At 41.0% G+C, this 126,868-nt stretch overlaps 4 protein-coding genes across 7 annotated transcripts; 2 read left to right on the top strand and 2 right to left on the bottom strand.

The window, feature by feature from the left end:
* The first annotated feature begins 25,151 nt into the window (after positions 1 to 25,151).
* LOC116267142 (dirigent protein 1-like) lies at positions 25,152 to 26,102 on the top strand. Its single transcript, XM_031648727.2, has one exon. The coding sequence runs from the start codon at positions 25,232 to 25,234 to the stop codon at positions 25,805 to 25,807; it is 576 nt and encodes a 191-aa protein (XP_031504587.1). The 5' UTR covers positions 25,152 to 25,231; the 3' UTR covers positions 25,808 to 26,102.
* Positions 26,103 to 26,945: 843 nt separating this feature from the next.
* Positions 26,946 to 29,718, top strand: LOC116266725 (pterocarpan synthase 1-like). The gene is made up of 2 exons (XM_031648035.2): positions 26,946 to 27,065; positions 29,044 to 29,718. The coding sequence occupies exon 2, from the start codon at positions 29,152 to 29,154 to the stop codon at positions 29,716 to 29,718; it is 567 nt and encodes a 188-aa protein (XP_031503895.1). The 5' UTR covers positions 26,946 to 27,065; positions 29,044 to 29,151.
* Positions 29,719 to 31,556: 1,838 nt separating this feature from the next.
* On the bottom strand, positions 31,557 to 48,226 carry LOC116266767 (protein PSK SIMULATOR 1-like). Of its 4 annotated transcripts, none has more exons than XM_031648102.2 (13): positions 47,671 to 48,226; positions 46,840 to 47,580; positions 45,193 to 45,518; positions 44,969 to 45,061; positions 44,769 to 44,859; positions 43,207 to 43,300; positions 41,936 to 42,033; positions 38,917 to 38,986; positions 36,579 to 36,691; positions 35,800 to 35,916; positions 33,339 to 33,415; positions 32,459 to 32,503; positions 31,557 to 32,372 (listed from the first exon to the last, which is right to left on the bottom strand). In XM_031648102.2, exons 2-13 carry the CDS (start codon positions 47,155 to 47,157, stop codon positions 31,853 to 31,855), a joined length of 1,962 nt encoding a protein of 653 aa, XP_031503962.1. In that variant the 5' UTR covers positions 47,158 to 47,580; positions 47,671 to 48,226; the 3' UTR covers positions 31,557 to 31,852. The 4 variants fall into 4 exon arrangements, with proteins under 4 accessions (XP_031503962.1, XP_031503963.1, XP_031503961.1 ...); XM_031648103.2 differs by having other exon boundaries at positions 47,793 to 48,226; XM_031648101.2 differs by having other exon boundaries at positions 47,989 to 48,226.
* Positions 48,227 to 72,253: 24,027 nt separating this feature from the next.
* LOC116266724 (uncharacterized) lies at positions 72,254 to 113,547 on the bottom strand. The gene is made up of 4 exons (XM_031648034.2): positions 113,445 to 113,547; positions 74,794 to 74,923; positions 74,457 to 74,690; positions 72,254 to 74,375 (listed from the first exon to the last, which is right to left on the bottom strand). Exons 1-4 carry the CDS (start codon positions 113,545 to 113,547, stop codon positions 73,910 to 73,912), a joined length of 933 nt encoding a protein of 310 aa, XP_031503894.1. The 3' UTR covers positions 72,254 to 73,909.
* Positions 113,548 to 126,868: the final 13,321 nt, after the last annotated feature.

The following is a 126,868-nucleotide window of genomic DNA, read 5'->3' as shown; positions in this document are numbered from 1 at the left end:
GCGAACCCATCGCCGGTTTGGTGATCACGACCAAACCGAGAGGGTGGGCTTGGCGAGCCAAGGAGAACGCGTCTAGACGACCGTTCTAGCTTCTGGTCTTCCTCAACGACAGATTTCTGCGATAAGGAGAAGTTTCGGGCAGAATAGAAAGCGTGCAGGCCTCAGCAAGTCGACGCTTCTTTCTCCTCGATCGGACTCCAAATCGGCGAGATCTTTTGGTTCTTTTGCTTCCACGGCATTCTCCTCGAAGTCAGCTACAATTTTGCTTTTGGAACTTTCGGATTTGGGTGGAGAATCGATGCCGGAAAAGCAAGAACACACCGGCTGGTTCTTGACAAGCTCCGCCGCCGACCTCTTCCTGTTTCCGGTGAATTTCCTAGAGATCCGACCGTCAGATCATCACAACTCCGGTGCCATTCTCTTCCTAACATTCGTGCGCTTCAACCCATCAAGTTTCGCGAAGATCCGATGGTGGATGGCGGCGTGAGAGATCCGGACGGAATCTGGCAGAAATAGGCGGTGATTTCCGAGTTTCGCCGCCTGTCACCGCTGGCGACCCAAGATCCGGCTCTATCTTGGGATTCCCTGCGAATCTGGTGATGTTTTGACTCTAGAACTCTTTGTTTTTTAATTATCTTTTCATCCATACCGTTTCATGGCGGAGATTCCTCGTGGTTTGTACGATTTGATGTTCGGAAGGTCGGATTCTGCTGAGAAAACAGAAACGCTGTTCCTGGGCGAAGTAGATTTTCCGACGAACTTCAGGGCTCAACGACTTGGACCAACAGTGCTCGGTTGGCCTCCATTTTTGGGGCGTCTAATCCCCTAATGGTTGGCTTCCTCTCAGCCAAATTTCAGCATTTTTGGAGCTCCGTACGAATTTTGGGGATTTTTTTTAAGCAGCAAAGGTCTGGCGGGTCACCTGTTTCCAGAAACTTTGTAATCCAAGTTCGGGTGGTCTACTCCTTGACGAACTGAGCTTCCACGGCGTCGTGCTTCATCTCCCTGGTGTTGATCCTTCCTCTGAGCGTGCTGGTGCCCTCTGAACAGCAACGGATCGACGAAAATCAGCTGGACATCACTGCCACTTCCTGGTAGACGTCGTTCGCTCGCAACCAAAACCCTCGAACGACTGCTGGACAAACGGCCGACAGCGTCGGCCGCAGAGGAGACAGGCACCGAGCAGGGCAGACGACGCTGCCTGGCCAGCCAAGAAGGGTGCCGCCGCGTGCCAGGCCGCGCCGAGCGCTGCCGCACGCCGAATGCCGAAAGGCCAGCCGGGCAAGGGCGAGTCCGCCGAGCGACGCAGGATTGCCGCAGTCACCATCTAGCCCCTGTCGAAAATCACAGGGAGGTTATTTTCTGCCGACAGGCTTGCCCAGCCCCTGCCGAGATTCATTGTGAGGCTATGGTTCGTGTTCTAAATGCCTTTAGAAAGGCTAGGGTGGTTATCCCTCGAGCCATCTGAGCACCAACCGAGCCCAGTTCGTTCCATTTGACCGAGCCCGCGGTCCGTTGACCAGAGCCCAGACAGGTTTAACCAGAGGTGCGCAGCGGACCAGGTTTGACCATGGATTCGATACAGGAGATCCAGACCCGAACAGTTGATCCAAATTCAGTCAGATTCGGAGCAGGTCCTGGAGCAGGAGCGACAGAGCAGATCCGTGGATCAGGATCCACCCTTCAGACCGAACCGGTTCAGTGACTGAGACAGACCGAGACGGCTCGATTTTTGTAACGAATCGGTTTTCTGATACCGGTTCCTAGTTCTAAGAGTTTAGCTCGATACGTTGTTGTATCGACCCGGTTCATGCGCCGACCCGGACTAGACTTAGACCGTCCCGGTAAGCGCTACAATGTAAATATATAATGCTACAGTGCTAGAGTAAGTTCTGTAATGGATTTTGAGTAATGTTTTTGAATGAGAGAAGCCTCTTCAGGCGCCGCCTCCTTCTTCCTCCTCTGTCTGCAACTCCTCTTCACCCGAGGCTTGTTGAAGCTCTTTCTCTGAAACCGAAGATCACGGTGGTGATCTTCCCCTCTTCTCAACCTCCTCTATGTTTCTCTACCGGGAGCTCACAGGTTTGAAGAACCGGCGGGCTCTTCAACCTCCGTCATCGTCCCCAACTCACACGAACTGCGAACCCATCGCCGGTTTGGTGACCACGACCAAACCGAGAGGGTGGGCTTGGCCAGCCAAGGAGAACGCGTCTAGACGACCGTTCTAGCTTCTGGTCTTCCTCAACGACAGATTTCTGCGATAAGGAGAAGTTTCGGGCAGAATAGAAAGCGTGCAGGCCTCAGCAAGTCGACGCTTCTTTCTCCTCGATCGGACTCCAAATCGGCGAGATCTTTTGGGTCTTTTGCTTCCACGGCATTCTCCTCGAAGTCAGCTACAAGTTTGCTTTTGTAACTTTCAGATTTGGTGGAGAATCGATCCCGGAAAAGCAAGAACACACCGGCTGGTTCCTGACAAGCTCCGCCGCCGACCTCTTCCTGTTTCTGGCGAATTTCCTAGAGATCCGACCGTCAGATCATCACAACTCCGGTGCCATTCTCTTCCTAACATTCGTGCGCTTCAACCCATCATGTTTCGCGAAGATCCGACGGTGGTTGGCGGTGTGAGAGATCCCGGACGGAATCTAGCGGAAATAGGCGGCGATTTCCGAGTTTCGCCGCCTGTCACCGCTGCGACCCAAGATCCGGCTCTATCTTGGGATTCCCTGCGAATCTGGTAATGTTTTGACTCTAGAACTCTTCGTTTTTTAATTATCTTTTCATCCATACCGTTTCATGGCGAGATTCTTCGTGGTTTGTCCGATTTGATGTTCGGAAGGTCGAATTCTACTGAGAAAACAGAAACGCTGTTCCTGGGCGAAGTAGATTTTCCGACGAACTTCAGGGCTCAACCACTTGGACCAGCAGTGCTCGGTTGGCCTCCATTTTTGGGGCGTCTAATCCTCTGGATGTTGGCTTCCTCTCAGTCAAATTTCAGCATTTTTGGAGCTCCCTACGAATTTTTGGGATTTTTGAAGCAGCAAAGGTCTGGCGGGTCACCTGTTTCCAGAAACTGTGTAATCCAAGTTCTGGTGGTCTACTCCTTGACGAACTGAGCTTCCACGGCGTCGTGCTTCATCTCCCTGGTGTTCATCCTTCCTTTGAGCGTGCTGGTGCCCTCTGAACAGCAACGGATCGATGAGAATCAGCTGGACATCACTGCCACTTCCTGGTAGACGTCGTTCGCTCGCAGCCAAAACCCTCGAACGACTGCTGAACAGACGGCCGACAGCGTCGGCCGCAGAGGAGACAGGCACCGAGCAGGGCAGACGACGCTGCCTGGCCAGCCAAGACAGGGTGCCGCCGCGTGCCAGGCCGCGCCGAGCGCTGCCGCACGCCGAATGCCGAAAGGCCAGCCGGGCAAGGGCGAGACCGCCGAGCGACGCAGGATTGCCGCAGTCACCATCTAGCCCCTGTCGAAAATCACAGGGAGGTTATTTTCTGCCGATAGGCTTGCCTAGCCCCTGCCGAGATTCATTGTGAGGCTATGGTTCGTGTTCTAAATGCCTTTAGAAAGGCTAGGGTGGTTATCCTTCGAGCCCATCTGAGCACCAACGAGCCCAGTTCGTTCCATTTGACCGAGCCCCGCGGTCCGTTGACCAGAGCCCAGACAGGTTTAACCAGAGGTGCGCAGCGGACCAGGTTTGACCATGGATTCGATACAGGAGATCCAGATCCGAACAGTTGATCCAAATTCAGTCAGATTCGGAGCAGGTCCTGGAGCAGGAGCGACAGAGCAGATCCGTGGATCAGGATCCACCCTTCAGACCGAACCGGTTCAGTGACTGAGACAGACCGAGACGGCTCGATTTTTGTAACGGATCGGTTTTCTGATACCGGTTCCTAGTTCTAAGAGTTTAGCTCGATACGTTGGTGTATCGACCCGGTTCATGCGCCGACCCGGGACTAGACTTAGACCGTCCCGGTAAGCGCTACAGTGTAAATAGATAATGCTACAGTGCTATGGTAAGTTATGTAATGGATTTTGAGTAATGTTTTGAATGAGAGAAGCATCTTCAGGCGCCGCCTCCTTCTTCCTCCTCTCGTCTGCAACTCCTCTTCACCCGAGGGCTTGTTGAAGCTCTTTCTCTGAAACCGAAGATCACGGTGGTGATCTTCCCCTCTTCTCAACCTCCTCTAGTGTTTCTCTACCGGGAGCTCACAGGTTTGAAGAACCGGCGGGCTCTTCAACCTCCGTCGTCGTCCCCAACTCACACAAACTGCGAACCCATCGCCGGTTTGGTGACCACGACCAAACCGAGAGGTGGGCTTGGCGAGCCAAGGAGAACGCGTCTAGACGACCGTTCTAGCTTCTGGTCTTCCTCAACGACAGATTTCTGCGATAAGGAGAAGTTTCGGGCAGAATAGAAAGCGTGCAGGCCTCAGCAAGTCGACGCTTCTTTCTCCTCGATCGGACTCCAAATCGACGAGATCTTTTGGTTCTTTTGCTTCCACGGCATTCTCCTCGAAGTCAGCTACAAGTTTGCTTTTGGAACTTTCGGATTTGGTGGAGAATCGATGCCGGAAAAGCAAGAACACACCGGCTGGTTCTTGACAAGCTCCGCCGCCGACCTCTTCCTGTTTCCGGTGAATTTCCTAGAGATCCGACCGTCAGATCATCACAACTCCGGTGCCATTCTCTTCCTAACATTCGTGCGCTTCAACCCATCAAGTTTCGCGAAGATCCGACGGTGGATGGCGGCGTGAGAGATCCCGGACGGAATCTGGCAGAAATAGGCGGTGATTTCCGAGTTTCGCCGCCTGTCACCGCTGCGACCCAAGATCCGGCTCTATCTTGGGATTCCCTGCGAATCTGGTGATGTTTTGACTCTAGAACTCTTTGTTTTTTAATTATCTTTTCATCCATACCGTTTCATGGCGAGATTCCTCGTGGTTTGTACGATTTGATGTTCGGAAGGTCGGATTCTGCTGAGAAAACAGAAACGCTGTTCCTGGGCGAAGTAGATTTTCCGACGAACTTCAGGGCTCAACGACTTCGACCAACAGTGCTCGGTTGGCCTCCATTTTTGGGGCGTCTAATCCCCTAATGTTGGCTTCCTCTCAGCCAAATTTCAGCATTTTTGGAGCTCCGTACGAATTTTGGGGATTTTTTAAGCAGCAAAGGTCTGGCGGGTCACCTGTTTCCAGAAACTGTGTAATCCAAGTTCGGGTGGTCTACTCCTTGACGAACTGAGCTTCCACGGCGTCGTGCTTCATCTCCCTGGTGTTGATCCTTCCTCTGAGCGTGCTGGTGCCCTCTGAACAGCAACGGATCGACGAGAATCAGCTGGACATCACTGCCACTTCCTGGTAGACGTCGTTCGGTCGCAACCAAAACCCTCGAACGACTGCTGGACAAACGGCCGACAGCGTCGGCCGCAGAGGAGACAGGCACCGAGCAGGGCAGACGACGCTGCCTGGCCAGCCAAGAGAGGGTGCCGCCGCGTGCCAGGCCGCGCCGAGCGCTGCCGCACGCCGAATGCCGAAAGGCCAGCCGGGCAAGGGCGAGTCCGCCGAGCGACGCAGGATTGCCGCAGTCACCATCTAGCCCCTGTCGAAAATCACAGGTAGGTTATTTTCTGCCGACAGGCTTGCCCAGCCCCTGCCGAGATTCATTGTGAGGCTATGGTTCGTGTTCTAGATGCCTTTAGAAAGGCTAGGGTGGTTATCCCTCGAGCCCATCTGATCACTACCGAGCCCAGTTCGTTCCATTTGACCGAGCCCCGCGGTCCGTTGACCAGAGCCCAGACAGGTTTAACCAGAGGTGCGCAGCGGACCAGGTTTGACCATGGATTCGATACAGGAGATCCAGACCCAAACAGTTGATCCAAATTCAGTCAGATTCGGAGCAGGTCCTGGAGCAGGAGCGACAGAGCAGATCCGTGGATCAGGATCCACCCTTCAGACCGAACCGGTTCAGTGACTGAGACAGACCGAGATGGCTCGATTTTTGTAACGAATCAGTTTTCTGATACCGGTTCCTAGTTCTAAGAGTTTAGCTCGATACGTTGGTGTATCGACCCGGTTCATGCACCGACCCGGGACTAGACTTAGACCGTCCCGGTAAGCGCTACAGTGCAAATAGATAATGCTACAGTGCTAGGGTAAGTTATGTAATGGATTTTGAGTAATGTTTTTGAATGAGAGAAGCGTCTTCTGGCGCCGCCTCCTTCTTCCTCCTCTCGTCTGCAACTCCTCTTCACCCGAGGGCTTGTTGAAGCTCTTTCTCTGAAACCGAAGATCACGGTGGTGATCTTCCCCTCTTCTCAACCTCCTCTAGTGTTTCTCTACCGGGAGCTCATAGGTTTGAAGAACCGGCGGGCTCTTCAACCTCCGTCGTCGTCCCCAACTCACACGAACTGCGAACCCATCGCCGGTTTGGTGACCACGACCAAACCGAGAGGGTGGGCTTGGCGAGCCAAGGAGAACGCGTCTAGACGACCGTTCTAGCTTCTGGTCTTCCTCAACGACAGATTTCTGCGATAAGGAGAAGTTTCGGGCAGAATAGAAAGCGTGCAGGCCTCAGCAAGTCGACGCTTCTTTCTCCTCGATCGGACTCCAAATCGGCGAGATCTTTTGGTTCTTTTGCTTCCACGGCATTCTCCTCGAAGTCAGCTACAAGTTTGCTTTTGGAACTTTCGGATTTGGTGGAGAATCGATGCCGGAAAAGCAAGAACACACCGGCTGGTTCCTGACAAGCTCCGCCGCCGACCTCTTCCTGTTTCCGATGAATTTCCCAGAGATCCGACCGTCAGATCATTACAACTCCAGTGCCATTCTCTTCCTAACATTCGTGCACTTCAACCCATCAAGTTTCGCGAAGATCTGACGGTGGATGGCGGCGTGAGAGATCCCGGACGGCATTTGGCGGAAATAGGCGGCGATTTCTGAGTTTCGCCGCCTGTCACCGCTGCGACCCAAGATCCGGCTCTATCTTGGGATTCCCTGCGAATCTAGTGATGTTTTGACTCTAGAACTCTTCGTTTTTTAATTATCTTTTCATCCATACCGTTTCATGGAGAGATTCCTCGTGGTTTGTCCGATTTGAAGTTCGGAAGGTCGGATTCTGCTGAGAAAACAGAAACGCTGTTCCTGGGCGACGCAGATTTTACGACGAACTTCAGGGCTCAACGACTTGGACCAGCATTGCTCGGTTGGCCTCCATTTTTGGGGCGTCTAATCCCCTAGATGTTGGCTTCCTCTCAGCCAAATTTCAGCATTTTTGGAGCTCCCTACGAATTTTGGGGATTTTTTGAAGCAGCAAAGGTCTGGCGGGTGACCTGTTTCCAGAAACTGTGTAATCCAAGTTCGGGTGGTCTACTCCTTGACGAACTGAGCTTCCACGGCGTCGTGCTTCATCTCCCTGGTGTTGATCCTTCCTCTGAGCGTGCTGGTGCCCTCTGAACAGCAACGGATCGACGAGAATCAGCTGGACATCACTGCCACTTCCTGGTAGACGTCGTTCGGTCGCAACTAAAACCCTCGAACGACTGCTGGACAAACGGCCGACAGCGTCGGCCGCAGAGGAGACAGGCACCGAGCAGGGCAGACGACGCTGCCTGGCCAGCCAAGAGAGGGTGCCGCCGCGTGCCAGGCCGAGCCGAGCGCTGCCGCACGCCGAATGCCGAAAGGCCAGCCGGGCAAGGGCGAGTCCGCCGAGCGACGCAGGATTGCCGCAGTCACCGTCTAGCCCCTGTCGAAAATCACAAGGAGGTTATTTTCTGCCGACAGGCTTTCCTAGCCCCTGCCGAGATTCATTGTGAGGCTATGGTTCGTGTTCTAGATGCCTTTAGAAAGGCTAGGGAGGTTATCCCTCGAGCCCATCTCAGCACCACCGAGCCCAGTTGGTTCCATTTGACCGAGCCCCACGGTCCGTTGACCAGAGCCCAGACAGGTTTAACCAGAGGTGCGCAGCGGACCAGGTTTGACCATGGATTCGATACAGGAGATCCAGACCCGAACAATTGATCCAGATTCAGTCAGATTCGGAGCAGGTCTTGGAGCAGGAGCGACAGAGCAGATCCGTGGATCAGGATCCACCCTTCAGACCGAACCGGTTCAGTGACTGAGACAGACCGAGACGGCTCGATTTTTGTAACGAATCGGTTTTCTGATACCGGTTCCTAGTTCTAAGAGTTTAGCTCGATACGTTGTTGTATCGACCCGGTTCATGCGCCGACCCGGGACTAGACTTAGACCGTCCCGGTAAGCGCTACAATGTAAATAGATAATGCTACAGTGCTAGGGTAAGTTATGTAATGGATTTTGAGTAATGTTTTTGAATGAGAGAAGCCTCTTCAGGCGCCGCCTCCTTCTTCCTCCTCTCGTCTGCAACTCCTCTTCACCCGAGGGCTTGTTGAAGCTCTTTCTCTGAAACCGAAGATCACGGTGGTGATCTTCCCCTCTTCTCAACCTCCTCTAGTGTTTCTCTACCGGGAGCTCACAGGTTTGAAGAACCGGCGGGCTCTTCAACCTCCGTCGTCGTCCCCAACTCACACGAACTGCGAACCCATCGCCGGTTTGGTGACCACGACCAAACCGAGAGGGTGGGCTTGGCGAGCCAAGGAGAATGCGTCTAGACGACCGTTCTAGCTTTTGGTCTTCCTCAACGACAGATTTCTGCGATAAGGAGAAGTTTCGGGCAGAATAGAAAGCGTGCAGGCCTCAGCAAGTCGACGCTTCTTTCTCCTCGATCGGACTCCAAATCGGCGAGATCTTTTGGGTCTTTTGCTTCCACGGCATTCTTCTCGAAGTCAGCTACAAGTTTGCTTTTGGAACTTTCGGATTTGGTGGAGAATCGATGCCGGAAAAGCAAGAACACACCGGCTGGTTCCTGACAAGCTCTGCCGCTGACCTCTTCCTGTTTCCGGCGAATTTCCTAGAGATCCGACCGTCAGATCATCACAACTCCGGTGCCATTCTCTTTCTAACATTCGTGCGCTTCAACCCATCAAGTTTCGCGAAGATCCGACGGTGGATGGCGGCGTGAAAGATCCCGGACGGCATTTGGTGGAAATAGGCGGCGATTTCTGAGTTTCGCCACCTGTCACCGCTGCGACCCAAGATCCGGCTCTATCTTGGGATTCCCTGCGAATCTGGTAATGTTTTGACTCTAGAACTCTTTGTTTTTTAATTATCTTTTCATCCATACCGTTTCATGGAGAGATTCCTCGTGGTTTGTCCGATTTGATGTTCGGAAGGTCGGATTCTGCTGAGAAAACAGAAACGCTGTTCCTGGGCGAAGTAGATTTTCTGACGAACTTCAGGGCTCAACGACTTGGACCAACAGTGCTCGGTTGGCCTCCATTTTTGGGGCGTCTAATCCCCTAATGTTGGCTTCCTCTCAGCCAAATTTCAGCATTTTTGGAACTCCCTACGAATTTTGGGGATTTTTTTAAGCAGCAAAGGTCTGGCGCGTCACCTGTTTCCAGAAACTGTGTAATCCAAGTTCGGGTGGTCTACTCCTTGACGAACTGAGCTTCCACGGCATCGTGCTTCATCTCCCTGGTGTTGATCCTTCCTCTGAGCGTGCTGGTGCCCTCTGAACAGCAACGGATCGATGAGAATCAGCTGGACATCACTGCCACTTCCTGGTAGACGTCGTTCGCTCGCAGCCAAAACCCTCGAACGACTGCTGAACAGACGGCCGACAGCGTCGGCCGCAGAGGAGACAGGCGCCGAGCAGGGCAGACGACGCTGCCTGGCCAGCCAAGACAGGGAGCCGCCGCGTGCCAGGCCGCGCCGAGCGCTGCCGCACGCCGAATGCCGAAAGGCCAGCCGGGCAAGGGCGAGACCGCCGAGCGACGCAGGATTGCCGCAGTCACCGTCTAGCCCCTGTCGAAAATCACAAGGAGGTTATTTTCTGCCGACAGGCTTGCCCAGCCCCTGCCGAGATTCATTGTGAGGCTATGGTTCGTGTTCTAGATGCCTTTAGAAAGGCTAGGGAGGTTATCCCTCGAGCTCATCTCAGCACCACCGAGCCCAGTTCGTTCCATTTGACCGAGCCCCGCGGTCCGTTGACCAGAGCCTAGACAGGTTTAACCAGAGGTGCGCAGCAGACCAGGTTTGACCATGGATTCGATACAGGAGATCCAGACCCGAACAATTGATCCAGATTCAGTCAGATTCGGAGCAGGTCTTGGAGCAGGAGCGACAGAGCAGATCCGTGGATCAGGATCCACCCTTCAGACCGAACCGGTTCAGTGACTGAGACAGACCGAGACGGCTCGATTTTTGTAACGAATCGGTTTTCTGATACCGGTTCCTAGTTCTAAGAGTTTAGCTCGATACGTTGGTGTATCGACCCGGTTCATGCGCCGACCCGGGACTAGACTTAGACCGTCCCGGTAAGCGCTACAATGTAAATAGATAATGCTACAGTGCTAGGGTAAGTTATGTAATGGATTTTGAGTAATGTTTTTGAATGAGAGAAGCGTCTTCAGGCGCCGCCTCCTTCTTCCTCCTCTCGTCTGCAACTCCTCTTCACCCGAGGGCTTGTTGAAGCTCTTTCTCTGAAACCGAAGATCACGGTGGTGATCTTCCCCTCTTCTCAACCTCCTCTAGTGTTTCTCTACCGGGAGCTCACAGGTTTGAAGAACCGGCGGGCTCTTCAACCTCCGTCGTCGTCCCCAACTCACACGAACTGCGAACCCATCGCCGGTTTGGTGACCACGACCAAACCGAGAGGGTGGGCTTGGCAAGCCAAGGAGAACGCGTCTAGACGACCGTTCTAGCTTCTGGTCTTCCTCAACGACAGATTTCTGCGATAAGGAGAAGTTTCGGGCAGAATAGAAAGCGTGCAGGCCTCAGCAAGTCGACGCTTCTTTCTCCTCGATCGGACTCCAAATCGGCGAGATCTTTTGGTTCTTTTGCTTCCACGGCATTCCCCTCGAAGTCAGCTACAAGTTTGTTTTTGGAACTTTCGGATTTGGTGGAGAATCGATGCCGGAAAAGCAAGAACACGCCGGCTGGTTCCTGACAAGCTCCGCCGCCGACCTCTTCCGGTTTCTGGCAACTTTCCCGGAGATCCGACTGTCAGATCATCACAACTCCGGTGCCATTCTCTTCCTAACATCCGTGCGCTTCAACCCACCAAGTTTCGTGAAGATCTGACGGTGGATGGTGGCGTGAGAGATCCCGAACGGAATCTGGCGGAAATCGGCGGTGATTTCTGAGTTTCGTCGCCTGTCACCGCTGCAACCCAAGATCCGGCTCTATCTTGGGATTCCCTGCGAATCTGGTGATGTTTTAACTCTAGAACTCTTCGTTTTTTAATTATCTTTCCATCCATACTCTTTCATGGCGAGATTTCTCGTGGTTTGTCCGATTTGAAGTTCGGAAGGTCGGATTCTGCTGAGAAAACAGAAATGCTGTTCCTGGGCAATGCAGATTTTTTGACGAACTTCAGGGCTCAACGACTTGGACCTGCAATGCTTGGTTGGCCTCCATTTTTGGGGCGTATAATCCCCTGGATGTTGGCTTCCTCTCAGCCAAATTTCAGCATTTTTGGAGCTCCCTACGAATTTTGGAGATTTTTTGAAGCAGCCAAGGTCTGGCGGGTGACCTGTTTCCAGAAACTATGTAATCCAAGTTCGGGTAGTCTTCTCCTCAACGAACTGAGCTTCCACGGCGTCGTGCTTCATCTCCCTGGTGTTCATCCTTCCTCTGAGCGTGCTGGTGCCCTCTGAACAGCAACAGATCAACGAGAATCAGCTGGACATCACTGCCACTTCCTGGTAGACGTCGTTCGCTCGTAGCCAAAACCCTCGAACGACTGCTTGAACAGAGGCTCTGCCTCAAGCTTTCCCGAACGAGTTTTCTTTGGGACAACCACCCCGCCTGGTGCATTCCTCTCCCCTCTCACTTGTGCTTTCCTTATTGTTGATAATCCCTGCTGTGACTAGCTCCTTGCTGTGATCCTGAGGAGAAGGCGTTAAGGCTCTGCTGAAGACGGTGGAAAGGAGACCCGATAGCTGGGGTTTCGTTGATCGGGCGAGCAGCTGCACAGTCCTCCTCCCTCACGCTCTGAGCCGGGACAGACCCCCTTCTCTCGTCCGTCTCGAGTTTGCTGGTGTTGCCGTGGAGGAGACGCGACGACCAGAGCTTCTTTCAAACCAAAAGACGCAGGTTTCAGAGAGAACAGGGGTCTGAAGGTTTCTGTTGATCGGTGGGAGCATTGCTGTCGAGTTTCCTTCCTTCCCGAGCAGAGTGGAGGTTCACAGACAGATTCCCTGTCCTCGGTTGATGCTGTTGTGCATACCTGAGAAGGAGACACCCTCTGGCGAAGCTGCTGGAGTTGCTGAGAAAACCATTCTGTTGACAGAGCCAATGGCCGAACCAGAACCCGAGCACTTGTTGTCCTGAGCAGAGACTCGGCACCTTTGTTCCCTGCTCGAGGAGACGCTGCTGCACTCCTCCCCTTGACGCTCCGTTCAGACTTCTTCTTCACGGCTGTTCTCAGTGGCTGTCTTGGAGTTGCCAGCCGAACCTTCCCATGTTCACCCGAGTTGCTGTAACAAGGGCCGTTCGGAAGAAGACGTCCACTCTAGCGGCTGTGCAAAGCTGAGACAGGACTGCGCAAAGGAGAACCGAACCAGGTCTCGCGCGTTCTTCCTTCCAGCCGAGCTTGAGGCTCAACCCACATGACAAAGTGGGCTGATTGCTGAGTGCCTTGACCCGGTCTTTTTGGTCAAGGCGTGACCCCGGACTAGCTCCGGGAAGGTTGGTGACACTTTCCCCCTATATAGCGGGGAATCGGGTGTATTTTGTTTGAGCCCGCCTTTGAAGGCGTTGCGGCCGACCGAGGTCCTCTTAGGCACGAGTGCCGAAGACACACCTACGGGCTGCTTGACCACCTAGCGGTTACGGGCGTGGTTTGCTCGACTAGGCATGCTTGAATGGTTTGGCTTGTGAATGTGATGCGCGTGCTTATTTGTATCGCATCGGTTGTACTAGCCTCTTCCCTCCTTGCGTCTAGTTAGGAGTTGGCCTTTGGGGTTTACGGGAAACCATTCAGTTTACACGTCCTAGGGGAAAAATTTTAGCCGGGGTTGCATGTCCGGCGGGCATCGAGTTGTATAAGTCTCCATTAATTGTGTTCCGCGTCTATCTCAAGAGATCCTTGGGAAGGGAGTTCGGCATTCGGCAGCTAGTTTAGGCGGTCCGACCCGGGGTCCCATCAGGGCCCAATGGCCCTTCAACTGTCGATGCTAGTGTATGACATTGGTGATTGAAGTCATCGAAAAGGTCTGGCACAGTTTTATACATTTATGATGCCCGTACTTTGGAAGCGATACAAGTATAACACACACAACTCACTCACAATCACACGACAAAACATGCAAACCACAGCTAACGAGCAAACCACACCCAAATACCTTAGGTGGCTGGCTGCCATGCGGTTGTGTCCTTGGCCGAGAGCGTCAGAGGAACCACGCAGGGTAGTAGTGGCTTACGCCAGGAACAAAGATGCAAAAACTACTGCTCCGAAACTACAAGGGGGTGAAGCGATTACCGGGCCGAGGGAGTCTCGGCTAACTGCAAGTGACACAGGGGAAATGCCAGCGGAAAACCGCCCCACGATGTATCTCAGCTACGGTGGAGTGAAGGTTTGGCCCTCCTGGCCGAGAGGTGAAGGACTGAGAACTAGGAAGCCTCGGCCCACCTGGTCGAGGGATGGGGAAGGTGGACGACAAGGGCTCGGCCCTCCTAACCAAACTATGGTAGAGGACGACGGTGGACAGCGAAGTCTCGGGCCGCCTGGCTGAGAGGCAAGAACTGCTGCCGACAAAGACGGCTCTTCTAAGCGCAAGAGACTACCGCAGTTGCAGGCGAGAGACCTGCGTGGGACAGCGATAGGTGCGGCCGAAGGCAAGGACAGACTCGACCCTCCTGGTGAGCAGGGACGACGAAGGTTGGCAAAGGCGCGGCCCTCCTCGCCGCGGGCGATGAGGATAACAACGACGATGTCGGCGAGAATGGCGACGGGCTAGCGATGGAAGACAAGTGTCGGCGAGAATGGCGACGGGCTAGCGATGGAAGACAAGTGTCGGCGATCAGGACTTGATGCGGCTATGGGTTCGGGTTAAGTTAAGTGAAGCAAAGGGTGCTAGGTTGGTTCCTAGCCTTCTTACTCTCGATGCCTTCATAGGTAAGAAGGTCCTAGACGTAGGCTCAGGTGGGTTAGATGAGATCAAATGAACCGAGCTAGGTAAGTTAGGTTCAAGTGGAGTAGGCTCGGTTTGGGTTAACTCGAGCTAGGTTCAGTGGGTTAGGCTTAGGTCAAGTTTGACTGAGCTCGAACTAGCTTGGGTTGAGCTCAGTCTAAGCTAGGCTAGTTGATCATTAGGTTTTGACTCCGAAGAGGCAAGGGAGTGACTTTTGGGAAGGTAGCGGCTACCGTTATGGAAGGAGGTAGACGTTGGGCGTTAGGGACACTTGGCGTTAAGAGATGTTCTTTCCTAAAACGGTGGAGATAATGGCGAGGTGTGGAGAAGGAAACCGATGGTAATGTGGCGACGGTTTCCTTAAAAGGTCGGCGATGGGAGTGGCGGCTCTAGGGTTTCCTGAAGAGGTGGGCGCGTGAAGGGCAGGTGGCGCGCTAAAGAGGGAAAGTGGATGAGGTGGCGCCCGAGAGTGGTGCCGAAGTCCTAAAACGTAGGAAACAGGCGGGGAGCTGGCGTTACGCTTTTGAAAGGTGGGTGACCTGGCTGGCACGTGTTGGCAGATATGCAACACGTGGCAATGTAGACGGTCGAGATGAAACCGGCACTCCTTGCCGGAAGTAGTGGAAACGGCTAAGGAAGGGGCGCTAAGGGCCGGCTGCTAGAGACACTCAACCCTAATCGCTAACTCCTTTAAACGACTTTACCCTTGCATTAATTAATTCCTTTTATTGATTAAAAGCTTAACGCAAGGGCAAGATTGGAACACTTTTCCGGTGACTGGAATATGGCCGGAATAGTAGCTGCGGCGGCTGGAATACGGTGAATTCCGGCCGAGACTAGTACTACCTCAACGTGGCGCCGATGTTCACCAAAATACACTTGGAAGAAAGCTAATGTTGGGGCAATCCTTTTGGTGTTGCTTTTGCACCAAGAACACACCCAGATCTAGCATTTTGTCCATCGAAATGTGGCCGTTTTCCGGCGACTCGAATAGGCCCAAACCCGAGATGACAAGCTCTCGATTCCGACCTATTCCTCCATGAATTTGAACGCCCAACTGGTGGACATGTCCAGACCTCGTTTGGCCAAGGAAAAGGGATATTTTCATGGAGAATGTGGTGACTTCCAGCCGACGGACAAGGGCGATCTCTCGGGGATGCCGAGGAATCAACCGGATCCTTAGGCCTTAACTCGAAGCTGATTCTCCTTCTTCCTATTGAACCCAAATGCTTAACCAAACGAAATCACGTACTTGCCTATTCTTGGGTGTTCGAAAGTCGATTTGCAACCTTGGAGAAGCCGGCGATCCGAGATGGATTTCCGATGCCTAGGCAGCCTTTCAGGTTGTGTGTTAGTCTCTAAACTCCCGGCTGGTTTGGGGAGAATGCACCTTACGCGTCGTGTTGCTTTACTTTTGGAGATTTGTGTGGGAAAAGACACCACGACTGCTATGGAGGAGCAACCCAAGACCTTCTACCGTTGAAACCGTTGGCTGAGCGAGATGAAAAGAGAAAAAGACTTCGGGGTTGAGAGGAAGAAGATTAAGCCGAGATGATGATTTCCGACTGGTGCCAAAGATGAACGAAGTGCGGGTTAGACGAAAGAAGACGGAGGTGCGAGAGCAAGACGAGAAGAGATTGTGATGCTGAAAATGAATTCCTTTCAACTTCGAGCATAAGAAAAAAAACAAAGTACATGATAATATTTATAGTTCCTACACCGTCCTGATTCCTTAAGTGAACTAAACCGAGACGCACACCAAACTCAAAGCAAAGTGCGAAAGCAAAATGTCCCAACACGATAGGTCTCGTAAGTTCAAACACACATAAAGTAAATAAGTCTTTTGGCCTTTCTGCAATGGCTTAGCCCGTAACCCACCTAGGCTCAGTCCTAGGTAAGGGTAAACACACATCAAGGAAATAAGTCTTTTGGCCTTTCCGCGATGGCTTAGCCCGTAACCTACCTAGGCTCGGTCCTAGGTAGGGGTGGGCATCAGGTCAGGTCGGGTCGAGCCGAACCTCTAAGACTTAGCCCGTCGGGCTTGAAGCTTGGGCCCGACCCGTCGGGCCTGAAGCTTAGGCCCGGCCCAATTATTGTCAGGTCGGGCCGAGTACCGGGCCTGGTCCACCAAAAATCAGGCCCAGCCCGGCCCATTTCCCAACCCAAAACCAGCACGATGAGGGAGAAGAGATCGTCTTCCTCATGCAGGTTCCGACGCCACAGTTCCCCACGAGCTCTCCTTCCTGTTCACCTCATTCGTCCGGCGGTGGAGTTCCCTCCGATCTTCAAAGAAAACCGGAACCAGCAAGAGGGGTTTGGTTTTCCCCTTCTTGCGTTAGGATTTCCCACAATCACGACGACCAACCAGTCGACCGACCGCCTCCGCCGCAGCTTCCTGTTCCTTTGTTCTCGTTTTTCTGCCCCACCACCATGTGGAAGATCGCCTCCCAACCTAGGACCTTCTGTGGCGTTCGTCCTAGCCTCCTTCTCGCTGTGACAAGAAGGAATCGACAAGAAAAAGGTACGGCAGGAGGAACTCTTTTCAGCGTCGTGTCCTATTTTCACCAAATCGCCTTGCTACCACCACGAAGGAGACGGTGGCGGTGCGGCGAAAGGGCGACGGTGGCCCAGTGGTGGAGAGGAGACGGTGGCGGTAGCGGACTGGTTGGGTATGGACTGTGGAGATGGTGGCATACTAGCGGGCACACGGTCTCTGCGGCGCAGCGGCTCTGCCTCCCTCCTCAATGGAAAATGCGAAACAAGGGGAGCGTGCGGGAGGATTGACCTAACGGGCCGTTGGGCCGGGCCGGGCTCACTCAAGTTCAGCCCGATAACAAAAAATTTTGATCCGGCCTGACGCCCAGGCCTAGTCTTAGGCTACCCCGAGTGACCTAGGTTTGGACTAGACTCATGACCGATTCGATCTAAACCGAATATAAATCCTTCTTCGCCCTTTTGATCTGCTCTTTGTTGCTCGTGTCTAACCCGTAATGCTCCACCGGCTCCTCCCTCACTTGCACCACAAGTAACCAAGTCAACCTCCTTAGGCATTAACTCACTTGCGGCTCCACATGTTAAGGACCTGGCCGGCCGACGCTGCCCAACTGGTTTCGGCGCCGTCAACTGTGGCTCTCGGCCTTCTCGTGGGTAGGTCTGTACAGGCATAGTGGGCCCTTTCTTTCAAAAAATGTTTTTTAATTTACGTGCAAATTAAAAAAAATTATTTATTTTATATAAAAGTTTTAAAAAAATATATTTTAACTTTTATTAAAATTTTAAAAATATAATTTGATCTCTTAATGAAAAATTTACATCTCTATTCAACATTATTAAATTTATATAGTGATGGGCGACAGTGAAAGTACAATTGAAAATCTCTATTCTTCCTGTTATGGGTTTTTCATTTGCTACTCATAGTACCAAAGAGAGATGAAGGTTGAGTTCAAGAGTGAAAATGCAACAAGACCATATGTGCTCTATTATTGTGATCATAAGATTTGTAACTCATAAAATGCAACTTATTCATAGAAAAACCTAACACCAGAAATACTTTTGTCTTATACTGTCTAGGAACTATAAAAGTGAGTATGAAAAAAATTCAGTCATGTTGGTATCTGTATTGCATTTCTTTTCTAGTTGCCTTTGACAACAATTGTATTTTTTTCTTCTATCTTCAATTAACCAAACATATCTAGTTAAATTGGTGTATCCATCCTTTAGTTTGCCTAATTAGACGGAATGCTTTTTTTTAGATAAATAATTGCTTTCCATAAGATCGTTATGCAGAATAATCTGAGGCTTTCACATGACCTATTTGTCTATATATCTATTTAGATTGGATAGCCTCACAATATACATTTGTTCATCAGTTTGATTTAAATGGTGCATGAAATATAATGATTAGTTGTGTGGAGTAATGATGATGTGGAGAATGATGCTTGGGCAAGATCTTTTGCAATACTAGGTTCAATAAGTGGTTCAGACACTTGTAAGTTGCATAACTTTTTTTTCAGTTTCACATGGGATTGTCATGTGAATGGAGAGAGCAGGTTAGCTATTTCTTTGCTGAAACTAATGTTTGTCTCACACGTATACTTATTAGGATGTTCTTGCAGTCAATTTGAGAAAATAGTTTGGCGATTGTGATTTTTCTTGCGATGAACTTGTGTTCTATTACTGCAATTGCAGTTCTAACTTTTATATTTCAAACAATACCAAATTTGCATTGTTTACTAAGAATGTATTGGTTCTTTGTGTTAAAGGCATGACTTGTTTAGTGTTCAAACAATACGTAATATTCAAATAGTGTTATTTTCAGGCACTCTCATCAGAATTGGCTCCAAATATGTGAATTAATTGTTTGGCTCCTAAATTTGTGCCTATACATCTTTATAAAGCTCTTGTAAGTACCATCTGATGCCCAACTTGGTTGATCATTTTCTTGTGTCTATATGAATGTTTGCCCCTAAATTGTCCATCTCATAAGCAATATTCGATTTAATTGAAGTTTGGCAGCCTTTGCATCATGTAACTAAGATAAACATTAGTTCAGTTAATGCCATAAGCTTCTTTGTAGATGCCATGTTGGGATTGCAGAATGCATCTCTGCTTTCAAATCATTGTTGCCAATTTGTGTTGTTTTCAATCTAAAATGCCCAGTGATTGGATATTCATATGAATAGTTGAACTCAAGCTTTTTAGGTAGCTATGAGTATTAATCACCGCAGGCTTTTCTGAAAATTTTCAAGCATTATCATGTAAAAAAAATATGAAAATTTACATTATATGCAATATGTTTTTTTTTTAATTAGGAAATTCAATGGCGGTGAAAAACAACATATTTGTAGCGATGGTAAAAATCACTGGTGTAGGGTAACCAGTGGTAACTTACATCAGGATCTATATCAGTGATAATTCTCGCCGGTATAAATGATATATATACATATATAGCGGTCACTTTATACCAGTGGTAATTTCACCGCTATAAATGACATATACCGGTGATGATAAAATCACTGCTATATCCTTTTCCAACAGACAACGGCGATATTACGGCGCCCCATTTCACCGGTATAGATTTTTTTTTTTTTTTTTTGATATCCTTCTTTAAACTAACTTTATAAGTTATCCTCTTTTATTTCAACTTAACAACTTGGATACCCCAAGGAGAGTCACTTTGAGCATGCCAATTTGGAATGTTGGAAGGAACTTAGCTTAGCTGATCGGGTTAATGGCTCAAAAAAATTAGTAGCTTGTTTGATTCCTGTAAGCATCAAATCCCTGCCTAAGGTTAACAAGCATAGGCACTCGAGGTGAAATATCAATATGTGGGTTTTACAATGCCGGGCAAGTGCTCTTAGCCTGAGTGGGGGAGACCACTGTGTACTCTCCACATTAGTTTTTGGACTAGGGTCTATTTTCATGACAAAATATATAACATAAATGACCTCATAAGGGGGATAACCACAATGTGCCACGCATGGAAAAAAAAAGCTATGGAGAAGTTAGTAACAATTGAATGCGTAAAAAGCCTGAACCCCAAGAATGAATTTTCTATCAAGAATGAGTTTGCCATTCGTGATAAAATATACTCACATGGTTTAACTTTAGATTAATTGCCTACCGTTGATAGAATAAATTTGGTGAAAATAACTTTCCTTCTTTCAATGATCATCTTCGGCAAAGTTCTGATTTTCCTTTTGGCTCTCATGATCCATTTTGTCAAGCTGTTTATGGTTTCCTTTATGCCAATCATTAGTTTCAGGAGGTTCTGGTCTTAGGTGATGTTTATGGACTTGCATTTTGTCAAGTTGGTGTTGATTCAATAAATTAAGTTGCCGAACCCGGGATTTGAATGTTGCCACGGTTGGCCTGAATCACACAGTTTGAAGTTACCTAAAGTCTCTTAGTACATCTTGAAACTTTTGTCGATCTATATTCCAGTTTAGTAGGAGGATCATTATCCTACCGTCCAGCTAAGAGTAGAAGTGATCATCTTTCCCCCAACCCCCAGGGTACTATGCCTACCATTGGTGTCTTGGAATGATGCCTGCATTGCTGATATTGACCCCAAGGAAAAAAAAAAAGAAAGGTACAGCTAGTCCGTGAACAGCCAACCATCTCGCTGCGAAAATTGGATAGGTTCTATCTTTGGTCATTAAGGCTTCCTAAAAGGATCGACTAAATTCATCAAGTTGTTCCAATGAATCGAAATGGTGTTATGCTAGCTTTAACTTGTATATTGGTGCCCCATTGCTAGTGTTTTCTATGCAACCATACACCTAGGCATTATGAAAGAGAAATTTGCAATTGAATCGAAGTTTGCTTCTCTTTTATATATAAATGTTGCGTGTTGTAAGCCTTATTTTACATTACTATCATTGGTGGCAAAGCAATGCTGAAACCGTCACAAACTTTACTAAAAGCACCATAAAGTATCGTTAACGCCCAAATGGCTAAAGACTTTCAGCAATAACTTTTCATTTTATTAGACATCGCAGCCAATTGATTTTACTTCCTTGGATTGAATATTTTCTCTAATCTGTTTTGCTTTGGGTTAATCATTGGTCAAATCCTAACTTAACCAACTACCCTAATCATCGTAGAAACTGGACGTGATGATGTTGGACACTTTGTTTCCCTATGATCATACGAAAGGCTGAGCATCGGGCCGGGCCTGGTAGGCCCAAGGCTCAACAAAGCCAGACTCGGGCTGGTTCAAAGTCTTCGTCAGTGGCCCAAACCTATTCTGCTTAGTTTTCATGCTGAGCTTGATCGTTAACTTTATGCCTTTTGAGTATCTGGTTTGATGTCCACCTACACTTGAAACACTTAACATTTTATATTTTAATATCTCAAAAACCCTTGAGGACGTGGCAAAAGTTTCTAAGGATGTCATCCGTGACAAATGAAGAGTTTCTAAGAGAGTCACAAGAGATGCAGCAAGAGTTTCTAAGTGAGCCAATATATATATAGAGTGAAAGAGAGCAAAATATATATATATATATATATATATATATATATATATATATATATATATATAGGGAAATGAGTTTTAAAAATATACATCGAGCAAAGAGGGTCCCCAATACCTGACTTGGGCCAGCCCAACTGGACGAGTTTCTTTATTGGGCTGGCTCAAGTGTTAAATAACTAGTCCAAGCCCATTCCATTACGAGCAGAGTACCAACTGCCCATCAGGTACGTGGCCCATTGTTCACCCTTAATCATATGGAGCATCTGGACGCATATGAACAAAGTGTTTCATAATAACATGCTAGCAGTAAATGCAATAGTTGGTGTACATGCTCGGAAGGTAAAGGCAATAACGGCACTAAATAGACTACTCTGGATTCTTGCCACTTGATTATAAGCAGTGAAATCCAGCCCCTTGATTATAGGCGGTGAATAATTGTAACATCATTTATAAATAAAGGTCATGATACCATCATCAACGATAAGCCCGATGGCGGTCTTCAATTTATGTAAAGCCGTGTAATTAATAAACCAATCACTTTAGGAAGATTGTTTGATGACCAAAAAGATCCGCCGCCTTCTTCACCAAAGCATGCACTTGATCCAGTTAAATAAAAACGTCATGAAATGAATGTGAGCCTACCGAATCACACTGGTAAACGATGAGTTGATCGCTTTTTACAACAAGCTTGAACTTTCCAACGGACCTCCAGTTTGAGAAAGGATAAAAAGGGTAATCATTGTGTTGCTGTCATAGAAAAAGATGAAACTGCTGCCATTGGCAAAGATAAGATTGATGCTGCTGTCCAAGATAGAACTGATGCAGCTGCCGAAGCTGAGAAGTGATTTGAGTGTCTCCTTTTCATTTAGGGTTTTGAATATAAAAGTAGGATTCCGACTATATTTGGATTTTAAATTTAAATTTTGGATTTGGATATAATATAAACATTTTTAAATCCACATTCAGACCCAAAGTCAAATCTAAATATATAAATATCGAATTAAATTGGATATGGTAAAGGGGTATATCTGGTAGGAGCGGAGCCAGAAAATCCGACTTAATGGCACTAGTTATAAAACTTCAAACTTTTAAACAGCGCCAATATGTGAATGAGAAAAGTTTACCTGAAGTACCAAATATGAAATACGAATTTTTTATGGGTGTATGGGCGCCCTGATATCTGATTTTCAGCTCGGTTGACATTCCTACTCATACATGTAGAAAAATGGGTCAAAATGCAAAGCTTTAACATGAGAAACAAATTGTGGTTAAAAATTATGATTTAAAGGTTGACAAGAAATGGAGCAAAAAATAATGGTTTATTTCTTGAGCTTTTGGAAGTGTCATATTTCCTCTTTAAATATATAAAATGTTTCCACAAGTATGATCACTACCATCCGGCCATCCCCCGACAAATGCCTTCAATGGTATTCATACTTGTTCGGAGTTTCATGACCATGTTGCTAAAAGTGCCTATAAATTGACATATTATAAATTATACTTCCGGTGCGTTCAGTAGTGGACTTTATAGAAAATTACTATGACAGGATAATCCTAAACTACGTTTTTTTAAAAAAAAAACAACCGTACAGATATGTGATATTCATTCATCTATCTATATATCAAAAAAGTGTTTTCTTTTATTCCAATTACTGGGTCTCTAGGCACGTCTATTTATAAATCAAAAAAGTGTTTTCTTCCATTCCAATTACTGGGTCTCTATGCACATCTATCTATATATCAAAAAAGTGTTTTCTTCTATTCCAATTAATGGGTCTCTAGGCACATAGGCCAGGGAGGGGGCCCACCTCAATTAATTGAAAAAAAAAATACATTGAAAAAGTTAAAAAATTTTACTTGTGCAATGTATTTTTTAAATTTGGGTTCAGTTTGGTCCTATCCGAATCCGAGGTTGGACTGTTTAGTCTGTCCCTAAAAAGAATCTGGGCTCTGCCCAACTGCCTATGGTTTTCATGGAAGGAAAAATAACAGGGTAGAAGTACAAAGTTGTAACTACGTTTTAATTAATGTTAACTAAATTGAAACTAAGTTCAAATTAATATTAGCTTAACTAAATTAAGATGGTGGTCGATGGGCAGATGGATGAGTCTACTACATTCCAAGAACTAATTAAGTTGACAATGTTGACATTGAAACATAATTTACAATTGGCAAATGTTGGAAAGAGCAATGCTGTCAATGCCGCTGTATATTGAAGCGTATTGACCGATATGTATTGTATGGGCATTTGCTGACATAAGTTTCTCATAAGAATTATGGTGGAGACTATATTATAGTCTCCCCAATCAAAGAGTGGGTGAGGAAAATAAGGCAGACGATTGAAGGTAGGAGGACTAATGCAGGTTGGACGGGGAATAGGATTTTTGTAAAACAGGGTGATGCTACAGTTGCTCTGGGCCACATGATCATGGAACATGACTATTTTGCTGCTCTCAATGTATAGGTATAACTCATGTGCTTTGTTTAATTTTGGTTTTTTGGGTGAAGGGTTGGGTAAATCCTTTGATTATGTATAGCATTAAGGTTCTTTTTTGCCTTCCCTTATAAATATCGATTTTGTTGGAATAAAGGTAGGGGGCCTAACCCCAAACAAGCTTTTCACTTCAAATCAATATAAAATATTTTATATTATTTTTTTGACATTTTGAAAGAAAAGTGAGGTAATGTCGGCCCGTGCCTAACTAGACATACAAACCGCGAGGGCTCCTTTACCTTTCCTGACAACATTGGTTAAAAAAAAATTTATTTTATCTCAAAAAAAAAAGTACCAAGCATTCAACTCTACTGACAAGCTTAAATGATCCGCCCTCAAAATCAACCTGTTGGCCCATATAAATCAAATTAAACTATACCCCAATTTAATGAGGTCCAATTCAATGAGGACAAGTGACATATTTTTTTTATCTTTCGTATATTTAAGTTTTTTTTTTCCTTAAAATGGTTTTCCACCTTAAAAATAAAAATCTTAATTCATTTAATCATATCCACAAAGGCCTCTTTTGCTGACTGACTAGATTTAGAAACTCATAGCCTTCTTTGAAAAAGTCAACTTCTTATCAGAGATCAAGGAAATAGACCACTCGACCCAAGTCGTGGAGGAGCCCTCCACCTTAGTCTTTCAACACAAGATTGTGTGCTCAAAATTGTGTGCTGAAAAGGAAGACTTTTGAAAAGATAAAATGGAAATTATGAAAATATTAAAAGACTAAATTATACATAGCTTTTTTTTTAAAAAAAAAAGAAATGCCACTGTCTCCGTTTCCTTGTGCATTGTTGCGTGTAAAAAGGAGTAAAAGCTCCTCAATCTCTTACGTTATCGTTTGCGTACTGATAAGATACGATGGAAGAGAGGGAGCCCAGCTACATAATGTTGGGTACCGGGTTCGCTAATTTATTAGAATGTGACCAATAAGTTTTAGTGGGTTTGATATTTTTTTATATTTATTTCATTATTTTTTTTATATAAATATAATAGTTTATTATAATTAATTATATTTAAATATTATTTTTTATAAAAAATGATTTTTTATTTAATGGGGTTGAACTCAAACTTGAGTTTTAATGGTAGGCCAAACCGAAACCCAAGTTTCGGTATCGCATGGAACTGGGCGAACCTACCCAACGCAGCTACCTATCTATGGAGACAACAAAAGAAAGGAACTATCTATGGAGACAACAAAAGAAAGGAAATCGGATATAAGGACTTGGCTTCGCACGAAGAAACAGCCTCCCTGCATCAAGCCCACTCTTTAATGTTTACATAATTGAGTCCAGTGAGACTTGATTTTCCAGTTCCACAATCAGTGGGCACGGTTATGGCTACCATTCCCTTTTTTTTCCTGTGAGGTATTATATCTTGTAATGAAGTAAGTTAATGACCTAACTTTTTCCAATTCATATTTTATATATGTGTCTATGTACTCGTTGAGAGAGGGAGAGAGAGAGCAAGAGACTGTATAAGTAAAAGCCATAGTAGGCAGTATTCTTAGCAACACCAAACCTCACAGGCATAATGGTCAAGCTACTTAGAAATGCTGCACTCTTTCTTATCTTCTTCACCCTTATTAGTCTCCAGTTTGCTGCTGCCAAAAGAGGCAGCTGGTTCCGGAAAGACCTTCAAGCACCCAAATCTCTGGGCGCACAGAGAGTAAGCCACCTTCATTTCTACTTCCACGACACAGTCAGTGGGCAGAACCAAACTGCAGTGTCCATAACCAGAGCTGCGCCGACAGCAAACGCTTCAGCCACCCAGTTTGGCCTTATCAGGATGATGGACGACCCCCTGACGGAAGGCCCAGACCCGACTTCGAAATTGATAGGCAGAGCTCAAGGACTCTATGCCTTGTCGAGCCTGCAAGAATTGAGCCTGCTCATGGCGGTTGATTGCGTGTTTCTGGACGGAGAGCACAAAGGAAGCACCCTTAGTATACTGGGAAGGAATGCTGTTTTTCACAAGGTGAGGGAGATGCCGGTGGTCGGAGGAACCGGCACCTTCCGTCTCGCTCGCGGCTATGCAATAGCGAGGACTCATTCCTTCACTCGTCAAACTGCGGTTGTTGAGTATAATGTTGTGGTCATTCATTACTAGAACATGTCTCGCCTTCTGCTTACTGCTGTTAGGACTTGGAAGAAGCTGCAGCAGAGCTCTAGCTGGAATAAATTAAGTAGAGAATGTTAAACCATGCATCAAAAGCTCCTTTTTTGTCTCTATGTATTTTTCGTAGGCCTTGATCTTAATTCTTAAGCAACAAGGCCGGTTTAGTTCATGAAGTCGTCTGTATTTTGTGGTTCATCTTCTAGCTGTTGCAGTACTTGCTGTTATCTCTTAGTCTTTCTAGTGAACTGGTGTTCTTCAGTCGTGAGGAAAATAGAAGTATATATGATGCGCTGGTTTTGTTCTATAATAGTAAAACATTTTCAAAGCAACCAGCAGAGTTAATTTCTCTTCAGTCGTCCTGAAATTCTGGCTGTTCTTCAACTGTCAATTCTTTTTCCCTAACCTCTTTTTGAAATTCATAAGATCGAACTGTATTTAACGATACGCATCGGTCAACATGTTGTGTTAATTGGTGAACAAACCGATTCAGCTACAATACCGTTATGTTACAATGTTGGCACAAAGTTCAATTAGTTTGTTTAAGAAAAAGAGACGATCTCAGGCACCGATCTCTTCCTTTAAATTAATATATAATAACCTGCTCTTATTTTTTAAGAGGATATGTTTTGCAATTTCACGTTTTTTAGTGAGATCTCCATAATATTTTTTTTTAAATTCTTGGTCAATCTTTTTATAATAAAGGTACTCTAATCCCAAATTGCATAACCAATAAAAAAATCGTTTTTTTTTTTTAAAACTGAGTGTTCCCTTTATAAAAATAAGTTTCCTTTGGTCCTTTTATTGGAAAGGGTATGGTGTTTTTCTCAAAAGGAGCCAGCAACTCGGACTCGACTCGAACTCTCTTGATTAAACTCGGCTTGAGTTCGACTCGTTTATAAATGAGTTGAGTTCGAGCTTACAACGATACTCGAATAAGTAAACGAGTCGAGTTCGAGTTTTAAGAACTCGACTCATTTATACTCGAGTCGACTCGTTTTTATAAAACCGGTTAAATCTTGAAAACCGATACACCAACTTACCCGAACCGGTTCACTTGTTTAGGGTAAAAATTGGTCGGTCATTTTTCTTTTCCCCTTTCGATTCTTTGGTGTCTCTCTCTTCCGTCGATCATCCTGAGACCTCAGTCCTCTCCACAACTCCGCCGGTCCGCCGCATACCATCTCCACCGTCCGGCATTCGGCATCTAACCACCAGCTCCACCGTCTGGCCAGACTGCCATTGGTATCAGGTATGCTCTCCTCTTTTTCATGCACTCTTTCTTTGTCTCACTCTCTCTTAAACTCTCTTGACCTCATCCTCACACGCTCACCACCGCACGGCCTACACAAGCACGGAACGACAGCACCACCGTCTGCATTTCCTCCTCCTTTTCCTTCTTTGCCACCGCCACTGGCCCACCACCACCCTCTCCCTGACGCCCGATGGTATATGCTAACGCACCTGTCCTATGGGGGTCAAAGTTTTGAACATCCTCTTTGTGCTTTCAAACAAATCCTTGACTTCATCCTCTTATTAATCGTTTTTCTATTTTTTATTTTGGCAGAAATCTTAGAAAGGGAAAAATATTGAGATCTTAATTGCTTCCAAAGGTGTCGTTCTGCTGGTTTAAATTTCTCCTTGTATGCAAAATTTCCCTTCATTTCCAGAGTTGTCTTACTCATTCATTTTTTCTCTTTTTCCATTTTTCTCATAATCTAAAAACAGACACTGCTAATAAATCGTTCTTTCGAAAGGTAACTTCTTTTTTTTTTTCCAAGAACTGATCATCATTTCAATTGTTCACGTTCCTTCATTCATAAACTAAACGAGTTAAAGCGAGTCGAGGTCGAGCTCGACTTTGTATAGTCGAGTCGAGCTCGAGCTTGGCCAACTCAAACTCTCGTGTGCAGCCTTATCAATGGTGTTTTGTAATGGAGGGGTTCAGCCTCTCACTTGTAATGGATTTCTTATATGTGTGATTCCCTTCCACTCATCTCAATCTCAAAGAGGGACCACTGCGGCTTTATATCGAACAGTATTGGCCGATATGTATTCTATGGGCTTCTTGCTGATACCATAAAGTTTCAACATAAGTTTTTGTTTTTCTAATTTTTAAATCAATATAAAAAAAATTCTAGTTTATCTCAGAAAGAAATGTACCAAGCATTGAACTCTTATCTTCGTCAAGTCGCTACTGACAAGCTTAAATGATCCAGTGATGTCAAAATCAACCTGAATTGGCCTACATAAATGAAATTAAACTATACCCCAATTTAATGTATGGTCCAATTCAATGAGGACAAGTGACTTTTTTTTTTTATCATTCGTATATTTAAGTTTGTTTTTAATTCTTAAAATGGTTTCCCACTTTAAAAATAAAAATGTTAGTTCATTTAATCATATCCACAAAGGCCTCTTTTGCTGACTGATTAGATTTAGAAACTCACCGCCTTCCTTGAAAAAGTCTTAAATACACGACTGTGCGTTCAGAGCTAGAAATGACTAAAATGCCATTAACTGAGGAAAGAGAAAAGCCCCTTGTAAGAGCAAAATTGGAAAGGAAAACTCTCTTGAAATGACAAAAGTATCCTTATGCGGTCTCATGTGGGTCTAACACATGCCAGGCTCCACTCTCTTGTTGTAACCATCTTGTCATTACTTGGGGCGTTTGACAGCCTCGGATTTGAGATTCTCAAGATTTGAAAGTAACTTGTAGATTTTAAGATCTGACCTTCTCCTTCCTTTCTGATCTTAAATCTGATTTTTTTTTAATGCAAACCAGTAAAATAAGACTCTTTAAGTGTAGATCTTAAGTCTGACGAACCATGGATCCATGGATTTCAAATACAGAGTAATCAAATGTCCCCTAATGCTTTCAACTGCATTTAATTAACTACACAGGAGAAAACCAAGGTTGTCAGGGTTACAGCCAATATTCTTGTCATGACTCAATGGTTTTAATTGTATAAATCACTATTTTACATACAACAATGTCTATATAAGATGGTCATGAAAAGAGTACTAGTGCTGCATATATATCAATCACTATTTTAGATACAACAACGTCTACATAATTAAGATCGTCATGAAAAGGCTAGTGCTGCATATGAATCACTATTTTACATACAATAACGTCTATATAATATGGTCATGAAAAGACTAGTGCTCCACAGAACAGTGTATTATAATCCCAACGAAAAGTTGATGAACAGTTTTATTATGTACAGACTACAGGCGTTGCGGTTCATGATGCTTCTCCAAGCACATATAAATGTATACTACAGTATCTCCATGGATCGCCCACCTCTCTGTCTCTCTTTCTCTCTCAGGGTAAAATGAATTCACTTCTTAGGCCTGTGGCCCTGACCTGCCTGTTCCTTGTCCTAATCCTTGTGGAAGCCACTGATCCTAATGATCCTGGTTATAAAGGAAGCTTGCTCCCACCAGCTACCCACATGCTCAAAGAAAAGGTCACCCCCCTCCACTTCTACGTCCACAATATGATCTGTGGCCCTATCCCAACCGTTATGCCTGTCGCCGGACTTATGGCTGAACCCGGGTTCGGCTCAGTTTTCATAATGAATGATCCGCTGACCCAGGGGCCTGAACTTAACTCGAAGCTGCTAGGAAGGGCTCAAGGTCTGTATGCATTTGTGGAGGACAAGGGCATGAGCATGGTCACGGCAGTCAACTATGTGTTCTTGGAGGGGAAGTATAAGGGGAGCAGCCTCAGCATAATGGGGAGAAGCGATGCATTCGATGGAGTGAGAGAATTGCCGGTGGTTGGTGGAACCGGGCTTTTTAGACTGGCACGCGGCTATGCACTTGCCAAGACTCTCTTTCTCAACCTTACTAATGGCAATACCATAATAGAATATGATGTCTTTGTTATTCATTACTAAGAAAAGCAAGCATCATATGTATGTCTCTTGGGACTTAGTTTGAAGTCCAATTGATACTTAGCAAAGATATTGTTTCGCTTTTCATTTTTAGCATGTTTCATTGAAAGATTGATACTATATATATATATATATATATATATATTATCGGACCAGGCAGGCTGGGCTTGGGCTCCATGCGCAGCTCTACTGCCAACCTGCACTGATATTCACAACACAGGTCTATGGGCGATATAGGTCTATTTTAATCTATATCAGCCTAAACATGGATGAACGAGCCAACTCCAAACCAGTTTGATAAAAAATTCTGAACTGATATCCAAATTTACCTATATATATATATATATATATATATATATATATATATATATATATATATATATATATATATATTAAAGTACATATTTTTAAATAAATCATGTTATAAATAAGGTGTCGGGTCAATTCGGACTGGCCCGACACCCGAATTTAGGGCCCGAGCCTGGACCCAAGTTGAGGTGGATACCGACAGTCACCTGTTACGATGCCTGCCCTTAGTCGGCAGGTCCCCAGATGTTTGAAGGTCGGGCAAAGATCGGCATATAATATGTGGCCAATCGACCCATATCAGCGGCTATGGGCAATATAAAAATAAAAAAAGAACTTAGAATTAATTTAAATGTTAAACTTATTTTAGGAAGATTGACCAGCCCGAAAGATGGAGCAGTAAGTTATCGTACAGTTTTGATGAACAAGGCTGTTTAGGCCTTTCGTTTCTAAGTCAGCAAACGACTTGAAACCCTATCCAACTGGATAGAGGAGGACAATTCACATAATTCACTTGGAATGATGATTTGGGGAAGAGAGAGTGTGTGTGTTGTGCACATGTGTATGTATAATAGTGTTGTTTACAAGTTCCGTTTGTTGACATAACGGTCTTGAGAATTCTAGTAAGAACTACACAACTTTTTAAAAAGGAAAAATCATCGAACACACTCACATTCACATATTTATTTCTATATACGTGTATGCATTTTATTTCTTTACTTTTAGTTTGGTAGTTACTATAACTATGCACATGACAGCAAATCGATCAAGCCTCAACCCTGTCATTTTTGTTTAATGAACTTTGCATTAAAGCCATAAACCTTATATGATTAAGTAGTGTGTGTGTATATATATATATATATATATATATATATATATATATATAAACTGATAGATGCTAGGCACTCAAACACACACACACACATATATATATATATATATATATATAAACTGATAGATGCTAGGCATTCAAACACTAGATAGATGAAGAATAACCTCAACCCTGGATCTTCTTGAAATGAAGGATCAAAGGTTGAGAGACAAACAATGATAAAAAGGTGATGAAGCATTTTTGTTATCTACTATTTGCTTTCACCTTTTTCTCCTTGTTCTTCACCTTTTTCTCGTCGTTCTCATCCCTATAGCATCTAAGCGTCTAGCACCTAGTAGTTTTCATATATGTACAAACTTACATATATATATAAATATATATACACACACACACCATTAGGTCAAGAATAAAACCAGACGCTCAAAATTGTATGTTAAAACACTATTTTTGAACAATTCAATCGTATATCTACATATGATCTCAATAATGCTTTGATGAGAAACCGATAAGAGACAATTTGCAATGCTCCAGATATTTTTGGAGTATTTTTCCTTCATTTGTGCTCAAACATATAGAGATAATAAGACCTTTTGCAGGACAAGGAAACACTTTAGCGTTTACATCCTCTTGCGCCCAGAAGCTCCAAATTAATAGAACAAATAAGTAATCAAAATCAAAGCAAAGCAAATTACAAGAACAATCATACACTGCCAGCAAAACCGATACATTAAATATGAAATTTTTACATAAATAAACAAAATTAACCAACCACTGAGACAGACCAAATCACCTTTTTTCTATAATACAGATTTCCCACTATCATCTCTACAATTACTTACAAAAATGCCTTCCCCACACCAAGCAGCCAACCCCTCCCACCAAGACCTTGCATGCCACTGTCGTCACTCTGCACTTCAGATGAATAAAAATTAAGCAGAACTGACCCAATTGGGTCTAATCCTACCGTAAAACTAGAAGTGGCTGCCAAGCAAAAACCGCCTATATAAATGTGTCAACTCTGTCAATGAGATCCAAGGCCTTCGACTTGTCAATGTAGAAGTCGATAACAGGCAAAGTAGATGGCCTTCTCACAGGAATAGAATTCTTCTTGTTACCAGTACTTGGAGAATGGCTGCAACTTCTAGTCAACCTGCTAAACTTTCCAGACTTGGTCTTTGCGGTATCCAACTCTTGGCTTTTACTGATCCCAGGGGTCAGCTTTCTTGAAGTCACTTCCCGCAGCATATCCCGGTCTTCTTGAGACAGAACATATTGCTTTACTACCTTATGTTTTTCTAGGAGAGAGGCTGCAGCCATCTTTTTCGTGGGAGATCGGATGGGCGACTTGATAGGGGACTTGATACAAGCTTGGAGACCAGGTCTTGCATGGCTGACCAAATGATGAAGCCACACAACCAGGTCAAGAATGTATTCCTCTGTCTTCTCCTTGTCAGCGTGATATAGAGTTTCTATGCGGGTTAAGTCTGCTTGCCCTGCTGGTTTCCGATTCACCTCAGACCTGGTCAAGATCATTTCAAATTGCTTATGTGTATGCCTAACACGAAATTATGGAATAACTACACTAGGGCAGTAAGCCTGACTTACCCAGTGTTTGCCCATTCGCCAACCCAACCAAAGCCATGATGCGCTCTGACAAAAAAATTTTAATGCATGAGCAATGAACGAAGGGGAGCAAAGGGGAGAAGGAATACAAAATAAGCTCAAGTTTCTAATCTACGTCATATGGGCATACTTGTGGATGTGGACAGCACACGACAATTTCAGAAGAAGCTTGGAAAACAGGGATTTCAAATGTGTGTGGCCGTGTAAACTAGATTTGGACTACATCCCATTTTAAGCCATTTGATGGGCCGGTTTTCTCAAAATTTGACCATGGATGTGGTTGGAATATCCAAAACTGAAGAACTTAAAGAAAACATAAAAATCGAATGTGTAGATCGAATTTTGACCTGAAAACTTAGGACTTGAGTTTTGAATTCTTACTAAATCCAATCCAGACATTGATTTTGGTGAATTTCTTGAACATGTGGTCTTGGACATTCTAACTATATGTTCAGCTTAGCACATCCATATGATCAAATTTTGAAAGATGAATTTCTGTAGGCTGAAAAGCCCACCAGACAGATCATTGGACAGCCAAATTGATTCTCCTGCATATATGATATGTGGAACACGTAACCAACTAAAGACAAGGACAACGTGCATTGTTTATAAGTCAAATCAAAAGGGGCCACATGCAAAGTTACTTTCTTACAATCAAAGTACCAGATGTTGAGTTACCTTTTGAAAGGTAACTTGACGTGAGGTATCTTGTACACCACCAATCAAGTGTTCGTAATCAATGCATATAGTCCTCAACTTTATTTAGGCATGCCCATGTGACAGCCTTTAATAGGAAGAAAGCATCAAGAACAGGTACATTCAAAGGATTAAGGGCAAAAAGAGTCTCTCGACTTGCACTTACTTGGTTGTATTAGCAGCAATTGGAACAAGCCACTGCAAAGTTTTCTCCATTTCCGCTTTGATCTGAGGCACTGTAAGCTGGCAGAATTTGGACACAGAAAAGCATTAGTTATTGAATCACAGCCTGTTCATCTGACTGAAGCAGCCTACCAGCAAATTATGAAAAAAAAAAAAACATTAGTGTTATTCCATAATAAACACTGTCACACTGATGAAATTGACTACGAATTGTGTAGAACATGCAACTCGCTTCTGCCAAGAAGGAACTGACAGTGAATTGGGAAAGAGCAGCACACGTGGCATGAAATCTACAGAGTTAAAGGCTTGAAGCTTTCCTTTTCCATCCACACAAGGTTGTTCGAAAATGGATGCAGACCAGTTGGATTTGGACAAAGTGGATAGGACTGAACCAGATGAAGTCATAGGTTATCCATCAAATTTCCAATCTTTCACTGAATCTAAATCCAAGTACCATACTAAAACCAACAGCAACATCAATCCATTGAACTCTCAGGCTATAGAGATGCACATATCCAAGTTTAAAGGTGCTTTTGAGATTACCCTTAACAATGTCTGGAATAATGCAATTATACGTTCCAACTTGAGGACCATCAATTTTGAAATATCAAATATCTAAGTACCAGATGAGTATATTGTGGAAAGTAGATATCGGATTTGATCAAATAACTGCCCACCTGCACATGTTGGCGCAAATGGGTACTCCAGTTCCTTTCCTGCTCACTCTCCCCCATCCCCACCACCAACCCCACCCTCAACCCCCCCACCTCCTCCTCCACCCCCCCCCCCCCCACCAACCACCCCTTTCCCAAAAGGAAAAAAAAAAAACCCAACCTTTTATTGCAAAGAATCGACTAATAGATATACACAGGAAACAAAAAGGCAAAAGGGAGCCTCACAGAACCTCGGAAAAGAAAGGACAGGCAACAAGTGACAGAGACGCCACTTACGGTGCCAGATTAGATTTAGCAAGACTTCTATAAATCCATATATACGAGAAAGAAAGAGTTGGGACAGTATGGAAAAATATATTTAATCCAGCCTTGAAATTTCAGACAGATATGTAATCCAAACCACTCAAAATTTCGGAAAAGTATCAACATAAAGTTACACTTAAAGTCCTGATATAGAGAGTGTTAAAATCCAGTCTGTTTCAAGCAAACATAGGATACATATGTAAAACATCAAGCTCAAGTTTAAACTTCGCTCATATATACATACAGACATGTGTGTGTGTGTGTGTGTATATACATCAATTTCAAGTTTAAACGTTACTCTGGTTATATACATATGTGGAGAGAGAAAGACAGAAATAGGTAGTTCCCAGACACTTAATCCCAAATAAAAATGAAATACTTTGGGACGTGAGTTAATTGGATGGCCCATATGAAGGATGCTTTTTTGGTTATTACTTTTCCCATTTTGCCCCCACTTGAAAGAGGAAAGAAAGGGCTTTGTCCTCTCCTCTCTTCTCCCTTTTCTCTCTCTGCTAAACACTAAACAGACTTGGAGCCTGGTTTGTCTCTTCTACATAGATGTGTTCCAGCTCTCCCTCTCTCTCTCTCTCTCTCTCTCTCTCTCTCTCTCTCTCTCTCTCTCTCTCTTTTTCTCTCTCCCTCTCTTTCTCTCTCTCTCTCTCTCTGGGCATGGCCAAGCCGGTGCTGGAGCACCTTTCCCTTAAAAAAAGGAAGGGGAAAAAATAACTCGCCCTGTGCCACTCATGCAGCTGCATCCTCTTTCCATTCTTTTGTAACACTGTCTCTCTCTCTCTCTCTCTCTCTCTCTCTCTCTCTCTCTCTATTGCACCAGACACCGCTTTCTTGGTTGAAAGCAACAAAAAACTTGTTTTTGTCTATTACAAAGAAAGACACTGAGAAGACAAACAAAAAATTGAAAAAACAAAGGATGCCCTTGATCTGGATGCAAGAGATAGAACAACCAAAACCATACCTATACGAGCAGTATCAACCATTCCTCACTCTCTTTCAGCTCTAGTTTTCAACACACCCACAACCACAAGAGCCTACGTAACCCACTAGATGGACAGATACAGATTCACTTTTAGCAATTGCAGAACGTGCTATAAACAAATACATCAAAGAAAGAGTTCCTATTTGTCATTCTGAATGTGCTAAATTGCTAATCAATTGAAAACCTTTATGATGCATGCTACTTGATTGTGCTCCATGACCATATCATGATGCAGATGCATCTAACCCCAACTTACAAGAACTTTAGATCATCTTGAACTATCTGGTTTTCAAGATACACAGTATAAAACAAAGATAACCTGCTAAAGCCACAAACGGCAACCATATCAATGAAGCAGAGAGAAATAAATGGATGTAGACTTGAACAGACATTTCCATACAAACAGAAACACCAAAATTCATCGTAATTGCATTTCATGGGCAAACAAATGCCAATGCTTCAAGAAGGCATACCTCCTCACTGACATGAAATGATTGTACTTTTGCACGCAAAGCTGATTTTATGCTGGGTGGCAGTCCTTGATATAAATTATCTCTTGTGTTTGGTGGAATAGAACTTGGCCGTGATACCTGAAAATATAAAATTTTACTTGAACATGGTTTATGAAGAGTATCACTTTTCTTGTACAGCGCAAAGCCATTATATTTAAATAATCATGCAGCAGAAAATTTTGTAATTCAAATCTTCTGGAGAAAGTATTCACCAGACAAAGAAAAAAGTACCAAAGAAGCAGTTAAAGACATATCTGTATCTCAAAATTTTGGAGATTCTTTACGTTGCGACAAGAGCAACCACATGCTCTGTTATTACAAATTCAAACAAAACCCTTGCCAATTCAGAACACAGACCATCTTTGAGGTAAATTAAAACTTTTCAGTATCCAATAGTTAAATAATTGGCCAGGTGGCAGACCATCAAGACTAAAAAGTCTAAAAATACAAGATATACACACGGCAATACTAAAAAAAAATTGCAATATCTTTATATTTATAGAGTAAGTTACATTCATATCAGAAGATCCTGAACATAAAAATGTATTGCCCACACTTGCCATTATGAATAAGACTCCTAATACATGCACCACACCCCGACTTCTGGAAGGGATGCATTTATTAGATAAAAGGCCAACGCGGGCTTTGCTAGATGTTGACACGATAGCAAGTAACTAACTCAAAATTGCAACCAATCTACTAGACCATGAAAGGAACATGCTCCAATAGAAATAACTCACAAGAGTATCAATTTGGGTAATGATATTTGCATAGTGCAAAGCAAGACCAAGAGAACCCAATCTTCTCCTTTTGTTGTTGCTGTTGCATTCCTTCTTTCCCACTTTAAGGCCACCTATACATAGCAGAGATAATAATCATAACTAATGACTATGATATTGTTGAACTCAATAAAGCACAATGATCATACTTATTGACTTTCCAATTGACATGCTTGTAGCCTCTGACTTTCTAGTCTGATAACATGGTAGGTCAGGTTGTAAGTATTGTAGCATATCATTTGCTATATTATGATACATACGGTAAAAAGGGGACCAATATCCTGCACTTAGACCTGGCGCTGGGCCGGGTCTAAGCCCGGGCCCGATCCGGCCCGATAACTTTTAAATAATATATTTTTTATTATTAATAATATATATTATAACCAGGTTGGGCAGGGCTCGGGCCCGGGTTTCGGACATCAGGCCGGGCCGGCCCGATGCCCAGGTCCTACCTGCACCGTGAAAAAAGTTTCAGGAGGTGTACTGTATAAACATCAACTTATAATTTACCCCCATATTTTAAATAGCAGTACGACATAAGGTGTATTTTATGTTATACCTTTAGAATACAAAAAAGAAAAGTGACAGAACAAATTTTTGAACTTAAAGTTACACATATTCCATAAAGTTGAATATTAAGTTTGTCAAAAAAGGCATTCTTTTACACCTAAAGTTTTTTTTTAAAAAAAGTAGAATTTAGGCTGATTTCATACAAAAAAACTTGGGCTTTCATGTTTTTTATATGATAGCCAATGTGGCAGTTGAATGAGCCCTCTTGTGTAAATAGCTGGAAAGAAAATAGGCATATTGATAATAATTTGGTTCAGGCCCCTGTGAGTACCTGACCGGCTGACCCATTGTAATTCCCCTATAAAGGGAATAACTCGAAGTGTTTAAGGGCATCAAAGATTATAGTAGGAGTCTCCCATGAGGTTAAGAGGGTTTTGCCCCAATTGATTGTGATTATGGGTGCAAATGTGAGTTTTAACCTTCTTTCAGGTGAAGATAGGTAGCTGAGAGCTACCACAATGCCTGCCCTCCAAATAAACATTCAAGTTATATTATATCATATATGACCATCTGGTTGTTTTAAGACTCCAAGGAGAAAGCCATACACAATAAATATAAAAACCAATTTAAGCATTGAGGTTAGTAAGTGGTTAATTTTAATTAATTTCTAATATTTAATGAAAATGTGCACGTTTAAGCTAACATATAGTTGTAGTTTTGTAACATTTATCCAATTTATGATTTTCTTATAGAGATAAAATTTTCCAAATTTTTCCATTTTTCTTTCATTTATTTAAAATTAAATTTGTGAACTCTTTTATGTACACTAACTAACTAGACCCAGCTGATAAGGGTTTATGTGTTTTATAACATTGAATTAGATAATTCTCAATGAAATAATTGAAAGACAAGTAGACAACTGTGTCTAAAACTGTGGAAAAACTTGATCTTCAAGAAGCATGTGCAAAACTAGTCAAAAGCAAAAGATGGAAATGCATGAATCAAACGGGGCGGGTGAATAAGGTACTTTCACTAATCAAACAAAATCTACTGCAAAAAGGATATAGATTTTCTGAACTTACCTATAGTTGGAAATAAGCTACGCTGGCTGCTGGTCTATCAATAGGACATAGGCAGCCTATCAAGAATATAAAACTCCACATAATTGGTAGCTGTTGTTCCATTAGAGAGAGCTTTATTATATTTTTCATCCATGGCAACATGTTCCCCTCAGGCCATCATAAAACAAATGGCATTAAGCAGTTAAAGGGACATTGTTTTCCACCAGAAGCAAAAAAGATGATAGCTGACAAGCTCCCCAAGAGATTCCTAATTCTTTCTCATCTGCATATCAAAATATAGAAGGTGTTCTATCCAATGGCCTTCATGGCTAGGTTTTCAGTTAGAATAAGAAGTCCAATCCGCGCCATCCAGAGTTTAAATTAAGCTTGTTAGAACAATATGAATATCTTTGTTTTTCTTTATAGTTGTTTTTTTTTACTATTAACTTCCCGTTATTATTAGAAGAAAATAAAGGGATATCCATAGGAGTCAGTAAATCAAAGACTGGTTTAGATGGAGGAATATATGCTTTCTGCAATACTATTCTTTTCAGTGATGTTCAGTTAAACTGTCAAGATCAGAAGCTTTATTTCAACCTTTTGTCTGTTGGTAAAAGAGCAACAAAATGGAAGACAAAATGCAGTGATATGTCAGAAACTTAGCAAATTATGTTACTAAAGAAAAGGTAAATAATTCAACAAGTTCAAAGATGGATCTCGACACATACCACCATCTCCAAAAGCTACAAGGATTTCAAGATGCAAGAAGTGGACAATGTCCACAAGTTTCTCCATGACCTGAAACAAAGCCCATAATAGCCTCTTTCAATAGAATGTCAATCTACGACTGACATAAAAATAAAAGACAGAGAAAAAAGATGTAGAAAAATTTATAGAAACAAGCCAATGTACAAGAAAACTGCCTCACTATTAACTGCCTGACGTAACAAGATAATTCAGAAATGAGACATAAAAATGGCCAACGAAAAATCTAAGCTCACCCCCTGAGTTTCATGAAAAAAATATAATATATATATATATATATATATATATATATATATACAAACAATCTAACGAAAACATTGACAGCCCCACATTTCATATACATGTCTGGAATTGCAGTTTGAACAAAGGCACTGTTAGGAGCCGATTCTCTGCCTCTCACCTGTCGACTTGTCACAAGAATTAAGGTTGCAGGCAGTTGGATCCATACTCCCAGGAAGGAGTAACAAGGGGTGAGGAGAAGACTGCAAGAGATGAGTTGGAGAAGGTCAAGTCTCCATTAGGGTGTTTACAAATAAATGTAATTGGAAAGGATGTCCCGGGATGTACTTTTGGGACATCTATCTCAATCATATACACCCTAGTCTCACTTGGTCTCTTTAACTTTTAAAAACAATAACAATATTTGTGTCTATAGACACGTGACTGGAGAGTGCCAAAGACAGCTTCTTTCATAACTGCATGCCATGGAAGGTTTGTCTCATGACACATCGTCATAGACAATCGAAAACATCCTCAAGGCTTGAGCAAGATGGCTTGAAATCAGGGCCTAATTCTCAGGAGAAGAGCATCATCCTCCTGCAAACAGAAATTCAGTAAGGTGCCCATGCTCAAGGTAATGGAAGTGATACACAAGACTTAAATACAGTTCCCAAGAATGAAACCAGATCCGGTTGGCATGGGAGGAGGATTGGAGTTAATTTAGTAGTGGTAAGTTAGTGAGAAAGAAGAACAATATGGATGACAGAGCGAGAGAGAGAGAGAGAGAGAAGCGCTAGCCACGCAAGGAAAGAATTGGTGGGTGCTATGGTCCAGGAAGTAGTGAAAGAAAGTTCGTGATGTAAAGAGATGGGAATTCGTGGGAATGGTGCTTGCATGAGACTGAAGGAATGATGGAAAAAAAAGTCAACAATGTGGGGCTTGGGGCTTGAAATGCTAATGGAAAAGAGGAAGAAAAAAGTGGTTTGGTGCGAGTCTCAGTGATGTAACGAGAGAATGAGGATTGAAAATGGAGGGAAAGGTGCGAGCTACAAATGGTACCAGCAGCTTATTTCGTTTGTATAGATAATGCAACGCATCTGTTTGTGCATGTATATCATTATTTTTTGGCAATAAAGCTAGGAAACCTACCTCCCAGCACCCTCTTAATGGAAATGGAAGGGAGGAATGGAGAGGGCATGGCTCCAGATTTAAGTCAAGCAATTTTTTCTTAACTTTTTCATGTTAAATGGTTTTAATCTCTCAGGTTTCCTCTGAGATTAGTACAGTTACATTTATCTAGCCAAGATATAGCTGAGACCACTTTTAAGGACAATGATTCACCTTGTATAGATTTTGTTGGAATGCCCCTTACTTGGAGATTATAGTTTCAGTTTATTGATGGTGATTTAGATGCTATTTGGTTGCATGTCAGCAGTTTGAACTGCACAATCAAGAAATTATGCAATCAAATTCTTGACAGGTCAGTCTAGTTAGCTATCGACCAACTAATCTTTGGGACAAGATCATTGATGCACTAAAATAATCAATCATTTGCCAACTGTCTGACCAGTCAGCCATTAATCCTTTAGATGCCTAGCCAGATGTCAAATTTAATTCTTTGTTATTGTGGGAAATAAAATACAATCTCTACCTCATGCTTGCGAGCGTGTACGTGTGCATTTCTTGTATGACACTGCCATGAGTTGTCATCATGGGAAGCTGCAACCACTTCTTTTTTTTTTTTCGTTCTTTCTTCACTTTTCCATACTTTTCTTCTTTATTTTTTCTTCTTTTTCCCCATCATTCTTATGTGCTCTAGGTGATGTGCTTTGCTCAATTTATCACCATAGTAGTTCTTTTATTGTTTTTAGAATTTCATTGTTACATTTTATTATTATTGCAAATATCAGTAATATTTTGAAAACCTCATAACATCATCACCCAAAAAAAAAAAGAATTTTTTAGATATCATGATATCTTCAAAATATCAGCAAAAAAAATGACCATGCAAAAAAATTGTGACGATTTTCAACCAAAAAAAATTTTTTTATGAGGGTATGTTTTCCATCTTTTGTTTGTTTTAAAATTTTCAAAGTTGTTTCGAATCTTTCTCACTTCTCAGTACTTCTGTAAGAAAATTAGCAGCAGTTTCTTAATTTTATAGTTGTTCTATTATCTCTTATATATTTTTAGGTAAGTTACAGTTCAAATTTTTTTCAAGAAAAGAATAAAAAGAATTCCCAGGAAAAATTTGGTGATACAATGATATTTTCCACAATTATTTCTACTTCTTTTACTGATTTTCTTTTTGTGGACTGGCTAGCCCTTTTAGGGGCTTGGCAGTCTCATGCCCGGTTTAAGATTGAGTACATAGATGTATTGGATGAATCAAATAGAAGACACATGAGTAATAATAAAGTTGTTGAACAGACTCAAGGGCTGGACACAAAAACTAAATTTCCTTCCATGTCCACGACAACTTGCACCAGGCCAAGAGTGTCCAAAATAGACTATCATAGATCATCTTGCAATTAATGCATCTTATAGACATCATCGTCTTGGATAGTGCTGTCAAGAAAGATAAATAGGCAAAGAGGGGAAAAAGGAAGGGGCCCAGAGAGAGAGAGAGAGAGATCTTGCAACACTCGGATGAGTTATACTCACAACCTATGTACCATGCTAACAACAAAGGAACATCTAACCAGAAACAACTGTCATCCAAATTGCTACTGTACAAGGAATTAATTGATCAGGAAAATATACCTCTTCTAATATGTTAGTCCAGAGTGACTTTTTTTTTATATTTCTTACAAGCTTCCTTTGGCTCTTTAGCTCCGACCTTAGAATTCCAAGGCTGTCTCCTACATACCAAAAAGAAGAAAACTGAAAAGCATTTTATAATGGCATCAACAGAGCCAGCTTTACTAATGGCCAATCAAGGAAGAGCCCGAAATGAGTTGGAACTGAACAGAGTAGAAAGATGGTCTTCAGAATATAATAACAGAAGAGTAGCACAAATGTCATTTGTAAAGTGTATTCATCTGTCCAAAAGTTCAATAGCTAATCCATAAAAATACAGTATGAAATATGTTTTCCTCTATCTCTTAAACAGATGAAGATATAACACCCCTCCCACAAAACAATAAAAGTTTTGACAAGGTTACTACCACAGATAACTAAGGCTCAGTGTGCATCAGTATTTGAATTTTGTGAAGGCAATCAGCCACTTCAACTATAACCCTAATTTCAGGATGTACTAGGCCAATTGAGCAGTCCACTAATGCTATGGATAATCAACGCAATTAGAACTATAGTTCAGTATGTTTATTTACAATGATAAAAATTGAATTATTTTTTCCTAATGTACAAGCATGAATTCTTGAGCTATCCAGTTACGTACATTCTGGGCTTCTGCACTTTTCAAACCTCTTGAATGATGTACAAATATGTCAGAATCCAGTAAGCAACTCATCTACAAAGTTCAATATGCAAAAGGTTGACAAATGTTCAAAAGAGGCATTTGTCAAGGTTTAACACCTATTTTATCAAAAAATGTTGTTTTGTAATTGAAACACTTATATCACACCCCTCCAACGTTCATATCCATGTAAATAGGATCAACATCCATATAATACATTCTACAAAAGATGACAATTATGTTTTTACCCTACAGATCACAAGTTTGAGAGTAAAGGGAGCAACCCTTTTTCAATCCTTTAGACTCGTAGTTAGGAGCCACTTTTATTACATACAGTAAAGTTTGGACTACTGCACACTATTAACTTGGTTGGGTCTTGTGAAGTTCACGCAGCAACCATGATATTTCTGAAGCCTCATAAAATCCATAATTATCAATATTTTCCTCATAAATCTACACCAGTTCACGGAGATGTCAGGATAACTATATATTATTGTAAAAAAAACAGCTTATTCTTAATTACAATTTTTCCTTATGTAAAACAATGTCCCAACAGGTTACGATTATCTTCCAATTGGAACTGGAACTCAAAGAAAATAAAGAAAACAAAGGCAACCTCTCTGAGCTGCACTCGGGCTCTCTTCTTCCTGAAGCTTCCGTCTATAATCCTGATCAAATCTATCCAATGTGTGCATCTCATGATACAGTTCCTGCAAAAATAAAAAAGTCTCACTGATCTAGGTAAAAGAAACAAGCAGAATTGTAACATACATTCTATTACCAAAAACTTACATAGCAAAACCCTGTATCAACCTCCACAAGATACATTCATGAAAAGATTCACAAAAACGCTTTAGTGAATTAGGATGGAGAAGATCTATGCACCCAATCCACTAGCATCACCAGGTTTTAGAAAGCAACTAGAAAAATCCCAGAGAACTAGTATTGCAAAAGACAACATATAGTACGCAGTTCAGCTCATAGAAAACAGAAAGTCAAATCTCAGGACATAAAGTATCTGTTAGAGAAAACTTGGTCTCTTGGAGCAGTAGAAAACAGAAAGCAGTGGCCCGATCAAGTACAAAGGAAGAAGATAGATCTATGGCATCTGCTAATATGGAGGTAAACTTGGGTGTATGTTCTTTTATGTGATAATCAAAGTGCAATGAGCATGTCCTTCAGTCTGGCTCGTCATAGCCAAGCAAAACGTATAAGGATTGATCAACAGTTTATTTGTCAGCAAGTCAAAGAAAAGGAAATTGAGCCCAAATTTGTTTACACTGAAGATCGAGTTGCAGATCTTTTGACCAAAGGTCTTACAAAGGATAGATTCTGGATGTTGAAAAGCAATTGTTCATGGTCCAAAACCATGCATAACTTAAGGGTTGGGGATGGGCAGTGAGGTGAAAAGATGACGTGTTTTAAGATTGAACAAAAAATGTAGATCTGGCTCCAGATCCAGATCCCCAAGCGATTAATTAGTTCAATCAGGTGTACAGGCAATGGGCGGTGGCATACCTGTACCTTATTGTATTCCTGTTTGCATTTTGGCCATTGCGAAATTATTAAAATTAATGAGATTAGGGCATGCTAAAAAAAGAGAGGCAGCAGACCTGCTATTGCTGGGTTATTTTCGAAATCATGGACTCATCTTCAGCTTTACATTGAGGTGTTTTTTACATTGACGTATTTCTGGTTTCTCCTGAGCTAATATATATTTCCAAAACGAAGGTGAGCGATCATACCCTGACAAATAAATTTACTTGTTCTTAGTTTTAATCCTATTTTCCTTATCACGTCCATATTTGCTCTTTTGAAAAATGAGACTTGCTGTTCTCGCCATCTCGATCACAAACAAAAAGAGTAAGCAGCCAGACGACAAGATACGTGTCAGGCCTTTTCATAATGATGCTCTTTTTCGCCACGTCCATAGTCGCTCTTTCAAAAAAAAAAAGTGAGAAAAATGTGTTTCATCCGCTACCTCATGCAAACAACGAAAAGGCAATGGCCATTAAGCTCAGGCAAGCGACATGCCCCCTAAAGGACAAGTTTGGGCCAAATTATACTGATGACCCAATCATCCCTAAGGATGACCTAGTAGCATACCCTGCTCTGATGCCTAATAAAGTTCAGTTCTAACAATTACTTTTGCAGTTAAAGGATTCATAGCATACTCACAGCTGTATACTGGACCATTGTCAGTAGTTGCTGCATAATAGTTTCTGCCTCTTCTTTCAATTGTTTTTGAGGTGTAACTTCAGAACCAAGTCTGGTATAATAAAATAAACGCATAAATGATCAGTAAAAAAATTACATTTTGCAACGTTCGAACAAAGAGATTTAAATTTGTTAACACAATGGATATGTATCTGAATTACTTCTCAAAATAGCGGTCCAAGTTATGCCATTGAGGGTCTTTACAGCGATTTCCAAAACGCACTATTTCTCCAGCAAAGATACTCAACTCTTCTCTGTAATACAAATTCAAAAGAAGATAATAGGCCTTGACAAGAGGCAAAAAAGATTGATTGCTAATTCTACCATCCAATATAGATCAAATTCAAGGTAGATAAATGTAAACTGTATCTCATGTCCGTGATACCTTTTGTCAGCGGCGGCAATTCTTAGTAGTTCATCCATGTCTGAAGAGACCAGACGCTTGACACCTTCGGAACGCAAAACTACTTCCTTTAGGTATTTTATATTCTCTTTTGAAAGGGATTGCATAAGGTTTGCACCTCTTACTATTGTGTTGGCAACTTCAAATGACAAAATAGCTATTTTATTTCCTTTTGATGTGGCCCCAGATGAAAAGCCACTGTTCATGTTCAAATTAGTCATGCTACTTCCAAGTGTATCCAAAACTTCCACGGCTTTGCCAAGCCCAACTGTACCTGCTCTTCCCAGAAGAGAGCTAACTTCTGATACCTGTGTCAGACTAATGTATTAAAAAAACATTGACACATTTGTGTTTGTAATCAACAACATACTACAATAACACCATTTTATGAATTTAGAATTTTATTGCACAAGAATAAGCTCATGCTGTCAATTCTTATAGAAGGAAGGACTGAAAAACAAAATGTGAAATTTGTGAGTAGTCCTAAAAGAATGCCAATTTGACCATTCGGAAAACTTAGTACTCCAGTAAGAAATTATGCAGTCCACAAGGACTTCAGGCAGCTGACTAAGCGGGATAGCAGATGGTTTTAGGGGTTCAAGTTGAAGGACATCAAGAGTTCAGTACCCAAGGTGTGCGGCCTCTGCCTTAAGGGCAAAACAGTAGGCGCCCTTGCAGGCAAGGGGTGTGCTGAAATGTTTTAGCCAGTAGTGGGCCAAGAGAGCCGTGTGACAGGTGAAAATATCTTCCAGGTCCCACAACTTGAAGCAGTGGTTCCCCTTGTTGATACAGAAAACCAAAAAGAAGCTATGGTATAAAACACTTGCTAAACAGAATATATAAACTTTGTATTTTACAGTATATTAATCATGAAACTAATAACATTGCAGCTGAAGTGAACTTCTTTCAACATAGTAAATAACAAATTTTACCCAAGAAAACTTGTAGATAAAATTCAAAATGCAGTATGAATAGTTTTTGAAAGATAAAGTGGCTCTTAAAATAAAAGGAAATACTAAAATAGGTTTTCCCTTGTGTTCATAGTAAATTATTCTTTTGCCTGATATAGTCAAAGAATCAATGTTACTTTGAATTTTTTCATACCACATATCCACATTTTTCACACTTAAGTCTGTGGATGTGGGTTTGTGTGTGTTATGAGACTCTATCTATGATAATGTGTCTTATTGACAGCAATGTTCTCGTTCCAACACTCAAGGGAGAGGCTTAAAAGATGTCATTTGACTAGCAAACAGCTCATAGGGATCCTCGCCTAGAAATCACTTTGTTTTAGAGGATAAAGACAGACAGCAATACAGACAACGAGTTAGTAACAGCCTTGAATAAGAATTGGATCTTTTATTCAATTTGGTTCCGTGTTTCCAGTTCTCATAAAGTAAGTTAAGAATATAGGAAGAACGCTCGCATGAATTATAATCAACCCAGTACCCTAGTGTTGCACATGTAATAGGAATTGTTAGTAGGTCGATAAGTGCAAATAACAGGCATCTCATAATCCTTATTCTGGTTGCAGAAAGAAGTGATAAAACGAAAATTCCGAATGCTAAGCTTTGCTAACAAGGTTAATGAAATGGGGAGAGAAAAGAAAGTACCAAGAAGCAAAAGTACCTTTGTTGCACCTATTTTCGCTGCTGCCACTGATCTCGACGTTTTGGACTTCTGAGACTGTGACCTGTTCAACTGTGGTTCCTTTGACTGTTCATCAAACTGATTATTGACATAGTCAGGCATATCAGAGAAGGCAAAGGGATCACGCAACTGGTTTTTGTCCCCCATGAAGGGTGAGGCTGCATTGTTCTGTGTCTTCGAACCAGCATGAAAAGGAATACCATCAGGATCATTCAATAGAACCTGGCCATTGGAACGTGGGAAGGTCGGCTCAAAAGTACTATTTACAGCGGACCTCCTTGAACAAATTCCTCCCATTTTTCCTCCAAATCAACTGATCACAATTACGCAAACTTTGAGAAGCACCACAATCCTTCAAGAATTTATTGTGTATCTTGTGCAAGCCAAATCGCAAGCACCAAATTTCATAGGAAGGCTGTTGGGGGTTGACAATTTTATCCACCCCTGAAATTTATTATTGCACAAGAGCTTGATGAATACGACGAGACTAACCAATCAGGAAACTAATAAAGAGAAAGCCACTTCAACAAACTGATATCGAAGAACTTATTCTTGAACTGCTCATATGGATTACTAAATTCTTTACAAGAAACTTAACATCCGAACGATAAACACAAGTAAACTCCACGCATCCGATTCACCAACAGCAGAAGTAGAAACGGTGGCTTGAGCCAGCAACCATCACTCAGAACTCCAGAAGACAGACCAACAGTATCGGTCCTGCAGAACAAGAACGAAAGAAAAAAACAAGGCTGATTTTCCAAACAAGGTTGTCTTGCAGAGGCAAATTAAGGAACACCCGCTTTTTACCAAGTTAGAACAAGAAACCGATTGAACAGACGGAAGAAACCCGCGGAATCGACTCTCAGGAAATCCAAAGCAAAGAAAAGATAACCAGTAAGACCATAGAAACCAAAAACCATATGAAAAACCTGGTTTTTCAACAAGACGGGACTGAAACCAACTTCATCATCAAGAGACGAGCATTAGAAATTCTATCTCCTCCAACACCAAGAGCACCAAACGAAATCAAAAGCTTCCGAGAAACTCAAAATATCTCACGGAGAGTCACGATCAAAGCCAAAAACAGATGCCCATCAACCAGATATCAAGAACAGAGCTACCAACCCTGAATAAGAGAAATGGTAGAACTGCGGCCACCAAGTTTTTTATTTTCTTCAGATAGATCACACGAGCCAAAGAACAAGGAAAAACCAACAGCACCCTAAAAGAACGAAGGAAGTAGGAAGTCAATTGAGAGAGAGAGAGAGGGTGTGGCCGGCGGGCAGAAGCACATCTGAAAGTCCACCCACCAAATAACCACGGCCACGCCACAGAGAGAAGAGAGAGAGGCACAGTCAAACCGTCTCTCCAACCCCACCTTCGCTCCCCCTGTCGCACACGCACACACACGCCTTCTCTTCCAAAGCATGGTTAAAATCCTAACCATGGTTTAACCACAAAAAAAAATATAAAGTATTTTATTATCAAATGTTTTACATGAACAAGTAAATATTCAACCCACGTCCGAACCCGTAAATTTGCGTATATATAAGAAAATTTGTTTTTAGAAATAAAATTAATGAGAAAGAGGTAGAGAGAGAAAGAGAGATAAAAGGGAACCTGAAGTCAGGAGGTTCGAGGTCGGCGCCCGCCGGGTTCGACCCAGGGACGTTTGACTAATCCAACAACCGAAACAAGGAAAAGCATATGAGAAAATTATATGGGAAAACATGTGAGAAAGCGATCCATGACAACGGAAAGTGCTTCTCTCAAAGTGAAGCTTTTCCAAGAAAGTCTGGGAAAGTTGGGTCTCAAAGGCAGCTGGTTTATTTGCGGAAGCAAAATTCCATGCATTTAAAACAGTTGTGTGACTGAGGCAAGAATGAAACTTATTCCCTCATTAATATGAACCCCACTGCAACGTCTTGTTTGGGACTTCTTTTCTTGGACATTTCGCTTGAAGCTTATCGTTGCCCTTAAGTTCATTAATTATAACAGAAGAAGAATATCCCAGCATATATATTTATTTGGACCTATGTTGACTTATGGATCTAGATATTAATCGGGTTCACATGTTAGATGGATTCACACCCATGCTTCAGGATTTGTATTTGGATAACAGGGCAAAAACAAACGACCTTCCTTTTGATTTTTATAATGTTTTACATTCCTGCAATTTTTCTTGAAAAACCCTCGTATCCATTAACATATGCAAACTATATCTATTGAAAAATATGAAGTGCGTGCTTAAATTTCTTGTTTTTTTTACGACTAACATAACTAGCACATATGTGTGTATGTATATATATAACACACATATATGTGCTACTTATATGAGTGTCTGTGTGATTTTTTGTATAGTAGGCTCCATTTGGCCTAGCTAGGTTCAAACCCTGCCACCGGCTTCCTAATAGATGGGTGAGGCCAGGGTCGATGCCACACTAAAGAAATAGAGAGAGAGAGAGAAAGAAAAAAAAATAGCACCTTCAGTCTGAAAGCAAAGATGCTGCTGCTAAATGGTAGATGCAGGGGTGGAGCCAGGGGGGCTCGCATGGGCCCTGCCCTCACCTCAAATTTTTTTGAAAAAAAAATTACATGTAAATTTTAGAAAATTTTACTTGTCCTATATAAAAGTTTTGAAAAATAACATTTCGGTCCTTGTCGAAATTTAGTAACTTTAATTCGGCTCCTCTTATAAAAAATTTCTAACTCCACCCCTGGGGTAGATGGAAAGTCTGCCAGGTGCCGGACTAAAGAGAAATTGAGATACTTCTTGGTCTCAGTCTCTCAAGACTGAGACACAAGAGAAAGATGTAGAAAGACTTTGTCCGGTGCATAACATGCAGCCTTAGTCTTTTACATGTAAACTACATGTTTCTAATGGGTCCAACACTTTGGCTTTGACAGTTGGTTTTGTTTGCTGAACTCGCATTTAATAGCTCCATTATAATTCAATTTTCATTTATGATTCTGCGTGTTGAGTAGTAGAATGTGATACCTAAGTTGAAGAACTTATCCATAGACAGGCCGGGAACGAAGGATCTTCAAGTTCTTTCCGGGAAGTGGATCATAAGCTTTTGGCTCACCTAAAATAGCTCTATCATGAATTCAATGAGTTATTTGTCATCATCTTCTTTCTTCTTTCCAAAGGCTAAAGTAATTCTTCACTTCTTGTAAATGATTCTGCAAGTTCAAAATATTAGGACAGAATAATTATGATATTACCCTTTAGAGGGGATTGTCTACTCTGAATCTATCCCTTGACCTTTTCCAGCTCGCCAATATTGGCGTCGGGCATTAGAGCCCATCCTGTGCACATAACGAGGGTGTGTGTATATAACCAGCTTTGGCAAAACGGCCTTGTGCACCTTCTAAGATGAGTGCATGAAGAGTCAAGTTGCTTGAGTTCGATTCCGGCTCAACTTGCCCAAACTCAGTATAATACACTAGTCAAGCTGGAGCACCTTGTAGGTGGGCTCGAGCACGAGTCGAGTTTCTGAAAGTTGGTCTTGGTGTGTTGGTGCCCTCTCCCTTTGACGGATATCCACCAAATTCAGCTGAGTTCAAGCTTGGCTTAAGAACTCAAGCTGAGCTCGAGCTGGGCTAAGGCAAGATCCACCAGAACTCAATGGGTTTTAATCCCAACCGAGTTCAAGCAACCTCATCTCAGCTGGTGTGCAGCTCTGCCTGCCTTCTACCAGAGGGTGTTTGATATATAAGAACATTCTGCTATTGGTGCACATGTTTGCGTTATTATTTCAAGAAACAATTAAATGAGTATACATGTTGTTTCTATATCCAACAGTCAAATAGTATATAATTACACCATATTTTGTTTTTCAATAAAAACATGATGTTATTAGAATATATATTCTAAAAATATGTGTTGCAAGAATACTATGTTCTCATTATCAGAGAAGATCTCTAGAGAGCAAGCCTCGTACTCATGCTTGAAATGACTGATGCATGTCAAACTTCTCAAAATTCACCTTAAACAAAAGGTTGGATTTTTTTTTCTTATGCTTGAAATCATTCAAGCCCCATCATGCAGGTTGTCTTTAATATATTAGGGCTGGGCATGGGTCGGCCAGGTTCGATAAAAATTAAAAATAGTTTTTAATATAATTTATTTTATAAATACAATAAATTATAATAAATATATATGCGATTCTATATATATAGATATATATATCTTAAATAGTATTAAGCAATAATAGTATTTGTGAAAAACATTGAGCAAAGTAATGGGAATGTGAAATGGGAAGGGAATCAGAATAGGTGAAGCCTGCAGCTTTAAAGAAGAAAGAGAGTAAAACATTCCATTCCATTCCATTCCATTCCATTCCATTCCATTCCATTCGCGGGGAAACACATATTGATTGAGGGTAAAAGACAAAAATGTCCTTTCCTTATAAAGAAGAAAAGCAGAGAAAGAGAAATCTATAACGTCCAAACCAACTAAAACAGTATAACGTCTAAATTAAAAGAGTGAAAGAGAAGTAGTCTTTTTCTTTTGTAAGGACGAAAATACCCTTAAACAAAATAACAAAAAATTATGTCCCTCAACAAACAAAATTATGTCCCTCAATAAAAAAAAAATGCCGTGGAATAACGAGTTTCTCATCATTCACATGTTTTAATCAATTTTTTCACAACGAAATTTTATAAGAAAAACAAAGTTGGGGAGATAAATATGTGGAATATGTAATTGTGGATAAGTCGACTTAAAACACGTGACATGTGAAACTCCTTTTTTTCTTAAAGAAATTATCTTTCTTTATAAGACTAAAATGTATATTTTTCATATATTTTAACATTCTCATTTATAAAACATGTTTCTGTTATTATTTTATGGACGCAAAAAAAAAAAGTTAAAAAGATCGTTCCCGGAGGATCCCTTGTGAAAAGTCAAAAGTTGGTCCAAGTACAAAATGCTCTTCTGGCTGCCGTTTCAATTCAAAAGCACATCTCTTTTTCTCGTTCCGTTGAATTCAGCAAAACAGGGTGACCATAAGGCATGAGCCTGTCTGTCCACAGCTTTTACGCGTCAAAGTAACGTAGCCGCCGTGTCTTGGGTGGGTCAGGCTTTCGAGAACCCAACCCTTCCTCCTTCCTCTTGCTTAGGGATTGAGAAGACGTGACTGAGAGAACGATTTAGAAATGTCAAACAGTCATAATTTCTAATTTAAAATGCAACCGAGTCTTGATTTAAAATCCACTTTTAAATCTACAATTCATCTCAAATCCGACCTGAATTATAGTTCTTAATAACCCCATTTTGATATAATAAAGACGCGGTTTCGAAACACAGAAAAATCATGAACGCTTATTAAATGAACAGATATATATTTAAAACCGAGTCTGCTGAATTCAACGAATGTCCTTTGTTCAAATCCAATCTTATCTAATTTCTGATGTTACGTTTTTCATATTTGACTTATTCAAAGCGGTTCCATCGGATCTTCGATCTCATCCCAATCCATTCATGATCCTCAATTGTCAGTCCAAGGAAGGCACATCATTACTTATGTAGCTCTATCATCCGTTGCTTTATTAGTAAGTGCAATATTTAAAATATATTGTTGTGTTCTTCATTTCAAAAATATATTGTTCCAAAAACTGAACTGTATCTGAAAGAACACAACGTTCTCATTACTTAATGCCTTCTTAAGGCACCTTGATCTTGATGGTAAGATTTGTTGTTGTTGTTGTTTTTTTTTTTTTTGTGTACTGGTTTTTCTACTAGAAAATTAAAATATTTTAGTCGTGGAGCCAGAATTTTTGATGTAAAATGTGGACTAATAAAATGTTGTGAAAATCAAATTAGAAGCCCAATTGGTGAGGCTTCTGATTCAGCCAAGATTGATCCATTCCAATGAGTGAGCAATAATAATAATAAATAAATAAATAATTCAGTATTTATTCGAAAAATACATGAAAAAATAAAAAAATTAGTAAAACATTGGTATATTTTTAAAACACTTAAAAAGCGGCACTCTTAAATTGGCCACTTTTTTCTCGTCGCACAATCATCAAACACTTTTCACCCCAAAATAGTCATTTTTGTTTTCTTAATTAACATTATTTAATTTGTATAATCATGAATGTAAACGGATCGAACTCGAATGAGATGTATCTTTTAATATATCCGCTTTTACAAATATCTTTTGATTCAACTTAAGATTCAATGCTTTCTTTCAAAAAGTGGTGAAAGATAAGACAGACTCAAAAAACTTCATTGACAAAATTGAGAGCGAGGGCATTCTTTATGAGAACCCAGAGCATATTCGAGAAATTTGCCTTCAGCATTTCAAGAATTTTCTTGGAGTTAGTTTGGGATCGAGTGAAAAACTTCCCATTATTTGGGAGGGCTCAAAGGTTTCTGATTTAGAAAATCAAATGTTACTCAACCCAGTGACCATATAAAGGAAGAAAAGGGAACTGCCTTTTCTGTTGATTCTGATTGTGCTCGCAGCCCTGATGGTTTCTCTTCATCCTTTTTCAAATATTATTGGAACATGGTGAGACAAGACTTGGTGGCCATCATCCAAAGTTTCATGCATTCAGGTAAGCTGGTCAAGAAAGTTAATAGATCTTTCATAGCTTTGATTCCTAAGGTTGACAGGGGTCAGACAGTACAAGATTTTCGCCTCATAGCTCTCTCTGTAGCTGTCTTTACGAGTTCATTTCTAAATCCGTAGCTGCACAGATGAAAAGTATTCTTCAACGAATAGTGGGCATCAAGCAGGAGCGTTTATTCCTAGCGGATGTCTCTATGGCAATGTCGTATCGACACTGAGACTGTTCATTCACTTGATAGACCAGGATCGCCTTCGTGTTGCTTGAAGTTGGATCTCGTTAAGGCTTACGACAAAGTTCATTCGGGTTTTCTACCAAGAGCCATGGTGTCTCTTGGCTTCTCAATAGTCTGGGTGGATAAGATGGTGACCTCGGCTTCGCAACAGTTTTGGTAAATGGGATCCCTGGAGAGTACTTTAACTTGCAAAGAGGCCTGGGACAAGGTGACCCCATCTCTCCATACTGGTTCTTCCTTGTCATGGAGCTCTTCTGCAAAAGTATGAGGAAAGATAGACCAAAAGCTCCCGTAGGATCCCTAGAGTGAGTGGGTAGGGCTCCTCTTCTAGCCTTTCCGGATGATGTTTTGTTGTTTAGTCGACTTGAAAGGAACTCTCTCGTTCACGTTCAGGAAGCTCTGGGTTTGTGTAGGCCTTAATGTTAACCCCACTAAATCCACTATTATTATTTTTTTCTCTGAGCACCAGGCCCCCCTTTGGAGGTGGTCCTTATGTGCATAGCTGTTTTGTTTTTTCTTTCTTAAGGGCTCGTTTGACCAGCTGAAAATTTTGTTTTTTCTTTCTGCGCATAGCTGTTTTGTTTTCTCTTTCTTAAGGGCTCGTTTGACCGGCTGGAAATTTTGTTTTTTCTTTCTGCGCATAGCTGTTTTGTTTTCTCTTTCTTAAGGGCTTGTTTGACCGGCTGGAAATTTTATTTTCTCTTTCTGTGCATAGCTGTTTTGTTTTCTCTTTCTTAAGGGCTAGTTTGACCGGCTGGAAATCTATTGTAGCTTAACAAAAAAAATTCAAAATTTTAATTTTTTTTCAGTTTAGTGGATACTCTACACATGCACTTGGCTTTGTGCTCTTATCACACACACACACAAACACACCCGTATCACAAGTCAAAATGTGTTATCATATTAAAATTATAATTATTGAATAACTAGTAGTTGATCTTCATGTTCATTGCATCGCTGGTCATGGTTTGGTAGATGCTTGATTATTTATTCGCTATATCAAAAGATTATGTAAATCTGAAAATATGTTTTCTTCTTATCCAACTAAGAAATAATTTTTTGGAAATTTGAAAATATATTCTTTTATCATTAAATACAAAAATATATTTTTCAGTCATCACACACAAATCAAAATACAAACTGGTTCAATAACTACACAAGTTCCTCTTTGTGCTTGTGCTACAGTATCTTGTGTAACACCCATTTATTACCTTTCAAAATATTTATATCATCCTCCCGAAAGTTTGTAAAAAAAAAGAAAAAGAAAGGAAAAGTTCTCCTCAATTGTTTTTAGCTTTGCCACTTCACATGAATCAATTTATACGATGTAGCATCTAACAATTCATAGAGTATATGTGATTAAATTAAGACACCCATAGAATGATTATCAGAAGATTGATAATTAAGACACAAAAATGGGAATATTCCGTTTGATTCAAACATAGAAAATAAAATTCAAGAAGTTTTATCCTTAGTCTGCCAGAGAAATTTGAAAACCCATTTATTTTCTTCAAAAAAATATTTATATCATTGTCCAAATTTGTAGAAATATGACAACCCTCTTAATTTCTGTAAAAAGAAAAGGATTATTTTGGCTTTGCCACTTGATAAGCTCAAGTTATACGATTGTACCGTCTGGCGGTTCGTAGAGTACATGTGATTAAAAGTAGGACTCAAATAATGATTATCCAAAGTTTGGTAGTTAAGACACGAAAAGTGGGACTGTTCCATTTGATTCAAACATAGAAAATATAATTCAAGATAATTTTCCCTTACTTTCAAACACAAAACTTTTGGTTTGTGGTCATTGATTAAGGAAACTCCAACACCACACTCACTGTTCCTGGATAGCATTTTCTGGAACTCTTATTCACCATCCAAGCATTCAAATGCTACAGATGGGGCCTAGCTATAGTAGGGCCTTGGTCCCAACTCAATCTTTTTTTTAAACAAAATTACATGTAAATTATAGAAAATTTCACTTGTTTTATAAAATTTTGAAAAATGATATTTTGAGCCTAATCAAAACTTAGAAACTTTAATTCGACCCCGTCATTAAAAATTTCTTGCTCATACCTAAAACAGAAAAAGGTCATTTTGATGCTATATCAACTTTTTCTTGACCTTGTGTCACATATAGACCCCAAGAATTGGAGATCAGCTCCCCACACGTTCAAGCAAGCGTGTTTGACATCTGTCTCTATTAATAGAAGGCCGACGCCGAATTTTTCTCTCTTCTCCTGAAATGTGTTTGATTGGTTGCTAACGATATTAAAAAAGTTACATTGTTTGACACTTAATCAAACAAGAACAAATTTTATAGGGCAACGGGAAATGTCCTTATCCAAAGGAATCTAGAGTTGGGAGCAAATGAAGACTTTTCTTACAACTTAGAAACCTCTTAAAAGACCAAGCTACTTAATGAACTTGTTTTTGAAGATTGAGAGTTCATACCAAACCAAGAATATTAATGTGGGTGTGTGTTCTATCAAATAATGAATATTAAGAACACATAAAAGGAAAGGTTTTTTCTAGAGTACTGTTTGTGTCGCCACTTATATGCGTTCCACACATTTAGCTTCTTGGACAAGACAATCTACAAATAAGATATACACCAAAATGATGAGGGTTCTGGTGACTAGGTTATATAAATGGTGAAAAAATTATTTTGGTCACAAAAAACATGTTTTTTAAGAAAATACAAAAAGTATGTTAAAATAAGTCAGCCGAAAAAAAGAAAAAAAAACGCTTTTCTAAAAAAATCGCTTTTCTAAAAAAATATTATTCTTATTTTTTTTTTTTTTTTTGCATTTTTTCTCACGTTAGTTACATTTTTTCTCACCAGATATTTATTCTCACATTTTATTTATAGTTTTTTAACATTTGAAAAACATGTAGAGACATTCATGAGATTTTTCAACGTCACTGTTTTGTACCCAACAATTAACTAAATTTGTGACAATGCTTAGAAGAGGTGAACAAAACTGAAACTCAAGAACTTGAGACTTGACTTGTGGTTTTCATTTTAGTACCTTTAAAATACATGCTGCCAACCTTTCTATACTAAATTGCAATGCAATTTATATTATGATTTACATTATAATTCTCACAACCTTGGTGGAGCAAATCCAATTTAATAGGTTTCTCCTCAGGGGCAGAGCTACGACCTCCGCCCCTGCTTCAACTGATTTACACGAATCCAATTTGTGTTACAGTGTTGGAGCCGTCATCCTTTGTATTTCTTTGATTCAATATTATAATTGAACGAGGGGTGGAGCTAGAATTTTTTTATAAAATGAGACAAATTAAAGTTTCTAAATTTTGATTAAAGCCGAAATGTCATTTTTCAAAATTTTTACATAAAACAAGTGAAATTTTCTAAAATTTACATATAATTTTTTTTAAAAAAATTTTGAGGTATGCCAACGCCCAACCCAACCCTACCTTAGTTCCTCCCCTCAGTTGAACTACAGTGGATGTAAGAAGACTTTGTCTTTTCAATTTTAAGTTTTGCTAATATAGGCAATATTTCTTAACAATTTTCTAATAAAGCCTTATACGTTCATATTAACATATCAGTTTACAATGTGTTTCCTTAGTTTTAGTATACTTACGTAAACATTTTGGTGCTAATCCACAAAGGTCTTATAAGGGTGTTTGGCAACTGAAATACTGACTAAATGTTTAAGGGATATTTTCCAAACTTACATGAATCTACTCCAAAAAATTGAGACAAATGCGTAAAACACTTGGTAGTGTTATAGTTGCCAAACATCCCCTTAGACACCTTCTTGATTTTGCGCGCAACCTTAAGTAGGCATAATCCTTTGGGCATGGATAAGCTCCTATTGCAGTTTTCTTACAAAATAATAATAATAATAGTAGTAGTAGTAATAATAATAATAATAATAAGCATGTACTATTAGGAATTTTTCAAAATGAAATAATTCTTTGGATCTGAGTAGTAGCATTTGAAATTTGTAAGAAAAATTTGGGTGAACATGATGAAAGTCCAAGTCTTCTCTCTCTTTTGCAGATCCCAAAATCTAGAGATGCATCGCTGTGACGACTAGAGCATGTGCCGCAGTTCAATTTATGAATCACTTCCTTCCTTTTGGCACAATAAGAGAGCCTGATGCCGTAGGAGTCTAAGACTGTCCACCTACCAGCCAACCTGAACAGGTCATGTTACATCCCTTAGAAAAACTTGAAAGAAAAATTATATAGCTACTAAGGTAGGGGAGCCAACTGAGAGGTCAGATAAAATAATATAATAATGATGATAACCAAAGGGATTTTTTTGCATTTGAAGGTAACATTTTGCATTAACTAAGTATAAAACATGATACTCCGAAGTTGCAGTCACGATCCACTGTGCTCATCCTTTTATATTGTTATAGGTCTCGACGCTGGCTCTGTAAACATTGGGGGTGAAAGCAGTTGCCTTTTTTCCGAGCGGTGGAGATGAACCACTCACCCTGCAAGATATATATTTTATATATATATATATATATATATATATATATATATATATAAAACATGACTTGTGGAATTTTATGGACCACAATTTTAATGGAAGCTCCATATGAAAGCACTGGATCTCTTTCTTTCAGACGTGATTGAGATTGTTGCCATCCATAATTCAGCACTGAATTTGGACTCACGGCAAAATAAGCTGTGATAGCTTGATAGATTTCTGGATAGCAGCATTTTTACAAAATTTTCTTACAAACTTTAAAAAATGGCATTAGTTTTTCATTGATTTTTTATGTTCCTCAATATTATGCAAAAGACAGGCCCGACCATAAAGGAAAATCTAAAAAAAAAAAAAAAGCAATATTTCTTCACTCTAACGTCAACTCCTTAACTTTTTTTTTTTTTTTAAATAGTCAACGGAACTTTCCCACTTTTACTCGAGGCAGAGTATATGTTATGAGGTCAGAATGGACAGCCTGCACCCCAAAGATGAGAGGCAGGTTATGTGTTATGAGGAGGCTGAGCTTGTGCATGTCATAGGAGCTTGGGGGCTGATCCTTCATGTCTCCCCTTAATACAAGAAGACAAGACAGCTTGTGGTAGGACCTAACCCCAATATAGGCGAGTTCCCGATTCTTAGGGTCGATCCTACACCCAAGATCCTCGTAGAGGGTCCACACGGGTAGGGCTGTTCAACGAGTCGAGCTACTCGAACTCGACTCGTTTAACTCGACTCGTATGTTTAAACGAGCCGCTTATTTAGTTAAACGAGTCGAGCTCGAGTTGATGAGCCGACTCGTTTAATTAATCGAGTCGAGTTCGAGTTCATGTAAGTGAACTCGTTAAAGCTCGAATCGGCTCGATTATTTAGTGAACCGGTTTTTTTAAAACCGGTTCAGATGAAAAAGCGTCAAAGCGGGACGCGGTTTAGGGTTTCCTCATTTCATTTTCGTTCTCGAATCTCACTTCTCCCTCTCTTTTGAAGTTTTCGCTCTCTCCGACTCTCCCTCTCTTGCCAGTCGCCCCTCGATCTCTCCGACTTCATCAACTCTTCTCTTCTCTAGTTCTCTCGTCCGGGATTCTCCGACGTCTGCAGGAGGAACCACCGAACCAGTCGTCCGCGGGCCGTGTCCGTGGGCCACTTCAGCCTTCAAGGTCAGCCGGCTGCTCCGCCTTCGATTTCATCTGTTTTTTACCCCATTTCTTGTTGGATTCCTAACACATTTGTGATCTAAGTGTATAACAACTGATTTGAATGTTAACACATCGTCTCTAGTGCAGATTCAAGTTTAGAGGGCGTCCCTCGATCTTCCTCTTCGGTTCTCTTCGATGGATCCGACAGTCCGGCAGCGAGCGGGTATTTGCTCCTCCGGTTGATTCCGTGAATCGGTAGGGCTCTCTCTCTCTCTCCGGTTGCTACCTCAATATGCTAGTCCTCTGCTCTTGTTTTTGGGTTTTCTGTTTCGTCACTAAAGTTCTGCCTCCCGCCCTGCTTCACTGTGCTTCTTCTCCGCAGTCCGCCCGCCTGTGCTCTGTGCTTTGGTTTCCCTGCGAGGCAGCGTCAGTGTACTCGCCGTGGCCGCTTTCATCTTTGGAAAGGCGGAGGCGAAGGAGCGCCTCCCTCCCGAGCTTATCCCACGCAACGTCGTGCTCTATCAGCCTTCTGCAACAAGGTTAAAGGTGAACCCACGGAATTTTACTTCTCTTACACTGTTCCGGTAGATTTTTTATGTGCACCGATTTTGCATAACGTTGGAACGTATAGTTTTAAGTTGGTTTTAAGTTGATCGTTCTTGATGTTCTTTTAGTGTGTTTGTTTATTTGTTTTGGGTGTTTTAATGTGATATTTCAAAACTAATGTTGATATTCATGACATTGGTTTTTATCCCTCTCTGTGAAACTGTTGCTTGATTGTTTTTCCTGTCATGGATTTTGTTGTGTTACCTGCAGTTTGATTATTTACAAATAGAAAGAATTAGTATGCCATATTCTTTTTGCAGAAAAGGGCCTCAAAACTCTTACAAATTTGTAGCATATGATGGTATTTCAATCATGTTTTTCGTTGCAAATCTGATGCCCTTTTTAATTGGGGTTGGGAAGTGTTCATGCTATTTGAGGAATTTATATTTTGTTATTGGAACTTATTTTATGTACTCAGTAGATTTTTTTTTGTAACTTTATACAATTTAAATTTTATGATTGGATGTTCTCCTCACTGGATTTTTCTTTCCTTCTTGTTTCTTTGTGCATTTGCGCATGCACGTGATTTTTTTAGGCAATGGGAGGTTTTCCACAATGATCTTTATCTCTGCTAGCAGGGACTGCGGATGATCTTATAACCATTCCCTCGTTGCTAATTGTCATCCTAGGGTGTGCACTTGACTGCCAGTGAACTTAAGATGTGTTCACATGCCTTTGGCTGCTAGCTGACTTGAAACTCTTTCCTTATCAGGGAGAGTCAAACCTGACTGAACTTCCTAGTTTGTGTATGAGATAAATCCAGATATTAGAAACACAAAAACCATTAGCATCAGCTTATGGACACTATTGTTGAAGGACTTTCCACCATGAAGTGATTTAATGGTTTTGAGTCTTTTGACAATAACATAATTGCAATTTTTTTATTGCATTTCTAATTCCAATAGGTATTTGATTGAGAACTTGCGAGTTATTAAATTTTCCTTGTAATATAGGGTACTGGTTCATCATTTTTGTTTCAAGTTCCTTTTTCTTTGTTTTGGGTAGATGGTCATTTATAACAATTTCAATTAATTATTTTTCTGAATTCATTTATAAATTGTCTTCATGTAAATTGTAAAGTTTGTCTTTAGAATGATGTTTAAAATTCTGAGGTTTGGTTTTTATTTTGGTTATAGTGGATACCTCAAGACTGTATTATCCCGGACGGGCAAATTTCCCAAGTCTGCTAGGCTAATGTGGTATGTAGTTTGAGTCGAGATCCAACCAATAAAAGCTTTGCGGCTGCTTTTATAAATATACTTAGATTCTTGTTTACAGTCACACTAGTTCAGTTTATATGTCTGTCAAAATATTTCAGTTCATGTCTTATGCTTTCAAATAACATACCATTTTCTTCCATGTTGCATGATTGTGATCATGTGAGCATAATAGAATGAGATTCTAGTCTACCCACCTCAGGTATCTCATTATGATGATTGAACAATCTTCTTGTTTGATTAGACGTAACTGGTAATATGCTTGTTGATGAGTAATTTCTTTTCATGTTCAAATAGGAGAATAGCTTGAGCAGGAGGGAAAATTACTAGTTTGAAGAATGACAAATTTAGGAAGCTCGAGCATTAATAAGGGCAAACAAGTATGTGATTCGAGACCGAGTTCAGATGATGTCCCAAATGGAGTACATTCCTCTAATGAAACTCCTATAGATTCGCAAGACCCTGACTATGAAGGGGTTTCAATAGATGCTCATGAAGTACGTATAAGTGGTGCAAAAAGGTCAAGGTCAAAGACTTCTACAATATGGAATGATTTTGACGAGGTTGTTATAAATTGTATCAAAAAAGGAAAATGTAAATACTGCAGTGCACTATTTTCGATAAGTGAAGGAGGCTCTACATCATCAATGAGAAGACACAAATGTTTGACACGTTGTGCTAACACAAAGCAAACGACTTTAAGTTTTAAATCTGGGACTACTTCAGATGTCACGAAGAAGCTTATGGAAATTGGTTCCAACATTGATGCTCAAGCAATAAGAGAGTTAATTGCAAAACTAGTGGCAACCGGAGAACATGCTTTTTCCATAGTGGATAATTGTTGGTTTAGGTTCATTCTTAGGCTTGGTTTTCCTAATTGGGTGCCAGTTTCAAGAACGACAGTTAAGAGAGATGTCATGAAATTATATGAAGATGAAAAGAAGAAATTACTTCTTGTCTTCAAGGGTGTTGAGAAGATTGCTTTGACTACAGATATGTGGACATCAAACCAACAACTTGGATATTTGGCATTAACAGCACATTTCATTGATAAAGATTGGAAGATGCAACAACGTATCATTAACTTTACCGAAGTTGAGCCACCTCATACTGGGTTAGTTTTAGCAAATGTAATTGCTAAACATCTTGCAGAGTGGGAGATTAAAAAGAAAATAATATCTATTACAGTTGACAACGCTTCATCAAATGATGTTCTTGTCAGAAAATTAAAAGAAAACATGGAAAAGAGCGGCATCAACTTGTATCATGGAGGTAAATTTTTTCATGTGCGATGTTGTGCACATATTTTGAATATAATGGTACAAGATGGATTGAGTGCCATTAAGGATGAAATCATTAGCATTAGAGAGGCAGTTAAATATATCAAAGTTTCACCTTCAAGACTCCATGGTTTTGCAGCTGCAGCTAGAGAGTTGGATCTTTCAACGTCAAAGAAGTTAGTGTTAGATGTACCAACTCGATGGAATTCAACATATTTTATGTTGGAAAGAGCTCTTTTATATAAAGATGCTTTTGCAAGATATAGCATGGAAGACCCAGGTTTGGTATGGTTGCTTGGACCCGAGGATTGGGAAAAAATTGCAGTGATATGTGGTTTTCTTCGTGTTTTTTATTCAGTGTCGACCCTATTTTCTGGGTCATCTTATGCAACAACAAACTTATATTTTCTTGAAATTTGGAGAGTTCAAGCAATATTGCAGGAAAAAGTTGAAAGTGAAGGTGGGTTTATGAAGGCAATGGCAGTGAAAATGAAGGACAAATTTGATAAATATTGGAAATCCTGTAACTTGATCATGATTATTGCATCCATATTAGATCCACGCGTGAAACTCACATTATCAGAACTTGTCTTTTCAAGAATTTACCAATCAAGAGAAGAAAGGGAAGAACAAATGCAAATGGTAAAACAATCTTTACAAGATGTATATCAAAGTTACATTCAAAGAAATGAAGTGGATGTCAATATTTCTACTGCTTCAACTAATTCCTCTAGTATTCAAAGTCGAGAGAGTCAAGACACCCTACAATGTGGAATAGATCTATTTTTTAACTTGTTAGGTAAAGCTGAGAATGTTGCTTTTCAGGTCACCAAATCTGAGATAGACACATATTTGGAGGACGGATTGATTAAGCATGATAATAATGGTGATGCTTTTTCTTTCAATCTTTTGCAATGGTGGAAGGATAAGGAATCTAAGTATCGAATTCTTTCACAAATGGCACGTGATTTGTTGTCAATTCCAATAACTTCTGTTGCTTCAGAAAGAGCTTTCAGTACAGGAGGTCGAATTGTTAATGATAGTCGTAGTTCATTGGTGCCAAAAACAGTTGAAGCTTTGGTTTGTTTGGGTAATTGGGTAAAGAATGATGGTGATCCAATGCATGAAGTTGTAACACAAGTAAGTATATTTTGAATAAATTGTATTCATTAAATATTTTGTGAATCATTTGTTAATTGACTATATGTATTTCTTTCAGGTTGAGGATGAATCAAGTGAATATATATCATTAGAATGATTCAAGTTGCCTCTTGGTAATGCCTTTTTTTTTGTTGTTTTGTTTTCTTCTTTTTCTTGATCTAATGTGATTCTAGTGTCTGTTTCAGTTGCCTCTTGTAGTTTTTCTTAATCTTTTTCTGTGTACGGGTTTTATTCATTTGCTTATTGTTCTAGTGTCTGTTTCAGATGGAAAACTTCTTTCTTCATTTGCTTTCAGGTTTTATTCATTTGATCTAATGTGATTCAAAAGGGTATGTTAATCGAGCCTTTAACGAGCTCCAAAAGGATGGGCCACCTCAATTCTAGATAATATTCTGAACACTGTGTACTGAATTCACAATTTGCATTCAGTTTTGCTTCTTGATGTTCTTATTGCTTAGTGAATGGTGGAAGACTGGAAGTACATAGCAGTTGAACCCATCTTGTTTTATGCAAGTAGTCACATATGTAAATGTCGTAACACGGTAACAGGTTGCCAAAATTCTTTACCCGTCCAACTGGTTTGAATTTAACCTTTATTGTTTTCTGAACTTCATTCTTTTGATTGGTCAGGCTGCAATGATTGATCAGCCATGCAAAATACAAATGAGGTATGAAATCAAGGTCGATAAATGTTGGATTGTCTGCATGTCTTCGATAAACCCCATATTGGTTTACATTTCTGATAAGAATGTGATTCATGTAGGAATGATCTTTCTTCAATCCTTTTTATTCATACTATCCAATTCTGCATGCTTATTGATTCCTATTTGCTATTTAGGTGGATCCGAGGTATAGGAGTACATCACCATATTTTTTATTTTTATCTTTTATTTTATCCCGTAACCGAGAAATGAATTGCTCTTGTGATGTGATCCTAGCATGACAGACTTAGTCGCCTCCTACAGTCTTTGGTCCCACGATGCTTTGGCTTGCTATACAGTTTGAATTGGAATTTTTATAACTTGCCATATAGTTTTACAATTATCCTTGTACTTTTATGTTTGTGGTTGTTTTCCGGTGAATTTCTACGGTTTCTGTCAATAACGTGCTATGGAAGAGTGGTTAACCTTTTAGAGGTGTGTGCGAGTTTTATTGGTGTCAATGAATTTGTAAGCATTTTGACTGACATAGGTTTGGTTTTTCTGTGTTTTCACAGGTTGCATTTTAGAAGTCTCTGCTGGTTGTGTTATTCTGAATCTCTGATGGAGACATATAGATGTGGATGCTAATTTGGTGTGCAGTTCTTGTGGAGATGGGCTGTTTGGAAACTTGGTTTAACCATTGAAATGGACTTGGTTCCAGGAGATCAGTGGCCAAAAACGGACTGGGTTGGCTTTGTCAAGCGTTTGTGACTTCTGTTTAGGCGCTGATTGTTTATGCTATTACTCTTAAAATGAACACAACAATGGCTACTATGGGCACCATTCATTCTGTTTTGCTTGTATGTTTGCAGTCATTGCTTGTATGTATAATGTATCACGAACTTGAAATTTTCCACTATGCGTCTATGCCCCTCAGACTGTTCTTGCTGAGATCTCGAACTTGATACAGTCATTGCTTGTATGTATAATGTATTCCAAAAATTGTTGACAATCTGAACATAATTAATGCCAGGTGGTTTTATATATCTTTTTGATGAAACTGTTAGCAGTAATACAATTGGTTTGATTTGATTCAGTAAACGAGTTAAACGAGTCGAGTTCGACTATTGGTTTAATTCTTAAACGTTAAACGAGTTAAACGAGTCAAGCTCGACTAAACGAGTTAAACGAGTTGAGCTCGACTATTAAACAATTAAACATTAAATGAGTTAAACGAGCCGAGCTCGAGCTTGACTATGTATAGTCGAGTCGAGTTCGAGCTCGTGTTAGGAACTCGACTCGAGTTCGAGTTCGAGTTCGAGCTCAAGTATTTTGAGCCGAGTCGAGTTCGAGCTGGGCGAGCTCGAGCTCGACTCGGCTCGTGTGCAGCCCTACACACGGGTCTAAAGACGCCTAAAGATTGAACAAACACAACTCAAAGAAGAAACTAAGGCTAGACTCAGACCAAACACACTCCTTGTAGTTGGATCTTAGGCTCTAGGCCACCGGAAAACTACAGGAATACTGGACAAATGTGGAAGCGATTCAAAACTATGCAAGGAAAATAGCAAATCTAACTAGTCTAAATAAAGTACCTCCCCAAGGCTTGCTCGGGGTTCATTTGATGAATCTTTTGGAATTCTTTGATGATCTGCTGTAGGTGCTGCTGAGGATGAATTCCAGATGTAAGGTTGCAGCTGAGAAAATCGGGATACCAAGGTGGAAAGTGCTGCAACGCCAAGTAAGACGCCAAGTTGGAGAAGATCGCCGGCAAAGTCTATGATGTCTTCTCTTCAACTCGGTTGCTGCTGCTGGTTTTGACGGTTGCTTGGTGATAGGAACCTCAATTCGCTTGGGCGAGTGGATGAAATGCCCAAGGGTGCACACCAAATGCTAGTTGTGGCTGGGGATGGGTGGATTCAGCATGGTCTTAGCTGAGGAATTACCTAACTACAGTCAATAGAGGAAAGCTCGGCCGTAGAGCTTGGTAATTATCCTAAGTGTGGCTGGCTTAGGGCCGGTTAGGAGCGATAGGGGCTTGGACGGCTTCGGCTACTGTGTAAGGGAAGGTGATCTAAGGGTGTGAGGTCGGGAACGAGGTGGATTAAGACAAGGGAATGTGGGATGATGATTAGGAACTGGTGGTTAGGTTCAAGGATGATTGAACGAGTGGCTTGGGTTTAAATGAGAGAGCTAATGAGGAACTAAGGAGGGTTAGGGATCACGTGAGTTCGACGTGGGATCAAAAGGTGGACTCCTACACTTGAACCTAGGATAATCCTCTAGATCTAAGGCTGAAAATTCAAAGGTGGTAAGTGGGATGTGATGTGGCTGGGATCTAAGGATGGTTAATGATTGAAACACCTAAACTAAAGAGCAAATCCCTCCAAATGTGGGCACTAGTGGCACCGGCTCCTCCAATGTAGTCAAATGTGTTGAGGTGGCGCCTTGTGGAATGAGGATTCCAAATGTGGGGATTCTCTTCCAACTCACGTGCAAATCAAGGGTCAGATCTTCTCCTAAGGATCTGGATGAAGGGCTAGGAGAGACTTAGAAGGGTAAGGATGAAGCTGGTACCACTTTTTGAAGCTAGAATGTAGGAGTTTCCCCTTAATTCTCGCCTAGAAAATCTCCTCTCCATGTTGTATCTCCTTGGAGTACTTTTGGATGGAATTACCCTTAGAAATGATGGTCTCACTTCGTGGCAAGGAAGGGCACTTTGGTCCTTGGGTGATGATGACCGGAATCCCCCAAATGTGGCCCGGATTATGGCAGAGGTCGCCGGAAAACCAGAAGTTCCCGATGACTTGGTGCTTGCTATCGCCTAGGCCGTTCTTCGCGAAACCAATGTGTATCTTCTTCTTTCTTTGCATGGAATCACCTTATATGGTCCATTCCCATGTCCAAGATGGTCTCACCGTGATTTCTTGAGGATGGAATTCTGACTTTGCCGGCGAAATTCTAAAGATGGACCGTGGATGAAAGCTAGAATCGATCGACTCTTCTTGTGCCGTTTCCTTGAGTGATTTCTCAACTAGGAAAGCCTCAACGCCTAGGATCTTCTAAGACACGTAAAACTTGGTTTAAATCAAGTTTCAACCGTGGAGAAGAAGGGAATCTCGGCTGTGACTCGAGACTTCTCATCTTCTTGTAAGTCAAACCTTGGATCAAACTAAACCAACGTACTTGCTTAGCTTTCACCTTAGGAATCCAAGAACTAACCTTGTATGAGGAAACCATGAGTTTGCTGCCCTTCCTTGGATGAAGACCCAGTCTCCTTGCTCAACTTAGGCCTCTAATATCTCTGATGTAGCAGAGATATTGCACCCAAGACGTGGCTGGGCAGATGCGAAAATGAAGACGATGATAACTCCTAGGGCCGTGGCTCACCCAAGAGAAAGCCGTCACATTCTTCTTCAACGAGAGTTGATGTAAATGAAAGAGAGGGGAGATAGTGAGGAGTTGGGAAGGAGAGGAGAGGAAGACGTGAGGGGGAAGGGGGAGTAGAGGGCCCGCATGCTGGTCTTAAGAGAAGAGATTGGAGAGAACGTGAGAGAGAGAGAGGCACGAGAAGAGAGAGAAGTGAGGAGAGAGAGAGAGCAAAGAATCAAATAACCTTGATTTCTCAAAATTGCATGCGTTTACACATGAATCAAAATCTTATATACATGAGTACATAAATCTGGTTCCCATGCATGGAACCAGCCCAAATCCAAATCCAGAATATGCTAAAGCAAAACGGATCCAAGGCAAAACCCGCCTTGGTAAGTTTGAATCCAAAACTGAATTGGCGCAAACTCAAATAAAGCAAATCAAGAAGTGAAAAACGGCTAAGTCCTAGCTAGACACCCCTTGAGCCTTGTGAGCTCAAGGTGGGGACCTCGTCCGGGTTGCCACCCAAACTTCAGACTTGACACATCCCTTAACCTCATTGAGCTGAGCTCAATTCAGCCAAGAGACCTCCCTAGACTCGTCCTAGACCGACTCTAGAGACTTGGGTTTCGACACAACTCAAGAATGGACCATGGCATAACTCGCAGATTCCCCCAATTGCTGGTCTTCATCTAGTTCATTCATGTCCTAGAGCCGTTGTATATCCTCCCGCACCTCCCACTGTATTTTCTCTAGGCTCGAAGTTTAATTCCATTGAGCCGTGATCTCTCACTGTGGCCGTGCCTTTGGCCTTGGTTAGCCCTACTCGGACTAAGGCTCGTATCAGCTTGTGTCTTAATAGGGTGGCAGATAACCCTCCCTCATTTTTTTAAAATTACATATAAATTTGAAAAAATGTCTTATATATATAAATTTTGAAAAATGATATTTCAATCCCTATCAAAATTTAAAAACTTTAATTGGGTTTTTTTCATGAAAAATTTTCGACTCGGCCCTTGCTGGCAGAGGAAGATGCTGCCCCTTCTTATGAGCACAGCAGAACAAGCAAACTTCGGCCTGGGCCCATTATACTTCTAACTTACCATATGGCATTGTAGTAATTAACTGAAGAGTGGCTTGTCTTGTTTCTTAATCGGAGCTACCCCAATTATAAATTTGGATTTTTTTCTATTTTGGGTTTCAAGAGAAATCATGTGTGCTTGCGTGTATTTTCTTTTCCTCCATGCATCCATTATATGGACAATAATAGCTTTCCGAAGTGAGGAAAAAGATCTAATTCTATTGTATGGTCAATAGTAGCTTTTAGAAATGATGAATACGATTTAATTCCCTAGAAAAAAAAAAGTACTAAACTTTGTGTTTTTTTTATCAATAATGTTGCTCAAATTCTAGCCACACTTAAATGATTAATTGAATTTATCCACTTTATTTTCCAGTGGCTTGCAATGAATGAGAGATTGATTCAAATGTATCTTGGGATGCATGGTGAGTATTGTGAGATTTCTCCAACTACATCTTGTGTGTAGAATCCTTTATATTCTTCGAAGATGACATGGTCTGATGTTTGCTGTTGCGCTAACGGGAGGTCGGTTGAGACAGTGAAGTCGGTTATGAATGAACTTGAGATATATGCTGAACTTAAAAATAAGCCTTTCGACGTCCTGTTTCGTTCCTTTCAAGATGACTGAGTTAGAAATTGAAGACGTGAGGGAGATGCTTGGATGGAGAAAGCAGATCTTCCCCTTCTTTATTCGGCTCCCTCCATTTAAAGGCAAAATCAAGGTGAGATATTGTATGCCACTGAACGAAAAAGTGAGGAAGAAACTAGCAGGATGGAAAAGAAGACTCCTATCATATATTCGCAGACTATGTTCGACTAAATTTGTTATTAATCAGACTGCAAGTTTTTGGCTAATGTGCTTTAAAGTTTGAACTCCTCAAGTCGGTGATCGTATACATTGAAAGAGTTAGCCCTTGTGGGGAGAGTAGGAGGGTGGTAGAAAGCTGCGCTTGATCGATTTGCAGACTCTCTGTGCTCAAGAAATTGGAGGAGATAGTTTACTGAATTTTGTGTATCCTAACAAAACACATTATTTGGGCAGCCTTAAAAGTGACGTTCTCATGAAACTTATGGGTAAATCTGATGAAAGAACAGTACCAAAGTTGTGATAGTTCGTGGACATGCAAAGGGAAACTGTAGGATTGTTTGAGTTGAAAGAATATTTTATGGAGTTGGGAAAAGATTGGGCATTCAATTGGGTGAAAGATTGGGAATGAGGAGTCGGTTAAACCATGGAGTGGTAATTGGGGATATGGCATTATAGCTTAGTTGGTGGATGTTAATGAACATCTGCGTTAGTGCAGGAAGTTCTTTAAAGAGTCTGCTTGTAATGCAGTCAAGTTGTTTGATGAGGAAGTGAGTCTCAGACTAGGTTCTCCTTGAATGTTCTAATGTGAGAGCAGCAGAATGTTTTACTGCGGAGCGGAAAGATATATACAATACAATCAGGCGCAAAAAGATTGAAGAATTGAGGGACTGCATCTGGCGGAATGGAGCCATTCCAAGAGATGGGTAATCTATATAGATTTGGAAGGGTGTATTCGAACTTAAGAACGATAGCAAAGAATGGGATTTAACTTTCCAAGTATATGCCTTTTATGCTTCACGGCCTGTCAGACGGCATCCCGTTTGTTCATTGAATGCCCAGTCTCAATGGAAGGTGGAAATACGTTATCAAGGAAGTTCACGTGGCTATAGACTCTTTCACCTCTTTGAAAGATTTCTTTTGCTGGTGGTGGAGGAAATGATCCAGACAGGGATGGGTCAGGCAGGTTTGGCGCTTAGCCTTTCCCATGATGATCTGAAACATATGGAAACTCAAAAATGATTGTGATCCAAAAATAAGCTCTCTATAAAGTGGTGTAGGAGGATGTTAGACCCATAATCGGCAATGTGATCAATTGGCTGAGCCTAAGAAAGAAGAGATTGAGATCTGGTTATGTTCAGGGCATAGGCCAGATCTGCGGCCATCCTTTGAAAGTGCCGCTTGGATAGTCTAGTTTGTGTGCATGGAATCTAAAGATGTGCAGAGATTGGTTTTTGCTGCCATCAGGAATGGTGGGAACTTGGGAAAATGGGAAAGTGGTTGGCCTTAGACTGCATAAGACTTTTTGAAGCTTAGTAGTGAATGGAGTTTCTTGAAGGGAGAGAGGTTTTGTATGATTCGAGACATCAAGTGTGCAATCCCTAAGTACACTCCATAGGCCTGGGAATGACTTCAATATGCCAACTGGTTAAGAATTTGTATTTTAGAAACTGCAACCCTTGAGGAAGTTATATCCGTTGTTTGTGGAGAGCATAAGTCCTGTGTATTTGATGCGTGGAACCTAACTTAGGTCCATTTTTATTCATTCAGGGCTAGAATTGTTGGCTTGGAGGGCAAACTGTACATTTTTTCTTTCTTTCATGTACATACAGCATTGGTTTCTCTAATAAAGAGAGGGGACCGATACAACTCAGCAGATTTGCATTGGAGAACACCATAAACCATTATTAAAAACTATATACTATTATGGCACCATAATTCGTCCCTAATGACGCCATTGTAACTCTTTTCTAGTCACTACACGCGTCTGTGTGTATATATATATATATATATATATATATATTAAAATCAGCCAGCTAAACCTTGGCTGGAGGCTATTTTTTATGTTGTACAGTTAAAAACCATGCAAAATATACCTTTGCGGTGACAGGTTGCTTGGCTATTGTTTTTAGCGACAGAATAAATCTTTTGCTTGCTATTGTTGATTTTCCTTCCTTGTGTCCTTGAGGTTCAAGATTGCTTCAAAACCTGGATTGTGAACGGTATACCCATGAACCAGATTATCACACATTCAGTGTTTGTGAAGAGTAGTACCCACAAGAGCCAGACTTTCACCAACCTGCCAGAACAACTGGCGACATCACACCCCTCAAAGAAATACACATTGTATTTAAAGTAGCCTGATAGGCTGGCGACATTGTCCTTCAGGCCCTGCTTTGAGAAGAATTCCAAAAGCATTACTCTAAAACTGATTTTGGTCGAATTATTATCAGACTTGATATTTTGTGGTTGATGGCCGGGAGTTAGGATATATATGTAAGTAACACACATCTTTCATGTTTATGTACAAACTTACACTTAATATGACAATTCTACATATAGGACTTTTTGTATTTTTAGCTTTTGAATTTCTTTTAATTTCATCCTCTATTCCTTTGCAAGAGATGTTGGAGTCCCCAACGGCTACAATTCTAGCCGTTGTGTACAATTCTAGCCGTTGAGTCCGACGACACTTCAGCGTCTTATTTAAAGACCCCGTGACATATTCTTAAATGAGGCAGCCCTTGGGGCTCTTGTTGGGCCTTGGTGCCCCTTTGTGGTGTGTTCTTCTTGGTTAGGCCTTCGTGCCTGTTTATTGGTTAGGCCTTTGTGCCGTAAGTTTGTTGCTGCTGTTGACAGCAGAGTTTGGGGCCTTTGTGCCTGTTTGTTGGTTAGGCCTTTGTGCCGTAAGTTTGTTGCTGCTGTTGACAGCGGAGTTTGGGGCCTTTGTGCCTGTTTCGTAAGTTTGTTGCTGCTGTTGACAGCAGAGTTTGGGGCCTTTGTGCCTGTATATTGGTTAGGCCTTAGTGCCTGATTCGTAAGTTTGTTGCTTCTGTTTACAGCAGAGTTTGGGGCCTTTGTGCCTGTTCATTGGTTAGGCCTTAGTGCCTGTTTCGTAAGTTTGTTGCTGCTATTGACAGAGACAGCAGAGTTTGGGGCCATTGTGCCTGTTTACTGGTTAGGCGTTAGTGCCTGTTTCGTAAGTTTGTTGCTGCTGTTGACAGCAGAGTTTGGGGCCTTGGTGCCATTTCTTAAGTTGCTCATTGCTTTGTTATCAGCTTGGATTTGTGCCTTGTGCACGGTTTTGTCCCTTTACTGAAGAAATTTGGGTGTTGTACTCCGTTGAAGTGCCTTGGTGCCCTGTTTGACTTCTTGCTGGAGGATCTTTCGTTATTGTGCTCTTATTGAGAGTTCCAGAAATTGAAGTTTCCTAATACCAGAGCCAGTTTCTGCAGGATCCAGTTTCCTTTTAATCAAATTGAGGAACCGAGTTTCTTACTGGAGAATATCATCTGGTTGCTGAAGCTTGAGGCTGTCCTTTGCGAAAATATGTTGCTTCTCTGAAGAGTGTTTGTTGCAAGGCTCGATCTGCCATGCATCACCATTCCTTGGATCTCTGGTTTTTAATGAACAAGGAGCTAGATCTGCCGTCGCCAATCTGCCACTTTGAGAGTTTCTTTGTGGAGCAATTCCTTTTTGGTGCACTCAGTAGTCACTGCGTCCTTCCTCTGACACACCCCCCTCTCTGAGGAGATCTCGACCATTAGTTCTTATGAACATGTCTGAGACTTACTTGAGCTCTACCGTGAAGAACGCCGTTGTCACCGACTCTCAGTGCCTTCGCCTTCGATGTCTTCCGCAAGGTGGTCGGTGGAAGATATGCACGTCTATGACATGCATTTGGGGTTGAATGTTGAGGACATTAATTTTTCACAAACACTGCCGGTGGACACCATATAGGTTTGTTGGCTCTTGGTAAGATAAAGGATCAGCAGTGTCACTGAGATTGCCTCAGCAGATTGTCTTAAGTGATTTATTCTCTCTACGGTATTCATCCTAGATAATTTTGGGCATCTATTGGTATGTTTGGATCGGGAGGGTGAGGTTTGGTGTCACTCGGCAGATCAAGAGCTAGAGGTGTGTTTTTGTGACAACCGTGATATTAGGTGTGTGATCCACCTGGGTTGTCGTATTTGTGTTCCTTAATTTGGTGTAGTATGGAGAATGTTCTCCAGTTGTTTGCCAATTAAGGGGTTTGTTGTTTATCTAGTCTCTTGATGTTTTATCGGGTTGTGGACCGCTGGGTGCTCAAGCTTTGTCTAAAATGAATACTGTAATGTTGAGTAGACCACTTCAAAAATCTCTTGACCACTTCAAAAATCTCTTGCTCAAGGCTCAATCTTTTGTCCAAAATGAAAATCTTTGCCAACCTTTATCATCAAGACATATTAGAAGTGCCTCGAAAAAGACATTTTTGGATATCTGCATATATTAAATAGCATCAAATCTTGATTGTGAGAAAGAGCTTATGAGTTTCATAATAAAATTTATTCACTGACCCCAATGAGTTCTGCTACTTTAAATTCGATATAGCAATATACTTTGTTTTTCTCTATTGGTGGGCCTTGGTGCACCTTTGGTGCGTTCATCTTGGTTAGCCTCGGTGCCTGTTTAGGCCTTAATGCGCATGCTTCTGGATGTTGCTGCTGTTCACAGCAGAGCCTTGGTGCACGATTTTCTCTTTACTGAAGAAATTTGGGTGTTGCACCCTGTTGAAGATCTTGTGCCTTTGTGCGTTGTTTGACTTTCTTGCTGGAGGTTCTTTCGTCAGTGTGCTCTTGATTGAAGGAGTTCCAGACCTACATAGTCTGATGTAGCAGAAACAAATTTCTAAGAAACAAAAATATTCTGACATTGTAATCTTCCTCTTCTGCTTTGGTTGCTTCTTCAGTTGTTTGGCTGAACCAAGTTGCTGTTTGTGCGTTGTTTGACTTCTTGCTGGAGGATCTTTCGCTTCTGCTTCTACTTGGCTGAACAAAAATATATATAACCACAAATTCTGACAGTGTAAATCTCTCCCTCTTCTGCTTAGGTAGGCTTCTTCAGTTGCTCGGCTGAACCAAGTTGCTGAGGGAGTTCCAGACCTAATAATATTTGATGTTAGCAGAAACAAATTTCTAAGGAACAAAAATGTAACGACAAACTCTGACAGCTCTTCTGCTTACCACATCAGTTGCTCGGCTGAACCAAGTTGCTGAGGGAGTTCCAGACCTACTAATATTTGATGTAGCAGAAACAAATTTCTAAGGAACAAAAATATAACCACAAATTCTGCAGTGTCTCCCCTCTTCTGACAATGTAGGAGTTGCTCGGCTGAACTAACCATGTCTACAGCTGTCAGTTTGAATGACTTAGGAGGAAAAACCACGTTCTGTGTGGGCTTTGACTTAAGGCATGTGCTGCACGTAACAAATGCTTCTAGGTTATCTGCTCCTAAGCTAAGAGCATTTTGCAAACTACTTGCATTGCAGAAACAACATCGAACGGTTAGCAAAGTGTCACCATATCATTTGAAATTTTTCTCTGAAAGTCTCAATGTTATGATGAAATTCAGTCTCAATTTGATCACGTTTCCTGGACACAGTTGCTGCATTTCTGAAAATTTTCGCCCATAAGCCATGGAACTCTAACCCTGCAAAGAGAAAACTTTCAAGTCAGCAATCTTCCTAGTTTACTGAGCCAAGAAAAGCTTGTAAACCAGTAATGTGGAGTGGCCTTTTGTGAAAACATTAGAGAAAACACAAAAATACCATAATTCACAGCTAGCCAATTTTGGAAAGGACATCACTGGGTTTCTTGGATGTGTTGGATTAGGGGGGTGATACATCTAGCCAATTTTGTCACAAACTGTTTCACAATTCACAGCTGCTCATGAGACCTCGCTCTGGTGATAGACCTTGCCTCATTGATAGACCTCACACAGATTTTCCAATTTGTTCATGTGAAGGAGCGTTATGACAAGAAAGAAAAAGAGAAAGAAAAAATAGAAATGCGAACTGCAAATTGATATAGGATGTGAGACAATAATGCCTAGCCAGAAACGTACACAAATTGAAAATGAAGAAAAAAACAAGAGCATCAGATGTTCATTTGTCTGCATGGAGATGGGACTCCAATCAGTTCAAAGTGAAGAATAAAACAAAAACATCATCATTTGCTCAAAGTTATTCAAATCTAAACGTTCTGTAACTAAAGAGCACATAACTGGATATGAGAAAAAAGAGAATGTAATCCAGCAACAATGATGGAATGCCAACTTACAAACCGCGTAAGGAAGACAAGCAAAAATTACTTCCCATATTGCCATTCCAAGTTGACAGCAACAATCTTGCATACATTACAACATCTTTAACTGGAAAAATGCATGAGATGCATCAATGATGAACATAACACATTATTCAATAATCCCATTTGAACAGCAGGTGAATGCAGATGTCCATCTCTACAATATAGACAAATTGGCAAAAAATGTTCACTTCACTATAAAGAGCCACTAGTAACATGATGCTCAAATGTACTTCTCCAGTAGCAGAGCCAGAAATCAAGTCAGGTAGCGCAAAAGCATGCAATTTAATGAAAACAAATTGTAAAGTACGGTAATTGCTTTAAAAAAAAAAATCAAGAAAATGAAAAAGAAATGGTTATTACCCCATAGTTTCTTATACACCTAATATTCAACATCAATTATTAAGCACAACATGCCTTCCTCTAGCACTCAATTATTTATTAGGGGAAAAAAAGAAGAAAAAGACAAGTCCAAAACTTAAACCTGAAATAGACATCTGTTGTTCCTTACCATTTCAAACGTAACCATTTCAACGTATGAATCCAGAAAAATTTCTTGTATCATTCAAATCTACTTGCTGTCGATTAACTGCAACATAAAGAGCACAAAAAGAGCTCTGCTCAGCAACTAATTTCACCTTCTTCTCGAGCCCACACACACAGAAGTAGGAAATTTCACATTTTAATTAAATTTCGTTGGAAGACTTATGTGCAAAATCAAAAGCACAAAAGTGAAGCCTTCTTGTCAAGCGCAAACACTGTGGAGAACCAGGTCAGAGACACTAAGAACCAATCACATAATTGTACATTGACTACTTTGGCTGTCATAAAATTTTCCACCTCAATTAAGTGTCCTCTTAAGTGCGTTTGTTTCACTCAAAAGCTATCCATGGATGCCTTCACATTTTGAGCGAGAGAGAGAACAAAATGAGAATGTTATTAAATTAAAGAGTGCAGAACAATAGCATGCCCCTTAAGGACTAACAAGAAATAGCAACCATAGATAATTATGAATACAAAATAGAACTTATGAATACAAAAGATAGAACAAAGGCAGTTTCAAAAGTGCAGTTTAAGAGAAGTGTGTTTGAGGCCAAAGGAGGGGGGTAAAATCCCTAAATCTCATTGCAAAAGCTTGACGATGAAAAGGAGTGAATATGAAATGTTTTTGAGGAAGTTCATATGAAAATAAGTTTTAGAATTTCAATGTGACAACTGGGGAGGTTCAAGTCTCTTTTACTTTTTCTGTTAAAAAAAAAAAAATTGATGAGAAGACATAGTAAGCAAAAGGAGAAAATGCTTGGTTCATAAAGAGAAGCGAAGGCAGTGAAATAGGAGATGGAGTGGAAGAGAACAGAAGCCACCAGAATAGGGAAGTATGGGCAAACCAGCCAGTGACACAAACATCTCCACACGAAGCAATATATCTCTGTCCAGGGGAAGAGGATGACAGAACAGGAGAGGAGAAATGGACAAAGGAGAAAAGAAAATCAAACTGGAGAATAAGGGGTATTTGATGCCCAACAGTCTACCTAAATTTTACATTTTTTTTCCAGGCAATGCACTTGTCTTTTTTCTTGAATCCAACTTGGATTCAGGAAAAACTTCCACGGAAAAAAGGTGGCCCCAAAGGGACACAACTTTTTTTTCCACGAAATTTTCTTGCAACACCTCTGTCTCCTCTCTCTCTTGCTTCACTCCACCAACCCCTTTTTGTTTTCCTTTTCCGACTCTCTATCCCCCTCATAGGGGGCTGCTGTCAGGAAAAATACAGAGAGATTAATTCTAGAAGGAAAAAAGAGGAACGAGGTGGAATTAAAATGCACCGTCTTCCAGTATCTGAGGCCAGCATCGACCATGGTGGCCACAAACTGTCTAGAAGTGGCCCCATCTTCCAGTAGATGAGGCCAGAATAGACCATGGCAGCCACGAACTCTCTAGAAGTGGCCCTAAGAAATGCATCCCTAAAGCTTTTCTACGGTACTGAAGAACATTTGAGGCAACCAGGCCTTCCAAGGACTAGAGGGGTTAATGGTAACCAAAGAGATAAGGAATGATTGACCACACTTTAACATGTGCTGGGAAATGGCTGTACCATACAGAAGCTGCAGAAAATAGGCTGTCATTACAGTTCCTCATGTCTTCCACATCCTACAAAAGCATAATGATGTTTAGTTCCAAGAAAAAAAATTATGTCCTCGAAAGAGGATGATTCATGCACCATTTAGAAAATACACAGAAAACTTCAAAAAGGAACAGGTAAAGAACGAGATTGAGTTATAGTATCAAAATTATCATGGTCATGGGTACACACGTGCCAGGGTAAATGTTAATCAAAAGATTTTGTACCTAAGGTTTGAACTTTGAACACAGTGTGGTCTTGTACATTAATCTAACTAGTAGGCGTAATTAAACTTCCATACAATGTCACAGCAGGCAAACATGAACCATGGACTAAAGGGATCACAAGAATTTGGGTTTATATTCATTGGTTCCACAATAATGCATATACATTCTGAATATCAATTTCATGCAAGGCCTAATATTATGGAGAATGAACACCTTCTCTAGGCATCAAAGATCCAGTAACTAGACATTTGAAAAACATAAACTTAATTGTAATCCTAATGCTAATACTATAAATATATTCAGGGACACAGTTACTACCTCAATTTGCTGTTAAAAATGAGTGGACAAGTAAAACCTCCAAGCACTTCCAATATGTAATGTTACTCTCCCAATGCAGTCTGAATAGTAAACTTTGAGGATGACTACAATGAACAGAGATCTTTGAGCTGTATAGGAAAAAGTGTCACACTAGTTACACCAAAAACCAATAATAACAATGAAAAAAGGAACAAAAAATGTATAAAGCAATTTCTACATACAAATTGTCTTCAACAAGAAACATTCCTATTTCAATCTTCTGCAGGGAAACTGCATGAGAACTAAAGGAGATCCTTAAGCTATAATTGCAAAAGGGGATGGATAATTTATGTTTCAGAACTTATTCAGAAGTAGATCAGGCCCCTAGTTGGTACTTCATTGAACAGATAATAGGACACCAACTGAAAAGTGTGTTATCCTAGCACTGTCTCACATTCACAAAGTTGCAGCTACTGGGTGGGCTCATCTGCACTCATATTTGTACTGAAAAATCTTGATAGAATGCTAGGTGATGAAAGCAGGTCCATGCTTTCGTTAAAGCACAATGTTGAAAAGTGGCAATGAGAACAAAACCTGTGAAAGTGAATTAAAGTTAAACTTAGATACACTCATATACGTATACAAAACCCTTTGTATTTCCATCAAGTAGGCAAAATCTTTTATAGAATAAAATAATCTATAAAATTTGAGTGAACCAGTGAATTTTTAAGAGTAAACTTGGTGGATTTAGGAATAGTCTGGCACCACTCCTCTTCCCTGGTTGCGCCATTCCGCCTTTGGTCTTTCTTCATTGATACAACGGAAATACTCTGATACCACGTCGATGGAGTGAAATTGCAGAGAAAGAACTCTAACATGGTGAATAAGATTTTCAGATCTTATACTCTGTCATCAGCTATAACTAAGGGAAAAAACAAAGGAAATTCAAAGAAATAACTGCTGAAAGTGAATGACAGAAAAATAAAACTGAAATAAAATAGAAAACGAAAAACTAGCTGGGGAAATATTTCCTTCTACATTCCATCCATAACTAAAAATAAAGAAATAACAGAGGAAATATTTCATTTAAGATTTCAGAACTGTTTCAAAAATGTTCCCTCCAAGTACAAAGTACAACTCTTTAAACAGAAAAAATAGTCATTTGTATGCAAACTGTTTTCCCTATTTAAAACGTCTTAAAGCACACATATGGAACGGCTTTTGAAATCTTGGATGAAATCTTTATTGCCTTGTTCATGTGATTGACTTTCAACAGTTACCTTCTTAAATTTGCATTCTTTTCCTTTTAGTTACAGCTGTCGGCAAAGTTTAGGATCTAAAAGTCCTATTCACTACACCATATTTCGTATTAGAACTATCTGCAGCTGTTTCCCTGCATCAATTTGGTATAAGAGTATTTTCATTGTATCATTCAAGGCGTCTTTGGCTGTCTAAGACTCTTTGACTTGCTGTTAAGCCTTCTTGTGTATTGCTCCTCTCGTCCATTCACCTCCTCCTTTATACTCGACACTGCTTCTTCTGCATTCTCTGCTGCACCACTTGACACATTTGTAACTAATTTTCTGGAGCACCAAGAAGAAGATAAAGGGTGAAATGGAAGAAGGATAAGACAAACACCAGAACAAAGGCCACGAAACTCAAACACAACTGAAGCATTTGTAGCAAAAGGTTGTCAAAACATTGTTATAGTGAATAATTGTTGCATTATTTGCATAAGTTTAGTGTTCATTGCCCTAAATTCTTTTGTCTCAAGCTTTTTCTCATTTTCAATTATCTGCTGGGGAAGTCACTTGGAGTGAATATCATCAACAACCATCAAGTGAACCAACATGGTGTGAAAGATCTTTCCATATATAGTTTTACCACTCTAGAATGATTAGTATATATATATATATATATAAAACCTGAAATCCTCCAGCCGTGCGGATGCTCCGAACTCTACACAGCCCGATGCATCCACATGCTGTATGAAAATTAGATTTAGTTTGGAGAACAATATTACGGCGGCATGGCTCTTCCACTTTTTTTTTTCAAAGATCTGACTACATAGATGTTATTGTAATTTCAAAAATGTGTTGATATTGGATATATAAATTAGATTTTGGGACAGAGAAATAAGACTTTTGAATTGTGATCCTTTTAAACCCGACTCAACATACAGGATTTTAACAATGTTTTTTTCTTTTTAAGTTATAACTTTGGGCGTCCAGCACATTACATTATATGGTTAAAACCCCATAATCCCACAGAAAATGCTATCGAAATCCGACACACAAGTTAGATTTTTCATTTTAACACGCCAATTTTTCACAAATTTAAAACACTAACATTTTTTACTTTAGTTCCTCATAAAATCTAATCAAAGCATCGTTTTTGGTCATTTTTTTTCCTAGTCTAGGAATTTGGACCTTCCATGTTCGAAGTTACATTTTAAAACGACCCGAATAGAAATTGGCCAAAGGGCTACAAATAATGGAAAATCAAATCTTTGGATCTCAGCGTGTACCTGTCTCCTTAATGACATTTCACATTTTACCATAATAAAGGATGCTATCATGCTACTATTTTTACCGTTTATCTAAATCCTTTACTTTGGGTTTGCTGGCCAGCCATTCACCGTGCCTCAGAGTTAGATCCAGAAGCCGGCCGTTTTTTACTTTAAGTTTTATGTGCTTTAACTAGAGGCACCACATATTCAATAAATTTTGCATCGGTAAGAAATGAGAAGTCACATCTACACTATATTTATTTCTCATCGATTTTAGTAACACGAAGATACAATCAACTTCCAACTCTGAAGAAAAATATTTACCAAAGAGCGCAGCCTGCTAATACTAACAAAAACAAGCACCTAATTTGTAATCAGTTAATTCCCAAACAGAAGAAGGTAACGAGAAAACATCGAGGGTGGAATCCTTCACCTCTGCGAAGTCCTTGATTGTGAATCTTTTCCGGTAGAAGAAACGAGAAACGAGAAAAAAGTTGGAGAGAAGTAGATGGAAGAGTGCGAAGAGAAAGGAGGAAAGAGGCGGCGAAAGAGCGGCGAAGACGAGCAAATGACCTGAAAGAAAGAGACACGGAAAAGCAGACGGAAAAGGAGAGGCTTGCAGCCGATAAATTTGCCAGTTGGACCGGGAGACACATAAAATACGGACACGTGAACGAGTCGGATATGTCTGATTATCGATCAGATTTGATTTTATTTAGCTATTTAGCTGAATTTGATAAAGAAATTAATTAAGGTTCGACTACCAATCAAATTGGAATTTGACATGCAATTTCTTAACTGAATTCGAGACATTATCCAAGTGAGATTCGATAAAATGCGCAAAAATGTCAGAATTTATGTTAGTCGGATTTGAATTCACTTTTTAAAACATAAATTGAGTCCAAAGTCCGGATACAACTGTAGGATCTGATGAGTTAAATTTGGTAAAGATTGGATCTGATCGGAATTCAAACTATTTACATCTCTAAACAAGAGAGAGAGAGAGAGAGAGAGAGAGAAGGAATCCAAGTGGTTTGTAAAATGTTTCTCATGGTTCAGTATGGAATGGAATGTAAAATGTTTCTCATGTTTAAGAAGAATGGAATTTTTTTTTTCTCAAAACAATTCCTTTCTCATGGTTCAGTGGTTTGTTTCCTTTGCTTATTTGAAATAAAAAAAGGAATCCAAGTTTCAATCCAATTGTAAAATCTGATGAGTTGAATTTGGCAAAGAGTGACTCTGATCCAAATTGAACAACTCACATCCTTAGACAGAATACAAGTCAGAGAGGGAGAGAGAAAAATTCTTTTACTAGTTTCTTGGCAAAAAAAAAGAGAAAAGGAAAACATTTAGCTTTTCCAAAGAAAAGAAATTCTGTCTAATTATGGGCCTAACGGCAGCTTTCCCATGTGCCTTTGCAAATTATTCCATTTTTCAAATAGCCATTGAATATGAAAGATTTTTAAGTAATCAGTTAATATCTTTTCTCCTCATAGGTTCTTCTATGCCTCAAAAGCCAAGACAAACTCCTGTTCCAAGATCGGAAGGCGTGTCCTTCAAGAAGAAACGCATGATGAACCCCGTTTGAATATGGATTTGGGAGAGGAAAGCAATTCCCAGAGCCAAATCTTGCATCTTCATGTAAGACTGGGGTGCAGCGGGTCGCGGCGGAGCCATGAAAGCTGCCTCAGTCCTGCCCGGGCCCAAATTTAAATGGGCAGGGCCGTGCCCGGGCCCTGGCTGAACCTGACTGGGCCCCATAAAATTTTCTTATTAATTTTAATAATTTTTGTAATTTTTCGTTACAATATATGTACATGTATATGTATATAATACAATATATTTAAAATTTTGTTATTAAAAATAAACCAGGCAAGGCTGAACCCAAACTGAACTAGTCGGGCCGGCCCAGCCCAGCCTGATGGCCACCCCTACCTTCATGGCATTAGAGGGCAAGCTGTTCACTGTGGTCTGGTCATTGTTTTAAGATGCGGGTGCGATGATTGTTTTGAGGTCTCTCTCTCTCTTCTTCCCCAAGTTTGCGCCAGCCGTGTCCCCTTTTTTATTTATATTAGAACTTCGCCCTGGTGTTCCCTTGTAAGGGCAACACCTATGGTTAAATGATTTAAATTTTATTATTTAATTCAGTGATTACTTAAGCTAAATGCCGCATTAATTAGTTATATCTGTTCATTAATATCGTCACTAGATATTGGATAATTTATTCCTTACCTTTGACAACAATTTCAAGCATGTCTTTGCAAATTACACCTTTGCCCTTATCTTTCAAGGAATTGTATTTTTGTGTCCCCCAATTACAACCAGGTCTTATTGAGCTAACACACACAGTCTGTGATTTTCTCCTAACTTGGGCCGTTAGATGGCCGAGATCCTGCTCTTCCAACCAAGCCTTGTGCATAGACAAATGTCATAGCTCTAAGAAATGTAAGTAATTCAAATTTGAATATGAATAACTGCTACAAAGGGCAAGAAAGAAAACGAAACTGCATGAACCTGAAAAGCAGGCCGGTGTTACATTTCCTCCTTCCTTTAAGAAAATTTCATCCTAGAAAGTTTCTAAGGGTTGGCAAATAGAGAATATTTGATATTACAATCTCTTTCACAGGTAGAATACGTGAGACAGTTGGTGGTGGAAAATACGCTTCTCCATGGTTATCTATGTTTGGCAGGGTAGAAGCGGAAGTAGAGATGTGGTATGATGATAACAATAAGGAATGATGTTAAGTAGATTACGATGAATTCAAATTGGGGCGTGAAATGTAGAGATGAAATATTGCTAAGGATGGACTGCATTTAAGGCCAGACCCCTAGCCAATTGTTACAAGATGTGGTAAGATTATAACATCCATTGCCAGAAATTCACAGCCATGGAAGTAAACTTGTCTAGAACTCCACAACAATGTGGCAGTAATATCAACAAGCATTTATTGATTTGACATTCAAAAAATGACAACAGACCTACAAAATTCTGAGTTTGATTCGTTACAGCCAAAGAGCTCATGATTTAATCGCCTATAGTAGGGTATCTTCTTCAGTTGAAGCATCACCCTTCAAGTAATATCTAGTCAAGAATTTAAAAACCATCTCACGTCCAACCTGCACAAGAACAAATAAGATCGATAAATATGTATCCAAAAAGTTCATCATAATACCAATATTATAGAAATTTCATATGCTTTACCAATAAAAGCAATTCACCATGTTTGTTGATCGATCAGAAGGTAATACTCAACATATAGATTCATGCAGTTGAAGCTCAACACAGAATAATGTCAACAAGTACATGATAAATCTACATAATTCAATAACATATCAAACACTAACAAATGCACACCAATTAACAAAATGCACGCAAATTAACACTACATATCCATAAAGCAAAATACATAACATGTATCAAAACTATACAATCTATTTCAAGACCAATATATTGTCCAACATATGAGTTACCACTTACCATCTATACTGTTAGTTCAGGTACAATAGACCAATACCCATCTTGTATATGAGTCTAACAAGTACAAATCCAACAAAAAAACAATTAATCACAAAACAATTAATCCAACATTTGTGGTTACACTTCTGTTCAATAAACTTCATATCTTGTAGTTTTTGCTTTGCGATGACATTGTCAGTTTCAGTAGGCCTATCTACTTGCTTGCCATACTTTATGTTGAGATACTTCGTCAGCTGCTTCAAAAGTATCAAATGATCTAAAGATAACACCCTTGTATCAATATACTCAAGGTTCTCATTGCTCCCAATTATCATATATGTCTCGCAACCTTCCTTTGAACACCACATAGTACTTCTGGCGAGGCGTCAACTGTGTTGCCCTATTCAAAACGAAATAGATGTCAAACATACACATGCAAATATCATTAATTGATAAACAAACTTACCATTCAATTGATAATTTGTAAAAATTTGAGTTGTTATAGCTGTTTTTATCGAATTGTTGCTTTCTCGTTAATGTGTTTGTCTTGCAATTTCAGGTTCACAAAACCATTATCATTCGATAGAGCATCTTCATCAACAAATTGCTCAGCATTATGATTTTGTTCAATTATGAAATTATGTACATATGTAGTAAAAACAATTTGAACTTGTTTTTGAAATGGATATTGCACTTGAATTTTCAATATTTGACTGTTCTTTCAACATGCCAAAATTTCCTTCTACTACGTGTCAGAGTGATGAATGTCTATGGCTGAATAATTCTTTGAGAGTTTTAGGTGTGTGTGCCTTAGGTGCGTTAAACTCAGGACATATGATAACAATACCCCTGATAAGGTGTTAGCAAACCAACAATGTTTGTATAACACCCCCCCAATCAGAAGGATAATATTTTTCTATAAGTCAACATAAATTCTACAAACTTTGTTGATTGCCTATATAAATGTATGCAATTTTGATGGAATTACTTACCTTGTGGCACAACAAATGGGTCGGTTAGATGATCAATTGTATTGTATAGTAGTATTCTTGAGTCTGTCTCACTTCCTTACCATCTTAGCATGACATAGTGGAATTGAGTTTCGAATCCAACTATAGCCATAATATTTTGAGAGATGACTCATTTTCTATGCAAAATCTTGTTTGATTTGATGTTGATACCCATGCAGGTGCATGAGTGCTATCAATTGCTCCTAAACAATCCTATATGTATATATGCAAGTTAGACATCTTATATATGTTATGGTGAGAGTATGATTATGAAATCACCTAAAAATATAAGAAGAACTGTTCATATCGTCGAATACTAGTTGGCATGTCATTGTTGGGCCGCCAAATATAATCCTTACCTAATACACATATTGCTTGTAGGACAAAATTGACATATTTGTTTATTGTTTGTCTAGAATGTTGAAACGTATTGTGAGTGGCACGATTGCGCGCATTATCTCTAATGGTCAATGAAGAAACAAAATGTGCACGAGAGTAGAAGAAAGCACACAGATGTAACGTGGAAAACCCTCAACTCGAGGGAAGAAAAACCACAGGTGAGGAGGTCTGGTGCCCACTAGCCTCCAGACACTCTCTCTCTTCAACACTTCATTAACACAAATATTAGGGTTTACAGAAGTATAAGTAGTCCTAATTAGGACAAACCGGATCGGGTACGGATCCAGACCCGAACAACAAAACCCGTCAACACTCCCCCTCAAGTTGGGCATACATATCAAACATGCCCAACTTGGATACATTTCTCTCAAATGGAGTTACACTTAAGGCCTTGGTTAGGACATCAGTAGTTTGGTCTTCAGACTTCATGTATGGTAGCGTTAATTCCTTAGCATCAATTCTTTCTCTGATGAAGTGACGGTCGATCTCCACATGCTTTGTTCGATCATGAAGAACCGGGTTGTTAGCCAAGTTAATTGCAGACTTGTTATCACAATACATCCTCATAGGCCCTTCAATCTCTATTCCAATATCTGTCAGTAAGATCTTCAGCCATAACAATTCTGATACCCCAGTAGCCACAACCCTATATTCAGCCTCTGCACTCGAGCGGGAACACACATCTTGTCTCTTGCTTCTCCAAACAACTAAATTTCCCCCCAAGTAGACGCAGTATCCTGAAGTAGATCTTCTGGTGTCAACACAGCCTGCCCAGTCTGCATCAGAATACCCTTCAACTTCAATAGATCTTTGTTGCACATATAGAAGTCCCTTTCCGGGATTCTTCTTCAAGTAGCACAAAATTCTATCCACAGCCTTCAAGTGCATATCTGTAGGTGCATGCATGAACTGGCTCATCACATTTACAGCAAATGTGATATCAGGTCTAGTCAGAGTGAGATAAATCAGTTTGCCAACTAGACGTTGATATCTCCCTTTAGCTTCTTCACACAATAGTTCTCCATCTTTGCTACCAAGTTTATGCCCAGCATCTATAGGAGTAGAGGCTGGTCATCCCAGTTTTCCTGTCTCCTTTAGTAGATCCAGGGTATACTTCCTTTGATTAAGTACAAGAGTTGTACCTGATCTAGCAATTTCAATACCCAGAAAATACTTCAGCTTACCAAGATCTTTTAGATCGAATTCAGTAGATAGTAAACCCTTTAATCTTGCTATCTCTTCCTTATCATCACCTGTAACAATCATATCATCAACATAAACCAATAGTAGAGTAACTTTACTCTCTCTTCTCTTTACAAACAGGGTATGATCTCCATTTCCTTGTTTGTAGCCATGTTTCTTCATAACAAGTCTGAGCCGTTCAAACCATGCTCGAGGAGACTGTTTCAGCCCATACAAAGCTTTCTTCAATTTACAGCATTTTCCAGGCTTCTCAAAACTGGTGGCATGCACATGTACACTTCCTCTTCAAGATCTCCATTGAGAAAGGCATTTTTTACATCAAGTTGGCACATCTCCCAACCCTTCAGCACCGCCAATGAAATAATAACTCTAACCGTCTTCATCTTTGCAACAGGAGCAAACGTCTCTAAGTAGTCGATCCCATATTTCTGACTGAACCCCTTGGCCACCAATCGTGCTTTGTACCTCTCAATGCTCCCATCTGGTTTGTACTTAACAGTGTAGACCCACTTCGACCCAACCAAGTGGGCTGCTTCAGGAATATCAACCACCTCCCATGTCTGATTTCTGTCTAAAGCTTCCATCTCTTCTTTCATTGCATGAGACTACTTAGTGTCACCCTGAGCCTCTGTAGCATTCCTGGGAATCACAACCACAGCCAAGGAGGATACAAAACATTTATAGTCAGTGCTCAATCTAGAGTAAGATACGAAGTTACCAATAGGGTGCTGGGTACATGACCTGACCCCCTTTCTCAAGGTAATAGGAAGATCCTCCTTTTCTTTTCCAGTCTGAATTTCTCTTCCAACATCTTGCTTCTGAACACGACTTGGATCATCCAAGGAAGAAGTAGGATTGGGATTCGGTGTAACCTCCTCATCATCAATCACCTTGTCAGTACAAGCTCTTCTCCTGGAATACACCTGTCCAAACATACGATTACCCTCTTGTTCTGTCACCATAGGATGCTCTCCCTCCTTCTCCTGTTCATGTACATCAGTAGTCGTCCCCTCTTCATCTTTGCCATCTTCATCTTTGCCACGCACCTTGGCAACAGGATTCTCTTCACGCCTGTAATCCATAAAGTCTGTAAACTGAATTTCCAGTGTGGGAGAATACTCTTCCTTAGACATTAATTTCTCAATCACCTTGTCAGTACAAGCTTTTTTCCTGGAATACACCTGTCCAAACATACGATTACCCTCTTGTTCTGTCACCATAGGATGCTCTCCCTCCTTCTCCTGTTTATGTACATCAGTAGTCGTCCCCTCTTCATCTTTGCCATCTTCATCTTTGCCACGCACCTTGGCAACAGGATTCTCTTCACGCCTGTAATCCATAAAGTTTGTAAACTGAATTTCCTGTGTGGGAGAATACTCTTCCTTAGACATTAATTTCTCCCCCTGAAGAGAATTCTCACCAAAATAAGAGACATGTTCCAAGAATGTGACATCTTTGGTAATGTGAAGACGACCAGTGGTGGGATCTAGACATTTATAACTTTTTTGAGTGGAAGAATACCCAAGAAAGATGCCCTTAATAGATTTGGGATCAAGTTTTTTCACATTGGGGCTGTGGTTATGTATGAAACACACACATCCAAAGACTCGAGGAGGAAGATAAAAAGGTTGACTACTCCCTGGAAGCATAGAGTAGGGAGTACGACCCTTTAGCACACGACTAGGCATGCGATTAATCAAGTAGACACTAGTAAGGATTGCATCACCCCAATAGTATTTTGGGAGATTTCTTTGGAACAGTATGGCTCGGGTGACATTGAGCAACTGACGATTTTTCCTCTCAGCCACCCCATTTTGAAGGGGGGTATAACTACAGGATGTCTCATGAACAATCCCCCTCTTTCGAAAGAATTCTTCAACAGTGAGACACAGATATTCACGAGCATTATCAGACCGAAAAGTCTTGACAGAATTTCCATACTGGTTTTCCACTAGGAGGATGAAAGTTTCAATAATGTGAGGCACCTCACTACGATCTTTCAACAAATACACAAAGGTACACCTTGAATAATCATCTATAAAAGTTATAAAGTATTGAAAACCACCACGAGAATGAATGCCCGAAGGCCCCCACACATCAGAATGAACCAATGAGAAAGCTTTATTAGAATGACTATTTGAAATTGGATAAGAAGCTCTAACATGCTTCGCAAACTGACACACATCACATGATAACATGGAAATGTTTAAACTAGAACATAGTTCAGGGAACAAATGTTTCAAAATCCCAAATGGGAGATGACCAAGGCGTTCATGCCAAAACAAAAATAACTGACGATACTCTTCCTCCTTCTTCTCTGTTCTGCTGACTGCTGACATAAGAGCTGTGACAACGCGTATAGGAAGCCGATACAGCCCATCAGACACCAAACCAATCCCAATCCTCTTCCCTGTCACCAAGTCCTGCAAAACACAACGTTTTTCAGAAAATATAAGCTCACACTTCAGTTCCTTGGTAATCTTACTAACAGATAACAAATTTAAGGGAAGATGAGGAACATGTAAGGCATCATGAACTAAAAAATTATTTAACAAGGAAAGACTCCCATTCCCTGCCACAGAAGTAAAGGAACCATCGGCAAGGGACACACGTTCCTTTCCCGAGGATAGCTTGTAGTCATGGAAAAGCTTGGGGTTGCCAGTCATGTGATGAGTGGCACCGCTGTCAACAATCCATTCACCCATATAAGAAGTACATTCTCCCCCTAAAACAGCCAATGCCTGATTGATCTTCACCTCATCTGGTGTATCTGTTTGACCAACATCAATCTTGCTCAAATATGCTCGTAGCTCACGAATCTGCTCTGCAGAAATAGAACCTTTCCCATGACTCAGACTTGTTGCAGACGATACAGGCTTCTTCCCACTCGAAGACCTCCCCCTACTATCCTTCTTCTCTAGATATAGGTCCCAACAAAAATCCCTAGTATGACCAAGTTTTTTGCAATGTGTACATTTTCGGGAAGAACGAGGAGTTCCCACAGGGGCACGGCTAACATAGGCAGACTGTTCTTCCGCCTTTCGTCCACTAGAGAGCAGCCTTCTCTGTTCTTCAGCTTCAACACGGGAATAGACATCTTCAATACTAAATGATTCGTCAGAGTTAAGAATCTGACTCCTTATATTTTCAAAGTCATCATTCAGTCCGGATAAGAAAAGGAATACCCTGTTTTCCCATTTATCAGTCATGTACTGCATCTGGTCGTGAGGACACCTCCATGGAATATCAGAGTGATAGTCAAGGTCCTCCCACTTAGATTTTAATGCTGCATAAAAGTCTGCAACCGAGAGAGCACCTTGTCGCAGGGAATACACATCCTTCATAAGTTGATACACACGAACTTTCCTTTTCTTTTGGCCATACATCTGCTCCAAAATAATCCACATATCCCTTGCAATCTTCTTACGAAGAATGAGGGGTTGGATATCCGGGGACACTGAATTGACAATCCAGGTTTTGACCTGGTTGTCTTCAAGAAACCATGTATCCCAAGCCAGACTATCTGCAGCAGGTTCAACCTTTCTCCCATTCACATAGGCAATGCGTCCTTGCCCAGCAATCCCCATGGTAATCGCAGCAGACCATCGGGAATAGTTCTCCTTGGTAAGTTGAATGGTGGTAACTTGAACCGGTACATGATCAGTCCGCGCAGACACAACATCAGGTAGAGTAGTGTTGACTGAAGAAGAAGACGAGTCAGCCATGATCACCAGGTAGAAGTGGCTGCCAAAGAACACACACAGCAGCAGTAACCTAGAGAAGAGGTGAGATGACGCAGTCGGGGATCAACAGCGGAAGCGGCGGGAGCAGCGGAAGCAGCAGGACGCGGCGGAAGCAGAGGGCGGCGCTTGGCAGCGCGCGCCGAGAAGAGGTGACGGCGTCGGACGTCGGCATTGGCAGAGGCGTCAGCAGAGACGTTGGCGTCGGCAGTCACGACACCAGCGACGCAGCAGCGGTCACAGCCACGACAGGGCAGCGACGGAGGCAGTCACGTGGCCACGGTGCGGCGACAGCGGCGGTGGTCACGGTCACGGTGCGGCGACAGCGGCGGCACAGCAAGGGCAGCGGCGGCGGTGGTGGTAGCGACGGCGACGGTGGTAGCGGCGGCGGCAGTCAAGGTTGGAACTTCACAACCATAGAAAAAACAGATTTTGTTTTCTCCAAGTCCGACGGCTCTGATACCATGTAGAAACAAAATGTGCACGAGAGTAGAAGAAAGCACACAGATGTAACGTGGAAAACCCTCAACTCGAGGGAAGAAAAACCACGGGTGAGGAAGTCTGGTGCCCACTAGCCTCCAGACACTCTCTCTCTTCAACACTTCATTAACACAAAGATTAGGGTTTACAGAAGTATAAGTAGTCCTAATTAGGACAAACCGGATCGGGTACGGATCCGAACCCGAACAACAAAACCCGTCAACAGTCAATAAAAATATAGCTACTTGTTTTTATATGATAATGTCATGAGCGTCCTCCAAACAGAGGACTGACATCTCTAAAAGGACGAACAATCCTCTTAGTTTGAGATAATGGCCTTAACAAAAAAAAGATGAAGATAAACACCAGCTGAATCAAATAACGCTCTTGTTTTTTTTGTCGTCATCGAACATGTTTATATTAACCATTTCAACTAAACTACATGATCCAAAATAGCAAAAACTATTGAAGAATTTTTTGACAAAAAAGTGTACAAGCATGTTGAATTAATGAAAAAGCAAGAGACATTGAACGTGTGAACACCAAATTAACATCACTAACATACATGACAAATAACCATTACAAACACCATTGAATAACAATGAGCACATAAGAAATACTGAAACATATAAAATATACAAATAATGAACCATTCAACATATAATTAATAATCAACTCTTACCCATGGATCAACAAGTTCATGTGTCAACCGTGACACCCACTGTGAAGGTGGAAGGTTGACAAAAAACATGGGGTTGGTATCATCCGCTAGCATGTTAATACTCTTTACATGTGTATCACAATCTATTCGTCAAGTCTCTTCCAACTCTTGAAGTATGTCGCAACAAGTGACAAATTGAACATCGCTGCATGCACGTGTCATGATCTTCACTTCATTAGAAATATTATGCAACAAATTATAGAACTCTTCATCATAGGTTGACCCGGTCCTTCTAAACCTACTTGTGGTCCTATTGATTGTTATTATGAGATCTTGAGATGTAGGAGTTTGAGATATTGGTGATTATATGAGAGGACTATCCTCATGGAACATTTGTATGAATGATTGTGAACTTTTAGATTGCACGAAAAATGATGTTGATTGAGATGCATGTGTAGTTGGGTAAGGTTCAATGTCCTCAACTAAGAATATGTTGCAGCATGTGTTTGCTTCATTGCTAATTGCATGGGAATCACTATATATCTTGACAAACTCCTCATAGTATCTTCATGCTTTTGGACCTTTGTATTTTTTCCTATTCGGTTATTTATAAAAACTTTCATGTGTTCAAATACTAATAAATAATGACATTGGAGACAACTTAAAATTAAGATATTTAAAGATACCTCAATGTACTCACTCCAAACTTGGGGGTCAACATCAATGTATTTGTTAATGGAGTAGTACCCAAACCCACTTGCATTCAAAAATTTTCTTCATAACTGTTGGGTTGAGTTTCACATGCTTCAATTTGTTTTTAATTTTGTCCTTAATGAATTCCCTTCTGAAGCAGTCTATCATGTTTTTTTCAATTGTTGTGTAGGTTTTTGGCTTTAAACTTCCACCTGATTCTATACCAAGAATGTGTGATTCCTCCAAAAAAAGCTGGTCTAAGTAGTCCATTTATGCCTCGGTCCATGTAAGTTTCTCTTTTGATGGATTGCTATCTTCCATAATGTAATAATTTGCATGATATTCCTTCACAACTATAATTTTAATTATGACAATGTATTCATAAAAAATTTGACAAATAACCAAATTGATTATGTTAAACTAACTAGTATCAATTGAAGCATAAACAATCATACTACAATGTTAACTTGCATTTAAGTGCCAACTGAAATTTTTTAGCTAGTATAGCTATTCAGTTTATAAATGGCCACTTATTGATAGTGAGCATAAAATCAGTGCTCCAGTCAAAAAGGCATCAAGTGCCAAGCCTTTAGGAAAAATTACAAATCATCAAATTCAACAATAAACAAGGGCATCATACATGAGCTGTGACCTACCAATGTTAACCAAAAGATGCATAAACAAGTTGATTTGGATAGATGAACCAGCCTGGACTAACTTATATTGCCCCATTGTGAATCATGAAATGAGGATCAGAAGCAGATCAACATGTTGATATTAATGTATTCTAGTCACAACATTGCTTAAATTACTAAAGGTAGTCTCAGAATTTTTAGAAATTCTCTTCCAAGTAAATTATAATATCTGTAAACTGAGAAAGTGTAGATATTTTGTGAAACAAAAATAAACAAGTAAACAAATATATTTTACTAAGCATCATATAATTCATAAAACAAAAGGAAATTCTTAATATTAAATACACATGGCTTGTAAAAACTCATATAAGTTGGAAGACAATACAAAGTTCCTAGGCACACAAGGACAAGTATATAAACGCACAGACATGTGTATGTTTGTGTGTGTTAACAAGCCTCTCTTGAAGCAGGACAGAAGCCATTCAGACTGACCGCTCTAGGTGTGTGTTGTGTGCAAAAGGTATCTATTTGTTAGAAAGATAGTCAAGAAGGCCATTCACTGAAGAAGAAGAAGAGCTGGCTTTACTCATTGTTTGATAAGGAGTGCTAACTACTCGAAAAGGAGTTGTTAAGTATTATACCAAAAGGAAAAAGTGAAAAAATACATGCAAAAACCAATAGGAAGAATGATAAACATAAACGGCTGCAGATTATAGTGCATTGGCCTGACCGTAGGGCTGCACAACGAGTCGAGCCAGCTCGGGCTCGACTCGAACTCGCCCGGTTAAACTCGGCTCGAGCTCGACTCGTTTATAAACGAGTCGAGTTCGAGCTTACAATGAAACTCGAATGAGTAAACGAGTCGAGTTCGAGTTTTAAGAACTCGACTCGTTTATACTCGACTCGACTCGTTTATATACATTATGTCCTATTTCCATTTTGTTCAGTCATCAGCTTATGATTCTATAATAGTTAATAATGAGAACAGTCTAATACCAAATGGTGTCTATTTGCAGCTCTAAACTGTTGGCAGGGTTGACTCGGTTGAGTGATTCACAAATTTCATCCCACGTCATGAAATTTACTAGATATTTTAAAAAGAAGGATCATATTTTATTTAGACGAGCTAATCGAGTTAATCGAGTCGAGCTCGAGCTCGACTTTATTTAATCGAGTCAAGCTCGAGCTTGTGTTAGGTAGCTCGACTCGAGTTCGAGTCGAGTTCGAGCTCGAGCTCGTTGAGTCGAGTCGAGCTCGAGCTGGGCAAGCTTGAGCTCGACTCGGCTCGTGTGCAGCCCTACCTGACCGAAAGCAATAACTTCAACATAGCATAATGAAAACCAATAATGGCTTCCATAAATACATGAGAATATTGATGGAAACAACGTCAATGGACGCAAAAGGCATCAACATTGACAACAAATAACCAATAGAAAAGGTCAACAAGCTAGGGTTTTTACCTTTGACATAGGTGAAAACCCTCAAAATAGTGGCAATCGATGATCCTCTAACCAACCTGCAAGAACACTTGAGCGATGACAAAGATAAAGTGCCCACGAAGAAAGGTCGGTCACAGTTGGATAGGGTTTTACTGTGCACCGACCAATATTAGGATCCTCCGGTCTGACGAACAACAACCTTCTTGGATGTATCTACAGACAAAGAAAAACAGATGGTGATGGGAGGAGAAGTTACAAAATATAAACCACAAAAAATTGATGACAAGGGGAGATTGAAAAAAAAAGGCACGATAGTGCTCCATGGCATGCAACCGACATACGAAGGGAGAGGGAGAGAGACAAAATAGAAATGGCACGAGAGAGAGAGATGGTGATAGAGAGAAATGGTGTCTTACCTGTGAAGAAGCACACCTGCCGCACCACGCTCTTCTATGAGAATGAAAAACACAGATGAGCAGAAAGAGGAAGCCCTAATTGCAAAAACAAAATCCATGGTAAAAAGTCAAACCCTTGGGGTCTGACTTTTGTCCAGGGTAAACTTACCCTGTTCCATCAGATTCTGCAAGGGAATTTTCCCTACATTTGAATGCAAATGGGAAAATGAAAAAGCCATACCAAAACAACAACTTTCCCTAATGCATAGTAAAATCGTTGTGCATCAAACAGGGTCTTAGAGTCATACGATTGCACCCCATATTTTGTTTGGATTTGAGATTCCTCTGTGATCTGATGAAGTTCTCTCACAAAACTGTTTCTAAAGCTCATGATTATTTGTTGATGCTCTTCTATGAGAATGAAAAAAAAGAGATGAGCAGAAAGAGGAAGCCCTAATTGGCAAAAACAAAATCCATGGTAAAATGTCAAACCCTTGGGGTATCACTTTTGTCCAGGGTAAACTTACCTTGATCCATCAAATTCCGCAAGGGAATTTTCCCTGCATTTGAATACAAATGGAAAAAGGGAAAAACCGTACAAAAACTACAACTTTTCCTGATGCATATTAAAATCATTGTGCATCTAACAAGGCCTTAGAGTCTTGTTACCGCACCCCATATTTTGTTTGGATTTAAGATTCCTCTATGTTCCGATGAAGTTATCTCACAACACTGTTTCTGAAGCTCTTGATTATTTGTTGATTTCTGAGCATCTATCACCCTATTCTTGCATGTTTATTGGAGCTGAGGTTGCTGAGCTTGATTGAGCAGCTGTATTCCTCTACATGGTTTGTTCAGGAGGTGCCTGTCCTACCATTCCTATCCCCGATAGCAAGATCTTGCTTTCTGGTTAGTATTCATATACCCGTAGAGTAGATTGCCTAGCCGACAATTGCTGTCGACTCAGTTGTTCTCCAAACACAACTGCACATTGTGGTGGACAGTATTGAGTGAGGTTGCACATGATGCGGGCATGGGGTAGTTGAGGTCTTTGGGGCCCGAGCTACCTCTTCTTGAATGGTTTGCCATACAATGAGACACTGGGTGAGGCCCCAATCAGTGAGACTATCATTTCACCCTATAGTCACATGGGTTTCAGGTAGTTTGAGCTATAGGTACAGAGTTCGTGTGACTGGCCAAAGACTCATAGAGTTGGAGATAAAGTCTAGGTTCTTACCCCTTTGTGTAGTCCCTTCCTAGGGTTTGGGTGTGGTTTTCTCATGTAGGGATTGTATACATGGTTTGGCAGATCATGGACAGCTATTGACTGCATGTATGTTACGGTTTGTTGAATGAGGTTGAGAAATCTACTGGATCACACACATTTATACGGTCTTATTCTTCTGTGTTTGCAGTCAGCTAAGTTGTTTGGGGTGAGTTAACCCCTTGCGTACCTCATCCTAGAGTGTTATTTAGTCAGTTTTACTGTCTCGCCAAGCGAAATTTTGTATAGATTCTAGGACACGAGTTGCACGAGTAATCTTGCCGAGTCCCTTTGGGGTCCCTACGGCTAGTATCAGAGCGGCGACCGAAAGCCCATTTGTGACTATTAGAGTGAATTTAGTGCACACATTGTCAATGTCTTATGTTCATCTCTCTTTTCTTGTTTTCAATTTCAATTCCATAATTTCTTGTCTTTGTTTTAGCATCATGCATAATAGATTGCATATCTTTTCTGTTTTTAGTGCATGTATCATATGCATATTTTAACATGCATTGGATCGCTCAACACACATATGCACCACTTGTTTGAAACCAAACCGGGTCGTCTTAGTAGCATACAGTGAGGCATTAGCCCAGGTGTGTGAAAACCTGAACCTAGTTTGGTCTTCATGCAAGAACTATTTCCAAATCATAGTTTTTTAAAATGTTTTCAAAATCAATTTCATTAAAATGATTTCAAAAACCCTAGGTCATATAGACATAAAGTTTAATATTAATTAAGGTCTCTTCTACCTTACCCAGACCAATCTTAGAGCCACTATCTCCTATAGCCTAGATCTAGTGAACATCCTTAACATCCACATATGAAGAATAAAGATCATATCATGTAGTCTGCATAAGACCCAATTCATATATTCCACTCAAGCATGTCCCTAGGTAGGTTCAAACTCAGTTAAGGTAAGACTGAACCCAGTCCTTCTGGCCGGCATAGCCTTAGTTATTTAGATTTTGAATTTGATCAATCTTGATTCGATCTGAAGCAATAAGTTCAGATTTAGATCTAAAAAAATGCATTATTGGATTTCATATATCCGATCATGAATATCAAATTTGGATATCAAACTTTAGATTTCGAGTCCTAAAACTTAGCTTTTGGATTTTGTAATTTAAATCTTGGATTATAGATCATGAATTTCAAAGTTTGAATTTTAGATTATGAATGCCAGATTATGGATCCCAAATCTCAGATTATGGATCTCATATCTTAGATATCAAGTATTAGATTCAGATCTTGGACTTTAAACATGCGATCATGGATTTCAGGTTGTTTCAAATTACTGATTTTAGATTCAAGATTTTGGAGCTTAAATCTTCAGATTTTGGATCTTGAGTTCGAAATTGTGGATTTTGGATTAGATTTCATGTAATGAGCCTTGAATCATAGATTTCATCACAATGAACTATAGTCTCCCAGCAACCATGGTGAAGATATTCTAGAGCACAAGCAACGTCATTCATGATAACCAATCTTTGGAAGAGACTCAAGTGATGGCCACCTGAATGTAGACTGACTTCTAGGCTCTCAAGGGACATATATTGGATAACTAAAACCTTGAAATCTGCACTTTTGCAAGATGTGATGACTCTAAGAAGGTTTTGATGTCTAATTTGACACATCACATTGCATTCTATGTCAAAACTTTTTTATGCTCCATCAGAAAACAAGTTTAGGACCTTAACAACCACCGTTGTTCCATCTATTAAAATTCCTTTATACACTGAACCAAAGCTTCCACTCCCCCAAAAAATTTGCATCCCTGAAATTGTTTGTCGCTTGAGATAACATTCTGTATCTGATCACTGGGAGGGCAATTCCACGAAATCTTTCGACCTCCTGATCATGTTTCAAAAAACCCCCTCTTTCTATATTTTGTAACAACAATGATTATCCAAACAATGAGTACAAGTGCAACGCCCCCACTTGCTAAAAAAATATCAACTCTGAGCGTGTTGACATTATTGTGCTTCTTTGCTCCATCTGAACATACTGGCACATGGAATTTGGGAGCTTCGCATAGTGCATAGTTCCCTAGGAACGGCTCGGCAGAAAGCTCTGCAAACTTTCCACCACTTGGAATCTCTCCTTGCAATTGATTGAAGGACAAGTCCAAGACCTGGATGTGTTGAAGTTTCTCCAATGATTTTGGTATCTCACCGGAAAGCTTGTTATGGGAAAGGTCAACAATGTCAAGGTTTAGCATGTGATTAAGTTGTTTAGGAATGTGACCATTAAATGTGTTCCGAGAGAGATTCAAATACTCTAGCATTTGGAGCTTTGATATTGATGCAGGCAACTCTCCACTCAGCTTGTTTGCAGAGATATCCATGTAGCTCATCATGGCAAAATTCCCGACACCCAAAGGCAGGTGGCCAGTGAAGGAGTTGTCCTGCAAGTATAGCTTCTCCAAGTCCTTCAACTCACAAAGACCAGATGGTAGTGTTGATGACAAATTGTTTGAACTTAGATCCAGCCATCGTAAACTAGTGAGGTTGTTTATAGAGCTTGAAATTGACCGAATAAGCATGTTGTGTCCAATAACAAAAGCAACTAATGCATTGCAAACTAGTGAGATTGTTTATAGAGCTTGAAATTGACCCAACTAGTAGATTGATAGTGGGATTGGGCCTTCTAATGCATTGCCAGAAAGAACTAACACCTGTAACCTGTTCATTGATCCTATATTTGGTGGAATGAGCCCTTTTATTTTGTTGGATCTCAAATCTAAGGCAATTAACTTGGTCAAGTTGGCTAGAGCTAATGGGATAGTACCTTCAATCAGATTAGAGGAAAGGTAAAGTCTCGACAAGGTGGTTGTCAGGTTTCCAACAGAGGTAGGAAGAATGCCGTTCAAAAGGTTTTTATTTAGATAAACTTCCTCTAGCAGTCGACAGTTGGTGAAGGATGTGGGAATGGAGAGCTCACGGCTGCCAGGGACATTGGTCAACATATTTCCCCAAAGGCCAAGGTATGTGAGTTGTGACAGACTACCTAGTTCTAATGGTATCAGACCACTAAATTTATTTCTTTTTGCAGTAAGAACTTGAAGTCTTGTAGCATTAGAAAGAGAAGCCGGGAGAGGGCCATCAAAATTGTTTACACCCATATAGAGTTGTTGAAGATTGGGCAGGAACTAGCCAGCATCTTTTGGGAGATGCCCTGTTAGTTGATTGTACGTGAAATCCAAAATCTCAAGAGCAGATAGGTTAAACAAGCTGTCAGGCAGTGTACCAGTGAGATTGTTCATTTCCATGTGAAAGCCTATCAAGTGGGTTAGGAACTCTGGAGGAATGTTTCCCTGTATCTGATTTTCACTGATAGTAAACACCAACAGTTTTGTGAGATTAGTGAAAGCAACTGGAATCATGCCGGTGAGCCTATTACCACGAATGTATAGAAGATTGAGTTATGAAAAGTTGCCTAGAAACTTTAGGATGCTTCCATAGAATTGGTTATCTTGTCCTAACAGTATTTGGAGACCACGACAATGGTCAGTGTTTGTGGGATCAACCCCTCAAAATTGTTCTCATTTATAGAAAATTTTTCTAGCAGAGAGAGGCGACTAAAATCAACGAGAAGGTGACCATGGAAATTGTCGTTCGAGAGATCAAGAACTTGTAAGAAGGAGAGATTGCTGATGTATGGGAAAAGAGTACCTTCAAGTGCCTTTTTGGAGAGGTACAGAGCAACTACCCTTTGTGAACCACGACTGCATGAAACTCCATTCCAGTCGCAGAAAGAGATGTTGGAATTCCAATTTGATAACACGTTATAAGGGTCTTTAGTGACGAGAGATTTGAAACGGAGCAACGCGAATTGATCAGTCACGTTGCTCAAAGAAACTGGGGCTGAGGACACCTCCCTTTGGCCGAGAACCACAACCGAGGTGAAGGAGGAGAAACACAAAAGAAAGACGAGAAGCTGAGGTGACCAACCGGTGGCTGTCATGCCTGTCCAATTTTCTATGCAGAAGATGCATGAACAAGAATCAAGGTCTTCAATTTATGTATAGATTCTCTCCTAGAAATTTTTGTCATTTTCTTTTTCAAATTGTAGAAGTCTCAGGTCTACAACTTTGGAGCACATTACTTCACATTTCCAAATCATGCGGCACCACTGATGGTTACATCAATGAGAAATTCTTCTGATCCCGTAAGTCTGATTTCCCTTTACTACTTCTCAACCCTATTCAAATTTGCAGATACAATTTCCACTTTTGAACGGTGAGGTTTTCTATCTTATAATACAGTGAGCGTGAAAAAAAGGGCAAAATATAGTAAATTTCAAAAAAAATGAAAAAACTTAATAATTAAGAGAAAATAAGATAAATATACCAATGAAATTAAGAATCGTCCACTCGTAGCTGATCTGTACAATGTCCCAATGAGACTATGATGGGTAGCTGCCTTGAACGTCTATTGGTTCAAAACAGGATAGGAAATGGTTGATATACATGGATTCTACATACTCGCGGTGCCTAGAAATGTTATCACCATGAAGAACTATCAATTAAGGTCCTTCTATAGATTCTCTTCCAGACAAATTCGCCTTTTTTTGTTTAATTCAATTTGTTGGAATAGTCAAGTCTAGTGTCGTCAGTCAATCGCAAAGGTTGTCAACAATATTACAATGAGATTACCCTAGGTTAAAAAAATTATAATTTATAATTTTTTTAAAACTTTTCTGATTTAATTTTTTAAATAAGAAAAACAGTAAATAGGCAGAAATGGATCAGCGGGAGTTTTAAAAAATAACTGTTATTATTTGAAATAAATGATTTGATGATCTGATAAACTATAATGATGAGAAATTTATGAAATGCTTTTTAAAATATTAAAGTAAATTTTGAATCTAAAAAAAAATCTTAGCTCCACCATTATGTACGTTGGTGAATGGTTTTTAATTGACAAATTGGTATTGGGTCTTGAATAGGGTTGCACATGAGGAGATGAGCTCAGAGTTGGGCTAGCTCAAGCTTGAGTTGACTCAGAAAACTCGAGTTCAGCTCAATAAAACAAGCTTGAGCTGAACTCAACAATAGAACATCGAGCTCAAACTCAACTCGTTTAACTCATTTATGTGAAGAATGTTTCTTTTTTGTTTAACTCATTCATTTATAATTGAGTTAACTCGAGTTCTTACAACACAATCTCAACTGGCTTAACATTTTTAGTATACACTTGAACTCGAGCTCAAGTTTATGAGTGGTTTTTAAGCTGGCTCGACTCATTGTGCAGCCATAAACTAGAGTAGTAAATAACGACTCGTGAGTCAGCAAGACTACAGTGAAACTTGACTTGAAGGTCAAAAAAAGGATTGAGATTGACCCCAACTTAACCCAGTCTCACACACCAGATAGACAGCCGACAAGCCAACAGCTGGCAGCCCAAAGAATGATGTTTGGCCGGATGGCACTCAGAAGAACTATGCACCGAACATTTGTGTGGTCAATGGGGCTAGACTTAGCGACTCAAACCTAAATAATGTCAATGTTAAGTGGAACGTGGAGACAATTTCCTTAAGATCACATCAATGGACTTTTCCTATTCGTAGGTGTTCTTATTTCCTCATCGAGGGCCTTGGTTGGCATGGAAGATTACATCAATGAGTCTCTTTCTTGGCAGCCCTCACCGTAGCAACAAATATATTTCCAATATCTTGTTCTCTTTTTGTCACATTTTATATTTCCAATATCTTGTTCTCTTTTTGTCACATTTCGACTTCATTTTTCCTTTTAAACGGCATGATTGAAGTTGGGTACAGTGAACGAGTTTTCTATTCTTAATTAATTTTTACATTCCTCAATCCGTTTTTCCAAAAAATTGAATTTTATTTTTTTTATTTGCACATAAATCACATAGGCCATTTGTTATTAGAAATTTTTTACACAAGCCTTATTGATTTGTTTTTTTAATTACCAACAGGTAAGTTTACATTAATTGCCCAGTATTGGCTTTGCCCTGCACTCCCGATGAGGCCTTTTGCTCCACTTGATCACTAAATTCATACCATGTGAGGGGTAACTTTTTTTTTTTTTACTAATTTTCAAGGGCATCTTCCAATTTAAATCAGATATCCTTCCAAACGGTTCAAAAAAAAAAAACAGATGAGCAAAAAAATAATATTTAATCAAGAAATTAGACTATATTCAGATTTAAAAAATGACATTCGATCAGATTCAGATTCATATATACATAAATATCTGATCAGATTCAAATTCAGACTTAGGCAAATTTAGTTTCAAATAACAATCCTACATTTAATGCTCTTACATTTTAAAAATCGTTTGGATTGGGTTCAAAATTCTGTTTCAGATGCAGACCTATATAAAAATCAAATTCAGACTGGATTGAGATTTTGAAATCTGATTTGGGATGAAAAATTTGAATATGAACTTTTCTCATTGGTATTCAAATCTGAATTCAAATCCGATGACGTCGCCTGGTTCAATTTCATAACCTTTAGCCAATTCCACTAGAATAAGCTAAATTTATCCATGCCAGAGAGAACAAAACAAATCTTCTTTTCATTTTAAAAATTGTATTTAATTTTTTTTAGTGCAAAAAATTGTCGGGCCTACCGGTCCTTGCCCGTTAGGTTGTTGGGCTGTGACTGGCTCGACATGTCTGGTCCTGTCAAGCCAGCTACAGTGCCTAGACATGGGTTTGAGGTGGGTCGGGTTTGGGTAACCACTCTTTGCAGTGGGTCTCTCCTGCTCACCAAGAAAATAAGTTTTATTCCGAAATTAATGAATGATAAAACTGGTTAATATCCCCTGGCAAATGGTCTCACTAGGCCAACTTCATGTATTCGATTTTGATGCAAGTTTGCTGGGAAATATGGCTGTTTATTTTTTTCTCTTCATCAGACTATGATGACTAGAACGTTTGTAGGTTCAAAAGAGGACAGGAAACAGTTGATGTACATCGATTCTACATACTACTAGCATTTGATTGAGGTGCCATGCAATCTCATGGTCATGAACAATTAGCAACATCCTTTTTTAGATTCTCTTCTTCCAGGAAATTTCACGTTCATTTTTTGTTTAATTCAAATTGTTGGAAGACTCAAGTCTACTGCTCTTTATAAGAAAGCGACATCATTTGTTATTTCTACACTCACTGCCTCTGGCTTAGCTGGTAACATCAACGGGACCTTTTCTAATTCGAAGGTCTACTTATTTCCACATGACCGCCTTGTTTGGCACAGAAGATTACATCAACAAGTATTTTCTTGCAGCCCTTACCATAACAATATATTTCCAATATAACGTTCTCTTTTTGCCAAGTTTCTACTCTATCCTTTTTTTGTTTCTTCTTAAATGGCCTGATAAAAGGAACTTGAGTACACTATCATCAATGCATTTTTTGCAATGTTTTTAGTGATACAAAATAAAAGAAAAGCATCTATTGGCTATTTCAATGAGAGAGAGAGAGAAAAATGAGAGAAGACAACCCGCTAGAACTGGTAAAACCTATCACTCTCTTTATTTCATCTCACTTCCTCTTGGACGCCTCCTATACACTCCCACCTCCCTTTCTCCGTCTTTCTATGAGAGCATTATTGAAGAGAGACCAAAAACAGTCAAAATCATTTACAACAAATTGGTTTCTACCGTATCTTTTTATTTTTTTGCTTCTTCTTAAACGGCCTGATGGAACTTGAGTACAACTGAGCTGTATACATTACCAACGATTAGGTGATTGATGTTACCGGAATCGGCTGGATTGGGCCGAGATATCACTTCCAATAAATGCTTCCATTCGGTGGTCAACTCGACCTGCTGTTTCCTTATGCATTTCTTAATAGATATAAAAATATTTTTATTCTTAATTAGTTTTTGTATTCTTCCGTTCATTTTTCCATAAAATGGTTTTTTTTTTTTTGCTGATTTTCATCTAAATCATTTACATTTTTGAATTGGCCAGTTCACCAAATTGGTAGCATACATTGTCGACTTGATTCAAACAGCGGTTCTTAGAACACAGCCATCAGACCATGAGGCAATCTTGAATGTTTGATTGCCTTAAAAATGAGGTAGGGAACATCTGGGCGTATGTTGTTTGTATTAGAATATATGGGGACTAGTTATCGGGTTGCGCATGAGGAGTTGAGCTCAAGTCGGCTCATATGTTGTTGTCTCAAGCTCGAGAAGAGCTGTACCGAGGTTGACTGGTTCAAGCTCATTTACCAACTCCCCATTTGATCTGATTTCTCACTGTAAGTTCATAAATTACAAAAGGAAAAAAAGGTAAGATAGATAAAATTTGTATTCTTAATTAATTTTTATATATATTCTAACATTCATTTTTCCAAAAATTGACAAATATATATATATATATAACATATATTTTTATACGTATTTCATTCCGCGCATTGAGAACCAGAGTCCAGAGCTTCTTTTGCTGCCCCCTTTTTTCGACCATCACTCCTTCAATTAGGACTGCACAATGAGTCGAGCCAACTCGGGCTCGACTCGAACTCGCTCTTGTAAACTCGACTCGAGCTTGATTCATTTTTTATATGAGTCAAGCTCGAGCTTAAATATAATTTCGAGTATGTTAATGAGTTGAGTTCGGGTTAGTCGAACTCGACTCGATTAAACTCGACTCGGCTCGACTTTAATCTCATTTTTTATTTTGCATTTTTAATTTTCCCTCCTTTTTTTTTCTTTCACCCACACACAGCTTAATCTTTTTTTTTTGTTTTAAATTTTCTAACTTTCCTTCCTTTTTTTTTTCCTCTTCACCCTTTCAGCCACATTTCTTTAAACCTCATTATTTTTTCCTCCCATTTTTCTCTTTCCTCACGACTCATGTTCATTTTTACTTCCCTTTTTCTCTTTTCCCAACACGCTGCCTTTCCTCCTCGCCACGTCGTCATTTCCTCCCTTTTTCTCTTTCCTCAACGCGCTGCCTTTCCTTCTCCCCCACATCGTCAGTGACACTTTCACCCATGCATACCCTTTGGTTGCAGCAAAAAAGGAAGGCATTACCGAGTTTAAACGAGCCGCTCGAGTCGAGCTCGAGCTGAAGATGTGAAGGTCATGACGAGCTCGAGCTGACTAAACATGAGTCAAGCCGAGCTCGAGCTCAACTCAGCTCGTGTGCAGCCCTAGCTTCAATCACCACTCTGTGCTACTTCTCTTGCCTTTACTACTATCAGACTTTAAACACAGGCATACAATAGACACTAACATTTTAAAGGCAAGAGTCACTTTCGACAAGGCGCTATTGCTTGTAATGGAAAGGCGTTGTGGTTGTTCGCAATGAAGGGCTGCACTGGACACATAGAGTGCTGGATGTGTCCTTAATAAAGTGTCGTCATAGGATATACTTTGTGTAGTGGACTCTGTTTCCCCTTTTCCTGCCTCGGCTCTATCCACATTACTCTGGAATCATGTTCCCCCATGTGGAAGCATCATCAATCGTCTTCCCTTTCTTACTAGCTGTTCTTCCATTTTCTCTCCTTGACAAACCTGGTGGTGAGTTGTTCACCATAACTTCACTCTCCAAACCAGTCATTTCTTTGCTAGTTTTCATTCCATCCAAACAACAAGAATCCTGAAATTTATTTTTTACTGGAGGAGAAAGAATCAAACCTGATGAGGACTCACGGTTCTCCCCTTCAATTCTTTTTGTTATCAATTCAATCTCCATCTCCTGCTCTATCTTCTTGTCACTCACCAGCTGGTTGGTCTTCAAGTTACTCTGCAATTGCTGGTCTCCTGTAAATTAATCTCTGCATTCCATGCTTTCTGGATCTAACGTTCCTTTCAGCTTCCATCTGCCTATGGAGAAACCGAAACTTGTTATCCCCCAATTCTAGTTCTCCTTTTGATCCGGGTCTCTCCTTTATTAACTCCTCATTTTTTCCCAAATTTTTTTCCTTATTCCCTCCCGGCCACTCCTTAGCTCTCCTGACATAATGATAGATCTTCACTTCCTTCCACCCAACTTTCTTTGCCACACCCTCTTGAGAAGAAACCACCATTTGATCATCTCTACACTGATTTGTCATATGAGTATATATTCACTTTGAAATGTCTTCAAGTTCTTGAAGAACAATTTCTCCCTCTTCCAGTTCCAATTCAACCTCGGATTTTGGATTGAAATCCAAGCTACCTGCACGCAATTTCTGCAAGCCCCATTCTTGACATCGATTGAGTATGGATGTCATCTTCCATCGGTTCTCCCAATAGCGCTCTGGCAATAGCTTGGAAAGTGCATCGATTCCATAAAAATACTGGCAAATTAGGAACCCTAATCCAGATTGGCACTCCCATATGGATACGGAGCATCTTGGATCCCATCTGCTGGCAACCATCACTCTTCCACCCAGTTTCCATTCACCCCTTCTAAAAACTACCCTGAGTTCGTCCTCAGTATGAACCCTTACATGGAAAGCATCCCTCCCTAAGAAAGAGAACTTAGGGTTTTCAACTGCTCTCCATGGACTTTATCAGATCATTAGCAATGTAAGCAGAAACGCGAGAATGTCCGCCCCTTTCGAACACCCTTCTTCCCTCCATTACACTTCCAAAATTCTTGTCCATGGATTACCAAATACCATAAGTTCTCAAAGTTTGGACCTTCTTTTATTAAAATGAACTTTTCTGCAATTATTATTGTTTAATCGCTCAACTACTAGATGTCTAAACAATAAAGCTTGCAAGCTACAAAATCTACATATGTATACGCATCAACTTTCCTTTTCCTAACTTGCAGGCTACATTCTGTCTTTTTTCTTGTTCTATCCATGCATATAAATGCCTATATACATGCTCATGTTCATGTTCATGTGTGCAACCCACTGAATGAGGGTTTTGGTTGTACAAATTGTATCTTATATTTTTGGTGCATTTATTCTGCTTTTTTTAACACTTAAATGGAAGAAGTGATTGTCTTAGGCACTATGATGTTTGGTGAGCTTTAGTTTGAATAATTATTCTAACTTTTCTATTGTTTTTTATATATGGAGGAAGACAATGTCAGCTATGTTAATTTTGAGTGTTAGAGGTATCAAATTGAAGCAGGGGTGATAGTACACTTCAGGCCCGAGAGACACAAGAGCTTGAGTAGGAACTTCGGCTCTCTAGCGGATCATAGGTCCACTTCACTATCTCAGATGGTCAACGAAACTTTTGACGAGCTTTTTATTTGGTAAAGACATTTGGCAATGAATTGGCCAACAAAATGAGTGAGAATGATATTATTGATTTCTACCAGATATGTCAATGACATGACCATATCTACAAGACCTCTAAAGTCTAAACTCGCAAATTCAGGTCTCCCTGTCAGCCCAGTACTGCTTTGCCGTGCACTCCCAATGACGCCTTTTGCTTTTGTGTATCTGAGGGCTTGATCACTAAATTCATACCATGTGAGGGGTAAATTTTTTTCTACTAATTTTCACAATTTACATCACATATCCACCCAAACCATTTGTTAAAAAAAAAGATATGAGGAAAAAATAATATTTAATTAGGAAGTTAGACCACATTCAGACTTAAAAAATGACATGCGGTCGGATTCAGATTTACATATACATAAATATCTAATCAGATTCAAATTCAGATTTAGGTCAAATTTAGTTTTAAGTAAGTCCTACATTCAATGCTCTTACGTTTTGAAAATCGTTTGGATTGGGTTCAAAATTCTGTTTTGGATACAGACTTATATAAAAATCAGACTCGGACTGGATTTAGATTTTGAAATCTGATTTGGGATGAAAATTTTGGGTATGAATTTTTCTCATTCGTATTCGAATCAGAATTCAAATCCAAGTACATGGTCAGGTTCAATTTCATAACCTTTAGCCAATTCCACTATAATATGCTAAATTTATTCATGCAAGAGAGAACGATGCAAACCTTTTTTTTCTCGTTTTTAGTTGTATTTATTTTTTTTTAAATGCAAAAAATTGTTGGGCCTACCAGGATGCTGATGGGTTGACTATAACACTTGGTCCTTGCCCGTTAGGTTGTTGGTCAGTACTACCGGGCTCGACATGTCTGGGGCCTGACAGGCCAGCTATAGTGCCTAGATATGGGTCTGAGGTGGGTCGGGTTTAGGTAACTGCTCTTTGCAATGGTCTCTCCTCCTCACCAAGAAAATAAGTTTTATTCCAAAATTACTGAATGATAAAACTGGTTAATATCCCTTGGCAGATGGTCACGCTAGGCCAACTACATGCATTCGATTTCGATGCAAGTTTGCCAGAACATAGGGCTGCTGATTTTTATCTCGCAATCAGACTATGATTGCTGAACATCTATTGGTTCAAAAGAGGATAGGAAGTGGTTGATGTACATCGATTCTAATACTACTATCGGTGCCATGAAATCTTATGATCATGAACAATTAGCAACGTCCTTTTGTAGATTCTCTTCTTCCCATTATTTGTTTCATTCAAATTGTTGGAAGATTCAAGTCTACTGCTCTTTAAAAGAAAGCAATATCGTTTGTTTTTTCCACAATCTGTGCCAATGGGACCTTTTCTAACTCGTGGGTCTTCATACTTCCACTTCACTGCCCTGCTTGGCAGCCCTTACCGTAACAACATATTTCCAATATCATGTTCTCTTTTTGCCAGGTTTCAAATTGATCCTTTTTTTGTTTCTTCTTAAACGACCTGATGGAACTTGAGTACACTGCATTTAGTGGACGCTGGCTTACTGGACATTTACAACTGAGCTATATACATTAGGTGATCGATGTTACAGGAATCGGCTGGATTGGGCCGAGAAATCATTTCCAATAAATGCTTCCATTCAGTGGTACGTCAACTTGACCTGCTGTTTCCTTATGCATTTCTCAATAGATATAAAAATATTTGTATTCTTAATTATTTTTTATATTCTTCCATTCATTTTTCCTTTTTTTTTGGTTGAATTTTTGATTGCTCCAAAAATAAGGTAGAGAACATCTGGGCGCATGTTGTTTGTATTAGAATATATGAGGACAAGTTCTCAGGCTGCGCACGAGGAGTAGAGCTCATGCTTGAGCTTGGTCAGCTCTGAGCTCAAGTCGGCTCATACCTTGATCAGTACTGAGCTCAACTAGTTCAAGCTCATTTACCAACTCCCCAATTCATCTGATTTGTTTTCTTCATTGTGAGTTTGAAAACTACAGAAAAAAGGGTAAGCTACATAAAAATTTTTATTCTTAATTAATTTTATATCTATCCATCCATTCATTTTGCCCAAAATTTCATTTTTTGCTCATTTGCATCGAAAATCATTTAGATTATTGGATTGGCCCCGTTCACCAAATTGGCAGCATTGTCTATTTGATTCAAATGTTGGTTTCTACAACAAAAGGATTAAACCAACAGGGCCGTCTTGCACATTTTGCATGCAACATGTGGGAAAAGGGCCCCTCCAACCAAGGGAGGAGCCAGGGTAGGCCAGCAAGGGCCATGGGCCAACCTCAAAAAAAAAAAAATTACATGTAAAATTTTAAAAACTTTCAGTTGTCCTATATAAAAATTTTGAAAAATGATCATTCGGCTTAAATCAAAATTTAGAAACTTTAATTTGGTCCCCCATATGAAAAATTTCTAGCTCCGGTTGTGCCCCCAACCCTTGAGGAGGTAAATGAGAAATTTTATAAAAGAGAATATATATATAAATTAAAGACCTTTAATTCCTGTTCATGCATGCGGCATGGCTGCCACTCAGTTACATCAGCCATACGTAATGTACAACCATCTGCATATATAAATATATATATAGAGAGAGGTAATAATGTTACATTTGGAAGACTTAAGAACCTAGGAAAAAGACCTAAATTATTCGACTTTTCAAAGGATTTTAAGAAATCTTCACATTTTTTTTTGCAAAACATTCGCACAACAAACCAATTTATTCACCAAAGTTTTCAAATCTCAATGACTGATAGAAAAGGTTCTAATGCAAAACGATCTTATTATACTAATTCTTCCAAGTTTGAGACAATAAGGGCAACGATCAAGAACACAAGTCCATCAGAGGAGAAAAATAATAATCAGAAGATATTCTGCAAGAGAGAATCCCCAGCAACACAGGAAGCCTTGGTACAGGTTGAGCTTTAACGGTTGTTTCCGGATTTTTATCATGGAAACAATAGAGAGCGAGCGAGCAACACTTCTAGAATGATAATTTCTCTTTAACTTTCCCTTCAAATTCCGCACAATAGTCACTTCTGAAGTTCCCTTGACAAAGAGGGATACCCAAACAAGTTATTGGGAGATGGGTCTTAGTCCATCTCAAGTAATCAATAAATCTACATAAAAAGAAATAACTGCAGACATCAGATGATTAATAAATAACCCGCTTTGTGGCCCAAGGGAATGTTCAGGATACATTCCGTCTTTTTTCTTGTTCTATCATTGAATATAAATGTGTGTCTAAATGTTCATGTTCATGTGGCAACCCACTGAATGAGGCTTTTGGTTGTACAAACTGTATCTGTTATTTTTGGTGAACTTATGCTGCTTTTTTTGACACTTAAATGGAAAAAGTGATTGCCTTAAGCACTATGATGTTTGGTGGGCTTTAGTTTGAATAATTATTGTAACGTTGCTAATTTTTTTTTTTATATGTAGGATGGCAATGTCAACTATGTTTATTTTGAGTGTTAGGGGTGTCAACGTCCTGTGCTACAAAGAGGGGTCACACAGATTGGAGCACAACAGGATGATAGTACCTTTAAAGCACTGAAAGCAGATCTTGTACCCTAGGGAGACAAGAAATTGGGTAGGAGTTTCGGCTCTCTACCAGATCATAGGTCTACTACATTCACCCAGATGGTCAACGAACTTTTGACAGGCTTTTTACTTGGCAAAGGCATTTGGGAATGAATTGGCCAACAAAATGAGTGAGAATGCTGGTATGGCTTTCTACGTTGTTAATTCAGAAAGTTGCTTCCTCTCCTGCAGCAGTGAGAACCAAGCCAGGTTCTTGATCGAACCAGGTCAAATTCAAGGTTCCATTATAAGCCGAATTGCGTAAAGGCCTAGTTTACTAACCTCAAGTGTTTAATCACAAAAAAACCTTGACATGTTTTGGATTATTTTCTTAAGCTCTCATCCTTGTCCTAGTCCAAGTTTCATCTTGCATAGTAACACAGTAGAAGCACATGAATACACCCCATAAAGGTCAAAAAATCTTTATCCCTCACATAGTATCAAGTACACTTTGTTTAAAAATGAGAATCTTAAAATTGTAAGGTTTGCATGAACCCTAAGAACCCAGCAAACTTGCACTCATCACCCTATTTGTTAATGCTCTTTAAACATTAATTAGATTCATCTTAAAGATGCTTAAAGCAATTCACTTTTCCCCTATTCACACTGAAGGCAATAACAGCGAGAATCTTGTACCCTAGGGAGTGACAGCACTCAATGAAAGCAATCACACTGCATTTCTACATCCAACTATTTAGCCTATTGGTAACTGCCGTCAGACCATTTTAGCTAATGACTAGTTGTGCCCTTGAAATCTTATTGTATATGTTGATGTAGTTGAACTATCCTTTTGTCATTCTTCAAGTCTTCTGTCGTATCCTTCTTAGACCTGCAACCACTTCCTTCATTTTCATTCTCTCGTTTGGAGACTCCCTTGAACATGACAAGCCTATCTCCATGATCATCACCAGCAGCTCTTTCCTAGCAGTAGCAGCTGATCTTTCAGTTGCAGTATTGTTGCTTTCATTTAGAAGATGGCTGTCGATGACATCTGAAATTGTGACTGGAAATGCTTCAGCCACCCATTGCCTCAAACTAAAATCCCCATCAAACTGTTCATCAGTAGGTTTTCTTCTGGTAAACATCTCCAGGAGAAGAATTACATAGCTGTAGACATCGGCTTTGGCTGACACATTTCCGGCCATCCAAATTATAATTCAACCACTCAACAATATTAGACATGATTAGAAAGCACAATATAATTGGTTAATGCTCATGTATGACACAATTGCATTAATTGGTTTTGGTATAGAGGCCTGGAAATTAATGGACATGAGATCAATTGAATCTCCAATCCTGCCTTTCTCTTGTTGTGTTCAAATATATACATCTAAAAAAGAATACAAGATTATGATTTAGAACTGAAGTCCTATATAGATGATATTCAAGTGCTCTTAAAATAATTCAACATCTATCCAGTTTTTTTCTATGGGGCATGTGAGATTTGTTGAAACTCATTAATTGTATGGTGCAGTGATTTCACAACATAAAGGCCTAATTAAACTCATATTCTTTCTAATTCTCCTGTGACCTATCTCAAGGTTCTCTTAAATGGCTCCTAAATCGAGTGAATTATTCATTAATGCCGATTGTTAGCCATTCTTAAGCCATTAGGTAAAAAGGTATTTATGATTAGGATTCTTTTATACAAGAAAGGAAAAAAGTTTATAACTTCTGCTAAAAGAAGAAGATCAATTGAAGATTCTTGTCTGTTGAAGACATGCAAACAACAGATGTGTACATGAGCACGAAACAATGCAAAAAGTAGCATGCAACACCATAAGCCATACGAAGAACGAATGCATTGTCCATGTAAAATAGTTTATCAATGACCTTTACATTATTGAGCTAGGAACCACTTGTTTATGTCTTTATGTGTGAACTACCAAATCACGATGATTAGATGGATCATGGGTGTTCTCACATCAATTAATATATATCATATTGCAAACCACAGAAGAGTATAATTAGTTAAACCACATAAGTCAGGAACAAATTATATACATATATATATATATATATATATATATATAAAATTGAAATCAGTGGGTTACCTATGTTACTGATGACTCTTTCTCATATTTTGTGACCCTAAAAGCAGTCTTAATGCTAAAAGCGGTTGTCAAAACATTGGCTATCATCAATGCATTTTTTTGCAATGTTTTAAACAATACAAAATAAAAAAAAAAAGCTTACTCAGCTGATTCCAATATAAATAAATAAATGAATATATATATATATATATATATATATATATATATATATATATATATATATATATATATATATATATATATATATATATATATATACAGAGAGAGAGAGAGTCCAATAGGACTGGCAAACCCACCCATTGTCTCTCTTTATCTCACCTCATCACCTCTCCGGTCCCTCCCATGCAATCCCACCTTCTTTTCCACTTTCACCCTGGCAGCATTATTGAGGAGAAAGAGAGAGTGTCCGCACATGCACACACACATATAAGAACTCAAAGCCAGGCTAGGTTGACTCAAGAAATGGTTCAGGCAATTATACTCATACTTCGAGAGACAAAATTTATAAAAAGACAAAAAAATAAGAGATAGTGCATACCTGGTGCAATGTATCCGGTGGTTCTGAGAGTTGCTGTAAGAGTATAAGAATTCAGACCAACTAGAATCTCTGCAATGCCAAAATCACTGACGTCTGCTGTCATGTTCTCATATAGCATTACTTGGCTTCAGATCACAATGAACTATTGTCTCTGAGTAGCCATGGTGAAGATATTCTAGAGCACAAGCAGAATCAATCATGATATCCAATCTTTGGAAGAGATTCAAGTGATGGCCACCTGAATGTAGACAGACTTCTAAGCTCCCAATGGGCATGTATTGGAGAACTAAAACCTTGAAATCTGCATTGGAGAAAGATGTGATGACTCTAACATGGTTTCGGTGTCGAATTTGGCACGTCACATTGCATTCAATGTCAAAACTCTTTGATGCTCCATCAGATAACAAGTTTAGGACTCTAACAGCCACTGTAGTTCCATCTGTCAAAATTCCTTTATTCCACTCCCCAGAAAATTTGCATCGCTGAAGTTGTTTGTCGAACAACTTAGGAACCAAAGATATCCACAAAATCTTTCAACCTCCTGATCATGTTTCTCCAAACCCCTCTTTCTATATTTTGTGACAAAAATGAGTTTCCAAACAATGAGTACAAATGCAAAGCCCCCACTTCCTAAAAAAAATATCAACTCTGATCATGTTGACATTATTGTGCTCTGGCATGTGGAATTTGGGAGCTCCACATAGTGCATAATTTCCTACAAATGAATCTATGGTAAGGTTTGCAAACTTTCCACCACTTGGAATTTCTCCTTCCAATAGATTGAAGGACAAATCCAAGAGCTGGATGTGTTGAAGTTTCTCAATGATTTTGGTTTCTCACCGGAAAGCTTGTTGTGGGAAAGGTCAATAGCTTCAATGTTTACCATACCATCAAGTCTTTCGGGAATGTGGCCCTTAAATGAATATTTGGAGAGATTCAAATATTCTAGCCTTTGGAACCTAAATAAGGTCACCGGCAGCACTCCGCTCAACTGGTTCATAGAGACATCCATTTTGCCCAATGCTGCCAAATTTCTCACATCTAAAGGTAGCTGATCAGTGAAAAAGTTGTCTTGCAAGTAAAGCCATATCAAATCCTCCAACTCACAAAAGGCAGGAGGAATTGTTGACGAGAAATTGTTTGAATTTAAAAACAACTTCTGTTCGTCAGATTGTTTATAGAGGTTGAGATTGGCCCATTGAGTGAAATCATGTCCAAATAGAGATTAGACTTGTGGACCAATTGGTAAAGTGAGTCTGGAATTGGACCTTCTAATGCATTGCTAGAAAGAGCTAACACCTGTAAGCTTTTCATTGATCCAATATTTGGCAGAATGGGACCCTTTATTTTGTTGAATCTCAAATCTAAGGAAATTAATTTGGTCAAGTTGGCTAAGGGCAATGGGATGGTGCCTTCAATCAGATTATAGGAAAGGTCAAGTATCCACAAGTGGTTTAGGCTTCCCAACTCAGGTGGAATGTTCCCCTATAACTGATTTTGACCGATAGTAAACCACTGCAGTATACTGAGATTAGCCAAGGTAAATGGAATAGTGCCAGTGAGCCTATTACCACGAATGCTTAAGCGCTTGAGTTTTGACAAACTACCTAGAAACTTTGGGATGCTTCCATAGAATTGGTTATCTTCTGCTGACAGTATTTGGAGACCTCGACAATGGCTCAGTGTTTGTGGAATCAACCCTTCCACATTGTTTTTGCTTATGGAAAGATTTTCTAGCAGAGGGAGGTGGCAAAAATCAATGGGAAGGTGACCATGGAAACTGTCACTCGAGATATCAAGAACCTGTAAGAAGGTTGTGGGCAAGATCAACAACCAAAAAGTAATCGTTCTTCTTGATACTGGAGCCACCCACAACTTCCTCAATTCGAGGTTGGCTCATGTCGTGGAGGGCAAGACTACTCCCCAAACGTCTTTCAATGTCATGGTTGAAAATGGAGAAAAGCTGTCTTGCAATGAGATTTGCAAGAACGTGAGCTTGGAAATGCACAAGGTTACCTTCAAGGTAGATCTATACCTTCTCCCCATTGGGGAAGTAGATGTAGTGCTTGGGATTCAATGGATGAAGACCTTGAGAAGAATCTTGTGGGACTTGGATGACATGACTATGACGTTTCCTAAAGAGGGTGGAGGGGAAGTAACCCTCGAAGCAATCAATCGTAGCGTGGACCCTAAGCCGGCCTTAAAGGCCCTCATTGCAAATCAGCCAGCATATTGGCTAGTGTCCATGGTGAAAGATGTTGTACCTTCCACTACCAATGTTGAAGAGATTCCTCGGGACATTCAGTGTGTGATTGATCGGTTCCCTTCAATTTTCGAAGAGCGTAAGAGCTTGCCTCCCACATGTTCCTATGATCATAGGATCACCCTCATGAAGGAGGCTAAGTCAGTAAATGTACGCCCATACCGGTATGCTTATAGTTAGAAGGCAGAGTTCGAAAAACTCATAAAGGAGATGCCCGAGAGTGGGGTCATCCGACCCAGTAGTAGCCCGTTTTCATCACCTGTTTTGTTAGTTAAGAAGAAGGATGGCACATGGAGGTTCTGTGTAGACTACCGGGCCCTCAATGAGGTCACAGTAAAGGATAAGCATCCAATACCAGTCATAGATGAGTTACTTGATGAGTTGGCTGGTGCTTTTTACTTTTCGAAAATGGACTTAAGAGCAGGCTACCACCAGATTCGTATACAGAGAGAGGATATTCATAAGACAGCTTTTCGCACGCATGATGGCCATTACGAATTCCTCGTAATGCCTTTTGGATTAACAAATGCACCTGCCACATTTTAGATGTGCATGAATGACCTCTTTAGAAGAAATCTACGGGACAATGTGCTAGTATTTTTTGATGATATACTTGTATATAGTCCGACATTGGAGATGCATGCGAAGCACTTAGACATTGTCCTTAGCATTTTGAGGGACAACCAGCTTTATGCTAAGATGTCTAAGTGTACCTTTGGACAGACCTCAGTGGGATATTTGGGACACATTGTCTCCAAGAATGGAGTTAGAGCTGAGCCAGAGAAGTTGGTAGCGATCGAGCAATGACCCTTACCCAAAAACCCAAAGGAGTAACGTGGATTTTTGGGACTTACCGGTTATTACAAATGCTTCATCAGTGGCTATGGGTCAACAGCTGCACCATTGACCCACATGTTGAAAAAGGGGCCATTTCAGTGGTTAGAGAAATCATGGGAGGCCTTCACCCAGTTGAAGACAGCACTTGTTTCAGCACCAGTTTTGACTTTGCCAAATTTTGAGAAGGAGTTCACGATTGAGACCGATGCCAGTGATGTGGGAGTTGGGGCTGTTTTAAGCCAAGAAGGACATCCAGTAGCATTTATGTCCAAAGCACTTACAAAGAGAGCCAAGCCGCTCTCCACTTATGAGAAAGAGCTTTTGGCTATGGTGCTAGCAGTGGACAAGTGGCGTCCTTATTTGTTGGGACGAAGATTTGTGGTTGGGACCGACCACAATAGCCTTAAATACATGGTGAACCAGTGCATTACCACTCCTATCCAGCAACGATGGCTCTCTAAGTTGTTGGGTTATGATTTCACCATAGAATACAAAAAAGGGTCCCGAAAATACTGTTGCAGATGCTCTCTCACGTTTGGGAGAGAATATGTTGATGACCCTGTCAGTTGTGAGCACGAATTTATGGGACAGGATTGCATTAGAGCAAGATGCTGAGGATAGCACTATATTGCTGAAGGCATCAGTGACACAGAATGAGGGATCCATCCCTAACTACTCCATACGTGGAAGGCTCCTATGCCACAAGGGCAAGGCTGTGATTCCCAAGCAGTCCACTCTCAGAGACGAACTAATTAGGCACTTCCACGAGTCAGCCACAGCCGGTCATGAAGGGGTGACCAAGACCATAGGCAGGATCAAGCCCCAGTTTTGGTGGGAGGGCTTAAAGGCAGATGTGAAGAGGTTTGTGTGTGATTGTCAGATATGTCAGAGGGAGAAGTATGAGGCAGTGAGGCCTCCTGGGCACTTAGTTCCCTTACCCATTCCTACACAGCCGTGGAGAGATGTCTCTATGCATTTCACAGAGGCTATGCCGAGGTCAGAGGGGAAGGAGACATTCATGGTAGTAGTTGATAGACTGACTAAATATGCTCACTTTGTACCCTTGCCCCGTTTGTATCAGGGTCCCTTAGTTGCAGCTGCATACCACGATCATTTTGGGAAGCTCCATGGAATGCCCAACACCATTGTGATTGATCGAGATTCGATCTTCTTGGGGGCCTTTTGGCAAGAGTACATGCGACTAGCGGGTACCTCCCTGCATTTTAGCACTGCACACCATCCTCAGACAGATGGACAGAGTGAGGTAATGAATTGTACATTGGAGACATACCTCAGATGTTATGCAGGGGCACGACCCAACACTTGGGTCAGGCATATATCGTGAGCTGAGTGGTCCTTTAACACTAGCCTCCATTCAAGCACAGGAGTCACACCGTATGAGGCAGTGTATGGTTTTCCACCCCCCACTATTCAACGGTATGAGGAGGGGATAGCCATGGATGATGAATTGGATAGTAACCTACGCACTCGAGAAGTGATTCTGGAATCTCTTAAGCAGAACATCGCTAAGGCCCAAACTTGAATGTGTCAGTTCTATAATAAGGGGTAGAAAGATAAAGAGTTCAGTGTGGGAGAATATGTGTGGCTGAAACGACTTCCCTTCAAACAGAAATTCTTGTTGGGGCAGGCATATTTGAAGCTCCTTCCCAAGTATTATGGTCCATACCAAGTACTTCAGCGTATCGGGAAGGCAGCCTATCGAATCGCTTTGCCTCCGGCTGCCCAAGTCCACCCGGTTTTTCACGTGACTCGGTTGAAGCCTCATCACGGTTCTCTCCCTGGGAACATAGAGCACATCCCAAACCAGTAGCCTACTCCGTATCGGATCTTAAGGCATTGGTACGCCTTGAGGGATGGAAGACAAAGACATGAGGTCTTGATTGAGTGGGAAGGTCCAGATAGTGGGACTTCTTGGGAGGAATTGGATCAGATTCGTCTCCGTTTCCCTGCAACACGAGCTTGGGGACAAGCTCGATCTGAGGAGGGTGGGGTTGATACGAGCCTTGCTAGAACTCGTACATCCTACATTGGCATCTCCGTCGAAGGCGCCCTTTCTTATTGTGAGGCTGACTTTTGTTCTTTTGAGTTTTGCAGGAAACAGGTGGAAGCGACTCCGAAAGAGGGTCAAATGCATAGGGAGGTTAACTTCTCTAGTTCCTCCGTGGCGTTTTTGGGAGATGACGGATCTTCTCAATGTGAGGTTAACTCCTCAATTAACGCGTGCAACGGATACGTGCAAAGCGAGGGGCGCATTGCAAATCGTTGTAAGGCTAAGGAAGCCAAGCTTGTAGAAGACCTAGGTCGCCTTGACCTAGGAGACCTAGACCCGCTTGGTCTAGGTGATGAAGACCTAGGCGAACTTAGCCTAGTCGAGGAAGGCCCAGATTCACCAAGTCCGGAAGAGGAAGACCTAGGCCCGTTTGGCCTAGACGATGGTGGGCTCGGCATGGTGAAGAGCACGCGTGGTCCGGGTGCAGATCAAGAGCAGTGAACTCGAGCCCACTTCATGGATCAAGTTGGTGAAGCTCAGGCAGACCTGGGTGAGGTGGGGCCTTTGGCCCAATTCAGATTTGAACAATTAGGATGATTTGATTTGCTTTTTGTACTGTTTTATTGTTTGATTCGGTTTGTTTAGCGTCTCATCTCGAGACATTTCTTTGAACCGGTTTGGCACTTGTATTTAAGCCAAAACCGAGACACTTTATTCATCCTTGCTTAATGTAATTGAAGTTTTCTCTTTCTGCATGAGGAGTCTCTTGGACCTTAGGTCGTGGCTTCCATGGAATCACTACATTGCAACACTCACCAAGCCGTGAGATTATTGAGAGGTTTTGAGAGATTAATGGCTGCCGGTAGCCATTAAAGCAAAGCTTGTCATCGCCCTGAACAAAGAAGATCTTCAATATGCAGCCATGCCTTCACCTTGAACACGAAGGTGTTGAGAGACGTCTGCCATAGAGGGAGGTGGAGAAGGGATGTCCCGTGGTTCTGCCTGTCGCTTAACCACCATCGACATCCGGCGAGGTTTCCACCGTGGGCCAAGTAATCTCATTCTTCCGTTACTTGGTGGTGGAAGACTCGGTTCAGCCCTGACCTTAAGATCAATGAGGAGCCATTCTTTGCATTCAAGAATCTTGTCTAACGGAGGTTGGTATCCACGGCATTGAAGGGGAAGGAAGATTTGATCGTCGGTTCAACAAGGAGGAAGAAGCATCCGGTGGGAACTTCCCATCGCCTAAATTCAGATCTCTCCCAGGATAATCTCAATCAGATGGGATACTCTCACGACCAGAGGGTAGGAGTTGATATTAATTAAGTTCTGGAGTGAGGCGAGGAAGAAGTTAGAAGAAGAAGAAAGGAGAAAACGCGGCAAGTAGAAGAGAAAACACGGAAGAGGCTAGATTCTGATTCCTGAAGAAGAAGAGAGGAGACCTATCTGATCCGAGGGCTGTTCCAGACGATTTACTGGGAGTTTGGAGGCGATCTATAGCTCATTGGAAAGATCTCGGCTCATCTTCAACATACTAAAATTTCAGTCCGATCGGACTAGGGAACACTGGTCAAATCTACCGTGGAAGTTTGCTCTTTTCGCCACCGCCGCAGAACCGCCACTTGCAGAGGCTGTTTCCAGCGATTCAGGTGGAGTTTTCAGGCAAGCCATATACCCTTGGATTCATAATTAAAAGATCTATGATATATCCAAAAATCAAGGTATTTGGAATTCATTTGGCCATTGAATCATCATCTGCAAGTTCTGGAAGCTTGTTGGCCTTTTCGCCAGTTTTCATGGAATAGTTCAGATTTTCGGCCAGATCCGATGACTTCCGGCCAGATCCGACCATTGGGTGATTAATTCCAAGTCTGCCCGTGCTGTGCCATGGCTTTTCTTGGGTTAATTATTCAATAAACATGGGCAATTATGTCCAAAGGTGGAAGAGTAACCCTAGCGCATAAGGGTATCGAAAAGGAAAGATTTGGCGCCGTCTTCTTTCCAAATCCTTTGACGACATTTTCAGGGTAAGTTGATCCGCGGCTGATCTTGGGAGGCCAGGTGTCACTGTGTGGAGGAAGGAGCCGCCAGCTAGGGCAACATTTGTGGAAGGCGCCGCAAGACACAAGGAAAACGTGCCAAGTGTCCAACCGTTCCCAAAAAGGAAGCTCTTGGTGCGTCCTACCATCCTTATCTTTAGCGACAATCTTTGATGGGAAATCCTCCACGCTTGAAGATTCAATGTACCTGGACACCATCGAAAAGGAAAGAAGCTACGTGGCAGCTGGTGATTAGGGCACGTGGGCGAGATCAGCTTATCCCCACCTTGGCAAGATCCTCTTCCCTATTTCATCTCAAACGAAATAGGAAGGTGCTGGATTCGTTGGCTAAGTACATTGTACTTAGACACTTTTCACCATGGGTATGAATCTCGCCTAATCTTGGGAGATCCATGGGAGATCAGCATCACACACGAGGCGAGGAGCAAGTTCATCTTCAATCGTGCAAGATCCCCTTTCCTATTTCCACTCCAACGAAATAGGAAGGGCTTGGTTCGTGGGGCTTGATGCGTTGAACCTAGACGAGATTCAAAGAAGGCAAGTGCAATCACTCAAGATCCTTAGGAATCAATAATCAACGATCAAGGGAGCATCCTCCACGATCCTAGGAGGGAGCCTCTCGCCTACCTTGGAAGGACCTCTCATTCCTAATTCACGTGAGGAAGGGAGACATCAACCTGGGAGCTAAGGAAAGGGCCGTGGTGCGCAAAGAGGGAGCTAGTTCGCCGGAGTCCGTCCAACATCCCTAGCCGGTGCTCTCAACTTCTCCGGAGAAGAAGGAAGATACGCGTGTGTTGGCGCTTCCAACACTTGCATCCCCCTTTCTATGTCACTTCCTAGGGGCTATTCGATTCTCCGGTGAAGTGCATCCCCTCTTTCATTTCTTTATCATTTGGATCGTGATTACTTGTGTTCGTGTGGATCATTTGGGAGTCTTGCCCGTGAGTTCGTGGGAGATAGTTGAGGACGGGAACGAAAGAGAGTGTAGCTTGAGGATCGCCTCAACGTCCGCCGGCACACCGGCGATCGCTTCCCCCTCTCAATACAAAGACCGGGGTTAAATTGGCCTTGAGGGTGAAGACTTTCCTCATCTAGAAGTTGATTTCTCTTTAACTTCTATACCTTGATACTTGCTGGTTTTGTTTCTCAAATCTTAATTCCAGCAAGGAGACGTGTGGCTCAACCTCTACCTGTGGGAGATTGCAGCCAAAGGATAGAAGGAACCTCGTCCGCCAAGCGACATTGGCGGTTGCATCCCCCTTCACTGCACAAATCAACAAGGGGTCCGAATCCGATCGGGTGACTAGATCCACCTACTTTTCTCTCCTTTATTTACTCAGTAGGACTTGATTTTCTCTCGTTCTAATTCTGCTCGAGGGGAGTTCAACTCGGAGAAGGTGGACGTGGCTGAAATAATCAAAGGGAACAGCCTTATTGCTGCCGGTTATCCCCTGTGGTGAAGCTCGAGAAGTCCCCAAGCGTGGCCTTGGGAGGTAACATCGGATCACCCTATAGATCCGGGAAAAGGGTGCATTTGCTTTCCAAACCGCCTACGGCATTGACAACCGGCTGGAATCCCTCTAAGGCACTTTGCTAAGGACACCATTTTTGGGTTGTGGACCACCTAGGAATAAGGGTGTGGATTGTTGCAACTAGGGATTGTATGACAGGGTGGTTTGAATGGTGTGACGAATGTTGAGTGAGGTGAGTGATATTTTGTATCGCTACGCTTTGTATTAAGCCTCACACCTATTCTAGAAATTTGTAGTAGGTTCAAGCCGGTTTGGGGAAGCCATACATGTGTTCACTTGACCTACTTTGAGCCGGGGTGACTGTCCGACGGGAACCACTCATTGTAATTAACTTTTAAACCTATTGGCGGCAACCTCCTCCTAGATCTTGGAGAGGGTTTTCGGCGGCACATTGGTGATTTCGTGGCCGCATTTGGGCAGACCCTACCACCACATTTGGGCAGACCCTACCAAGAGGCCACAAGCTGAACCAGTCCCCTATTTAAGGTGGTTAGGGTGATCGCTCCGGAGTAGAAGGGAAAAACACGAAACTCATTTGGTCTGCCATAGCTTTTTCAAAACTTCATGCTGGGTGGCATATAGCATGATGTCCTGACGATGCAGTGCACAAACCTTGAATAAGCTTCCTATGTAGGCATAAGCGGCTGGCCATAGGTCAGACGCAAGTGGTATTTGTGTAGGGCATATGCTGGCTAAGTCTGAGATGGACATCCGAGGTTGCATCGATAAGATGGTTTAAGTCTTCCATTGCTTGCCGAGACTAGTTGTGCTTGCTAGTCCGTTGAGAGTCATGGACTTGGTGTCTCCGTTTGGGGTAAAAGTCATACTAAAGTTCTTGGTGTCCCAGGCGATAACTCCTAAAGTAAAGAACCAAGGCATACCTAAAACTAAGTCGACTCCTTCTATCGGTATGACCAGCAAGTCGACCTTGAAGATTCTCTTCTTGAGAACGACTTCTACTTCTTTACCTTCCCGATTACATTTGAGTCGATAACCTCCACCCACCACAATCGTTTGGGGTTTACTTGATTGTAGTGATACCTTGCATCTGGTGGCTGCTTCTTCCGTAAGGAAGTTGTTGGTTGCACCGCTATCGAGCAAGATTAAAATTTTATGCCCGTTTATTCTTCCTAAAACCCGCATTGCATTGGGTTTGTGGGGATCGGTCATGGAATGAAGGGACTTCACTTTCGGATTCACTTTCCGTTTTTGGACTCTCTTCTTTCTTTTCCTTCCTTTTAGCCTTTCTCTTTACTTCTTCTTCCTCTTCTGACGAGGAACTGGGGCTAGATCTTGAGCTCGATGAGTCACTCTCCGAATCGCTTTCACTGTCGCTCACCACTTGGATCCTATTGAAGGATTTACATTGGTGATTCTTGTCCCATTTCTCCTCACACCTGAAGCACAATCCTTTGCACCTGAAATCCTCAATCTCTTTTGGTGTGAGGTACCGGGTTTGAGGAGCTCTGCCCGGTCTAGTGTTGGGCTTGAATTCTCCCTTCTTTTGGTAGGGAGCCATCTTGCTGCCTTTATATCGAGAAACAGAAGATTGCGAGGGTTTCCTCTTCTGCTTGTCAAATTTTCATGCTTTCTTCATGGCTCGTCTCTCTTCAATTCTCTCCTCATATATGCCGGCCATTGCAAAGCACTCTTCTAGGCTCTCGAAGCACTGAACCTTCATTTCTAGCTTTACTTCTTGTTTGACTCCACCCTTGAATGCACCGATGGGGGCCTTTCCTGACCACTGTACCATACTAGCTAGCCTCTCAAATTGCTTTTGATAGGCTTGTATAGTCGTTGTTTGGACCAAGTTTTTAAGGTCCTCATCGTAGTCTATAAATGTGGAATCACCGAATCTAAGTTGAAGGCTTTTCTTGAAATGTTCCCAGGTTGGATCAATAGTTTTGTGGACAAACCACAGGTAGAAGCTCGTGGCTTCGCCAGTCATGTTGGCTGCAGCCGTTTCTATCCATTCATCTATAGGAACTCGATGACAAACCAAATAGCGCTGTGCCATAAACATCCATTCTTGTAGTTGTTCCCCGTTGAACTTTGGAAACTCATAACGGACCGTGGGAGTCCGTCTTTCATCGTTACGGGGGTGTCCTCCATCATTTCTCTTCGAAGAGGAGGAGACTCTTCTTCTTCCTTAGAATCATAATACGTCTGATTCTGGCTGCTGTTAGCGAACCTCTGCATACGGGTGGAGGCATGAGGTTGCTCATCAAATGGAGGGTGGAATGGGGGACCAGCTAGAGGGGGCCCTGGGGACCCATTCGGTTGGCCCTGGCACCGTCCATGCTAGTGCCTACGTGTGATACCCGAGGGTCTACCTCATTGTTCGTGAGGTAATTTGGGGGGCCGCCCATAACGCCCTTTCCTTTGTCTCTGCCTGCATGGGTCGGACCTGGCGTGGTCGTTTCATGTGGTGGATTGATGGATGCGCTAAGGAGCCGAAACATGCTCCTAAACTCATCCATCTCTCGTTGCCTGGCCAAATCCTGCCTATCTATTTCAGCCCACCGGTGGGCTTCTTGCCTATCCATGTCTCGACGCATCTTAATTAGTTCCCACTCAATGTGCACCATTCTACCCACAGTAGGGCCTTGGACCTCTACTGATTCCGCCTGTATGGGCTCTTCTTGGCCCTGAGGAACCTCTTCGAGGACTGTGGCTTCCTCAAGGGCAAGTTGCTTCTTGGACTTGCCCATTTGTAGAATTTGGGCTGAAAATTTCCAAGGTAACACGGTGAAAAATAAGGAAGTAATCTAACTACGCTGAAATCCAAAAAAACTGACTCTGCCACTCTCAAAGGAAAAGACCAAAATCTGCCTACTGCGACTCTCAAAAGAAAACCAAAACTGCCTACTCTGACTACACGTTGCCGCTGCCTCTGCTGCTGCCCGTGTGTTCATAGGTAAGGGAAACGGGTTGGCCCGTCTACTGCTGCACTCTCCTAGTGCCTCGGCAGTCTCGCTTCACTCTTGGCCGGGCTCAAAGAGCCTAAATCACCATATCCGCCTGTGTCTCGGTGACGAACCTCGAGTTTGGTTACCCTCGGGCGTACAAGGTGTACAACCCCAAACTTGCTAAAAAGGAGCAAGTTCAGCCGTGAACTACACTACTGAATTTGCCGCGGAAGACCGAGGAAGACCAAGGAAACCGAAAATAAGCTGACAAGAATACCACTGCCGAAGACCTAACATTGTCAGAAATCTGTCTGCCTGCCCGTTCATGCCGAATCTTCTAAGGTCCAAAGACGTGCAGGAACCGAATTTATCCTCAAGAGAGCTCTGATACCAATTGTTAGGCCCCGACCGGCTGCGGCTAGAAAGTTTGAACCGATCGTGTCCTAGGTTCCCAAGACCTACTTGAGGATCTGTCAAAAACTCAAAAATCCTAAACAAATTAAACAAGAGATCTACCCGGCCGGACAGGACCCCGTTGCAAAACCCAATAGGAAGAGGAGTACAAGTCGAGTATCCCAAAAAACCTAACTAAAGCCAACCTACTACAAAAGACTAAGAGGGTGTGAGGTCGTACAATCGCAAGCAATACAAGAAGAACTCTCACAAACCATGCAAACCACAGCTAACGAAGCAAACCACACCCTTGCCGAAGTAGGTAGGTCACGCTCTTCGTGGTCGTGTCTTTGGCGTGTGCGCCTCCGAGGTACCACGGACAAGAGCAAGGCCAAAGCCGGCTAAAGCAAGAAGGAAAACAAACTAGATGTTTCCTACGAACAATAAGAAAAAACAACCACCCCGAGAGCTACAAGGGGGATAGAACACGATACCGGCCAAGGCTAGCGCTTGGCAAGGCCGGATAAGCGAACCACAGGGAGATGACCAAGCCCTGGGTAATGTAGCTGACGGTACGGAAGACCGGTTGGGGAGTGCCTCCACGGAGCGTTGCAGCTACGAGGTGACACCGATGGCAAACAGTCACAATCGGAAGTGCTGGCCGTGGTTGGCCGAGGGCACTGGCCGCTGCAGCCGAGAATCACTGGTCTTTGCAGCCGCCTGCTGCCGAGTGGTCTACGCAGATGTGGCCGAAGCCTGCTGCTTAGCGCTGCTGGAGGACCGAGTGTGCACCTGAGCTGGCCGAGCTGATCTCGGCCGCATGTAGCCGATGACGCGTTCTGGAGTGCCGCAAGTAGCGGGACCGCCTGTCGCGAGGGACGTGGCCGAGGGTGCCGCTGAAAGTGCCGAGGGGGGCTTTAGCCGGGAAGCGGCAAGCCGACCTGCCTGCATCGGTGTGGCTCGGCCACGTGCGTCAGAAGATGGCCGACGGAAGAGGGTGGCGTGTCACCTTGGGCCTTTGCCTATGAGGACGCCGGTACATCAATGGAGGGTTTCGGAAAAGGAGGCGCTGTCGGGGGTAGGGGACGTGAGGGGGGAGGAGACACAACACCCACGCTCGGGAGAGGATGTGGGAGACGAGAGGGAGAGAGCCTCGAGAGAGGAGAGAGAAGCCAAAACTCAAAATGAGCCGTTCTATTCCAAAATTGCATAAGCAGTGCATGGATCCAAAACAATATATACAAGTGCTAAATGGATCTAGTTCACAGACCGAACTAGACCAGCTACCCAAAACCCATGTACAAGTGACGCAAGGCACATCCCGCCCTACTAGGCGCCTAATCTAAATCCAAATCCAAACTTGAAACCCAAATTAAAATAAAAGTAAAACGGGCCTAGTGCCCAAACGGATAAAGGGAA

The sequence above is a fragment of the Nymphaea colorata genome, chromosome 13 (assembly GCF_008831285.2).
Source record: "Nymphaea colorata isolate Beijing-Zhang1983 chromosome 13, ASM883128v2, whole genome shotgun sequence".
Classification (NCBI taxonomy): Eukaryota; Viridiplantae; Streptophyta; class Magnoliopsida; order Nymphaeales; family Nymphaeaceae; genus Nymphaea; species Nymphaea colorata.
The sequence above is the reverse complement of the archived record's forward strand: the minus strand, read 5'-3'. Positions and strand labels throughout refer to the sequence as shown.

Excerpts from the sequence above, each read along its gene's own strand:
- LOC116266725 (XM_031648035.2), top strand. The coding sequence starts at position 29,152 with ATGAATTCACTTCTTAGGCCTGTGGCCCTGACCTGCCTGTTCCTTGTC.
- LOC116266767 (XM_031648102.2), bottom strand. The coding sequence starts at position 47,157 with ATGGGAGGAATTTGTTCAAGGAGGTCCGCTGTAAATAGTACTTTTGAG. Across the intron at positions 43,301-44,768 it reads CAATGGTCCAGTATACAGCT|GAACTGTATCATGAGATGCA; the intron begins GTGAGTATGCTA and ends TTATTTTTGCAG. Across the intron at positions 38,987-41,935 it reads GGACTAACATATTAGAAGAG|GTCATGGAGAAACTTGTGGA; the intron begins GTATATTTTCCT and ends GCTTTGTTTCAG.
- LOC116266724 (XM_031648034.2), bottom strand. The coding sequence starts at position 113,547 with ATGACAGCAGACGTCAGTGATTTTGGCATTGCAGAGATTCTAGTTGGT. Across the intron at positions 74,924-113,444 it reads CACCGGATACATTGCACCAG|GGTTAGAGTTCCATGGCTTA; the intron begins GTATGCACTATC and ends TTCTCTTTGCAG. Across the intron at positions 74,691-74,793 it reads GAAAAATTTCAAATGATATG|CACATGCCTTAAGTCAAAGC; the intron begins GTGACACTTTGC and ends TGTTACGTGCAG.
- LOC116267142 (XM_031648727.2), top strand. The coding sequence starts at position 25,232 with ATGGTCAAGCTACTTAGAAATGCTGCACTCTTTCTTATCTTCTTCACC.